The following is a 102,409-nucleotide window of genomic DNA, read 5'->3' on the forward strand; positions in this document are numbered from 1 at the left end:
TAACAGCAAATTGCTGGTGCTTGGATTATTTTCAGATTTTGTTACTGCCAGGCTTTACTGGGCAAATGGCAGCTTGACTCAGAATAAAGAGCTTTTCTGAGTCAGAGTGGTGGTGCCACAGAGGAGTTAATGTTCATTCACAGCTGAGACAGAAGCTAAGATTTGAGTTTTAAATATGTAAAAATTTACCTTCGGACTTGGTAAGTTGTCCAGAATTGGGCCTGTGGGTTCTTCTCCAACAAGAAGTAAATTGTTGTTAAAATATCTTCAAAGTCTGTGTAGTTTGGGGAGATAAAGCAGTCTGGGTTAGTCTCTGGATTATCCAGATGTGGATAAATCTGCCTGGTTCTATGAAATGGCAATTACAAATCAGTGCTAGCACAGTATCTATGAGAGACCCAAGCACGGCATGAAGGGACTCAGTTATTTACTTTTATCTTCTATTGCCTCAGCTGCATTTATGACAGCTCTAAACTAGAATTACCCCAGAGTAACAAGGTCAGTAGCACAGTGTCACCTGACCTGTTGACACTGTTCCCAGCACTACTTGGACACGAACTCCTGGCAGTCACAAACCAAAGACACCTAAGAGTGTTAACATACCTTTGGGGTCAAAAAAGACATCTGAGCCTAAAATAACATCTATGGGAGCAAGAGAGAGCAGCTCTGGCGACACGCGGCCCCAGGTGAGGCCGAGGACGGGCACGTGGGGCAGGCGGTTCATGAGGCAGCTGCTGCGGCACCTCTGCAGGCACTGGGGCAGCTCCTCGCTGTCCGACAGGATCACCCGGGCACCGCACCTGGCGGCCACCACGCCGGGGAGACTCACACCGGCGCCGATCTGAAACCACAGCGTGTTCGTGGGGACCGCGGGCGGAACCTGACCCGCGGGTCACGGGAGGGGTACGGGGCGGGGAGCGGGCGGTACCTCCAGCATTCGCTTGCCGGGCAGGCTCCGCCTGTGCGCCCACAGGTATTGGGCCAGGACCACGGCGCAGGGCCACACGTACGTGCCGTACTGCGAGTCCAGCACCTGTAAGACACGGGGCGAGGCGCTGTGCCGGGGTCCCGGGAGCTCCCGCCGTTCCCCGTGTCCCGGCTGCCCCCGGTACCTCCGGCACACGCACGGCCAGCGCCGCCGGACCCTCCTCGAACCGGTACCGCCGCACGCGCTGCCGCCGCGGCTCCGCCATGGGCCAATCGCGGGCGGAGACGTATTGGCGCAGGGCCGCGCCGGCCAATCGGCGCCTCCTCCCAGCGCGACGTCACGCGGAGCGCCGCCGCGGGCGCTGATGGCGATGAGCCGCTCGCCCAGACACGGCCACCCCCGGGGGCCGCGGGAAAACCGGGCCGCTCCCACCCGCGCCGCCGCCCCGGCGGGGCGGGGCAACCGCCTCCGCGGGCCGCTTCCCGGAGAAGGGAGGAAACCGGGTGACACGCGGTCGGCCCGCCACTGTCAGGGGAGCGGCAAGCGCGGAGCGCCGGCCCGCCGCGGGAAGGGCAGCGGCGGCGGTGGGTTTCCGGGACGGCCGCGGGACTGCGCGGCCAAGGCCGCCCGGCGCCCGCGCCGCCTCCGTGCCGCCCGCGCTGCCCTTCCTCATCATGGCGGCGCGGGGGCGCCGCTTCCCCAGCCTCGGCCAATCAGCGCCCAGGCGTGGCGGAAGCCGGGGCTCAGCCGGCCAATGGGAGTGCGGCGGGGGCTGGGCCGCGGCGACAGCGGCGGCACGGGGTGAAATTTCTGGAAGGTGCGGCCGGAGCGGGGCCGCGATCGGGATCAGGATCGGGATCAGGATCAGGGCCGTGGGGCGGTGACGGCCCCCAGCGCCGCCGCCATGAATCACAAGAGCAAGAAGCGGATCCGTGAGGCGAAGCGCAGCGCCCGGCCCGAGCTGAAGGACTCGCTGGACTGGACCCGTCACAACTACTGCGAGACCTTCCCCCTCAGTCCCAGCGCCTGCAAGGTGCGTCGGGCGGAGGGGAAAGAGGGGCATGAGGAATGAAAGGGGGGGAATGGGGAATGGAGGAGGGAAATTTGGAATGCAGGGGGCGCGACTGAGCGAGTCCTGCGGGGAACGGGGAAGAGACCTGAGGGGAGCGGGGGAGGGGGCTGAGGGAAGTGGGGTGGGGACACGACTGAGGGGTTGGGGAGCCCTGAGGGGATGGAGGGGACGATGAGGGGATTGGGAGTGCCTGAGGTGAAGGGGGAGCTGCGGGACGCCTGGGGCCTTTCCTGAGGCTGGGGTTGCCTCGGAGCTTGCGGGAGGGAGAGGTTTACTGAGGGAGAGGACTTTCTTCCCTCCACGTGGCGAGGCGTGTGGGAAGGTCAGGGCCCGCCTGGATGGGACGGGCACACGCATAATTTCCAGGAGCGCTTCCCGGTGTCCCGAGGGAGTGAAATGCCGCAGGGGATGTGTCAGCCGAAAGGGCAGGGTGGCCTCTCCGCCCGGGGAGCTACCTCGGTGCGGAGCAGTGCCAAAGGCTTCAGGCGGCGGGTGTCACTGATGTGTGCAGGAAGCGGGACAGGAGAAACGGGGCTGCAGCCTCGGGGAGCTTAAAATAACACAGAGGCAGGTTCCATATTCCAGTGGTGTGTGGAGCAAAGGATATGTGTGAAGCTCCCCCACTGGCAAGCACAGTCCTAGGACGTCAGTCTGTGCTGATATCTGTCCTGCTTTCCTCCCTTGGTTTCACAGGATAACGTGGAGAGGGCAGATGCACTCCAGTTAACAGTGGAGGAGTTTGTTGAGCGTTATGAAAAGCCTTACAAACCCGTGGTGTTGCTGAACGCTCAGGTGGGCTGGTCTGCCCAGGAGAAATGGACGCTGGAGCGGCTGAAACGCAAGTACAGGAACCAGAAGTTCAAATGTGGGGAGGACAATGACGGTTACTCTGTGAAGATGAAGATGAAATATTACATAGAGTACATGGAAACCACGCGTGATGACAGCCCCCTCTACATCTTTGACAGCAGCTATGGAGAACATCCCAAGCGAAGGAAACTCCTGGAGGACTACAAGGTCCCCAAATTCTTCACTGATGATCTCTTTCAGTATGCAGGGGAGAAACGACGGCCACCTTACAGGTAGAGTGACAACGAGACAAAACTGGGTATTTTCCAGCTCATTGGTTGTTCCTAAATACCTGAGAGGAGAGAAGGGTAGATTTAGCTCATGATTTCTCCTTCTGCCACCAGTGTTGCTACATGATTATGGTGTAGATTTTTTTTTTTTTTTAATTGAGTCAGTTTCCATCACTTACTAGATTATTCAAAAATTACGTAGTTGCTGAGAGCTGTAGATCAGTTTCTTGCTGCGTGTGCCTTCTGGTGTTCGGATTTTAAATACCTCAGGAACAGTTCCTAGGTTTTGCACCAGTGGCTTATGTACAGTGTGGAATTTTGTTTAATTATGAGTCACTCCTTTTAAGGTCAAGATCTTAAGCTAGATTAGGATCTAATGTGGGCACTAGTTCTTAGCTCCCTTTCAGATGGTTTTGAGAGAGAACAATATTTCACATCTACCTAGTCTTTTCAACTCTTTCTTTATTTTTGCTTCAGCTTGGAAGAGGGTGAAATGACATTTCATTCATAAATTCAAATGCAGCAACCTTTTATTTGGGCTTCTAGATTAAAAAAAAAAAACCCAGCATTTTTATCTATGTTGCTATGACACTTCAGGGCAGTAGGAGCTTAAGTTGAACCCTCCCAAGTAATTAAAGTCTTTACAGCTACATTATAATTGTCAGACAATGCCTGTTGCCCTTTGAGTGACATGAGGCTGTGATGTGGTTTATTTAAATAGAATTGAGCAAGAGCTCATCAGTAATGACACTTTCCTATGCACTCTCTCATGTGTCTGTAATGCAGTTGTGCTTTTGCAGGAGTGAAGCAAGAACCTGATTCCATTTGAGATCACTGAAGGAGGTGTTTTTTACAGTGCTTTTCATAATTCTCTTCTAAGAACATACAAGGCTGTGGTCAAACACAAAACCATACCGGGTGTAGTAGAAACTGAATACATTTAATGAACTAGAGATCATTTACCCAAGTTAGAGGTAAATGGGAGAATCTGGTTGTGACTCATTTATTTTGCTGTCTGTGTCCCCCACACTCTCCCCATCTACAGGCACGTGCTGAGCTCCGTCACGATCTTGGTATCCAACTTCTTATATGTTGTTCCAGAAAATGTGGGTATTTTTCAGGCTGTAGAGGTTTTTTTGAGAGCTGAGTGATGCACGAGAGCACAGTAATGTCTCCTGGAGTCAGAGGGTTCATCTAGGTACAGAAATGAGTGTGCTGTACTTGTAGAGCATAATTGAAAATCTGACAGGCGGTGGTGCTGATCATATGGGGAGGATAAGACCTAATACAGGTTGATCTCTGGATTGAGAGGTGTGTGATAGTGTGTAGACCTTAAAAGAAGAATTGGATCTGTTTAGGACATTTTTATTGGCATTGTTCCTCTTTAAAGTAAAGACAATAATTTTTGGAAGCCATTTACTGAAGCAGCTATTTTAATCTGGGGAGAGGGGCTGGGGTTTGCTTTCAGATTGAATTTAGGAGTTATGAAGTTTTTAAAGGTAAATTTGATGTCTTGGTATAAACTGTTTTGTTAATTGGAAGTTAAATATTTGAAAGAAAGTGCTGGTAAATGACAGTGTTGCTAAATAAGGATTTTAAAACCTTCTGTGTGGGTGTAGATTCAGGTTATTGTCAGAAAAAGGTATTGAACAGTGCATCTGTCTGTGCCAGACAGACCTTTGTGTGTATAATTTCTGATTTCTTAATGAAAGCCTTGATTGTTCTACTTCTAGTTGAATCAGCTTTCTAAGGCTAATATGATTCCAAAGATTGAATTTGCACTAGAAATGACAAACACCTGCTTATTTACAGCTCCTTTGTGAAGCAGGAAAAAAACAGCTTGATAATCAAACTTTACTGTCCTACAACTGATGCTGGCAAATGATCCTTCACAACCAGCTTGATTTACATCTGCACTGGAAAGGGGAGATGGAGAACTTGCTGTGTTTTCTGAACCTTTGCATTCCTCTTGCTGGGCATCTCATGCCTGTCACTACACCATGGAGGGATTGTGTTGGTGCTTTAGTTTCTGCACTCTCTGCTGCCAGTTAAACAATTATTGTCATTTTTTCCTCTTGGTGCCTGGTATGAAGTCACCTCACACTCTTTTTCTGGTGTGTTTGGTTTCACTGCTCTGTTCCAGGGGAAATGAGCAGTTGAAGGTGCTGCTGCAGTTAAACACGTACAGTAGATAAAGTTCTCCTCTGGGAGAAATAAACCTTGTAAATGGGCAGTGGGAATATAAACCTCAAATCCTGAATGGTCACTGGAGAATAAGCTCCATGTAGTTAAGTGTTGGAATGAAAAGCCTCTTGTGCATGAACAGAAGGAGCAGAGAGAGGCCAGGGTTGCATAACTTGCTCTGTTCCTTGTTGTTGCCTTTTGTTCCTCATTGTTCTGCAGTTCTGAGCTGTTTGAGCAGCAAATTTCAGAAAACCATAGGAGAATCCCCCTGCCTAGGAAGAATCCCAGCGCAGGCTGTTGGGGCTTAATCATGCTCATAAACTTTGAAATCACCTTTTTATTGAAGAACTGTTTAAAACAAAATACAGCAATGGCATGTAAAAAGTCATCTTTACTTACTTATCCCAGAGTCATTCCTGTCCCAATTCATATTGGTTTTTAGGTTAAATTTGTTATATCCTTTTGCTGTAGTGTGAGCTTAACGAAATCAAGAATTTAAATGAAGGAACTGTAGTTTAATTTCTAACCGAATGTGCGATGAACTGCTGTAATTCTCTGTCTAACATGAAGAAAGGGAGCTACCTGCCTGCTCTATGACTAAAGCACTTTTCTTCCCCCACCATGCAGATGGTTTGTGATGGGCCCACCTCGTTCTGGAACAGGAATTCACATCGATCCCTTGGGAACTAGTGCCTGGAATGCCTTAGTCCAGGGACATAAGCGTTGGTGCCTGTTCCCAACCAGCACTCCCAGAGAGCTGATCAAAGTGACACGGGAAGAGGGAGGGAACCAGCAGGACGAGGCCATCACCTGGTTCAATGTCATCTATCCTCGGACACAGCTTCCCACCTGGCCCCCCGAGTTCAAACCCCTGGAAGTCCTACAGAAACCAGGAGAGACAGTCTTTGTTCCAGGTATGTGCAAATCTCTCCAGGAAGGAAATCTGGGAGAAAAGAAGCATATTTGTAACATGCCTGTGTAATAGAGATGAAGGGAACATTTCAGCTTTCTTACATGGCCCATTTCTTAAAAAGCAAACTGAGCTCATTTTGAAACTATTCAGTTAATTCCTGAATTTTGCAAAATGTATATTACCTGTGGCAAAGGATTGCATGTGATACAGATGGCAAAAAAAGTGGGATTTAAATTGCAGAATCACAGGAATGTGATCTGAACTAAACTGCAGTAATTGAAAGCTGTCAGGGCATAAAATAATAGAGGTGTTTGAGCCCCAGTAACTCTTAAACAAAAATGTTTGAGTTTATACACGCTGGAGCAAATTCATGGCTCAATTTTGCATATGAATTTTTCTTAGCTGTGGGAAACGAACTACTTAAAGGCACTGACACCTTCCACCCACTGCTCTGTGGTTATGTTTCATCTTGCATTTGAAATCAAAAGCTAAATAAAGCTATGCTAAAGATGCCATTCCCTTGGAGTGGCTGCACACTGTGTTCCCGTTTTAAGTGGGGGTGAGGTGAGTTCAGTACCAGATTCTAACTTCTGAATCTTGCATCATTTATGTGCAGCACAGCCCATCATTTCTGTCCACACTGCTTGTGTCTAACATCCAGCTGACTTGGTGTGTGAAGGGTGCCTTGTGATTGTCTTGGCACTTATTGGTGACTCCTGAGTGTACCTTCTGTTAAGATTTTGTAGCTGTTGGGTTCCATTAAACTGTTCCCTCAGTCTTTTCTGGGGCTCTGAGCGGGTTGTAAGAACACCGCTACTTTTATCCTGCGTGGAGAAACAATTTTGCATCTATTTTTAAATGAAAGGTTAGTCTGTAGCCATAAGAACCTTGCAAAATCAGCGTGGAAAGTCCTCTCCAGCTGAACAGAAAGGGCTCTGTGCCGTCTGGGTTACAGTGGCTGTTGCTGTTGAATAAGCTGTCAGCAGCCAGCGTGATGCTGTCAGGTCACATCTTCAGTCCCCTGTGAGAGCTGGGTAATTTGGTCAGAGCGTGGAGCTGCCTTCTGTAACAAGAACCTGTCAGGCACTGGGGTGAAAGCTGAAATAGGAGAGGGAAGATGATGTGTTGGAAAACTCACCTGGGCTTGGGAGATCAGGTCCAGCTCCGCCTGCGTGGTGGGAAAGGTGTTCTTGGCTGTTCTTGAAGTTGCTCTCTGCCATGCAGCCGCCAATGGTCACTGGTGTTGTGTTTTAGGTGGCTGGTGGCACGTAGTGCTCAATCTTGACACGACTATTGCCATCACACAAAACTTTGCCAGCTGTACCAACTTCCCAGTGGTGTGGCACAAGACAGTAAGAGGGAGACCGAAACTGTCACGGAAATGGTACAGGTAAGAGATTCAGTAGCTTTCTTTGTGTATTTTCCATTGAGAACAAAACCTAAAAATATTCATTAACGTGCAGTGTTATAATTCAAAAGCTAACCCTGAAATTTTGACTGTATTTAGGATCCTAAAGCAGGAACATCCTGAATTGGCAGCCTTGGCTGATTCAGTTGACCTGCAGGAATCTACTGGTATTGCTTCTGACAGTTCTAGTGATTCTTCCAGTTCATCAAGTTCCAGCTCCTCAGACTCTGATTCAGAGGTAATGCTTTTCACTGCAATTGGTGATCCACATTCTGCAGTTACATTGTTTCTCCATACCTGATCATGTGCCTTCATCCTTATATTCATGCCCTATGGAATAAATTAATGGAAAGCAGGTAAACGAATCTGCTTGGTGGAGGAGTTTGTGATCTTAGTAGATTCTGTTTGCTGAAGCCTCTCTTCACATTGCTAAATGGATTCATTCTGTTTGATCCATGTCTGTATTATATATGAATCTGTCACTCATTTAGCTTGTGGAAAATGGCTGCAAAATGAATTTTCTAAAAATTGGGGAGAGGGGAAAAAAAAATCCAAAACAAGTCACTTACAACATGGGACTCTTCTTGACACCTAAATCCTTCAGAAGCCAGAGGCTTCTCTTGGAAGACGAAGAGTTTCTAGGGATCGAAAGAAACACGTTTATTGTCTTGCCTCACGTCAGCTTTAGTGATGAAATCCAAGACTGTTTCTGTTCCTGATTTTTAAATGCTTAATTTAAAATTTCCTTGATGTGTCTAGTCTAAAGCAGCACGTTCTTTGAGCTCAGGGTTGCTGAGTCGCTCTTGTGGTGAGTTGCACAGCACAGGCAGTTCCTGAGGTTCCTCTGAATTGTGGTTTCATCTTTCCATCCTTCAGTGTGACTCCGGCTCGGAGACAGAGGGCATGATGCACCGCAGGAAAAAGCGGAGGACGTGCGGAATGATGGGGAACGGGGACACAACTTCCCAGGACGACTGCGTGAGCAAAGAGCGCAGCTCCTCCAGGTGACCCCAGGGCAGCTGTTGGTTTTAAACAAGCACAGGACAATACAAGGGAAAGCTGGCACACTTCAGATAGGGGATTCCTCAGGAGAGAGAGATGGAGAGCAAGGGATTCCTTACAGGATGTAAAGCAGTTGACCAGTGGTATCTTCCCTCCATTAATTATTTTAATTGTTCCAAACAGAAAACTAAGATTATCGATGTTTTTTAAAAAATCAGGGGTTTTATTTAATAAACAGTCTTATTACTTTTCCTAGTTGTGTCTTTTAATAGATGAAAGGATTTGATTTTATCTTTGTTTAATGGGCGAGGTGGGATGTTTTAACTGCTCTTCAGAGAGCACAGATGAATAGTGAACAGTTAAAAATGAGGAATGATGAGGCAGCACTCAGGTTTCAATGTCTTGTTCAAACAGAAAACCCTCAAGTAGTTGTGTGGTTTCTCTTACTGCTGCCTGGACTATTTCAATTTGTTCCACTGCCTTATCTGTTAAAGGCAAAATTCATCCTAAATTCCAAATGTCTGTGTTTACATTTAAAATAAATAAATAAATGCCTAAATATCAAAGAAATTTCAGCCAGTGTGGAAGGAGGCGACATTATATTGCAAAATCAAGGATAGATATGCTTAGGGTAAAGTTGCTGAGGAAAGCAGGTCTCTGGACAGGCCAGGTTAAAAACAGTGGAACGCTAGGAATCTGGGAGTATACTGCAGGGAAGAACTTAAACATTCTTTGCTAAATGAAGCATTTTTCTCATATAGCAGAGGCTTGCCAAAATTCTTAAGCAAATTCCTTGCAGCTTGGTTAACCAGTGCTGCTGGATTGGCTGCCTGCCTGTATTCAAGTGCTGGCCAGCTCTTGAGCTCTTGGATGCTCCAGGTTTGGCATGGATGCAAGTGCTGTGGTGGCTTAGTGTGTGGCTTGCTAAAGGTGTGCAGCAGTAATTTACCTGAGGAAGTCCGTATTCCAGCATGATTCCAGCCTGACTTCCCAGTGTGGGGACTGCCTGAAGACCTGTGTGCTCCTGTAGATTGCTTTCTTGTTTCCAGCGGTCGCTCATAACTGAATACAACTGAATTACAAGTACAGAGCATCACTGAAAGTTGGAGAAAACTGTAGTGACTGCTTACTTTGCCCTGGAAATTTCCACAATTTGCTTGTTATGACATTGTCAAATCCCATTTTGGCGGCCAGTGTAACGTCAGGCAGGGGATGAGCAGCAGGAAAGAACAAACATTAACGCAAACCCTGGTTTAAAAAGAAAGCTGTAAAAATGCACGTCACGCTGCAGATCTGTTCTTCTGAAAAACTCGTGCATTTTTAATTTATCTGCCATTCAAATCTTGAAACGAATACCCTAAACATTAAAAATCTGCACCTTGCCTAGAACATGCTTTCTGGGTTTCATTGTTCTTCCTCCTGTGTATTGATTGTTTCACTCTATGGGGGTGGGTGGTTGTTCTGTTCCAGCTGTGTGATGGCTTAGTTGCTAGAAACGCTTCCAAAGATGCAATCCTAACCCTGCTTGTACAATGCTGGAGGAAGGATAAGCCTGAGATTTAATCTGCATGCTGGGATCTTGTGCCCTGATACAAGGGGAATGCTCAAAGGCAGTTGTACCTTTTTTTGACAGGATTAGGGAATCTTGTGGAGGCCGCAGCTATCCCTGAGGGATAACACCACCTGCCCAGAGGCAGCTGCCGATCAAAGCTCCGTTAGCAGCCAGCCAGCTCTGTTCTACCCCCTTCTGCTTCTATTTCTCTCACTCCTTAAGTTTTTGTCACTCTTCCTCGATCCAGACGTCTTTGTTGCGTGCTGTCCAAGATTGGCTCCTGAATAACCTGTAGGGGAATGCCCTGACTGTGTCCTTTGTGCAATGCTTTGTCCCCTCTGCGCCCCGGGTGAGTGCACTATAACCCAGCCGTGGGTAAGGACATGCCAAGTGTTCAATGGGTCATGGAACTGGCAAGGGAGACAACGGTCAGTTTTTAAAGAACACTTTTTAAAACCAGCAGGTTAAATGTAAAAACCTGCCTTGCTTTGACACTGTCATATGTTTACATGTTGTCCTGTACACTTGAGGAAAGGAACACCAGCCCTTTTGGCCTATCAGAACGTCTGGTGGATCTCACACCAGGATTTAAGGAAAGACAAGGAAGAAATGAGCTTCTGCAAGCACTGAGCTGTGGAAAATGAGTCCTTGGATCTTACCCTGCCGTCGGGACTGGCGCTTCCAAGCGTGTGTCTCATAAAATCCTGGTATGCGGGCACTTGGAAAGACCCCACCAGGATCACAGAGTTCAACTCCTGGCCCTGCACAAAAACCAAGAGCCCCACCCTGTGCCCAAGAGCATTGTCTAGACACTTCATGAACTTGGACTCAGTGCGGTGACCATTGCCTTGGGGGAGCCTGTTCCAGTGCCCAGCCACCCACTGGGTGAAAAACATTTTCGTGATATCCAACCTAAACCTGCCCTCACTCAGCTCCAGCGATTTCCTTGAGTCCTGTCACTGGTCACAAGAGTGAAGAGATCGGTACCTGCCTCTCTGCTGTCCCTTATGAGGCTGCTGAAGAGCCAAATGAGGTGTGACCTCGGTCTCCTCCAGGCTGAACAGACCAAGTGACCTCAGCCACTCCCTCCTACGGCTTCCTCTCCAGACCCTTCACCATCCTCATGGCCTCCTTTGGATGCTCTCCAATGGCTTAATGTCTGTTAGATGTGGTTCCCAGAACTGCCCCCGGCACTGAAGGTGAGGCTGCCTCAGTGCAGAGCAGATCAGGATAATCCCCTCCCTTGCCTGGCTGTCGATGCTGGGTCTGATGCCCCCAGGACATGGTTTGCCCTCTGGCCTCCAGGCACTGCTGACTCAGATCCAACTTGCCACCAACCAGGGTCCCCAGGTCCCTTTCCACAGCTCTACTCTCCATCCTCTCGTTCCCCGGTCCACACAATGAGGCGCACCCGGACCCCAGTGCAGAATCCAGCCCTTGCCCTTTAGTTGAACTCCACACGGTGTGTGATTGCCCATCTCTCTTAATTTGTTGAGGTCTCTACCCTCAAGGGAGTTGACAGCTCCTCCCAAATGAATGTTGTTAGCAAACTTAATATTCCTTCCAGTCGTGTGTGCAAGTTATTAATGAGGATGTTGAATAGCACAGGGATGTGGATGGAGCCCTGCAGAACCCCACTAGTGACCAGTGCCAGCCTGGTGTCACACCAGTCACTGTCACCTTTGTGTCCAACCTGTGAGTTAGTTGCTCATCCATCATGTAACACGGTTAACCAGCTGTGGGCAGGACAGGTCACTGGGAGAGACAATATCCAAAGCTTTGCTGCAGTCCAGAAGGTGACATCTACTGGCTTTCCTAGATCAACCAGCTGGGTCACCGTGTCACAGAAGGAGATCATATTCAACAGCAGGACTTTCCCTTCATGAAGCTGTGCTGGCTGTGACTGATGCCTGCATTGTTCTCCAAGTGTTTTTCAGTACTTCCCAGAATCATCTCTTCCATGATTTGGCCAGGCACTGAAGTGAGACTGACAGGCCTGTGGTTTCCAGGATCCTCCTCCTTGTTCTTCAAATTGGGACATTTGCCAGCTTCAGTCAGCTGGAACTCCTCCGGATTCCCAAGACTGCTCAGAAATCATTGACAGGTTTTGCGGTGACATCAGCAGCATCTTGAGGATTCTCAGATGAACCCCACGAGGCCCTATGGATTTGTAGGCATCCATCTGGAGCAGCAGATCCTGCAGCTTGGGGGTCACCTGGGAGTTGAATGTTCTCACAGTCACAGTCCTCCAGCTCAGGGCACTGAGATCCCCTTGGTCCGTCATCTGTGCTGAAGACAGGCAAAGAAACATTAAACACCTCTGCCTTGTCCGTGTCCATGTTTTTGAGGTGACCATCCTCGTCCTGGAATGAACCAGTGTTATTTCTGATTTGCCTTTTGCCATTAATATATTTGAAAAAACTGTTTTAATTTCCCCACAGTTCTGGCCAGTTTCATCTCCAGTTGAGCTTTGGCCACATGGAATTTCTCTCTACGGTGGCGGCAGCATTTCTGTATTCTCCCCATGTCACCGGACCTTGCTTCTGCTGGGCAAACACCTTCCTTTTTCATCTTATTTCTGAGAGAAGATCCCTGTTCAGCCAAGGAAGGGAAGGTGGTGTGAATGCCCCAAGCACTGAGGCAACTTCAGCAGAGGTGACCACCATCCTGAAGCATCTTCTGTGTTCTGAATCTGCGTGCTCCATGCACGCACACCTGAGGTGCAACACCTGAACCAGCAGCAGTCCATCTACTTCACTCTGTGTCTGTCACGGTGACAGGTAACAAAGCTGCACTAGCCCCTTGTGATGGGAAGCTCAGTGGAGCAGAAGAACCCTGGAGTTTCCTGCACAGCAAAAACTGTGGCAGGAAAAAGTCAGCATTTGCCAGTAATGCCAGTCCTTCAGGTGCAGGTGTGATGTTTAGCACAAGGCAGCTGCTGACAAAGTCTGATTGTGGCACAGTCACATTTGCTGGGCTTGAAACACCAAACCGTTCCGGGGCCATGGTGCAGTTCACATCCCTGAATGGTTTTTCTTTGAGGTTATGCATTCAGACCTTTCTGAAAGTTGCAGTGCCAATTTTAAAGGACTGAGGAGGGGGACGTGTTGTTGTTTTATGCTTTTTAAAAACGCAATGTGTTGCTTAAGTCTGTGTAGATGCATTTGTATTATGCCAGGTAAAGCTCTCATCCCCAAGGGATCTTTCGGAGCTGCTGGTTTGTTACATTAGCAGGGGCTTGTGCTGGTGGTGTGTCTGTGTGGCTGAAGGTGCTGCCAGGAAATCTGAACTTCCCATGGGCTGCTTCAATAGGTGCTCCTGTGAGCCCTAGGAGGTGGGTACAGAACTCACTTCAGCCATTTTTTGGGAGAGGAAACTTGACAGCAGAAGTGCTATACATGTAGTAAACACACAGCAATGCCCAGGCACTGATGAAAGAGCAAATTAAAGAGAGATTAAAGCCTCAGCTGTGACTTTTTAAACGTGTTGGGTTTGGTGGAACCTGGAGTGTTGCTTTTCTGGGTTCTCTGATCCATTTTTAACCTTGTCTCTTCCTTATTTAAACACTCCTGGGCCATGTCCTTTTGTACAAAGGAATCCTAAATGTTTGTCAGGATCTCTGTTTTAGACTTTTTTGTGCCAGTCGGTTTGTGTAAGAGCAGTGTGGTGGTGGGGAAATGGAGAGAGGGAAGGTTTATTGATAACATTTTTCAGCTCTCCAGACTCCCAAATTTCCTGTGATAGATAGCCAGGCATAAGCAAGCACACTTGCTCTGTAGCCACTGCAGATTCTTCCACAAGATCACTTTAAAAATCCTCCAACTTCTTCAACTCCTGGCATTTCTGGCCAAGGCTGAACAGCCTGGGAGCCTGCACAGTCTGTGTGTGTCCACTCAGAGCTGGCTGCAGCTGCTGCCTTTTGGTAAAATGTGGGGCTTGGAGAGGTGAAGGCTCACAAGATTCAGCTCTGTCACGGTGAGGGGAGTCCTTGGAGAGCTGTCCCTGCCCTCTCTGGTGGCTGGCCAGCACCTCAGTGAGATGCAGCTGCATTTGGCACATGTGGTTCAGTTTGCACAGTCTTAAAATCTGTTGTGAAAGCCTGATTGCTGTGCTGGGAAAGCCACACCTCTGCCTCTAGAAGCACAGTGGGAAGATCCAGTGTGCAGAGCATTCTTCCACGCCTGTGAGCCCTTCCATGGTGTGAAATAAAGCAATTCCAGGTGAAGTCTGTGTTGGTGTGACACCCCTCACAGAAAAGCAGCGTGTTTACAACAGACTGCAGACATCACGATACCAGCAACCCTCTCCTGACTGCTCCACAGGGCACTTCTGCTGTGAAGCAGTGTCTGTGCAGGCTACCTGGCAATCAGGATCCAGGATCTCCAGTTCTTCCACTTCTGGCTTTTGCCTCAGCCACCTGGGTGAGTCTTTGAGCAGTGAGGAAATTCCCTACCTGGAAGGGCTGTTGTGAAGCTGAACTGTAGCTGCTGTGTGAGATGCCTTGAAGCCATCCACCCACAAAAAGTGTTTCATTAATCCTGAGCAACCCGAGACTTCCGAGCTTGGAGGGAGGATTTTGTAGCAGAAAACATTGGGGATGTTGTTCAACACTCTTGGCCACGTGGTGTTCTGTGGTGGCCCTGCCAGAATTGCTGTGCGGTAGGTAAGTTGTAGCAGCACAAGACTTTCTGTTTTCACCAGGGTTGAACTGTTGCTGTTCCATGGCCTGCTCTAAACAGGAGGTCCTGCTAGAGCAGGATCGGTTTTTAAATAGGACTAGATGCAATTCTCTCACCATAGTCAGCTTCACTGGCCTTACAGGAATAGAGGGAGCTGGTGCTTCCCAGGCCCTCATTTCAGGCTGGGTGAGTGAGGAACAGTTAAAAACTGTGCTCCCTTTGTGCCTCGCTCCGTGCTTGAGGGACGCTGGCTGGGGAGAGTGGGCCCTGTGCTCTCACTTCTCCAGGCTCGTGCTTCTTGGGACATCCTTGTCTCTTGTTCCAACCCTGCTGCTTTCGTACTCTAGAGGCCCTGGATGCAGCTGGTCCAGCACTCTGTGGGCCCCTCATTTCCTTGAGCCCCAGAGCAGCAGCACAGCTTTGCCTCACCTCTCTGGGGCTTTGGGAACTGCCCTGTTCCCCAGGGATGGGCAGAGAGCCTCAGGCTGGGTGTTATTGTCACAATCCTGCCTGCTCTGGAAAAGGTGATGAGATTTGGGAGCTCTGGCTGTGCTTTAGAGCCTGGTGACAGACACAGGCTGTGAGAGTTCAGGGGGAAACCACCCGACACCATCAGAACCACAAATGTGGACAAGAGGCACCAGTCCCAGCACCTGTTCCTGCACAAGTGCTGTGGGAGCAGGTGACACCGAGGAGCCTCTGGCACACCTCCCTCCCCTTCCCAGCTCGTGTGTGCTGGCTCCGGTTTGTCTCCTCAGTTACATCAAACCTCTCTAAATGCTTCAAGGAAAGACAGCACCCTCTTTCATAGTTAACTTCTACTCTCCTCCCTGAGTCCCCAGCCGTTGTGGGCTGGGAATCGAGACTGTTGGCTGAATCCAGTCTGAAATACCTGTGTGGGCACATTGTAACAGGAGATTTTTGGTGTCCCCCTTGTAAAGGGGGGAAGGAAAGTGTTAACCCTTTCATGTGACAGTCCCACTGTCAGCTCCAAGCCCTGCCGCTGCCCTTAGCTGCTTTTATCACCGATCCAGCAGAGCTGGGATACTTGTCTTGTTCGGATGATTGTGGTTTTGCTTTTTATTTTAAATAAAATTAATTATTTTGCATTATCCTGTCACTTTTTTTTTTCATACCGCGATCTGAAAATACCTTACAGGTGTGTACCTGTTTCCCAAAGTGCTAAATGTGTTGGGAGCAACTCTGGGGGTGCATGAGGGTTTGCCCATCCGTGCTGGGGTGTGGTTTGGAAGCTGCTGGTGTTGCAGTGGCTTTGGGAAGTGAGTTTTGTTGGTAGGTTTGTTACCCACCTGCTCTTTGGCCCTGCCCAGTTTGTCACAAGAGGTTTCTGTGTTGTGTTTCTGTTGCCACCTCGCACAGAGGAGAGGGGGTTTCATCTTCCAGCTGTCCTGTGCTGCTTTGGGAGGGCCACCATGGTAATCAGAGGGATGGAGCACTTCTCCCTTGAGGAAAGGAATGGGATTGTGCAGCCTGGAGAAGAGAAGCCTCCAGGGTGTCTAATTGTAGCCGTCTCCCCCCTGGAGGGAACCTACAAGAAAAATGGAGAGAGACATTTTATAAGGGCCTGGAGTGACAGGACATGGGGGGAATGGCTTCAAACTGACAGGGAGTAGGCTTAGCTTGGATATTAGGATGAAATTCTTCCCTGGGAGAGTGGGCAGGCCCTGGCACAGGTTGCCCAGAGAAGCTGTGGCTGCCCCTGGATCCCTGGAACTGTTCAAAGCCAGGCTGGAAGGGGCTTGGAGCAACCTGGGACAGTGGAAGGTGTCCCTGCCCATGGTAGGGGTGGAACAAGATGAGCTTTAAGGTCCCTTCCAACCCAACTCATTTGTGATTCCATGATTCTAGATAAGCCCCACAGTGCAGAGGGGCTCTGTGAAAGGGCTGCACTCCAAACACAGGGGTTTGGGGCAGAGCTGCCTCAAGGAGCCTCGCTGTGAGGTGGAACAAGGACTGGGAAGGTGGAAAAACTTGAATATTTTGTCAGTGAGCATTGCTGAAACCAGTAACTGTAGGTAAATAAGTTGGAACAGAGTGTGGGCCAGCAGACGTGAGGCTTTTGAAATATTTATAGCAATATATTGTAAAATGAAACACCTCAAGTAGTAAATGGCTTTGTGGCAGCAGACAGGCAATTCCCTCATTTCCACATAAACCTCTGTCCTCCCCTTCCCAGACGCTGCTGGAAACATTCTTCTTCTTTAGTGTCACCTCTAAAGCCATTTCTTTTTCTCCTTTCCAGCTGCTCTCCAGCAGCTCTCCCCATGCCCAGCTCACCTCCCCTGCTGGATGCACAATTACCAGATGGGCCCTCCCTCTCCTTGTGGATGATCCGGGTGTGTCCATGCCTGGCATTTAACAGGCCCCAATTCCAGAAAATGCTGGGAGTTAATGGTGGCTAAAAACTGTTTACAGCCACTGCAGAAATGCTTTTATAACTGATCTCTCTTGCTTTTCAGTCTGGAGAGGCAATTTAGGTGCTTCAAGACAACCTCACCATTCTTCCTCATTTGCAGGTATTGCTGGTACCTCCTGCAGTCCCTCTGCGGCCCTTGCAGTTGGGACTTGATTTATTTTTATTCTTCTTGATTTATCTACACATCTTCCTTTTTGTGACAGTTGCAATTTCATTTCCACAAGGAGGATGACACATTGATATTTACTTACTGCTGGGGAGCCTGTGCTGCACCTTTGCCAATGTTCGTGCTCCTTTCCTCCAGTCTGATGCCGAAGCAAATAACTCCTGCTTTTCGTGGCACTTGGAAAGCAAGTCATGAGCAGGGCCGTGTCCCTCCTGCAGTGCCAGGCACGGCACCGAGCAGCTGCGTGTTTTAAGACTGGTTTGGGGTGGAATGAACAGGCTTGCAGCGCAATTTTTTCCTTCAAGGCACATAAAGGCTCCTCTGTGGGGCTTCACCTCCTCTGGTTCTGGAGGAGAGTGGATCGAGGCAGGTAGAGCTGGTGGGGAATGTGTTCAGAGGGAAATAATCCGTCTGTGTCCCTAGTGGTGTGAGACCTGGGGGCTCCCACCTGTGTGTGCTGCCTGTGACCGTGTGTGTCCTGTCCTTCAGCAGAGGGGCCTGGAACTGGGGCTGCCACTGGAACAGATCCACACAGCGTGCCCCGAGCAGGAGCAGGGGCAGGGCAGCCGTGTCCTGCCTGTCCCTGCTGTGCTGACAGGGAGAGGTGGGCTGCAGGGAATTCTGGAACTGCTGTTCTGCTGCAGCACTGCCTTGTTCAGAGCCAAGGCTGTGTCAGTTCTCAGCTGTTCCACTGCAGCTGGGGCTGGAATGGCTGCCAGTATCCAGGAGCTTCTGGAATATCAGCTTGTATCAGTGTGCTGTCAAGGGCAAGGCCCGTTGTACTGGTTTAAGTCTTTGAAGGCCCTCACAGCAATTCAGAGCCTGCCCTGGGTCAGGGATTAGATTGCAAAATTAATTAAGTTGTTGGAAGAGCTGTATGGGTGAGAGCAGACACCTCACAAGCAGAGGGGGCAATGACCGGAGCTTAGGGGGAAGGTCTAGAAACAAACACTTCCAGGAGAGCTCTTGGGATCATTTCTTTTGATGGAAGCAAGGTACAGCCATCCCCACCCCTGGGCTGAGCTCTGCCATTTGTGGATTGAACCCGAATATCCCTGAGCCAGCACACACCCAGATGTCAAATGAGAAGCCAGCCAGGTAGGGGAATGACCTCCAAGCCATTGGAGCAGTGAGTACAGGGGCATTTCTTCGGATAGTTTCTCATTTCTGGCATCTAGATGAGGAGGGCTGTGTTCTTGGCAAGGAAAAAGTGGTGTCCATGACTGGGAGAGTGACTGGGGCTTGCAGAAATAATCCGAGTTTGGAGCAGTTATAAGACTGGTCTGTGCTCAAACTGTATGTGAGAGGAAATTGGGAACAGAAAATCCTGTCTTTTCCCCCTGGAAACCAGCATGCATCTGCACACCTCACTGCAGAGGGGCTTGTGGAGCCACACTTGGGTCTTGGCTGGGATGCAGTGTTGGAGCTCAGCGGCCTCCTTGCTTTGGGTGGGAGGGAAGCAGAGCACCACCTGCCTGTACAGCTCACAGGCTGCCCACACTGAGGATGTGTGGAGTGTTAGATCAGATCTTTTTTGTGCCTGCAGAAGGCTCTCCCGATGGTCCCACACCCCATTCCTGCATCCTGGGAGCGCTGCCACCCGCAGCGGCGCGGGCAGCCGGAGCCAGCCCGGCTGTGTCCCTCCCGCAGGCAGATTTGCAGCACAGCAGCATTTTCCGTGCCGGGGCTGTTTCCCGGAGCAGTTGTCACCGCGGCTGTTCCTGAACCCTCCTTTGTTGGCAAAGCTCTTCAGCTGCTGCCGCCCTTGGCTCCCCCGCTGCGGCCCGGAGCTGGTGTGAAAGCGGCTTCTGTGCGGGGCCGGGGCTCTGGGACCGTACCCGGCCATCCCTTATCCTTCCCGGGATCCTGGGACCTAAACCCTGCCGTGCCGGGGCTCTCGGGGGCTGTCCCCAGCCATCCCCCGCTCTCCGGGAGCTGCAGGGCGGATCTCCTCCCGGGAGAGGGCAGCGCATTGCTGCTGCTGTTGCTGCTGCTGCTGCCCCGCTCCGGGCTCGGCCCGAGCCTGGGCTGGGGCTGGGGAGGGGGTGCCGTGCCCAGGCGGACCCCTCCCGGAGCTCCCCCTGCCAGCAGACTCCCAGCTCGGCTCTCCTGGGGCTGGCGGGCAGATCCCTGGCTGGGAGCCTGCCTGGCTGAGCCGGTGTGTGATTCCATCCCCGCCCGTCCCGCAGCGTGCATGATGGAGCCGGAGGCATCAGTCGTGCCTTGTAAATTGCTAGGGGAACCCCAGAGACACCTCTGTGCCTCCCAGCGGGAGCTCTGGCCAGGGACCAGGACGAGTTTACTCCATCAGTTCCCTCCGGAGAGCCACGGAGGAGGGATCACCAAGTCGGCATCACACGGGACCTGCTGGGCCCAAACTCCGCTTGGGGGATCATCCCCATGAGATCACATTCTGCAGGAGCTCTCACCCCACGTCTGGACATGGGGAGCTGAGCTCTGCTGCTGGTCCTGTCACCTCCTCGCTGCAGGAGTTGGGCTCAGTTAGAGCAGCTCCTCCGGCAGATGTGTCCTTGCTGCTCCTGGCTGTTGCTCTAAGTCCAGGAGTGTTGTTTTTCACAGACATCCAAACCCTGCAGCTCTCACAACTCCTGTGAGTTCCACAGGTTCCAGCAACCTGAGAGGGAATTGCTGCCGGTCCAGAGCCAGGAGCTGCTGCTCCTGAGCACTTCTGAAGCTCCCGTTGATTCCTTTGTCAGGGATTCCAGCCTCAGGAGAAGCTGTCAGGACCAGCTTCTCTTATTTTAAGGCAGTGATAAATCCTGCTTGGGAGGGTGCTGGCTGAAGTGCTCTGTCTCCATGCTGGGTTAATGCAAGCCACATGCTGCTGCATTCCTGAGCGGGCAAACACCCTCCAACACACTCCCAACCAAGAGCCGTGGAAAATTTATACTGCCAGGGAGAAAGAGCAGGAGGTGTCTGGGGTGTTGGCAGTAATGAAGGGCACTGTGACAGCTGGAAATGTGTAACACCAAAACACCCCATGTCACCCTATCAGCAGCTCCCAGTGGCCAATTTCTCTCAGTCTCACCCAAAATGTGCCCAAAACTGACAGTCCGTGTGAGCACAGGAGCAAGGACCCAGATCCTGGAACTTCCCCACCCCGGTGCTGTCTCTGGCCATGAACAATTTCCAGGGCTCAGAGGAAGCCTCCGAAAGCGAGTGAAGCACTGCACTCGGGATGATGCCTTCGTGGCTACTGGGATTAGGGCAAATAGGGGGAAGGAGGGACAAAACACACATCGAAAAAGCTGCTGAACCAAAGAGCGCTGTGACGCTGCCAATCTCCGGGTGATTTGGCTGAGCTCTAGAGCAGCTCTGACGATTGGGACCCAGGGCAAAGCTCTGCGGGAGAAGGGGAGGTAAGTACCGTGGTTGATTGTTGCTAAGAATACAATTATCCATAGGCTAACGATTGCCTGCCTGATAGGATTACCAATAATGACAAACGCAGTGAGGATCATGGCTTCACTTCCTTCCTCCCGGGGTTTAATCCCATCTTTGTGTTTTGTCTTCGGTCGGTCAATAATAAAAAAGGCTCCGCTCCTGGTGGTATCTCCGGAGGCTTTTCCCTGGAAGAAACTTTCCGGGGTGAATTCCCATGTCTGCTCCCCTCGCGTGCATCCTGCTCCGTGCTGGTTTCACCCTGGCAGTTTAGGCCTTCTAATTTCAGCCTGCTTTGGCTAATCCTCCCAGCAGTCTCGAGAGGCAGGAAATCCTCAGCGGCAGGGTCTGGAGGGACCTGACAACTCCTTGGCCACTCTGCTTGCCAGTTTGTGATGGCTTTTGGACACATCCAGTTTTTTGAGTCTCCTGTTTTTCAGACCTCCCAGCACCAAAATGCTCGGGAGGAGGGTTTGGCAGGGCAGTTTGTGCACTGATACCCCCTGCAGCTCCTGGGGAAGGTGCAGCGATGCTCTGGAGCTTGGCATGGATGTGCTGCCAGATGCCGCTCGCCCAGGGGAGTCAGGACAACCTTCCCGGCCCTGCCAGCCCCTCCGCTACCCAGCCAAGGGCTAAGAGGGTGCAAACGCCCGTTAAACACTGCCCGGAGGCCAGCCGACACCCCAGCGTGTCGGAGCTCTCCAAGCCCCGGTGCCTGCGCAGGAGATTGACACCTTCCCATTGTTCGAATGGGATCCGTTAACGAGAGTCAGGACACGAGGAAACGTCCTCGAGTTGCGCCAGGGGAGGTTTAGATTGGGTATTAGGGACAATTTCTTCACCGAAAGGGGTTATGATCTTAGAAGTCTTTTCCAAAGTAAATGATTCCAAGATTTGACGATGCAAGCCAGCGCCGAGCAGTTTGGGAATGACTTTGCGGATATTAAGGCAGTGCCTAATGAAAGATCCCCTTGCCCCACGCTGGACTCTCGCATCAAGCAGAGCCGGCTCTCTCGCAGCCCAAGCCTTCCTCTCTTCCTCTCCCGGTCGCCCCTTCCCAAATCCCACCCCTGGGCGCGGGTGGATGCGGACGCGCATCCCGGGCGGGCGGGGAGCGGGGCCTGGCTCTGGCCGCCGGCTCGGAGGGGGCGGTGGGTGCCGGGGCCGGGGGGGGCCGGGGCTGTGGGCAGGGCCGGCGGATGACGCCGGGTAAAGCCGGCCGAGAGCCGGCCCAGCCCCGCCGCCGGCCGAGCGCTGCCCGCGCACCCCCCGCGGCCGCGCAGTCGGGTCGGGCGGGCTCCGGCGGCAGGGCAGGATGGACCTGGCCGTGGACCCGTACCTGGCCGTCCCGCTGCTCTTCACCGTCCTGGCCCTCGTCCTCGCCTCCGTCTTCCTGAGGCTGCGGGGAGGCGGCGGCGAGCGGGCGGCGGAGCGGCCGCGGGAGCCCGCGGAGGAGCCGGCTCGGGAGGGCGGCCCCGGCGGCGAAGCGGCGGCACCGGCCGCGGGGCCGGAGGACGAGGGGAGCCGGCTGCCGGTGGAGGAGGTCGGGGTGGGCGACGAGGAGAAGGAGGCGGTCGCCGAGCAGCGGGACGCGGCGGCGGAGCCGGGCCCCGCGGCCGAGCCCAGCCCCGCGGCGGCTGAAAGCATCCCCAGGCAGCCGCCCCAGGAGCCTCGGCAGCCGCCCGTGGAGCCCCGGCAGCCGCCCCAGGAGCCCCGGCAGCCGCCCGTGGAGCCCCGGCAGCCGCCCGAGGAGCCCCGGCAGCCGCCCGAAGAGCCCCGGCAGCCGCCCGAAGAGCCCCGGCAGCCCGGGCACCGGGAGGATGCGGAGAGCAAGGTAAGGCCGGCTCCCCGAGGAGCCTCACCCCAGACCGCCGGGGTCCCCCCAGCCTCCCCACCGTGTCCCTTCTCCATCGCTCCGTCCCCGAGGGTTCCGGGGAGGGAGCAGCGCTCGGGGTTTTCCCCTGAAATAAGAGAGGTCCCGGCAAAGCCCGTGTTTTTTCTTCGGGTGGGAGCAAGCCCGTTGTCCCCGGGAGAGGCAGCGGTTTGGGGGGCTGTTTCTGGCTCCTTCCCTCCCCCGTCCCCCGAGGAATGCTCCTAAAAATAATCAAGAAAGCGAAGATTTAAGGGAAGAGAAGCGTGTGTCAGTGTGAGCCTCTCTTGTGCGCACATCCCACCCCCGGGAGTCGTGTCCTTTCCCCAAGAGCCTATCCAGGTGCTGCGGAATGTGCCTGTGTTTATTCTTCCCGTCCGCATCCCTTCTCTGTGGGTTACAGAAACTGTCCCCGTGCCAGCGCGGGTTCCTTGCGCTGTCCCTGCCTGCCCCAGGGCAAGGACCGCCCCACTCCGTCCAGCCCCAGCAGGATGCTGGCCCCAAGCTCTGACCCCTGGCCGAACTGGGGGGGCTGGGGGCCGCAGCGATGCCTACAGACGCCCGGTAAATCCTCCTCCTCCTCCGCATCTTGTTTAAAAATAAAACGGCCACTCAGTGTCCACGGGAAGATGTTGTTCTGCTCTCGCCCAGCCTGGATGGGACCCGGTGACCACCTGAGGCTCCTGAGCTCCCTGCCTTGGTGGCTTTCTCCCGTGTGGCCCCTTGTCCAAAGGCCGGGAAGGGAGTACCGGGGTGTCACCGTGCGCCGGCAGCGCGTTCGGGCCGGGGCGCGCAGGGCCGGGGCCCAGTCGCCTCCTGCCTATTATTAGCAGCATTTGTAATCCTCAGCAACTGTCTCCAGGCTGCCGGGCAGTGCGTTGACAGCCCTGGCCTTGGAAAGCATCTCCACTGACTCACCGGATAGCCTTGGGCAGGTCCCGGGGCTTGCACACCCTGCTCTGTGCTGTGATGCTCTGCAGCACCCAGGGGTGACCTGCTCTCGTGCTCTGCCTCCCTGTGCTCCTCAGCACCTCCCTTGCTGGGTTTTGAGCCTCGGAGCTCTCCCTCTCCCCTTCCTGGTGCCCCTTGCTCATGGATACAGCTCTCGTCTCTTGTCCCAGCGTCCTGGAAACCACATCTGTTTCTTTGTGGTGTGATTTATCTGTGCCCGTGAGTACCAGGATCTCTGCAGAGCTCCTGGGCCACCGTTAGCCAGCTGGGTCCTGGCTGGGCCAGCTCAGCACCAAAGTTGGCCACTGGGCTTGAGCTGCTCTCTGGTCAGTGCAGCACCCCTCGGGACAGATGGCCAGATCCAGAGCTGCCAGAGCCCACAGGTTCCTCTGCTAGCTCACGTCTTGGGAATGTTTTCTTCCTCTCTGGCTGCTCTTCAGCCCTGATTTCTTTGAACAGGCACTGCTGCAATGCTTGTTGCCTTCAGAGAAGGGCTCAGCTCCTTTATCCCCACTGAGCACAGGTGCAGTAACAGGGTTTTGTGTGCCTGGAATGAGTTCTTACTCAAGAAAGGGGGAGTTCTGTGTCCTCCAGAAGTCTGTGTGGGCCCTGTGGGACTGGGGCTCCTCACTGCCCCCAGCCCCTCTTACAGCTCAGGGAGCACTGGAGCTGCAGAGGGTCCTGGCCAGCTTTTCCTCCAGGGAAATTGTTCCCTCACCGTGGGAGCAAGGCAGAACAAGTTACCCTGGGCCTGAGCAGCATCCCTTTGGGAAGGACAGGGACCAGGCACGTGTGAGCTGGGTGGGGAGCACTGGGAGGGGGAGTGGTGCTTCTCGCTGCTGCTGAGTGTTTGGGAGCTGTGTCCCGCGCATGATCCCGCAGCTGCCAGCGCTGCCTGGCCGGCCCCGGGGCAGGCTGGCACGGCCGAGGGACCACAAGGGACCACGAGGGACTACGTGCGCTTCCAGCAGGCGCCACGCACGTGTGGCAGTGCCCAGTCTGCTGATCCGAGGGCTGGTCCTGTGGGCAGAGTGAGAGAGACCATCCACAGCTCTGCAGGATCTTCCTGGATCCCCTGGTTTTGCTCCCTACGAACATCCTCAGTGTTGCTTCATCCTTGCTTCCTCCAGCACCGCTCAGCCCCAAGCCCAGCAGAAGTCCCAGGCAGGGATGGGACGGGCCCTGGGCAGAGCAGTGAGTGCTTTGCTGATGGAATTGTTCCCTTTCCAGCCCGTCTTGGCTCGGCCCAGGGCTGCGCTCCCCTGATGTGACTCAGCAGAGGAGGCTCCCGGACCCTGTCCGGCTGCTGGCTCTGCAGGCTCAGTGCTTCTCAGTACCTCGGCAGGCAGAGGGCCGTGCTTGGCACTCGGAGAGCTCTCTTTCCTTATTTATTTTCTTCCCTTATTTATTTTCTTTCCCTGTTTTCTTTCCCTGCTGTTTGCTTAGCACGCACAGTGCCAGGCTGGCTCGGATTGCCCGCAGCCATTAACCAACCACTCGACCAAAATGCTGATGGATGAACCCGCCCAGGGAGAGCAGCCTCGGTGTGTTAATGATGGGCTGGAGCCGTGCATCCCGCTGCCTTCTCCTCCCCTGCTCCCTGCCTGTGCAAACTGGGATCTGCTGGGGCAGCTGCGTGTCCCAGCCTCCCTCTTGTTTCCATCTCCTGCAAAGCTGGTAAAATCCTTAAAATCGAATCCTCCCTGCCCTTCTCTGCGGTGACCAGCTCATTGCAGCATCGCGCTCAGGGCTACAAAATGAACCAGTGGCAGAGCAGGGAAAGGAGCCCAGGAGTCCTTGTTTCCCTTAACTGCTGTAGTGGTTCCCCTTGTCTCTGCTGGCTCCCATCACTGGAAAAAAAAAAACTTAATTAGTGTGTCGTTGTCTGTTCTCATCCCCATCCCCAGCTCGTTAATGGATGAGGCAGTGCTGTCAAAGCAATCCCCTAATGAAAAGCTGCTGGGTGGGAACGGCAGCGGCGCTGGGGACGCTGGGGCTGTGGAGCGTGGTTCTTGTGAGAAACAGTCAGAAACTTCAGCTCTCTAATGAGCCATTCTGTCCTGGAAGTGGCAGGTGGCAGGGACCGGGCAGGGTTTTCAGCGCTGGACCGGAGCCACCGCCGAGATGCCATGTTGGCCAAAGTGTTCTGGAGATGGGGAGGGCGAGTGGGCAGTGCCAGGGCACAGCAGCCTGGCTGCTTTGCCAAGGGTTAATTGCAGCTAAGGGCTTCAAACAGAGCAGGGGCGGAGGGTGACAGTGGGGAGGGGGGACAGGCAAACCCTGCCTGAGCAGGGCAGCCCGTGGAGCTGTCACCTGGACAGCAGAGGCACAAAGGCTTCATCTGTCTCTTCTGCCAAGCTCCTGGTGCTGTTTCCTTGTGCCCCCCACCCCAATCTGTGCACCCGCCGTGGGCTCCCTGTGCCTCTGGACACACCATGCAGCAAAAAGCACCCAGAACCCACCGGGAGCCCTCTTTGTATTTAAAAAGTCATCATTTCCCCCTCCTGCTTGCCCTCCCTGTGCTGGAGGGAAGAGGGTGTCTAATTAAGTCTGGCTGTAATTGGCAGCTGTTCAGGCTGTGTCTGCACTGCCAGCGGGCTGGGACAGGAGCTCCAGTGTCCCTCAGTGCACTGGGGAGGGGTGTGGTGATGTGCTGCCCCCGTCACAGCCTCAGCAGCAGCACTGCCAGGGAATGCAGGGCTCCCCACCCAGATCCTGACCGCTCAGATGTGCCCAGCTCTCACCCAGAGCACCCTGTGCCAGGGACAAATGCATCATCTCTTGCGGTGGCTGGAAACTGGGAAGTGACACCAGACGTGTGTCACCCCCAGGGAGGCTGTGCACGTGTCGTGCCCACCCTGAATCCCAGCCACAGGATGTGGTGTGGGGCAGGGTGGCATTGGGGTCTGCGTTGTGTTCCCTACACGGGCTCAGGAGGCTGGGCTCTGCCCAGGTCCCTGTGGGCTGGGCAAAGCCTTGGGAGCTGTGCCAGAGCCAGAAAACTGCTGGAGCCGAGGCCACAAGGGCTCTTTGCCTCCTGAAGTGCCCACCTGTGTGAAGGGCTGCCAGGTGAGGGCCAGCTTTGGCTGCCACTGCTCCCAAGGGTGCCATCCAGCTCACCTGGGCAGCAAGGGATGTTCCTGGTGTGGTGTTGGCGTTCCAGAGGCTGTAGAAAAAAGGACTGAGCAAAAAGGCTGGATGTGATCCTGGGGGAGCCACGCTGGGATGTGATGGTGCCTGCAGGGATGGGTGCTGCTGAGCTGGGCTCTCACCCTGCTGTGGGACACACCAGCGTTTTCCTCACCAGCCCTGGCACTGCCTGATCCTCACTAAGGGCTGGATGGTCCCGGAGCTTCAGAAATGCTCTGCCCACTCTGTGGCTTGTCCTTGCCCACAGCAGTGACAGGGAAGGTGGCAGGAGCAGATGCTCCCACATTTTGGGGGGCTCAGACCTGCAAAACGCCATCTCCACCTGAGGGACGTCCTCTCCAGGCAGCCCAGAGCTGGCAGGGCCATCACCAGGGCTGGAAAACTGCTCTTGTTGTGCAGCTGCTTCTCGGGCCAGCAGGAGGATGGAGAACCCCAGTGCTGGGTGAAGGGGAGCTGCTGACAGAGCAGCTGCTTTGCTCTGCTAAACTCTGCCCAACATTATTATTATTTAGTCTTTCCTAAAGGTTTCTCGCTTCCCCTTTTCTCCTGGCTTTTCTGTTTCTGGCTGGCTCTCTCTGTCTGCTTTCTTTCCCTCTTGCAATGTCTTGCATCAGGCTTGGAGCAGAAAGTGCAGCCATAAATGGCAACACGCAGGGCCCAGGAGTTTAATCCAAGATCATTTTCTCCTCTTGCTTTGCAGCCTGGGATTTTCCCTTTTCCTGAAGCCGGAGCAGGGCACTTATTTGTCTCCAGCCTGCCCATAAGTGCCAGGGCTGACCCTGAAGAAAGTGTGAGGGACACACCACCCCCAAAATCTCCTCTTTTCCTTTCTGAGAAAAAAAGCCTATTGCTCACAGGGGTTTGCACCGGGGATGGAGGAAGTGGGGAGGAAATGGCCAGAAATGAGCTGAAAACCAGATGACGCTGCAGTGGGAAGCCTGGCTCCCCTCTGCCACAGGCTGGGAGAGGGTTCAGTGCTGGCAGAGCTTTGAGAGGGCATTTTGGGGTCACGATGCCAAGCTCCTCTATCCGAGCCATCCTCCCCTGGAGACTCAGGGTTGTCCACGGTCAGGGCTGGCCGTGTCCAAAACGTCCCTGAAGCCTCGTCCTCGCTCTGCTTTGGTCCAAACCCCACTGCCAGAGTCAGCTCCACGCTCGTGGCCACGGAGCTAAAGGGCAACAGCACGTTTGTGATGATCCAACAAATCTTCATCTCCGCAGCCGAGGCAGACGGATCCCTCCCTGCCTTGTTATTCCCTTGCTATTCCAGGTGGATGACTTGCTGGATTTTAACCCCGGGCCTTCCGGAGCCGCGGGCAAGCCGTGCCCGGTACGATCCGGACGTCCCGGGGCACGGGATGCGCGGCGGCTGCGCTGGGTCCCGCAGGCGGCAGCGGGCACGGAGCGCTCGCAGCCCCGCGCGGCCCCGGCGCCGGGCAGCTGCCGCCCAGCGCGTCCCCTCGGCCCCGCAATGGGAGCTTTGTTCGCGCAGCAGCTGCTCCGAGCGGCCCGTGTCAAGTCTCCTCCAGATGCTCCCGGATAATGACACGCACGGCTCCCTGCAGTGCTGCTTCTCGATTTTTATTTTTTTTTTTTCTCCCACTCCTGCGGGGAGGTTTTTCGTGGCCGGCGTGCGCCGGAGCGAGGCTGATTTGTGGGCTGTTGGACAGAGCGCTCAGTCCTTTACCCTCCTGTTTTTCCTTCCTCACTTCCAGCTGCTCAAAACTCTCCCTTCGTTCTCCCTGGGCTGTGCTTCCTACAGGAGAGCGGTGCCTGGGGTGCCACGGTGTCATCACTGCTGTCCGAGCCCCCAGCGTTGTCCCAACGCCTTCCCCCTCCTCGCTTTGGCTGCAGGATGCCACGGCAGGGCTGAGGGCTCTGAAATTCGGGGCTGCTCCGGGCACAGAGGGCTCTCCCCTCCTCTCTGGCTCACAGCTGGGCTCAAGGTGGGGCTTTGTCCCTGCTGGCATTTCCAGCCAGCCCAGAGGCTGCTCCCAGCCCGACGCTGGTATTTCACTGCAAGGCCAAGGGACACGGTGTCCCTGCCCACGCACATCCTCCTCCACAACCCTCCGGGCAGAGCGGGGAAACCTTCATCTGTGAAGGTTTTGGACAGGGAAAGCCGGCTCTGCACGGGGCTGAGAGGGGTGGGGAGGTTTCCAGGGGGTATTTGCCCGTGATGGAGAAGGCAGCTGGCAGAGCATTAACAAACCGAGCATGTCCTCTCCTTCCTGCTCCTCCTGAGCTGCTGCATCAGCATCCCGGGAAGCTGCCGGAGCCCTGCCAGGACACACGGGCAGCCCAGCCTGGGGCTGGCAGAGCCAGACCCCTGGGGCTGATGGCTCCTTGCTCTGGTGCCATCCCAGGGGCTGGGGCTGCCACAGGGAGCAGCTCCTGAGCTCCAAACCCTGCCTGCAGGGCTGGGCACTGGAGGTCTCTGGTGTTCCTCACTCCAGCAGCCGTGTCACGGCTTGGCACAGAGGCAGCACACGGGGCATGGGGCAAGGTGGGCTACTGGCCACATTCAGGGTTTGTCCCTGCGTGCTGAAGCTGCCAGGGCTGGTTGGTTGAGCACGGGGAGGGCTCGGGGGTGTTTGTGCTCAAAGCTTTTGCCCTTTTCCAGATACCACCGTTGTGTGCCTCGCCTGGATCCAGCCTCGGGCACACGGGACAAGCGGAGGACACGAGTGGCCACGCAGCACTTTCCAGCCATGCAGAGGTGCGTGGGAGGGAGAGCCAGCCCGGGGAGGGTGGCACGGCACACAGTGTGCCAGTGTCCCTGAATGGCTGGGACACTGTCCCGGGGTGGTGGTGGCCATGGGGAGGGGGGCAAAGCTCGCCTGTTCTCCCCTGGTGGGGTTGGGTGGCCCCTAAATGACTCAGCCCATTTCAAACAAAGAAATGGTGCTCCAGGTGCGTTGGAGGTGGAGGGAGCGATGCCCCGGGGATGGGGCGAGTGAGGCAGCTCCCCCTGACAATGGCTGCGGGAGGGGGCAGAGGGGCAGAGGGACGGGGATGTGGAGTGTGGGGCCACAGCAAGGGGGAAGGGAGGTGCTGGCATCTGTCTCTGAGCCATCCAAGCAGAAAAGCGTTGTGCTGCAGGGAAATCCTGGCTGCCAGGAGCAGGGGCTCCCAGATGGCCCCGGCTCGCTGCTGCTGCCTGCCAGCCTGGCATCCCTGCCTGTTCCCTCTCTGCTCCTATCAAGTGTCCCTTCCTCTGTGTTGGAGCAGATCTATTTTCCTTCCTTGGAGGTTTGCCACCCAAATTCCCTGCTTGTTCTCATTGTTAAATGCTCAGTTCCTTATGCCCAGGCAAGGGAGAGGCTAAAATCTCCCTCCTTGTGCCTGCTCCAGGGGCATTGGGTCTCCCAGAGGATGTCCCAGCTCACAGGGAGAGATGGATGTGATGGGGAACTGCTGCCCTGGGCTTGTGGCCGAGTCACCAGAGCTGAGTGTCCCCTCTCTGAGGCCACTCCTTTGGGTGCCTCCCCAGCCATCCTCAGGGGAAGTCCGGGTGTCCAGCGGGAAGTGCCCATGTTTGGAATTGTGGCCCAAAATAGCCATGGCTGCAGCGGGTGGGGGTCCGGGTGGCATCTCCTTCTGGGGAACAGAGTGGCCAGAGGAAGCCAAGGGGCTGTGAATAATGCACATTCCTCCCTGATGACAAACAAACCGGGTTCTGGGCTCCAAAGCTCTGCGCTGCCAAGCCGGCACTCCACTGTGCACGGCTCAGCCTCATTCCCTTGGGTCTCCTTCACCCCGGCTTTCCCCACGTGTCCCTTGATAACGAGGGGCTTGGCAGCCTCCCTCCACGCTCCTCCCCTCTCTGCCAGCCCGTGGGATGCACGGGGCAGGGAGGCTGCAGGAGGACACCCCAGGGTGCTGGTGACCCCTGGGCTCGGCTCACAGGGGTTTGCAGCTGGAGCACAGGGCTGTGCAGGAGGAAATCGCTCATGCAGGGGCTCTGCCATGTGTCCTTGTCTTATCTCCAGAGCTGGAGTGCTCCCCTCTCTCCCTGCTCGGAGTTTCTGCACAGGACAAGGAATCCGGGCTTTAGGAAGTCTGTTATACCTTGTAGAAAGGAACCCCAAAACTTCCAAAATTGCTTTGCCTTTAAAAAAACCCCAAAAAGTGCTGTTACTGCTCCTGCCTGTGCTCCAGACACCAGCTGTGGATGGGTCCTGGAGGGGTCCCAGCACAACCCCCCAGTGCTGCCTTCGAGCCCTGGGCCCATCTGGTGAATGCTCCTGTGCTTCAGGGCCCAGCCTGGCCCGTGGCTGCGAGGTGGCTGTGGCTGGGCGTCCCCCTTTTCCTACTGCCAGGACAGGCTGTCCAAGCCTGGCCTGGGGGCACACAGAAACCCCCGAGGCTCCTGGCTCAGTCCCCTGCCCGTCCCTGGGCAGGAGGAGTGGCAGCTGGGAGCAAGGTGCTCAGACACAAGGCTCTTATGAAAAACCTAAATATCTCTTCAATTATGGGGAGGCACTTGCATTTCACAGCCTTTGGGTGGGCCAGATCGCTGGGACTGACTCGTGAGAGGAAAGCAGGCTAATAAACCTCACTCATTAGCGAGCATCCCTGTGTCCTGTTCCTCGGAGGAAGCAGGGAAGGGGTGCCCAGCCCTCTCACTGGGGCTCCAGGCTCTGCATCCCAGCCCTGCCCCAACCAGTCCTGGGTTATTCAGCACAGCACCTTCTCCTCATGGCTGTTCTGTTTTTAACTCCTCCAGGAGGAAGAGGTGGACTCAGAAAATGAGAAGCTGGTGGTGAGAGAGCCAGAAAATGAGAAGCTGGTGGTGAGAGAGCCGGAGGATGAGGATGGTGAGTGCCAAGCGAGCCAGAACTCTGCAGGGAGATTATGGACAGGTCTGGAGAGCTGAGTGCTTGGGGATGGTCTCCTTCCTCCAGGAAATTCCTACCCCTTCCCCAGATGCCCTTGGGCTGTTTGCCATGGGCTAGCTTTGTGATGCAGCTGCTTCAAAAGCTCCTTGCTGCATCCAGGACAATCTCCAGGAGCTTTAGTCAGAGCCACGTTTAACTGATTAGCCAATTAGTTGATTGGAAAATGATTAATTGACTAATTGGGCTGACAACTGCTGCACTCCTAAGAAAATGAAACAGATGGTGCCGAGCTGACCGTGTGTCTGAAGGGGGCTCTGCCCCCCTGAGCAGCCCGGGAGATGCTGGGATGTCCCCAGGAGGCCTCGGGGTGTTCTCCCTTCCCTGCCCCACTTTCTGCCTGGCTGTTTGGAGGTGCTGTGTGGCAATCCCCCGGCTCAGGAGGATTATGCCTAATGCCACAGAGAATCAAATTTTAATCCTGGTGCCATTCCTGCAAGGTGGGGGAAGCGCCTTTGGAGACGGGGTTCCCAAAATACACTCGTTCCACCCCCTGAGGCTTCCTCGCAGCGCTGGTGGCTGGGGGTGTCGCCACGGGGGGCTGTGGGAGGTCTGGTTTGAGGATTGATGGGTGGATCCTGCCAAGTAGAGGCCCGACAACGCTCAGTGTCTGCTTCTGCGGGCTCAGCTCTGTGTTCAGGGCTCCCTGGCACTGCAGGGCATCGTCCCAAAGCGGCCGCAACTCGGGATCTGGAGAAGTTGGTGGCCCCCGGCTGTGAGTCCTGGCTAGCACTGTGTCCTCCCCAAGCACCTCCTGCGGGCAGCCCCTGGCTCCTCTCCTGAATTATTCCCACCGTCTCTGAAGTACTTTGTAATGGGGCTGGGCAAAGCCATGCCCAGGCTGCTGAGGAGATGGCGGGACGCAGCTGGGAACCCCAGCAGTGCCCTGGGATCAGCCCTGCTCCCCCTTCACTGTCCCCTGCATGTCCTGGCCCCACTCAACCCACGAGCAGAGATTCCCCTAGGGCGTCTGCCACCAGCCTGGGATGCTGCCTGTGACCAAAACCACCAGAGCAGCTCTCCCCTCACTTCGGGCAGGGAGCTAGCAGGGAGAGCGTGGATGGTGCCAGAGCCAGCAGGTTCAGGGGAGAGGTGCTCTCTTGGGGCTGCTCTCACTCTGCCAGCTCAGGGTCACAGCGCTGGCAACGTGAGGGCAGAGGGATGAAAGACAAATGTTTTCTTTAATATGAACTCATGGAGGCTCTCAGTAAGTAGGTCACCTCCTATTCCTGTAGTGTTTTCCCTGTCTACATGAAAACCCAGCCTCCCCGTTTCTGTGTGTTTCCTGAAGTTTGTTTTTGATCTGCAAAGAAAGTTCCTGAGCTCGAAAAACAGCCTGAGGTTTCCAAAGCCACACACTGTCCCTTTTTTTTTTTAATCCCACCATGCAGGCAGGGAGAGGGGGACCTTCCTCTCCTCCTTCCTCCCTGATTATTTTCTGGTGAGGCGGCAACTAAACTGCTCTTTTTGGGCCAGTTTAAATCCCAAATCTCACCTGATTTGGCAGAAAACCACTTGAGGGAAACGATTGTCCTTGAAATCAGTCGAGCTTTACAAAGGTAATGAACAGCTCCTGCTCTGCACCAGCGTAAGGAACAGGATGTTACACCCTCTTTTTCTGTTTTTTTCTCTTTCTCCTAATATCCCCCAAAGCAGCAGCCAGCTGAATTTTCTTTCCATGCACTTTTATGGTCACCCAAAGTGCTGATAAGCTGCAACATTGCTGCTTGTTTCCAGCTGGCCAGGTTTGTCTGTTTATTTGCCCATGGGGAGGGTTTCCCACCCAGGGAAGTGGAATATGGCCAAGCTGAATGTTTGGGGCTGCAGTCCAGAGCTTTGGGCTGCTTGTGTTCAGACGTTTGTGATGAAGCTGGATAAAGGGTTTGCATCCCCTGGGAGCCCCGATGGCATTTTGGGATTAGAGAAACACTCCAGATCAGTAACTGAGCAGTAACCCACCAGGAATTCCCAGGGAAGCTCCCCAAGATCAGGAACCTGGAGATGTAAAGGAGTGAGGAAATGTGGGCATTAGCAGCAAGGAGGTCTCTGGGAAATTCCCATCCCATTCCCGTTGCTCCAGGCACGGTCATGCCAGTGAAACCTTGCACTGCTTGTTTCTGAGATCTCTGATTTCCCCACCTACAAAATCAGGCTCTGACTTGACTTTTACAAGGGGGTCCCCGAGGTCTGGCAGCAGCTGAATGTGGGTTGGAGAAATCCCAAAATCCAGGTATTGGACACAAGGAGAAAAATCCTTAAGGGCAGTATTGATTGGAAAACAGAGGGAAGCTGATGCTGAACCCTGCGTGTGAGGAAGGGAGGGGAGGAGCTGTGAGGGGTTTTCATTTGGGCAGGTGGAGGAGGAGAGACAATCATGAACATGGCCACAAGAGCAGTGGAGAGCATGGGAAGGGGCTTCCTGCCTTCCTGGGGACGGAGGATGTGTTGTGTACAGGTCGGGGCTTTCTCTCCTGCCAGCAGAGTTCCACCCCTTTTGGGATCCTGCTGGTGCTGGTTGGTGTCATCTTGGGTCCTGGTTTGTGGATAATGCGCAGCTTTTCAGGACCATGCAGATAATGAAGTGACATCTTCCTTTCCTGCACCCCTTGGAAGCATCCCTGGGGCTCTGAGGCTCGGGGGGAGCAGCAGAAGTTTCTGGGAATGTGGAAACCGCAGTGCTGGATGGTTGGACGTGAAGCAGCCAAGTCTTGCAGTCCTTGGGAGATAAAGGCTCTCAGATAAGCAGCCCATGGATAACCCACAGCAGCACCTCCTCCTGGGCCGCCTTTTGGATTGACCTCCCCTCCTGTTGTTTTCTCCCATCTGTAGGAAGATAAAGCACGGGAGAGGTTTTTAAAAGCAAACAGCGCTCGGACAAAATCCGATTGGAAAAGGATCGGCTTTGGCTCAGAGTCTGAGCTTTGGTGCTCTAATTAGCACGGGGCTGAGGCTGGTGAGCTGGGTGGGAGAGCGCCCAGGAGAAGGGGACCTGGATTTCCTCTTCAGGGCTGGTGACAGAGGGACTTGGACCCGGCTGTGTTGGTGCTCCTGGGGCTGCCTTGGCTCAGTGCCGTTTGCAGCCCGGGGATTTGCCACGGGGAATCTTTTCACAAGCTTTGTCAAGGGCTGCAGCAGAGCTGCAGGTCTGCGTGGCCTGGGACAGCTCTGCTCGTGGCACCATCCACGAGCCCCAAGCTTGGGAAAGGGCCCCTGGACGAGGGGAGGGAGGGAGGGAGAAGGAATGCGAGTCTGGAGAGGGGAAGCGGAAAATGCTGTGAGTTAATCAGGGCAGGATTAGCATGTCTTGATAAGCCAAGATGGGCCTGCAAGGCTTTGAATCCAGGGAGAACAATGGCATATGGTTCCTGTGCTGTGGGATTTACTTGGATCTGCTTCCAGCAGGCTGCTCTCTCCAGCAGCCCTGGCTGTTTCCAGCGCTGGCTGCGGCCGGGCTCCTGCCATCCTCTGGCCAGCGGCACCTGGGCTCTCCTCTGGGATGCACACTGCCCCTCTGACAGTGCTCAGGCTTTCTGCAGATTGCAGCTGCCTCAGGAAATGTGCTGGGGTGGCCAGAGCGTTTGGGGTGCAGGAGCAGAAGTCAGAGAGCAGCCCAAGGGAACAACCCCACTGCCGTGGGTTGTGTCTCTCGGGAGGACTCAGGTTCACAGAGCTCTTGCTCTTTTTTTGTCTCCCCTCTCCAGCTGCAGATGAGATGTTTTCTTTTAAATACAGTCCTGGAAAGCTAAGGGGAAACCAGTACAAGTCAATGATGTCCAAAGAAGAACTAGAGGAAGAACAAAGGTAAGCTGAGCTCCCTTCTTCTTCTTGCCCAAGCCCACCTGGCTGAGAAGCCCTTGGAACAAGCTGGGTGTGCTCAGACCTCTCTCCCCACACTGCCCTCAGTGTCTCATTGCTCTGGAGTTCCAGACCTCTCCCACCCAGGAAGATACCAGAACTAATTCACACTGATTTAGGAGGTGGAGACACTGTGGGCCTAAATACCTTTGGAGCTCCTCTGGATGCTTAGACCAAATTTTCCAGCTGGTGCAGCTGGTGTATTTGCCCGATCCCATTAGTTCTGTGCTGATATGTATCTGCTGAGGACCTGATCTTTAGGTCAGACCAACCAAGGACAGGGGCATAGCTCAGAAACACCGGGGCAAAGTGAGGGAGTGTGAGGTTCTAGAGCTGGCTGAGATGGGGCTGACACTGGCAGTGTCCCCAGGGCTGTCTCCTCAGCTGGACAGCGTGGGGATTTACCAAGTAGCGGGCCTGGTGGAGATGGAGAATTGTCCATCTTGCACTTTTTACTGAGGCATACCCCTGAGCCCTGAATGAAGAAAGGTCAGACCTGTCCTGTCACTTAAAACAAGCTTTCTGGCTCGAGATTCCCCAGCCTACTCGAGGAATAACTCCCCAGCTGAGGTGTCTGCAGCTCACACCCCTTCCCTGAGGGTGAGCTCCAAGGAACTGATTTCCCAGGAGTGACTCAACAAGCGTGGGAGATTGATGTTCTCCCCATTGCTGTCTCAAGGGCTGTGGGACCCAATTCTCCACCCAGAGGTTTGCAGGGTGATTTAGGGGCACTTGTCACCCCTTGCCTGTCAAATCATGGTCTCAGTACCACCACAGCTGGCCTGGTGTAAAGAACCAAGCAGAAACTCCAGCGCAGCAAGGAAGGCAGGGATGGGGGGATCACACCTCGCCCCTGGCTCAGGCATCTCCTGCTGGCAAACCTTGCCTTGAGGCTCTTGGGCAGCATCTTTGTGATGCTGCCAGCTGGGCTGGCTGAGGTTTATCTGTGGGAGGTGAGCAGGGCACTGTGGTAGGCAGAGTAAATCCAGAGACCTGCCCCGCTCTGGGGTCAGCAACAGAAATGAGCTCTGGTTTCCTCTGGCACGGGGTTGATTCTGCATTGGTGGCATCAGGGAAAAAAATGTTTGCTTTCTTCTTTTCCACGTGTCCTTGTCGTGCCTGAAGCCCCCACCCTGTAAACTGCTGAGCAGGGCTGTGAGTGTCACTGTGTTTTTCACTCGGGGAGGGTGGTGGGGGATGAACCGAGCGAATGTCAGGGGTTAGATGGGATTTGCTTTTCAGGATCCTGCTAAACACCAATGCAAAAATCTATGTGCAGCTGCCAAATTCAAACCCTTTGCACCAGCAGCTCCATCCAAACCAACTGAGCAATCACTGCTCGGGTTTTCAGGCCAGGAGTCCTGCAGGGCCTTGGGCTGGCTCCTGTGTGGCAAAAAAATGCCCTTCTTGTCCCCTGGGGACACTGAGGGGACGTTTCCTAAGGACAGAGTGGGATGGGGGTTTTGTACTCAGGACTGTAGAACAAGCTCCAGGGGTGATGGACCTGTCCTGGGCGCACGGCACCGCTCAGGCACCCTGCTCTTGTCTGGAGCAGTCCCAGGGCAGGACAGTGCACCCAGAACTGATGCACTGTGCCTGGCCTTTGTGTCCTTTGGAGGCTCTCAGCAGCCTTCCCCACTGAGGGCCACAGCCAGACGTGTTTTTCCTACTGCTCCTTTATTTTCTTCTCTTCCGTATTTGTGTTGTTCGTTTCTTTAAGGCAGCTTTGTGAATTTTTTTTTTTTTTTTCTTTTGGTCTTGCTTTGTTGCTGGCTTACTTTCCCCCCCCTCAAATCTTCACTGCGGCATCAGCAGCTTTTCATTGCAGGCCTCGCAGGTGGTGCAAGGGGGCAGGGCTGCTGCCAGGTAAGCTGGGCGAGCTGAGCACAGCGGCTCAGCCTTGTCCTGCATCCTTCTCCTTGCCCTTCCACCCCTCTCCCCCTTTCCATGCGCCCCGACCGTGCTGCTGACCTGCTGTGACCCGGGTTTGCCACCTTTATGTTGCAGGATTGAGCTGACCTCTGATCTCACATCTCTGTAGCAAGTACCTTAGGTCCTCGGCCACAAACATTCTTGCAAATCTTTTTGGTAAGGACACGCTGTTGCTTAGAGGTAGCGGCACCACTGATAACACCTGCTCGTGTCTTGGGTTATTTTGCTTTTGGGTTATTTTCCAGGGGAGGGGTTGTTTTGAGCTGCAGTTGGTTGCCTGTCCCACCCCGCTCCTCACCTGCCTCCCCATCCCTCCTCATAACAGATTAATGAGTCCACTCCCCTCTGCCTCCATCTCACTTTCCATGAGCGCTCCAGGGCGAACGGGGGCTCTCACGTTTGGATGCTCACCTCTTCCATCTTGGATGCCTGAAGCTGGACATCCCACAGCCACTTCTCTGCCCTGATTTGGGAATTCTGGGCTGCTGCAGAGTGGGTGGTTAGTCCTAAGGTGTATTACCAGTTAGTCCTAAGGTGTGTTATCAAAACTGAGACAGGCTTAGCGTTCGCTTTTAGCCCCATCACTCCTCCAGCTCTCCTCTGGACCAACAGATTCCCGTGGGAAGCAGCTGATAAGCAACATCCCAAAAATGCAAGTTGGTCCTCAGAGGCTACTTGTTGTGCTGTTCACAAGTTTGAATTTTGGGACTGCTTGATTTTGGAGATGACATTGAAAATATTCCTTGCCTGTTCCAGGAGGAGCTGCAGGACTTCAGACAGGAGAGTACAGGCATGCAAGAGATTTGGTTATTTAGGCAAAAAAGCCCCCGCTTCTGCTCTAACCTGCACCCCTGCAGAAGCTGTGGTTGTCCTGCCTGCATTCACTTGAGTCTTGTGGCTTCCAACTGGTGCTAAATCTGGACTAAAAGGGGAAGGAATGTGACCCTCACTGAGTGATGTAAGTTCCTGCTTCTGGTGACTTCAGCCTTAAAAATTAAGAGCTCTCAGTGAGGGAGGAGGACAGTAAATCCTGTTGACAAACACATCTGCTGGGGGGATGGCTGTGCTTGATCACACCTGGTGGGTCACCAGTCCTTCTGGAACAGAAGCACGTAGCCTTTGCCCCCCTGGGGGAGAAAAACAGTCTGGGCAGGAAGGGGAAGAGTGCAGGGGAAGGATGCAGCCCTTGGTGCAGCCAGCACAACTTATTCCCAAATCCTTGTCCTCTGCACCTGAGGCTTTTGGCCATCTGCTGCCAGCTGTGGCTGCCACGGTGCAAAGCTGTAGCTCAGGAAATGTGCGTGGTGGTGGTGCAGCTGCTCCTGCTCAGACAGGGCTGAGGTGTGTGGCTGTGAGACACAGCCAGGCTGCCTGAGAGGTGTTGCTGTCCTGGCTGGGCAGCTTCCATGGAGAAGGGAGGAGGAGCTCCCAGTGTGCCTGCACTCGTGGATGGCTTGGAGTGGTCTCTGCCAGATGCTCTTCAAACCTCCCTTAAGGTTGAAAGAAGTTAGTGGGGAATTTTTTCTGTTGGAAATTACTGTGCTTGGGACTCTGCTGAGTGTTGACAGCTGCAGCAAGGCCCCGCTCCTAATGAAAGAGAACACCACAGCAGAAATGGCCCTCTTGAGGCTCTGCTTTCGGTTCTCTCTTTCCATGAAGCAAAACAGGTCCCAGCCAAGCCTTGGTTGGCCTCAGTGCTGTCAAGGGGTTGAGCTGCCTGTGCTCTCTCCTCGTCACTCTTGGCTGGGTGTGCTGGTGGGAGAAAGGAGAGCAGATCCCATCTGCCAGGCTCTAGAAAGGTCTCTGGTCTCTGTCCTCTGTCTGGGATTGAGGAGGAAGTCGGGGTGAAGAGGTGGACACTGCCCCATGGCAGACCCATAGAACAGGGCCTGATGAATGGCACCAAACTGCTCCTGGATGGAGCAGGAGATCCCCCCGACCACTGTCAGCCTCTGGAAGAGCTCAGGAAAAATAGGGACAGTGGTCGAGTTTCCCTGGGTGATGGGCTCAGTTCCCACAGCCAGGCAACCCTTTCAAGGAGCAAACTCTCCTCCTGCCTCTCAATCCTCTCCTCTCACCTCCTGGTCAGCCACAGCTGGGCTGAGGTTACGCTGTTCAGACTGGGTTTAAGCAGACTGGGTTTAAGCCTAGGGCTCAACTGCAAGTTGCCCTCATACAAGGGGAATTGGATGGCTGTAAATATCAAGCTCAGCCATTTCTTAGTGGTAATTTAGCACTGGAAACCTGCCTCCCCCCCAGCTGGGTTCAGAGTGCCTCTTGGTTATGGGGCACTGAAAAACAACTGGGTTTGGACCCTGGAATTTCAGCAAGGCAGGGGAGACCTTGGTTCTAGGGAATGTCAGAGAGCAGAGACCTTTCCCTGCTCTACAAGGCATCTGGAATGAAAGTGGGATGCAGCTGTGGCTTGAGGGACAACCGTGCTGGGGACTGAATTTTGAAAGAGACAATGCTGGTGATGACAGCTCTGGAGCACACAGGGGCAGGAAGCAGCTGCAGAGGTTAAATGACTGTGTTGACAGACCTTGACCCGTTTCAAACATCCCCACTAGCAGCCATCCAAAAATAGGTGGGTGGACAGGGCTAGGGGAGGTTGCATTTTGGGAGAGCTGTCTATTGGCATCTGTCCCTGTCCACCCCCTGCATTGCCATCACCTAACCCTGGCCTGCCTGCTCGCTCCCCTCTCTGTACAGCATGGGATCTGGGCCTCTTTCTCCTCCCTCCCTTTTGCTAACCTTCCCTTCACCCAGTGGCTTTGCTGTCCTGTCCTGTCCTGTCCTGTCCTGTCCAGCATGGTGCTTCTTTTGGATGAGGGAAGCTGGTAAGTTTGGGCTTTTGCTGGGGGTGGGGGGTTATTATTTGTTTGCTTCTCATCCTCTGCAGCACGATAGTCGTCCCGGGCTGAGGGAGGAGGAGCAGCAAGGGGTGCAGAGCCCAGGGCCATGGCACTCTGCTGGGCAGGGTGGCCACTGCTTTACTGCAGCCACCAGCCACAGCGATGGCACCAGCCGTGGGCAAGGTTGCTTTCAGCTGCCAAACACCCAGGGCATGAGGCGTGTTTGCTTGCCTCTTGTAGTAAAGGGCACTGTAAGTTTGGGGATCCCTGCTGAGCTCCCCCTTCATGCTCGCTCTGTAGGTGCCCAACTCCACCTGGATGAGGAGGAAGCTTGCTGGTGGCCTGGTGCTGTTCCCTGCCTCCATATCCCCGGGGAAAACGTCCTCTGACTTAGGAGATGTCAATGGACTGGAGCCCTGGCCCTATTTATAGTCATGACTGAGTCATGAATCCCCAAAAGCTTTATAAACAGACCAACTCAGGATGCCTCCCACAGAAAGTCAGGGAAGGCGAGGCCAGGAAGCCCCTTCCCATCTCCTCCTCTCCTGTCCCAGAGAGGAAACTTGCAAACTCCCCCGTAGCCTTTGCAGGGTGTGAGTCTCTGACCCTGCCTTGCCATGAGGTTTTAGTTCAGACAGCAACTCTGCTTGAGCTCCTGGGTTTTTGTTTTTTTTTTTTTTTTGGCTCAGGTCCTGAATTGTCCTGGCTTGTGGCTGCTTCTCTGTGTCTCCCTCACCCAGCGCTCATGATTTGTCTTCATCTGCTTCTGCTTAACCTTGTGCAGCATGGGCAGCTGGCTGTTCTCTGCCTGCTAACCCCCTGGGAGCCCTGCTCTGCCTGTTCTGAGCTCCCCTGCAGCTGGGAGAGACCCAGGGATGCAGGGAATTGGGGCATCTCACCAGGCTGAGAGCAAACTGGTGTTCAGGGAGCTGGAGAACAAACATTGAGCGACGGAGGAAAGCGCAGCCCGGCCTGTCCGTGGCTTTTCCCACTGCTGTGGTGGTGGCTGGGGTGGTCAGGAGCGTGGCAAGGGAAGGGGCACACGGCTGATGGATGAGCTGGTCAGGAGCCCAAGCCACCTTCCTGGCTGTGCCTTGGCCTTTTCAGCTGTTGCTGCTCTGACTGGGAAATGTGGGAAGTTTCTGCCTCAAAACAGTCGTGGGCAAGGTGTGCTGGGGGTGATAGAGCCCCTGATCCCACTGACTCCTCAGCAGCCCCTGTCCTGAAGCCAATGAGACTTGTGCTCCCTGGTCACACTGGTTCTGGCAGCCTCGAGGCACAGCAGGTATTTCCCAAAGCCCAGTGCACCTTTCAACTTCTCTGTCCCGGTGCAGGAACTTCAGATTTGTGTTGATGCAGCTCCTTTTGGTACCTTTCACTCAATGCCTTTTCTCTTTCCTAAGCACCGTCTCTCTGTTCTGCATTTAAGTCCCCTCTGTGTTTTGCTGATCGGCTGAAGCAACCAGCTCACACTTTTGGGATCACCACAAAAGCTTGGATTTAGTGTGTCATTCCTCATATTCTCCCTGCAGTACCTCAAGACTGGGTTATAGTCACCACCAGAAAGGAGATGGTAGCTGCCCCCATGGTAAAGAAATGGGGACAGTGGTGCTGGGACCATCCCCAGCAGTGAGATGGGAGGAAACTTCTTGGGGAGGTCTCAACCACACATTGCCAGGTCTGCCCAGCACTAAGGGCTTTTATTCCCTGCTCTTCACCCTCAAGGGTCAACCCTAGTTTGGAGTGAGAAGAGTCTGGAGCCAGGTTGCTGTCCACCTTCCTTGCCAGGATTTCAGAGCAGAGGACTGATGGTCCTGACAAGGTCCTGAGCCAGGGAAAGGAGCTGGAAATGCTCTGTGCTTCTGAATATTGCCTTGTTGAGTGAAAATATTCCTGAAAAGGGCACAAGTAGTAACCAGACATGGCTACAGTAGGATGTTCTGGGCTCTCCTTAGAGTGAGTCAGGACTCCTTTGGAAAGCCGAAGTCTGTGAATGGGCTACAGATTTCCTGACCTGCTGTGGATTTTTGCACACGTGAGAGATGGTTGCACTTGGGAATGCCCTGGTTTTCAGAGCTGAGGTGCTGTCTTCTCTCAAAAGCAGGAAGTCTTGTATGTGCTGTGGGTGAGCTGGAGTGAAGGGAATGCTCCTGAGGCCACCAGAAGGATGTGTAGTTTCCATGCTTCTTTGCGACCTTCAGTCCCTGAGCTGCCCTCATATTCCGGGACCTGCTTTTGTCTGGGCTCTTTGTTCTCCAGCTTTTCCTTGCACAGAACCATGTCCAGCTGACAAATCACATGATTCTGTTACTTGGCCATTGCCTTGGGCAAGAAGAGGGATACCTGGATAATCTTTATCTGAAGAAAGGATACAGCTTCTGGCAAAAGATGATCCTAACCTGGTTTGATTGATGAGCTGCTGGGGGCAAGCATGCAGATCCAAGGAGAGTGGAACGGAGGGAAGAGCCAAGGATGAGCAGCGGCTCACATCTCCAGGCCTCCATCCCAAGCTAATTAAGACTTTCAGGTTCCATGGCTGAATGCCAGAGCTTCTCATCCTGGGGTGTTATATGGCCCCAATGTCCCAGAGAGGGACTGCTTCATGCTCTTTAGTCCAATTCCCCTCACAGCTTGCTCCAGGACCAGAAAAGGATATCCCTGTTGTGCAGATGGGAATTTCTGGTTCTGATGTACATCCTCCCTTAGGTTCATGCTGCTTTTGAGTGAGATCTTCTCACCCCAGCTGTCAGCCTGGCCCTGTGGAGATGAGTATCCCTGTGAGGGACTCATCCACCCTCTCTGACGTCCCCCATCCCTCCCCACTCCAACTGTGGCAAGCAGGAGGGGTCCTCCCCTCCTGGGCCCCCGTGGCAATGAGCTTATGCCCTCACACGTGAAATCTGATTATGCTTGTGTGACTTGAGTGGGATGATCTGCTCCTCAGCACCACGAATCCCGCAGAGCGATTATCCACTCCGGAAAATTCCCTTTTTTTGTCCGAATGGGACGGCCACCGAGCCTCGGCAACGTTGCTCCAGTAACCCTGGTCCCACGGGATGCTTCCCCCAGCATCTCCCATCCGGGATCCGGGTCACCAGCTGCTGCTGGAGAAGGCAAGGTTTTGCAGAAGAGAGAGGAAGAAATGAGGCTGTTTCTCACCCTCCCCCATGGCTGGTGGGAGTAGGGGATGTCCAAAAGTGGCTCAGATGTTATGGACCATGAAGCCTAGTGAATCCAGGAGGAATGAGGTGTGTCTGTACGTGTTTGTAGGGTAGGTGATGTGTGTTGTAGCTTCCCTCCGCCCCAGTGCAGGTCTCTGTGTCCATGGGCAGCTGTCCAGCCTCTGTCGGGTGTTTCCTGACGTGGATGGTTCACCCATGAGAGATGCTGGGGCAGTAAGGGCAGAATGTCTGGAAGATTTCAGCTGAGAACAAGGGACCGTATTTCTTAGACCCTGGCTCTGCTAACAAGATCTGGAGGGAGTGCCTGGATGTCCCCACACATTAAACACATCTCACCCTCCTTCCCTGGGACACTGGGAGAGCTTCCCATCAAAAGGAAGTGACCTGCAGGGAATTTGGGGATTTTACCTCCTTCCCTTGAACGGAATCTGTAGAAAGACAGAGAAAGGTCGAGCAGTTCAGGCACACAGCCCTGTGAAATCAGCACTTGCTCCTGGCTCATCTGGCTACAGGTGGGAAGAGGAATCTGGGCTGGTCAAGGGTGCCAGCAGCCCCAGGAGGCTCTGCACAGGACAGTGAGGCAGTAACCCTCACCGTGTTAATTACTTTGGCTTCTCCAGTTCTTATTAGTAGCTCAGTAGGGCTGTAACTTAGCTTGGTGCCAGACAAGAGGATTTGCACTCCCGATTGGGTTTCGACCATCCTGCTGCAGTTGATGAAGCAAAGTCCTTCTTAGAGGCATGAGGTTTGCAAACAGCAGCTTGTCCTGCCCTGAGGGGGAAGCTGCCTTGCCTTCCCCCCAACACACACACCCACCAAGGGCTCTCCCTGCTTGTTTATGTGAATAATAATGAACCAGCCTGAGGGGTGAAATGACTGAAATGATTTCTCTCCCTGTTTCTCTTTGCAGACCTGAAGACTATATGAAGTTGTCCCTAGCCTCCTCCTAAAGGCATCCCTTGGCATCATTAAAGGCTTGAGAGAAATACCAAAACCAACCAAACACACCCTTAAGAGAAACCCATAAACCCTCAAAACTTGGGATCCCCCCTTGGTCTGAAGTTGAGTTCTTCAAAAACTCCTGTCAAGTTTGAGGATACCCTGTTGTGTGGCTCCACGGATCGGGGCTGGGCCCAAGCAGTGACTTGAGTTGTGTTTGGGGGACTGGGAAGACCCTTCCTCCCTGTCCCCCAAACAAAACCCAAAGTGAACACTAAATATGCAACGAGTTTATTAGTTGTGTTTGCTACATATATTAGACCATGAAATCCGTGTTGTTCCTTTCCTCGGTTGGGCAAACCATAGCTCTGCTCTCAGACCAGCTGAGACCTTGTACCAGAATCTCAAGTTGTTTTGTCCTGGGGCCAAACTCCTCTTTATTGCTGGGGGCTGGAAACTGCCTGTGATTTCCAATGCTGTGCAAAGCTGCTTTACTCCGAGGGGTGGAGGGGTTCGTGTGAGGGATGGCAGACGGTGGCTGGGCTGACTCAAATCTTGCTTCTGTAGTTATTTTAGCAGAGAGCTGATTCTGCAGGTAGACAGGAGACTCAAGAAGTGACAAAGTTTGATAGCTTAGCTGTTCCACTTGCGGTGGAGAGACCACGGCTCTGGCTGCTGGTATTATCTGCATCCTCACTTTTCCCTACTCCAGCTCCCAAGAGGAGAGAGCGAAGGAGGCAGCTAAGGGATCGGGGGTTCCCTCTGGCTCAGGATGAGATAGTGGAGGTCCTGGGAGAGGCACACAACCCATTGCTCTGCCTGCTTGCTGTGCCAGTGCCCTCTTCTCTTGCTGGTCCATGGCAGCCAGAGCTCAGTGTTGCCCCTCAGCTCTGTCACGCAGAGCAGATGATTTTTGCCGGTCACATACTCGGTTTTAAATCAAACCCAGCTGGTTTTTGAGAGAGAGAAGAGGGTTCAAGTCCTTTAGTGATGTTACAGAAACACCAGGCTGGGTGGGGATGTGTCCTCCAAAGCTTCTCTGTCACTGCCTCTTGGCTAACACTGCAAACATATCAGGAACCCAACAGGCTTTTTTTTTTTCCCCTTTTAATTCCTATGCAGACAATACTTGAAACCCTGTACACGGTTGTCCTTTGCAGCGCCTGGGGTTGGCAAATTCTTCATAAACTGGCTCGTTTAAAGAACAGCAAGAGGCTTCAGCTTTAGAAGAGGCTGGGCTGCCCCTTCCCAGCCGACAACTGCAAGCGTGTTCAGTGGTTTGCGTATGAATTTAGGCACATCTGGACCCTCTGCTTCAACATCCCGCTGGCACAGCCGCTGTCTCCCCTCGGTGCTGGCTGGCTGACTGTGTCCCAAGCACCCAACTATGCAAAGAATGCCTTATATCCGTTGTGTTTGAGTTACATGGCAATATGTACATCCAGCAAAGTCGGTAGTTAAGTCCAGATTTTCGCTAGTGGCAGCAAGTCAAGCTCTTTCTTCAAGTCAAATGGCTGTCTGGGTGTTTTTTACTTTTGTCTGTTTTTGTTTGTTTTGTATCTGATGGTGGCTCTTATACAAAGGACTGTAATTCTAGTGGCTTGAATCTGTAAAAATTGCCTTCGTTTGGTCCAATAAACCTTTGAATAGTTTATTTGCTTCGTGCTTGTCCTCCCTACCTCCAGCAGCTCAGAACTTCCTCCTCAAGAGATTTGTGTTGAAAATCTGGATTTTACGTTAGAGGTACATTCTGCCCTCCTATGACTTTTATTCCATAAATGATTACATTCCCATAAATGATCAGAGGGAAAATCAGGGATATTCCCCTGTTCCTGCTGAAGCAACACAGTGCTGCAGCAGGATCCTGGTCTTGTTTGGCTGGAGAGCAATTAACAACATTCCCAATGCAGAGCTCTGCCCAGGATTTCAGCTGCTGTGGACACTTTTGGTTCTGGACACTATGGCTTACTGCCCCAAACCTCCAGCTAACTGTCAGAGTCATGGACTGAAATGTCTAAAAAGAACCTAAGGGAGCTAAATATACAAATGTAATTGCCTATGAAGAAGAATTAGGCTGCTTCAAAAATCCTTAATTAATCTATTTTGTTAGCAATAAGTAAAATCCTGTTTGACCTCCTGAGTCCAAGTAGATTTGAGGACAGCATTTATGAGAAGACAGAATGATTTTAATTGTGAATGGGGTATGTTTGATCTGAGCTCATCCAAAAAAATACCCAAACCCAAACCAAGCTGAAGCACTACAAGGTTGTTTAGCACAATCACCTCTGATAGGAGAAGCTTCTCTTCAAAGACAGTTTCATGTTTATGGTGCCTTACTCTTCCTTCCCAGGCTCTTTTCTCTCTTTATCTTTGTTTTACTGTCCCTTTGGAGTAGATTATGTAGTGCAAAGAAGTAACAGCAGTAACAGCTCATTTTTCTGTTTTCCAAATGCACAGTCACGATATTTAAAGTTGAGGGGAGAGCCAAAATTCATTGATGCTGTGTTTCAAAAAAAGAGAGTGAATATTGTCTGTGATCCTGATTTTGGAGACAAGGAAATGGGCCTTTGGAGAGGTTCCAGCAGCACTGATGTCTGTGAAATAAGGAGGGAGGGATGCAGATGTGTGTGAGCACTCCCAGCTGGGATGCACTGCAGACACAGGAGGCCAAGCTGTGTATTGAATTTCTCCACACCAGACTGGCAACGTGCCCTCTGGTGCCCAGCAGTGATCTAAAATAAAATATTGATCGCTCATGACCCTGCTTCCCTTCCTCTTGTCTGGAAAGAGCAGCTGGATGCTCTTCCTGTGAGCACAAAACATTACAGAAGAGAGAGACAAATCCAGGCTTCCATAAGCAAAAGATCCCACATCATTATCAGGGCATGTTTGGCTGTAGGACCACTGCATTTTAATTGCAATAGAAAAGAACTGGCAAATGAGCTTGCTTTAGCCAGGATCTGCTTTTTTTTCCTGCTCTGTTTGCTTCAGCAGTGCTGAGAAGACAGGCTGCTGTTCCTGCTTCTGCTGGGGCTTAGCCCAGGAGATGGGAAAATGCAGAGCAGAAGCTCAGGAGCAGGGGAAGAAGGTTCCTCTGTTCATTCCTGACTTCCTCTGATCTCGTTTGTGGTGTGGTGGCTGCTGGTGCATTGATGCTGTCCTTTCAAGCAAAGATTGTGCCCTGGTTTTGCCTGTCAATAGTTATTACTGCCCCTCCTGTTACTGGAACAGCTGATAGCTCGTCCCCACAGGCCTTGCAGGAAGACTACCCCAGGTTGTCCAGTGGCATGCATTTAAATGGATTAATTAAATGGTTTAAAGTCCTGTGTGGGAAACTGGTTGTGGCAGGAAAGGGGACTCTTTGACAGCGTGACCATGTGGGAGTAAAAACCAGATTCTGTGGTTTTAGCCCATGGGAAGTCTAAGGGTGCTGAACAAGCAGGAGGAGCTGGGATTGTGGCAGGTCTGTGCTCTGAGCTGTCACTGAGCTCTGGCCTCACACTCATGCAGGGACAAAATGAGCCGTGAAGTAACAGGAACTACATCTGCCTTGTTAGAGCCATAAAGCACCACATCCCCATCAGTTTTCTCATCTCCCACGGGAGAGTCAGGAATGAGATGTGCTAGGCAATAGAGCAGCCTGATCCCAATCAGGTAGGAGTCTGGCAGAGGGAACATTCCATTCCTCACCCAGCCCTGCCTGGAGCCATGTGCACATTCATCTTGCCCCAAAAAGGAATTTTGTAGAGTTACATCAGTTCATGAGCTACCTGCAAACAAATGGCACTCCAGTGCTGCCCACCCTCCTGTATCCCTCAGTGATGAGCAATTTAAGACCTCCTATAAATAAAGCCCTCTCACAGATACCAATCTTCAGGGGATGTACAATGGTTAACTGACTTGGGGTAGGGAAAAAACAAGATATCTTCTGTTAAGGGGAGAAGGGCGTTAATCATCTACTACGGGACTGCCTGGGGATTAAAAATCTGAGTTAGGTGATCCACTGGTCAGCCTCTGCCTACACAGGAACCACCTCACTGCTGGACTGGCTCCCGGGGTCCATCTCACCATTGGACATTGGCAGACAAACTCAAATCAAAGCAAATTCCTCTCCATTATCTTATCTTCCAGTGGCTGATTAAAGTCATGTCCACACTGGGACGTAGTCTGCTCTCCAGTTTTAAGTTAGGATATGCATTTAAAATTTAACAGCTATTCCTAAATTACTCTGTATCTACATCCTCTCATCACAGAAGGAAAGCACACTGGGCTGTTGAATCTTAATCCAGGTTCATTACGGAGCCTGCTAAATTGGGACGTTATAAAGTTCCACATGCCGAGTTATCTTGAACGTTTGAGCATAGATAAGGAACTCCAAAGCCAGTGCTAAAGCAGGCAGGTTTATCTCCACGTTTAGGGAGCTGCAGAGAGACGTGCAGGATGATGGGATAGATGGGAAGGGAGAGGAAGGAGAACCAGAGGCTATCTCTGCCTTATCTCACAAGGACAGATTTCCTGCAGCCAGTAAGCTCTGTACAGTGGCCTGCCTTTGGCTCGGTGTTTCGTCTGACAGTGGTGTTCTTGCTCCTGGACTGGCTATTCCTATTTCTCCTTTTCTTCTCGACAGGGTTCAGAGAGAGCAGCTGGCTGCCATCTTCAGACTGATGAAGGAAAAAAGTGACACGTTTGGAGAGATGTCTGAAGGGGACATGAAGGAGCAGCTCAGACTGTATGATATATAACCTGCAGCCAGGGCAGGCTGTGCCCCAAAGCCATCTTGGCCCGTGTTCTGCAGGACACTGGAGGCCGTAGTGCTTTAAAAGTATCTCAGTAGTTATTTTGCAGTTCCAGTTTGTTTTGTAAACACATATAGGCCGGTGATAATATATTTCAAAAGACTTGTAACTCCTCAGCCTTTTAATAGTTTCTCTTTGCAGAGCTATCATCTCGTACAGCAATTTTTTACCTTTTTCTGTCTTAGTCATATGTCTCAGTCCCACAAAGCAGTTAAACTCACAACTTTTTTTCAGGCCATGCTTTATGCAAATGAACTTTCAAGCCTAGTCTTTCTCAGTTTGACATCCGAAGAAAGCCAAAGATGACAGGTGTAAAATGGATGAAAATAATAGAATAACTCAAGCTGAAGGGTCCTGTAGTCCAACCTCCTGCTAAAATCAGTGTCAGTTGTGAGATTACTCAGGGCTTTATCCTGTTGGGTCTTGAAAAGCTCCAAAGATGGAGACTGCACAACCTCTCTTGGCAGGGAGGCTTCCAGCCCTACAGTGAGACAACAAACAGCCAACAGCAAGGCACCAGTGCTCTGAACGTTGCCCCTCATGTCCCTGGAAGGAACGCTTCATCCTCCTTCATGCTGATTTTTGAAACCAATCCAAGCTGGTTCCGGCTGACCTCACTGAGATTATCCTCATGCCTGAGGAAGCAGCAGCAAACTCCAACCTGGAAACACAAACATCTCCTGACACTGGTGAAAGGACCACAGAAAGGCTGCTGAGTTTATCACAAGGATGGTTGTGTCCACCTCAGCTCCTGCTCTTCTCGTGCAAAATTATGTGGGAAACTATGTACTTAGGAAATCTCTGTGAATTTTATCAAGTATTTTGAACAGTCTTGATCAGCCCTTGGTGGTTTGAATAGAGTAAATCAATGAGCATTCCTAATTATAACCAAATGTCTTCTGGTGTGCTTATCTCCTGTGAAATCCTGTTAAATACTTTCTTATCAGGAAGGATTTTCTTGGTTTTAATAACTGCTCACAAAGGGAGGCAACATTTTCTGACCCAGTTTTAGGGAATGATCACTTAAAAAATCATTTTGCTTTATTTTGTGTAATCCTCTTCAGTGCGAGAAACCTAATATCTCGTTATCTGGTTGCTGTCTCCCAGTACAATGTGTTCTATAACATCAGACACTTTAGACTTTTAACAATCATTTTATCTTTTAATTGTTTTCACTTAGGTCAAGGCATACTGACAATGAGATCAAGCTGATTTTCCTACCAATCATTACTTAATTTAAATTTAATGTCTGAAAATCACCTCTTCATATTCAACATGAATGAATGAAGTTGAAAAAGTAGTCCCATGATGTGAAATATCACACCAGCTTGCTGTGTCCCTAGGAGAGTTTACTTTGTCAAGCTGTGCAAAGGGGAAAATGTAGAAAACTTATATATAGGGCTTGTCCCTAGCTCAAAACTGAAATCAGGATATTTTCCATAACTCTGCATGAAAGCAAGCAAAGGAGAGATAAAGTGTAGTTGTGTAGTTGATTTTTAGTTTTTGTCTTGCAGACTTCACAGTTTAGTTCCAAAATTTGTTATGGTTGGGTCTTCTCTGAATAGGACCATTTGTGGGGCAGGAAAAAAAAAAATCCTCAAACCCTCCAAATTCAGATTTTGCCAGCAATGATATTACTGTACAAGGGACAGCAGCTGGAATTAAACCTGTCCTGTCCAGACCAGCTCCAAGCATCGTCACCAAAATGTTCAGATGCTGCTGACAACAGGACAGTGGTGAAAAACCTGTTATTTACTAGGCTCAAATTTAAGAAAGAAATGAAGATAAATCAAAAAGCCTCTGCCCAAGACATGAAATGAAGGGGTGTCAGGATGTAAAACCCAGGGGTTATGAGTGCATTCCCCCACGTGCATTGGCAAGGCTGTAATGAAGAGCATCCCACAGGACACATCCGTGTGGGCCCGTGGAGGTGGTGGGGAGGGACCTGCAGCCATGGGGAATGTCCTGATTTGGCTGGGCAGCTCCTGAGGCACTTCTCCTGCTGGACTTATCAATATTTATACAGGAAATTTCACCAGCTGCTGCAGCAGCAGCATCTCCACTTCTGGGTATTGTCCACTAAACAATTGCAGAATCACAGAATCCATCACAGACTCATTTGTGTTGGAGTGACCTTAGGGGTCATCTAGTTCCACCCCAAAAGGGGATGGTGGCACTGGGGGATCCTTGTCAAGGCACTGGGGGTCCCCAGGAGAGGATGGCAGCACGGGGCACAGTTCTCCTGAGGGGATGGCGGTGCTGGGGGGTCCCTGTGAGAGGATAATGGCAATGAGGGGTCCTCAGGAGGGGACAGCCACACTGCAGGTCCCCATGATGCCATGGCTGCACTCAGGGTCCCCATGAGGGGATAGCAGTACTGCTACCGAAACTGCAGGAAAACAAAAACCCTCTAACATTTTTAAAGTTAGGGAGTCAAGGCATTGCATTGTTATCTGGCCAGGATGTTGTTCTGGCCAGGATGTACCACAGAAATCTTCTCATTCACACAGAGCCCAGGTGTGCAGAGAGAATCAGTCCATGACACGTGGCTTTTACTAGATTTTTCAGATCTTTTATACAGTCAAAACTGATAGAAACTTATTGGGTCAGTTTTCATTGCTCCCATGTTGCATAGTTCTTAGTATTTGGTCTCCTAATGGATCTGGATTTCTTCGCTTCTGATGTGAATTAAATCTTCATTCTTTGATTTTCGTATCAGTCTTCTCTGGAGGAAAAAAGTCTCCACTCTCCAGAGGCAGAGTCTGGGGTAGATCTTCGTGGATGGCCGCTGACGTTCCATTCATGGCCGCTGTTGGCCCTTTATTTTTCGGGCTACTCCCTGTCTGTTGGTGTGTTGAGTTCATCAGGCCCCACCTGGTGCAACAATGCCCTGGAAAGAAACTTAAAATTCTTTTACCCGGGGCAACGGCGAACAAAACCCCTTGACTAAAGTTATACAAAAATTTTTAAACGGGTATGTTTTCCAGCAGTACCAGGGGGTGCCCTTGACAGGACAATGACACTGAGGGGTCCCCGGGAGGGGACAGCGGTACCGGAGGCTCCCCACGGCCGCGGGCCCGCGCTGCCATGGCAACAAGTGACGATCGCCATTGGATGGACATGTCCACAATGGGCTCCCGTACGGCAACGCGGAACGGGCTTGGATTGTCCCTGTGCGCCCTCCGTACCCCCCGCCGCGGGGGCGGGGCTGCCTGGCGCCGCGCCAGGACGGCCGTTACCGCAGCGCGCGTGCGCGACGCTGCACGTCACGTGCTACGTGTGACGTCACACAGCCGTTGCCTGAGCCGCGGGCAGCCCCGCCCTCACGGCGATGGCGGCAATGAGCGTGATGTGGGGGCTCTGTGGGCTTCCTGAGGGCTCCGATCTTCGGAGCTCTCTAGTCACGGACACAAAGTCTGGCTGAGGATAAACATTGTTTATTCTGCGCAGAGCGCACGGGTGAGGTTTCCACAAATCAAACCGCCCAACGGCTGAGAAGTCAGCTCTTTTGTATAGTAAAATTCACATGAATTCGCCTGTGTTGACCCTGGAACGCGAAAGTTCTTTTGTTCATTAAGCAACTTCCGCTGTAGAAGTTGTTTAATTACATCAGTTAGATTTATGAAAAGTGAGGAAATTCAGCCCAGGCGCGGATAATCCTATTTGAATATATCAAGGAGACCCAAGTTTATTGTGCGCAGGCTGTGAGGTGGAGGTCTCCACACATGGAGCACACCAAAGGGCAAAAAGTTACCTCTTCTATGCAATAAAATTCATGTGAACACCCCTATATAATTCACATTCACTGCCTACCTAATGCATGTTTATTTGGGTGATGTAATTTTACTCAATGCTTGCTTCCTTTGGGTGAATTTTAGAGGACAAGAAGCAAAAGTTTGCCTTTTCTTCATTTAGCATCTTCTGTTGTAGAAGTTATCAGGAGTTACCTGATGACATCAGTTATGTCTATAAAAGGTGAGAAAATTCAGCCTGGGGACAGATAATTCGACTTGAAGACATCATCCCCATCCATTGGAGAGCCAGGGTTTTTTTAAAAAAAATCTGGAATGATTTGATAAAGGAACTTCAATATGTGGGGCAGGCAAAGGCAAGGGAAGATAAAAATGAGCAGAATTCCCTTCTGGCTGTGCAGGTAGCTTGGATAGGGATCTCAGATTTCTTTACAGGTTGTTGAGCTTTTTGCATGGTTTCCCTCTGGAACTGGTGAACCTTGTGCCCTGTGATGTGACTGCAGTTGTTTGCACCTCTCGAGCTGGTGTCAGTTCAGGGAGCTGGGCTTGTCCCAGCACGTCCCTGCTATTAAAGTCTCTGCAAGAGAAGAGGTGGATTGGCACTGTCTTTTTCTTGGAAAAAAATGAGAATAATTGTAGATGGGAAGGAGTGTGCCCCCCACACACCATGAACCCTCTGCTTTTTGCATCTACAAGGTTATTTACCACCTTGTGTTGCCTCCTGTGCTGTTCTGGGATTTTCTGGGCATTCTGGCATTTTCTGCAAGCTATGTCAAATATTTGACATAAATTCCTCAAGGGTATTTATCAGAATGAAGTAAAGGCAAAATTCTTCACTAATACCTGCCAGAGGAGAGCAAGCAGGAGTTTCCAGACCAGGTTTGGAGTGAGAACACTAAAAAAACACCCCACTACTTCCTTCCTGCCTCGCCCTTCCAGTCCCTCATGTCTCTTAATCACTGTTGCCAGGCAGGGAATTAATTTAAAATAATCAGGATTTATCCCCATAAGAACAAAGGAACAAAGTTCAAAAATCATATGGGTAACAATCTATTTTAGATGATAAAATTTCCCCTGGAAGGTGAAAGAACTCGTTCTGAAAGTTTTTGTACCTGGTGCCTATAGGGAATTTGGGCAGTAATCAGGCTGTGAGTGTGGGGCACAAGCAGCTCCTATTTTAAGAAAGCAGCTTCACCTTTCCTGCCTTTACTTTTGTTGGTGAATCACATTTTGATATAAGGACTGTATAAAAAGTAACCCCTTCAGCACTGGAGCCTTTTCTGCCTGCATTTCTCTGGAAGTTTTCTGACCAACATAAATGAACAGTGGTGTCTTCTACCTTATGGTTGTGGCAGCTGAGTGCTATTTGGGTTTTTTAATTCTTTCTCCATAATATGACTGAAGTTTTTCTCACAAAAGTGAGTGTTCATAGGGATTTTGACATGTCCTACGAATCATCTTTCTTGTGAGTCCTGTCTAAATATCAAATTAAATGAAGCAGCAGCAGATAAGAATTCCTAAAGATGGGGAGAGAGTGCTGGTGGAGATGGGGATGGAGTGCCAGTGCAGTGGATTTGAAATATGACTTTGTGCTAGGACAGGGATAGAGCAAAACATGGAAAACCATGTGGTTTGTTTTGTTGTTTCTCTTTTTTTAAACTTGGAATAGATCTTATTCAGCTCATCCAGTCATTGGATCCCAGCCAACACTTCTGGAATAGCTGTAACCTTTTTTTTTTTCTTTTTTTTTTTTTTAACCTAAAGGGGAAATTCTCCTGTCTGAAATATTTTCTTAATTCCCAAAGTAGGTCAGGAATGCAGCCATTGAGGGTTTTGCTGTCGTGAGTCACCGTGTGCTCAGCTGTTGGGAACGCTCCCGTTTGTCAACTGCTAAATTGCACTGGGAACAATAAACACGAAGTGGAAGTATTTCATAGTTTGTTTCATCTTAATTTGTCTCAAAGGAAGGGGATAATTGATTTGTTTTCCATGAGGAGCTGCTGCCAAACCTGCTGCGGGGGCTGTGACTTTCCAAGCATTGAAGCGAGTCGTTAGGGATGCTGCTGCCGGGGGAGATGAGCCTGGGGAAGCGCAAACGGCCTCAGCACATCTCCAAATGGAGTTCTTTCTGGAGATCTTTATTACTGCAATGGCCCACGTTTGCTTACCTGTGAAAAGTGCATATTATATGGCTCTACGCAAGATATTTACTGTATGTGTTATGTTGTGCTAATTGTTAATGTGGTATTAATATTTTGATAGTATGGTAAATGTTTTGTAGTTAAAATGTAGTTTTTATCACACCAACCACAGGAAGACGTAAATCTTTCAGAGAAAAAGAATTTCCTACTTCCTTATCAGAAGAAACCAACTCCTCCTGCCTCTCTCAGCCTTGAGAATGCCACAGAGATTAAAAGAAAAAGTGATACTAACCAGAGACAGTTCTTTGTTTAAATCAAGTTTATGCATCATGTATAAAATATATGAATATTCAACAGGCTATTGCTTTTAAGAGATAGTCCTTTGTTAGCAGGGGTCCTTCTTCAGAGCTTGTGGCTCGGGAGAGGCACCCAGACGTCTGTAACTTTGTTTTTATTGTCTTGTATTGTCCTAACTCTAAAACTGTTCAATTTTTTTTACTCTAATTCTATTTTTATAACCATCTTATTTACTATTAAACTTTTCAAATTTTAAAACAAGTGATTGGCGTTTATCACATTACCCAAGGGTAACTTGAACGCAGCCCTGCAGTGCTCCCGGCTGGAATAAAGCTCCTATCCTGCGAATGTGGGGAAAGGGCGCGTGGTGGGAGAGGCAGAGCCAGCAGCGTTTATCCTCTGGATGGTGCTGTTGTGCTGTACAAACAGCAGAGAGAGCCCGCAGCGCTCCGAGCGAGCGTTTCAGGCGCTGTTTGCTCCGGGAAGGGTTAAGGATGTGCTCAGTCCTTTTATTTTCGCAAATCTCTCACAAATCCCATATGTTGTGATCCACCTGTTCTCCAGCATTCCTGAGACTGCCTAAACTTAGCTAATGCCTATTGATGAGAAAACTCGTATTTTCTGAGCTTTTTCAGCATTTTATTTAAAACTTCCCTCGATTCCCCAGCTACCAAGAGTTAAGCGCTGTTTCACCCGTGGGATGAGTATTTTTGGCTCGAGGAAGTACACCGAGCTGGCCTAGAGTCACAAAAAAAGCTTGTTTTCAGTGTTGATTAAACTTCACTGTGGGGGATGAGAAGGCACATGCCTCTGAGGAAGCTGGCATTCCAGAGGCCAGGAATTCGGGGTTTGAATGTTGTTTGTGTTCATAGCTCCAGATAAGATCTGAAACAGGTATTTCCTACTGTAATGTGGGTGACCTTTCTCTAATGGTCTTGAAACTTTATTGTCTTGTTTTATAACTCTGTCATAAAGATATAACTGCAATCCTTACAGGAGGAGAGGACGTTGTGGATCGTTGCCTCTGTCATTTGTCTTTCTTGTCAACACTGTTATAGCCCTTTTATCAGAGAGAAAACCAGTAGCCTGTGTAGTGTAAGATACTGTTTTGCAATTGCCTGTGACTCAGTTCTACTCCTGATAATTGATGGAGGTAGAAATTAACTCAAAATGCTTTTTTTCTATGGAAATGGGAGAGCAGTAAAGGAGTGGTGGAAGTGTTTAGTTAGCAGTAAGCGAGGAAGGTCTCACTGGCTCAGTAACTCTCCTGAAAGGTGGTGCTTTGACTTCATAGTGCCTTCCAGCATCAGAGAGCTGGCTGTCAGCTCCTTTCTTTGCCGTTTCCCCAGACTGTGCTAGCACTGCGGAGGAAGCTGCAGTCTGCTGGCAGTAGCTGTTTCTGATGAGCACTGCATGGGGTACAGGTAGAAGCCCCCGTGTGTGACAGCTCCGAGCTGTGTGTGGTGTCCCTGGCTGCGCTTGCCTCAGTGCCGGGTCCCTGCAGCAGCCGTGGTGAGCTAAGCAAGAGCTGGTGTCCAGGATGTGAGCAGGGTGTGCCTAACCAGAGACTGGCTGCTCCCAGCCTGGGGGAAAGCAGAGGTCAGCAGAGGGACTGTCTGACTCGGAGGTGCCAGTGGTTCATACGTGAAGCAAGTCCTGACTTCAGATGAGTAACAGCATCAGATTCATGCTTTAAATTCTCATCTTACTGTAACCTGTTTGAACACAGTAGTGGTTCCCCACTGAAGCACAGGATCTTTTTAATGGCTCCTGTCACCCTGAATTCTCTTTAGCTGCCACTCTGTTTATGTGGAGGGTGTCCTTTCATGTCAGCAAGGACCACTGAAGAATCCAGCTGTTTAACTCTGGAGGAGAAACAGCCCAGCAGCTAATGGAGATGGCTGTGACCTTTGGTGGGAAGAGACAGTGAAGATGGAACTGCAGGGATAAACCAGCCTGCAGATTTGCAAGGAGATGGCATGACTGAGTGCTCAGGCTTGTCCCAGCATAATGGAAGTTTCTGGATCCTTGTATCCTTGTATCCTTGGATACTTCCAAGATGTGGTCAGAATGGCTGGGAGGGAGACTCACACCTGCTGATTTCTGAACTTTCTGTTTGTTTTAGCTTCTTGTCGGAAGCTCTCCTCTCTGTGTGCTTGTGTGCTTCAGTTTTGAAGGGTCTGATCAGATATTGTCTGTTCCTTGTCCATGCTCTTTGTTCTGTTTGTTTTTCTACTGTGATGTGAAGCCTGTGGATCGGTTACAAAGGGTGCTGCCTGCATGGCAGCAGCAGAAACACCAGCAAAAACCAAATGGAGAAAATAGAAACCCCAGCTTTCCGCTGTACAAGCTACACTGAAATTTTCACACCCACACACTTAAATCAACTTTATAGTGGTGAAGTTTGACTTTTGGCATGGGCGAGAAAACTTCTATTTCAGGCAGCATGACATGAAAATTTTCAGTTGGGTTTGCCAATTCTTCTCTGTGGGCTGTGTTTTTGTCCTGCAGTAAAGGATTCCTGTGCCTCATCTGCTGTCCTTGTGGCAGGAAAGAGCTCTATGACCTTAGTGAAGAAGGGGAATGCCACTGTGTCTGAACCCGTGACCTTGGAATAGGAGCAGAGGCATTCTGAAAACTTGTTTTTAGGGGGAAGGTTATCTTCTACCTATTTTCAAGCTGCCCATGGACAGCCAAGAGTCTTGGGCCTCATTTTGTGTGTAGACCATGACAGTTTCCATAGCCCTACAGTGGCACTGTTAAATTGGCAGTGCTGTGAGGGGGTTGATGGGATGGTTCCCTAAATTTCCTGAGGAAATGGCACTCTGTCCTACACACTTGCTTTGCTTTTTAAACTCAGCTGGCAGCACAGCTGAGGTGGGAAATGGCTCCTCAGGGAAGTGGTCACAGCCCCACGGCTGACAGAGCTCAGGCAGTGTTTGGATTTCAGGCACAGGGTGGGATTTCTGGAGCTGTCCTGTGCAGGGCCAGGAGTCGCACTTGATGATCCTTGTGGGTTGTACTGAGTTTACATGGCCAGGTTTTGGTAGCAGGGTGGCTACAGGGGTGGAAGCTGCCAGAAGTTTCCTCCATGTCCAGCAGAGCTAACGCCATCTGGCTCCAGGGTGGACCTGCCACTGTCCAGTGCCAACCAATCAGCGATGGCAGTAACACCTCTGTGATAACATATTTAAAAAGGAATAAAAAGCTCTAGCACAGAGGTAATTGCACTCAGAGAAGAGAGGGATGAGAATATGTGAGAGAAACAAGCCTGCAGACCCCAAGGTCAGTGGAGAAGGAGGGGGAGGATGCGCTCCAGGCACCGGAGTGAGGTTCCCCTGCAACCTGCCTTGCAGAGCATGGTGAAGCCGCTGTGCCCCTGCAGCCCATGGAGGTTCATGTGGGTGCAGAGATCCACCTGCAGCTCCTGCAGGAGCCCACGCTGGAGCAGGGGGATGCCTGAAAGAAGGATGTCAACTCCTGGGAAGCCTGAGCTGGAGCAGGGTCCTGGCAGGGACCTGTGGTGAGAGGAGCCCAGGCTGGAGCGTGTGACCTTGTGGGGGATCCACACTAGGGCAGCTTGTTCATAACCTGTTTGAGTGCCCAGGCAAAGAGGATGTTGGACCTGCATCCAGTACCTGTATTCTTTATGTACGTGCCTAGACACAGCCCTGTCTCGGATGGCCCCTCCGTTCCCAGGCTGCTTCATAACGAAAGTCTGTCTTTGTCAGCCAGGCAGCTCCTCCTATGGCCTTTTGTGGCAAATGGTTCCTTCCTAAAGGGTGGATTATCCTTGTTTGTACATGGATATACTGCACCCAGGAGTGATCTCCATTGTGCATGGCGGTTTGGTGATATTTGTACTGACAAGCCCGTGATGGTGGGGCTGATGTCCCCACTCACCTTTCTGCAACAAGAAAGGAGGCAGAGAGCCTCAAAGTGGTGTGAGCTTTATCCTGCTCTCCGCACTCAGAGCAGCTGACTCAGCTGAGGAAAAGCGATTGTAGCAATGTCTTTGGGGGCACAGACGTGCAGAATTTTGGGGCTGGGATCTGGGAGCCCAGGACTCAGCCACCATGATCTTGTGAGGCAGGAGAGCATGTGGTGATGGTAATGGCAGGCTTCTGTCCCAACAACCTTGGGGTCATCAGCAGATGACTCCAAGACCCCTTGTACAAACCTTCTTTCTTTTAACAAACCTACCAGAGGATAGGAGATCCTTCTTTTCTTTGAGCGCAAAATAGGACAAAAATGTCCATACTTTTGGAGAAAAAGTTGGCTGGAGTGCTGAGTGTCCACAGTCACTTACCATGGTTATTTACAGTCATGTTTAGGTACATGTAGGAAGGGATGGTATAAGGGTGATCTGCTCATCTCCTCTCCAGGTATGAATTCCACTTGCCATTTGCAGTGTTGAAAAACAATTTGAGCACCTTGGCTCTGCTCCTAGTCAAACCAGGTTAATAAAACTGGTGACCAAGTGACTGCAGGCATGAATATGTCTCAGTTTGGCCTGCAGGAAGCCCTGGGAGGGTTGGTGACCACCAAGTCCTTTTTAATGAAGCATGCACTGATAAATGGAACTGTAGGCTTCTGCTTTACTTGAAGTTGTAAGGCCAGACCTTACAAATTCTGGCATTAATAGAAGTACAAGGCTGGCTTGAATACAGTATTGTACAGGGAACAGTAAACAACTCAAGGAAGTGGCCTTCTAAGAAAACTGACCTTCAATTCAGCTGCAAGCCCTAGACAAGGAATTGTTTCACAGGATAACACGAAACCCAAAGACTAACGACATCATGAGACAGGAAGTTTTTATTCCTGGATAGATGAGATAGCAAACCACGTGAAATGCCACAAGTAAGATGCCACCTATTTATCTTCAAAGAGGAAGAGACAAATGTGCATTTTGTAGATGTGTAGTAAAGCTAATTCTCACATCAAATTGTATACAAACTTCCACCAATCCAACAGGGGAGGTTTTTTTAATGTGTTTGGGGGGTACTTGACATGTCAACCTGTTGTTATTAGATTGGTCTCTTGAACAATGTTGAAATATTTTGGCAGTGGCAAAATAAATAACCCACCTTTGACTTGTGGGCTGCTGGAGCCTGGTGGCTTCAGCCATCAGGAGTCCGAGGATGTTGTGGAGCCACGAAAGATAAAAGCCAACAGATAAAGCTGAAAGCAAAAACGTGTCTGTGTTGTTCTAGGCAAAAGCAGAACTGTTGCTACCATCCTGGCTAAATTCTGATGTGATTAACTGCCTTTACTGCTCCGTCTCCTTTCTGTTTATTTCAGAGATCTTCGGTCTGGAGAAGTGTCTGGTGCTGTCGGATGGCTCCTCATCCTTCTGGCAGACAGGACTGCCTTTCAACATCGAATGAAGGACCCACAGTAAGGTAATCTGCAAGTGCTTTAGGGTAAATTACACAAAGTTTGTCAACCCAAGGGCTTGTTACTTCTCAGGGATTCTCAGCACTTTACCATATGGTTTCACAGCACAGTTAAACACACAGTTAAACAACCAGCAGAATAACTTTTCATAGTTCTCATTTTAATACAGAGCAATGTGTTCTTCTTGCTTGTGATTGTTTTATGCATTTAAGATGTCATTTTAGTTAACTGAGCTTATGTTTGCTTATGGTTACAATACGAGGGGGTAAATATCAACTTAGAACTGCCATGTGGGGTGGAGCAAAGGGGATCAGCGGAGTGTGATGCAGTGTTGGAGATTGCTTAGGGAGAGAGAGAGAAAGCTCAGGCACTGAAAGACAGACAGGACCCAGCTGACATCAGCTTGGAATCATGGGGTTGGGAATGGCAGGTTAACAGAGATTTACACAAGGGCTGGACAGCACCCACATTTGGCATGGTTGTAGCAACACTGTGTTGTAGGTCTGATCATTCTCAGCTGATAACTGCAAACAGGGACCCAAGGCTTCAGGTGCAAGCTACAGAGCTGGGAAAAACCACACTCAGTGTGTGTCCTGCCTGACTTCTCCGTGGCACATGTTTTGGAAGTACAGCTCATGGAGGAGATGATGAATGTCATTTTACATCATTAGTAGAAACAGGCTGGTTCATCCTCTGGGCTCTGGCTGAGACTACGACAGAGGTGTCCTTCATGGAATCTTTGAGACAAACCCGGATTGAACAGACACTGAAGAGCTCCCAGGGAATCAGGAGAGAATGTGTGGCCCCTCCTGAGCACCAGGATCTCACATTTCCACTACAGTAGCACGGTGCTGCTCTCCTGCACAGCAATTACTTTGCCTGGGGATTTCCAAGCCTGAGGTTGATAGGTGGTGTGTATCTGCTATGGTGAAGGTTTCCCTTTTCTCCACGGCTGACAAAAGGCTCTGTCAAGTTAGCAGGAGAAGGATGGAGATAAGGTAGCACCAGATACGTATCTAAATAAAGCAGGAGAAGACCTGTTACAGAGAAGTCAATACACAAAAAGGAGAGAAGGGAAGGGAAGCATCTGATTTTCAGCAGCTCTTCACAGGACCCTGTAGCTGTCCTACTCTTGCAGCTAAAAATGTGACTGCACTTCTCTGGTGCTCCTGTCAGTCAGAAACAGAGAGGAAAGCACTAGGAGGCCACATTTTCCCAAGTGTAAGATAGGAACAGGATGATTTATACCACTCAAGAAGCAGGCTTACGTCTTGCATTCCCTGCAGCACTTTTCACCCCAAAAGATGCCAAATGGCGCGTTTGTCCTGCCAGAGATGTCAAGAGTGATGGTTTCTGATGGTAAGGCAGTGGGAAGATTATCGGAAAGACCTTTACCCAGAAATATTTTGCTTCTGGCTCTAAAATTAGTGGATCCCCATGGAGGATTCTGTAATTCATATCTGTGCAGAGCCCGAGTTTTGCTGCCAGATGTGATGTGCTGAGATAATATGCCTTTTTTTTTTGGTTTGGGTTTTTTTTTGCCAGGGGTATGGAGAGGAATTCGGGCTTTGTGATTCCTGTATTTCTTTCTCTGGGGCAGTGCAGAGTCCTCAAATGCTCCTATTCCTGGCAGCTGTCAGGGACAGGAGCTGGAGAAGCTGCTTTTCTGAAGGGAGGCCAACTAGCCATGAGTTTAATAAATTACCTCTTCACCTGTCTGTAGTGCTGCCCTGCTCCTTGGAGAAACAGCTCTCTGAGAGATTCCCAGTCAGGGAACAGAATTGTTTCTTCCTTTCCATCGAAGAGATTTTAAAAGCAGGGAAAAAACTCCACAACCCATCTTAGCCATGAAGTGGTGTCAGTTTGTCTCTGTCTGTCAGCTCTGGGGTGATGTGCTAGGCTTCCTGCTGAGATGGCACAGACAAAAGGCTGCTGAGGGAGGCATTTGGATAAAGGATTCCTGGTTCTTTCCAGCCTGTGTAACTCCAGATGAAGTTTCCAGCCATTGTTGCTGGGAGTGTGTTTTTCTGTGGTTTTTTTTAAATTCTCACAAATGAAGAAGCTCATCAGTCTTCTCGGCATTGTGTGTCTGAGGAAGGAATGCTGGGAGCAGAGCAGTTCAGTGGGATGGGGTGAAGGAGGAGCAGAAAGGCTGTGTGATGGCAGACTTGGTCTGCTCCACTCTGTTCAGGGAGGCTCATTATCACCCAGAGCTGTGGCCACAGGGAATAGCTCAAAAGCTGAGTCCTCACTGTGCTTACAGAAAGAACTAAAACAAGTTCCAGCAACCAGAGCCTGGAATAGGACCAGATTCAGAGCACTTACCCCCCATCTCCCAGTGATTACTCCAGGCAAGGACATTCCATGGTGTGTGGGCACTGGCTGGAGGAACCTGCCCATGGTCCCATTACCAAGTGGGAGAGGGACTGGGTTGGACCCATGTCACCTGCTGTCCCTACACAGATCCAAGGCAGTTTCTGTGTGGGGGCATGAGCTGGCTGGGGCTGGACACCAAGCACACAAATCAGCACTAATGAAAACCTGACAGGGTTTGCGATCTATGCAGTTCTGCTCCGTGGACACTGAGCGGCCACTTGCTCATTCTATCGTCAAAACCACCGTGTCTTTCCCTCCTGGAGCATTTTATGCCATGGAGAACACAGACCAGCTGGCTCATTAAGCTGTTCCCTCACTGCTGGCACAGTTCACTGGGGCTTTGCTCTGTGACAGAACTGGCTATTCTTAAAAGTGACAGTGTTTGAGAAGTGGGGGCTTTGCTTCAACAAATGCTGTTGTCTCTGGGTGCTTGTTTAGTTTTTCAGAGAAGGTTTGATGCAGAAAGGAAGGAACTAGCTGGAAGATGGCCAGTGAGTGTGGAATTATGGCAAGCTTGGGAGTTTCTGGGCCATCCATTTCATTTGGTTAAAGCAAGACAAATGGATGTGCAGAATTTGCTCTTGTAGTTTCTTCCCCTCCAGATTCCCAGCCTGAAAGCATTTGCTTCTGAAGATGACTGCTGAACAGAGAGGGAAAAACAAGAACCTAAGGTTGCCAAGCCAAGCCTTTGCTAGCCCCAAGGCATGACCACTGAGCAGTTGCATGCTGCAGACAATGTCATTCTTTTGCTCCCCCACTTAAAGCTCAGTTCTTATATCATCAAATAATACTGTGAACATGTCCAAACATCCCCCCCCAGCTTCTTTAGCAGCTTTATTCGACTTGCTTCCAGCCAAACACTGGTTTTGGTAGGTTGTAGACGGATCGATCTGTAGAACAGTTCTGTTCTTAGAGCACATCTTGTGATGTTCTGTTCTGTAGACCAGAGACATGGGAGAGTGGAAAGCACACAGGGCACAGGCAAGTAAACAAGATTTGATACACCGCTCTGTGAAGAATGTGCTCACAGATAAGTTTGTGGCACAGTTCAAACACCAGCTGACACCCTCAACACACACAGTGTAAGGTCTAGTGACAATCAAGTTTGTTTATGAATTTAAAAAAAAAAAAAAGGACAAAAAACCCCCAAACAAAACTCGGCTAATCTGTCCTTTATATGTCCAGGATGTAATTAAGGATGTAGTGAAGTGTATTTGGAATTAAATGGACCATTGGAGATCAAAAAGGGCTGACAGAAAACCATCTTCAGTCGATGATCACGGGGGCAATTTGCTTAAATAAAAAAGTTCTTTTGTATTTTCAGTACTGAAGACTAGAAGAACAACTGCTGTGGACATTGATGCTGAGACTAGACACACCAGCAGTGCTTGGAGTCTCTACACCATAAAAGAAGCAGCATCTCCTGGGATTGCAGATGGGATTTGCAGGTAGGACTGCAGAGAAACGTGCATTTGGAAAAGGATGCTGTGGCCCCTGAGAGGCCAGGCCCTGTGCATTGTGCAGTCTTGGCTTTCTTTCTTCCTGCCTGTGGGCTGGGAGCCCTGTGTATCCCAAGAATCTTACTTCTTATAGAGCTGTTTAGAGACCAGCTCTGTTCTTGCTCTCAGTTTTCACCAGGTCACGCCTGGAGTGTTCCAATGCATCCCCATTTCCCAATCTGACCTCATGCTGGAGCAGATCAGCCTGGTGCCTCAGTTCTGACAGACTGATCTCATCAGTGGGGGTGGATTGTGAGGAAATGATGCTCCGAGCAAGTGGAAGTCCCTACTCTGACGGGTGGGGTTAGGTTTGCTTTTCTTACACCAGGAAGGTGAAAAGCTCAGTTGTGCATATAGCAAACCTGCTTTTGGCTGATGTGCTTGCCAGAGATTTGGATATTCCCCCAAGCACAATCCTTCCTAAACTGAGAGTGCTACAGGCAAGTTCTCCGCAATCATCAGCACAGATCCTTAAAAGCAAAGAAATCCAGATTTTTCTGCTTGTAGGAGTTTTCCTATCCCTTGTGGCTCTTGGTTTCGCAGTAATATTACACGGAGGAGATTAAAGGAAAACATTTCCTGCCTCCAGAATTTCCCTTTGGGACCCCTATTAACAAAAAAGTCCTGTAGTTGTGAAACCTGTTGACTGGCTTTGCTGTGACATAAAACAGGCACTTTCAGTTCTCTGGGTATTCAGTAACAGTGTGAGTGTTTCTGAGATTTCAGATACTGTCAGCAAAAGCTTTTTTTATATCTGGGCTTCATTGTTTTATAAGAGCTATGCAAAAGCAGCCTATGCGTAAGAAGCAGTACGGCCATCTCCCCTTGAACTTTCAGGGTTAATGTTTAACCTCTTAAAAAGTTAAAATAGCCCTTTGCTGTAAAACTGCATCCCTGGTAGAAATAAACATTTCTCTGGCTGTGGTGTGGGTCTTTGCAAATCTTTCCCTCTGCTGGTGGGGTGATGTACTCTGGACTGCCAAAGATTGATTTCACACTGGCCGGGGATTTCCATAACACAAACTCCTCTTTCTGTGGTGGATTTGCACCAAGCCTTACTCTGATTTATTTCAAACCAACCACAAGGTAAAATGGATGTGTGTGTAGCTATCATCATGGGGGGGGCAGAGATTGCTTCTGGATCGGAGCTGCAAGCAATTAGTTCATGTAGAATATATGTTTATTGTTGTGTCTAAAACCTTGGGCAGGTGGTTGTATGAAAGCTTCATGCATTGTAACTATGGCCACTTCTGCAGTTCACGTGCGTCCCCAGTGATGCTTCTTCCAGGTTAGAGATAAAGGGTTTCCATTTTAGGGCAGACAAACACCATTAAGAAAAACACAGGAAACTTCCATTGTTTGCAGTAAAAATCATTCCTTTCCCCGCTCTTTGTTCAATAGGCTTCTGGTGATAGACGGGAACAGTACAAAACTGATATCTTGCCTGAGAAATTGGATCTGTGTGCAGAGCGTCTGGGAATGCTGGGAGACAGGGTGTGCACGTTGTTCTGGGGAAATCCAGAGGGAAGACCAGCCCAGTCCTTCCACACACCTTGGTGAGGCAGCGCCTGGCCAGCACCTCTGGGCAGCAGCGCCTCTGACGCTGACCGGGATCTCACCATGTGCTGCTCCAGGATAAGGCTCCCGAAAACTGCCAAAGCCCTGATTTGCCTCATTGTTGTAATGCAATTCTGCCTCTTCTTTGTCAATTCCAGCTCCTTGTTTGACTTGGCAAAGACAAAGATTTTCAGGTAAGAGTCCTGTTCCTTTGTGGCATGCACTGTCGGTGTGGGCGCTCATGCTCTCTTTCTCTCTCTGTCTTTTTTACCCTGCAACTTGCACTTCTGATCTGAGTTAGGGGACCACTTTACTTTAGCAGAGCACCTGGTGTTGGAAGATCCACAGGCAAAAACCTGCTTCTCTTGGCTCACTCTTTTCCAGGGCCTCCTTTTGTAGCTGTCTGGAGCAGCTTTTGCTTCACTAATCCTACCTGATTTCATACTTTGGCACTACAAAGTATTTGCTTTTCATATTGGCTCCCAGAAGGACCTCGTTCAGCCCTAATCCAGATTACATTGCTGGACAGTGAATTTGGTGGGATGGCTTTGAATTTATGGCAAGTTCAGCAGCTGATTCCTAACACAAATGATGCTGCATACTGGGACACCAGTGTCATGTAGACATGATATCTTGATATCTATTTTATATAAATGGTCAAGTAAATCCTACAGGAATGGGTGTGGAGGGAAGTGCAGTGAGATGTCCCCAGCATCACTGGGCAGGGGCGCTGCTCCTTGCACGAGCCTTTGCAGATACCTTGAGCCTTTCCCAGAACAGGAATGGCTCATGGATGTGTTGGTGCTGTGTATAGGAAGCACCACTCCCCAGCCTCCCAACTACCCTCACCTGGTCCCAGCTCCCCCAGTGAGCTCATCTGGCTTGGCTTGGTTCTCAGCTGAATGTCTGGGCTGGTGCTGTGGGGGCAGGCAGGAGGAGTGAGGCTGGGAACATCTGCAGCTCTTCTGGAGGTGACTTGACTTCAACTCGGCTCTAGCAGCTTGAGACCATGCTTTGAGGACAGCTGTCAATTTGGAGAGGTTGGAATCTGCACAAGGGAGGTGGGAGGGAAAGTAGAGGAGGAGGAGGAGGTGTAGAGAAGTGAAGTGAGTTGTCCTTGACCCCAGAGCCCATCAGTGGCAGAGCTGGAACAAGAAGTGGCTCTCCATATTCAGCTTCTTGAAGGCATTTCCATCTACTGTACTTTCAGAGAATAAAAATGCCTGTATTTATACAACTTAAGTAAAACACAACAAGATCTGAGCTGTGTGTGGCTGTCTGCGTGGCAGTTCTATTTCTGTACCTTCTATGTCACGTAGAATACACAAAGCAGCATTTTCATGGCTTTATCCTCTATTTGTCCTTGTTCTTTGTAAAAGGGGAGGAAAATGACAGTAAATGTCATTGAGCTTCTGCGGTTGTTTGCCAGCTGGACTCTAGAGCCTGAAATTCACGGAGCAGCTTTGACCATTTGTCTGGGTTTAAAATGCTGGTCAGGAGAGCAGGGTCCTGTGTAAGCACGAGTGCCTGGCCATGTGGGCCTGACTGCAGGGAGCAAGGTTTGGGATGTGAAGAGCCCTTGGTTTTACACTTTGGTCTCTGGTACAGCATTTGAAGTGAAAGTGTAATAGGCTGGGGTGGAATCTGCCCTGCAAGACAGCACATAGGGAAAGCCTGCAGTGGAGGGTGGTTTCTAATACTGAAACTCCTGTTTCATTTGTTCTCTGCACTTTAATTTCAAAGATTTAAATGTCATCTTAAAAATACAACAGAAATTCACCAAGGGATTTAAGATCTGCCTGAGCTGCCTTACCAAATTTCTCTTTATTTAGAGTGTCCATATAAAACCTTTCCTCCTATTGGGCAGTAAACAGTAAGTTTATACATGAGGCACTGTGATAGAGAGCACATGCTGCACACTTGGTTGAAACCAGCTAATGATTATGAGAGAGGCAGAGCTGGCAGGCCATTTGCTACAACCTCTCCTTTTTAGCCTTGCAAATGTTCACGTATTTATCTGATATGAAATGATTTTTAAAAGCCTCCTTAGTTGGTCATTTCCTGAACACTTTCAGAGCGGCATGACATCCATCAAATTTTAGCAGCAACCGAGCTGCTATCTGCAGCCTGTTATCTGCAGAAGTGCTTTTTCTCCCATTATCACTTCCGAAGCGTTCCGAAACGAGTGCGTCATGCAAAGGCTGAACACGAGCGTGGAATCGGACTGCCACAACCATGCTGCTTTATCCTGAAAAGCTTTGCTGTACATAAAAGCTCAGCTGCAGATATTGTTCACCTTCCTTTTTCCTGTTCTACCCTCCAGCCATGTGCAGAGAAGAGGGAATGTTTAGGACAAAACCCCACCGCTTCTGCCTTGATTTTTTTTCTGGGTTTCAGCACGGTCGTGTTGCAGGTGGCTCTTCTGCTTTCGGCAGATGTGTCCTCCTGTGATAACCTTGTACCTGCCTGTGCCTCTGAATCAGGCTGCAGTATTAGAGGCAAGTGCTAAAAATGTAGAGATTCTGCATTTTAATAGCTTCACAGTGTCTGCCTTCAGACACAGGTGCCTGGTGAGTGCTGTGTGATGCCCTTGCATTACCTGACCAAGGTGGAGGAGGAGAGAGAGAAGTGCCCTGTGGCCCCAAAAGCTCAAGAGGTGATGTAGGGTAAAGAAGTGAGTTCCACTTCTTAGACTTCCCTTCCTGAATTCTGGAAGATCTTCATGCTCTGTTGCTGAAGCACTGGGCTCTGCTGGCAGAGGAGAGAGGCAGATGGCTGCCTCCATGGTGTGTGCCACGTCCTGAGCCCAGGATCTCCAAACCCACCCCGCAGTGCTCCGGGGACTTTGCCAGGGGGCCTGCCCAGCGCGTGGCAGAGCTGGGCTCTGCTGGTTGGCTGTTACTGCCGCTGTGAATGTTTCACCTGCCAAGTGCTGAGGAGAGAATGTGTGCTTCTGGGATTTGCCTAGTGGGGAGATAAGCAATATTCAAGCTAGAACGGTGTAGGAAGTTGAATAACATTTTGGCAAAGTTTAAAATGAAATTGCTCTAAAGCACAGGCTCAGAGTCAAGGGCACTAGAAATGGGCTGAAGGGTGTTCGGTGTTAAGTGTGTGTAATGTATCTGCTTTTCATTTGATTGCATTCAGGAAATTGAACATTTTCCAACATGCCCCAGAGACACAACAAGTGGAAACCCAAGAGCAACAGGGTTTAAACTATTCTGATCATGGGGACTCCAGGAGCATTTTAAAGGTGACTTTGGGAGGACACATCACAAGACTCAAAGGTGTGGTGGAGAAGACACCAAGATGGAAGGGAAAGGAGGAGCAGAAGGAAACAATGAAACCAGTTATGAGAGTCAAGGAAGCCAAGGAGAATGTGGCTGTGAAACCACCACCCCAGTCAGAGGGAATCAAGGAGATAGCAGTGAAAACAACCCCTATAGTGCAGGGAAACAAGGGGAAAACAACAGTGAGGCCAGCTCCATGGGTGGAAGAAGCCAGGGAAAAGACAACAGTGAAACCACTTCCCAGGGAGAAGGGAGGCAAAGAGAAGGTGACAGTGCCACCATCCTCTGGGGTGAAGGGAACACATGAGAGCATCACATCCATAGACCAAACAAAACCCAAAGCACCTCCTGCATCAATGAAAAGTGCAAGACCTGCTCCTCAGGCTGCTGCAGTGACGCAGGCGAGGAAACTGAGCGCTGCTAACTTCACATCTGAGCCACACTGGGATTTCGAGGACGAGTACCTGCTGGATAACTCATCCCCACCCTCGGTAGGTGGGATGGTGTGGATGGTCACCAAGAATGGTGCCTCCCCATTGACCTCCTTGTCTGCTGGCCCCTGGGCATGTGTGCCCTTTGCAGCTGGGGATGATTTCAGAGCTGGTAGGTCACTCATTGGTATATGCAGATGCTGGTGGGATCCAAACAGGAAGACCTCTATATACAACATCTGCATTCAAATGAAGGCTCAGGTTAATTAAATCTGAGCATCTCATAAATTAATAATGTCCAGGAACAGGCCTTTAGGAAAGGAGTAAACTGCAGGAAAGTTCTCAGCAAGCAGATGGGACAGGTTGTGGTGTCTCATACTGTCTCTGTCCCCCATCCTATGCTGGTAACTTTGTAAAGCTTACCCAGAGCAGTTTTCCCTGGCACCCCTGTTTGTGGAAGGCTTGGAACAGGTGGGTCCCCTTCTCACATATTGTGTCTCACTCCCAAACCTGATCTATAATTTTGCAGAGAGAGGGAGTCACTAGAAACACCCCCACCTCCTTTATTTCCTACACGATCAGAGTTTTCCCTTGTTCCTGTGGTAGTGATCCAGTCTAGCTCTGGAGGCACAAGAAGCACCAAGCCTTGGACAGTACCTGCTTGAGCAGGAAGGGAATGTCCCCATTTCTGGACATGAAATAAGCTGTGAGTGAAATGATGCCACCATGAGACCTTTGACAAGGCTGTCCTCAGTGCTCTCCTGTGGTGACAGGCAGAATGAGGGCTGTCTCCTCTGGCTGTGACAGGGCTGACATCCTCATCGACTCCAGAGAGCCCACCTCAGCCAGGGAGCACTCAGCAAGGCTTTGCCAATGCAGCCATTGCTGGGGATTTGAGCTGGGCGTGAAGGGTCCACTTGGTCTCTGTTTTGTCTTTCAGTAAGTGCTTGGGAAAAGTGTCGAAGAAAGTAGAGCCCAAATTGACTCAGCAGAAAATTCAGTGTAGTGGAGCTGTTTGCTTTCCATCTGCACACACAGCCTCACTCTTGCCAGCTGCAGTGAGATCCCCCTTGTAGGATAAGCTGGCTTGGATTCCCTTCTCGGCGGCACATTTCACTGATTTATTTATGACATCGAACAAGTTGTTGTACATTTTTTTCTTACCCTTAAAGGGAGTGGCAAGGTGATCTGATTTCATTTGCTCATCGGTGTTTCCTCGGGTGCACTCTTAGGGCCTTGTGAGGTGTGTTGCCAACTGGGACTGCTCATTATAGCATGTATATATTATTGTAGCATATTCTTACTGCTTGCAGCCTTATTTGATGCATTTAGGTTAGACCTATTACAAATGTTCATTTGCATCAGCTAATGAGGCCCAGAGCTAGGAAAACATTTAAGCATGACTGGCCTGTTGTTTTGAAGAGGAGAGTCTTAGAGACTTGGAGTCATCCTGGCTACTCTGCCTGACTTTCCACCAGCTGGTTATGGATGTAGTGCTAAAATTGTGCTTCATGTTCCTGGTGATGGGGATCATGAGGGGAATGATTGAGGTACCACTGGTACAGACAGGTGCAGAAGCATTGGCACTCAGTCACATTTATCACCTCTGCTCATCAGCCATTATTGTTTCTTTTTTGTTTTCCAAGACCTGCTCTGAATCAGTGAGGGCCAGAGCTGCCAAGTCTGACTGGCTTCGGGATCTTTTCCTGCCCAACATCACACTCTTCATAGACAAGAGATACTTCAGTGACACTGAATGGAACCGCCTGGAGCATTTTATACCCCCCTTTGGCTTCATGGGCCTGAATTATTCATGTGAGTCCCTCAGGGCTTGTCAGGATGGGACTTTCAGACTTCTAACAGGAACCTTTTGCTGAGTAGCTGGAGGTTTGCAGCATCTCCCCATCAAAGGCATCAGTCTAGGAGGATCTCACGGTGGAAACTCTGGTGGTTTCACTGTGTCCGTCCCAAAGGCTCTTGATAACTCACCACTGTGTTTGCTTCACAGTGGTAAAGGAGGTCATATCCCTGCTGCCCCCAAAGCCCCACCAGCAGCTGCTCCTGGCCAACCATGACAGCAGCGTGCCCACGTGCATCAGCTGCGCTGTTGTGGGGAATGGAGGAATACTGAATAACTCTGGGATGGGCCAGGAGATTGACTCCCATGACTACGTCTTCAGGTAAGGCAGCCTCCCTTCTCAGGAGATGCACAGCTAGCTTATTGTGGCTAGCCCCTAACTGTGGCTGAATCACTTCATCTCTTCTAGTATTCCATTCATTCCCAAGTGCCAAAATGATGGATGGCAGGAGATAAAAAGTCCAAAAGTAATTGGAAAGTTACTAAATATTCAAAGCCTGTGGTCACAAATGAGCCATAAAGAGCCATGTCCACAGCAGGGGCTCTCCTGCAGATCAGGGTGCCGATCAGAATGGGCCAGTCTTCCCTTCCTCCAGGCTAACACTGTCTTTTCCTATTAGGAATGTGCATGTGAGGGGTTTCAGTGGTCACCTAACTCTGCTCCTCTCTTTGATTTCCTTGGCCAGGGTGAGCGGGGCTGTAATCAAGGGTTATGAAAGAGATGTGGGAACAAAAACTTCCTTTTATGGATTCACAGCCTACTCCCTGGTTTCCTCTCTTCAGATCTTGAGACACAGAGGGTTCAGCCACATCCCACAGGATAAAGTAAGTGAGGGCCCTGCTGTGTGCATGCACAGCTTTGGCAGGATGCTGTTTGTCTGTGTGCTTCCGTTCTGCTCTCACCACGAGGAGCAGAGGCTGAGGCAGCCCTTTAGCATCACCCTCAGTGAGGGGACCTGCAGTGCCTTGGCTCAGAGTGAGTGTTTGCAGTGACAAGTTGTGTCAATGCCTTGTGGCATGTAGAAGGAGCTGCACATCAGATGTTATCTCCATTCTGCTGCTGTGGGCTGCTTGAGAGCTGCAGACTGAAGATGTGTGTCCAAGAAACTCAGTGAGCCAAGATGTCTGCTTGCGTTTTTTCCGAAGTGCTGTTCACTAATGCTCACTTGTCTGCTTAGCATGTCAGATACATTCACTTCCTGGAGGGAGCAAGAGACTATGAGTGGCTGGAGGCTCTCCTGTTCAACAAGGAGATCAGGAAAGGATTCTTGAACCTCAGCGGGTAAAACAAACTCTAGCCCCCTCTACCCCTCCAGTGACGAGCTCTCTGTTGTGCTCTTTTCCTCTCCCAGTGCTCAACCCTATGGAGGACCAGGCCAGGGTAAAGTCAGGGTAAAGCCTCCCTCTCCTGGCAGACTTTTGCAGGCAGAAGTCTCTCATTTCCTCCACAGATCTGAGCACTGCTGTAGTCAACACACCTCCTGATTTCAATAGTGTGTGGCCAGAGCTTAGGGCAAGCTTTGGTGGCTTTTGGGGATGAATACATGCTGCTGGCTGGTCTGGTGTGGCCTGCTCATGGATGAAGGCCTGGTTTTACCAACTTCTGCCTATACAAACACATGCTTTTGATATTCCTGTCTCATTTTGTCGCCTCTCCTTCCTGATTTCTTCCTCTGCAATGCACACAGGCTATGGAGGCTTTGTCATAATGTGGGAAATGTTACAGAATATCTTCACAGGCTTCTCTTACCGTCAAGTGCATCAGGGCTGGTCCTTTCCAGCTGTGATGAGGTCTAAGCACTTGTCTTGAGTCTCCCCATTCCTGTCCTTAGGCAGAAGCCCCGAGAGAAATTCAACAACGATTTCACAATGGACAAATATCTGGTGGCTCACCCTGATTTCCTCAGATACCTGAAAAACAGGTGAGCTGCAGGTTGTGTGCTCTCACAGCCTTGTTTTTCCTCGCCAGCACCATCTCTCTCTGTTTCTGGCCTCTCCTCCCAGCTCCCTCCCCTGTAACCACAGTTCAGCCACACCAGCAGCCTGGGGATAAGCATCAGCAGCGTGAGCTCAGCTGAAACTCTCTGTGGTGCTGCAGTGGGATGCTAGTGGTGGGCAAACATCCAGAATCTGTGAGCTGGAGAAGCAACAGCCATCAGACAGTTTGGTTTTTGACAACCAAAAGAGATCCAGGGCCAATTGCAACTTTAGGTGTAGGAAGAATGGTGCTGAAGTGCCAGAATAGTTGATCTCGAGCTCAGGACCAGCCTTTCTGTTTCCCATTGCTTAGCACCTTGGAGGGAGGCTCTGTAACAGATCTTCTCTCCAGAGATTCTTTCTAGACTCAGGAGATTGGTTGTGCCATGAAGCACAACAGGCTCTTCTTCAGCATCCCCTTTGCCTGGCCCGGCTGCTGCTCTTCTGTGCCTCTCCAGCCCTTTCCACAAGCCTGTTGGCCACCGTCACCGTGAGGCCTGCCCATCATGGGCCACACGTGACCGAGAGATGGAGGAACAGGAGCTCCTGTTGCGCCCTGCTTTGGCTGCCTTTACCCTGCAGCCTCCTGGAGAGCTGCTGCCTTCCCTGGAGCCAGGGCCGGCACTCCCTGCCCGCTCTGCCATCCCCCCTCTCACTTGGGTCCTTTCCAAGGCCAAGAGGAATCCATGCTATTTTTCTCCCCAGTGTTTACTCCTACTTTCCTAACAACTCCTGGCATAACACAGTGCAGCTCCTGGCACGTTTTGTGACACTCCTCTGCACCTTCCTAATGTCTCGTTTCACTCCCAGATGTAGATGGGGAGCGGGATATACCGGGGAGCTTCAAAGCCACCTCTGCACTGCCAAGCAAAGGACAGATTTAAGAGCAGTGGGCTTAAACCTACGAGATCCTTTAATCCATCCCCTCTTTACCCCCACTGCCTCAAGACCTACCACTTCCACAAAGCAGGGGCAGAGCTGGGCTTAGGTTGCACTCGTGGCTCCTCTGAAACGCCTCACGTGGCCCCAAGCTGCTGCAAGGAGGGAAGATGCCTCATGGGCCACAGGGGGACAGGGTGTGTGCCCTGCTTGAAACACCACAGCCAGCAGCTTCTCAGTGCTTTCCTCCCTCCTGCTGCAGGTTTTTAAAGTCTAAATCTTTGGAAAAGCACTACTGGAGGCTGTACAGACCCACAACGGGGGCCTTCCTGCTGCTGACTGCCCTCCACCTCTGTGACCAGGTAAGGGTACAGTGATTCTTGCACCCAGAACTGTCTGGAAGTGGGAACAGGGGACAGAGGAGAGCAGAGGTGGCTGCTGTCTGCCTCGAGAGCATATGGGCTCATGTCAGCTGTAGAGGAGCAGACTGAAGATGGGAGACAGCCCCAAAATAACTCCCATAGAGGTGGTGAAGCCTGCTGTGACCTAGAGCACGTGATCTCCCAGGGAGGCAGTGAGGGGACAGCAGGATCTCTGGAGCCAGTGCTCACAGTCTGGTCCTTCTGGACCCCCACAGAGGGTCACCAGAGAAGCCCCAGATGACATCTCTGTCCTGTGCTCACTCCCTGTTTGGGAGCTGTGTCCTGTATCTCACCTGCTCCCTCCATCCCTGGTGCCCCTGCCCATCTTTCCCAGGTCAGTGCCTATGGCTACATCACGGAGGGGCACGAGAAGTACTCGGATCACTACTATGACAAGGACCGGAAACACCTGATTTTCTACATTAACCATGACTTCAGGCTGGAGAAGCAGGTGTGGAAAAGGCTTCATGATGAAAATATCATGAAACTTTACCAGAGGACCTGACTGTGGCACAGGCCATTGCCTGGGAAATCTCAACAACACCTCACTGGGAACAGAAGAGGACCACCAGAGCCAAGGTTAAGTCTGGACTGCCAGGCACATTTCATCCCCACAAAGACATTTCCCTCCTTCAGCACCTCTGTTATTTCACGACACTTCAACAAATGTGTGAATGCTGCAGACCTAAAGACCAACAAGAAAATGCAGCGTGCCAGCAAAGTCCCATCTGGCTGCGCTGCAGGACTCTTGCTGCTTGTTGTAAGAATGGGTGTCATGAGAGCAGAATCCAGGATGGATGTGGTTCCATGTACTTTGTGTAATCCAGGTTTTCACTCTTTGCAAGGAGATGCTCATCAGGCTGGGGCCACTTCCCTTCTGTGTGGATCCTCTCTGTTAGCAATGCCCATTTTGGAGCTGGGCATTGTCTGAACAAACTCCCTGAGGAGCTGGAATGGATGGAGGTGGAAACACAGATCCTGTTTCAGGTCGACTTAATTTCTGCAGAGTGGGGGCTGCGCTCACTCTGCTCCCTGAGATAAAAAGCATGGACTGGACACTTCCAGGTGACTAATTTGAGTTTCACCTCTGCTCCCCAGTGGGGCCTTGCTATGACACTTCCAGAGGAGCACTGCCATCAACTCAAGAGCAGGTGGCTGTTCTCCATGATGCAACACACCTTCTGTACCTGGTCCCTCTTGCCCCGGGGCTCCCCTGGCTGCACAAAATGTGAATTTTGTGGCATGGACCTGATGTGCCCAGTCCTTGCATAGCTGGGCTTCGTCATGCTTGGCTCCCAGCTGTGCCCAGAGCTCTGTGTTTGTCCCATTCCCAGGAGAGGTAGGAGCTCTCCAGGTCCAGGGATGGATGCTATCTGTCCTTGCTGCTGGCTGAAGTGCCTGTCCCCCGTAGTGCTGAGAGGGGCCCAGCTGCAGCCAGCAAACCTGGAGGGTATTGGCCTCCTGGAAGGGGTTTTGTGAGCAAAATAAATGGCACCACTTTGGCCAAGCTGATTTTTCCTGCAGCCCTGGGAGTTGTGGTTATTTAGTTCGCCCAGAACTGATTCTTTAAAGGCTGAGATACAGCAGATGGCAAAGCCAGGAAAGGGCAGGACTGAGGAGTAATGAGATTACCTCCACCTGGAGAAGCTCTGCAGCTTGTGTGGACACAGCTGAGCATTCCCCACCTGTTCCCCTTGCAGGACAGGGATCAGCACGGGCCAATCCCCTCCCTGTGGAAGTGGGTGAACGCTGCCGAGTTTGTCCTTGTCCCAGCAACTGCTCTCCAAGTATGTCAGATGCATGAAGGGTTGGATGTTTCTCCCATGACACTACGCAGGCAAAAAGCCACCTCCAGTGTCCCAGCAGATCCAGGGCATCTCCCTGGGGTTAACCAACTGCACACTCACTGGACCTGCTTTGGTTGTGAGGGTTTTTGCATTTCTGCAGCATTTTTGTTGGGGGCAGCAGCGTCTCCAGGGACTCCCTGGGCTCCAAGGAAGGCATTTCAGCCGGGACTGTCAGCAGGGCTTGTCAGGATTGATTTCCTTTGTCCCTTTTCCCTCGTGCTGCAGAGAGGCCAGGCAGTTTCTCATGTCTCACTGAGCTTGTTTGTGAAGGACAGCCTCCCACACTGAGAATCTAAATGCAGAATTCCGCTTCTCTGGAGAGGGTGTAGCCTGGCTGCTCTGCCCGTACGAGCCCTCAGTGTGTGTGGGAGCAGGGAGTTGTCCGAAAATGCACGGTGCCTCTGTTGGGAGCCATGCAGCCCTGTGGGAACACCAGGCCCATAGGGAGCACGGGCTTTGGAGCAGACCAAAAATCCTTCCTGAGCAGCAAACGAGGAAGCCTGAGTGAGGTTGGTCGCTGGGAAGAAACTCTTGCACCCAGGAGCTCTGGACCTGCTGGATGCCTCAGCCCCTCATGGTGGCCATGCACCCTGTCCCCAGGTGGCTCTGGTGGTGTCCCCATCCCCAGCCCTGCAGGCTCTCCCTGATGGGCTGTGGGTGGGCTGTGAGGCAGTTTTGTTCCTTGCCTGTCCCTCAGGTCGTACCACATTGCTGTGGGTTGCTTAGTGACCAGCTCCACCGGGTATTCTTCCTGCCTGAATAGGGCTTTTCTCTTCCCAGAAGTTGGAAGGAGTTTCTCTGAGACCTCTCCCCTCCCCCTCCTCCCCTTTTGTTCCTCTGTCCCTTGGGAAGCAGGAAGGGGCTGAGCAGGATTCCCCGGTGGGTGAGGGGGCTTTGGGGATGGGCTGGCAGCCCCCAGCTCTTCCCCAGTGCCGAGGCTTCCCAGAGTCAAGGGAAGGAAACTTCCCAGGAGGCTTTCCCCAGAGCCTGTTCCCTCCAGGCTTTTCTCTCAACACAGCTAATTTTGATGTTATCAGGGATAATCTTGGCTGGAGAAGGACTTTTGCTGTGGCCTGGAGTTTCCCAGCGAGCTGAAAGTCACATCCTTCCTGATCCCAGGAAAGCGACTCTGACCTGATGGTCCCCCTCACCTCCTCACTTTGCTCCTGTCCCCCTGCATCCTGCCCCTCTGTGGGCTGGCCGAGGTGCGGCACACACTGGGACACATCCCCAGCTGGAGGATGTCCAGCTGTGCACAAATCCAGCTGTGCCTCACCAGAGCCACCTGATCTCGTGGCATCGGCTCCGGAGCGGGCACAGGAAGCCGAGCGGGGTCGGAGGTGGCATTTCCCGGCCAACTCCCGGCCTGGCACACACTAATGGAGCAACGCCTGTGGAGGGCAGCTACAGCTGGAGCACCCTTGGCAAGAGGCAGGGTTCAGGACTGGGCAAGCTCCCAGCAGGGTGAGTCCCAGGGTGAAAGCAGCACTGCCGGGCTGTGCTCTAGTAGCCCCAGCCTGCTCAGTGCCATGGTGCAGGGCCACCCCAAAATCCAGGTCTCCGTGGTTGGCACTAGATTGTCCCTGTGCCACCAGGTGGCAGCTGCTGTTCGGAGATCTGTCTTTGTCTGGCACATCCCGGTGTGCCGCCGTGTGCTGGTGCTGGGCACAGCCCCGCAGCTGCCTGCGATCCATGGCCCGGGGGCTCCCCGGGGGTGCCGAGACACCGGGAGCACAGGTTCGGTACCCTGCGGTCACAGGGTGAGGGCAAAGGTACCGAACCTCTGCTCCTGCAGCACAAGCAGAGGGACTGATGGTGGGATTGGGTCTGACATCCTGATACAGCAACTCCTCCTCCTGCATGGACACAGTACCCAGTGCCAGCCACCAGCGGATTCCCCACTGCCAGCCAGGAGCTCTGGAGGCTGCAGGATTTAAACAGAGGCGTTTGGTTTGGATAAATACACCACTGTGCCTCAGCATGTTTTGTCAGCCCTGCTTTTTCCAAAAGCTCTTGGAGAGTACCTTGAACTGTTATTATAGCTGTGCCAGACTCCTCCTAGAGTTCTTCAAGAGTTAACAGCCTTTAACTATCCCCCACCAGACTGCAGAATCCAAAACCTCTTGTCACCCAGAAGCTCTCATGGTGTCACCTTCCTGGCAGGGCTTCAAATTTTTTGCTTCATTTCCACCTTTTCCCTCTTTCAGTGTGACTGCTCACTTGTATAGCAGCAGCAGAGACCAGCCTGTCCTGCTGTGTGTTCACACAGCTCCCTGACTGCAGATGAAGCAGGAGGAAGACATGCCCTGCTTGGGGACAGGGATGCATCTTGGGGACAAGTGAGTGGTGCAGAGCCCATCTTGTTCCTGCTCCTGGGCAGTGCAGCCCTGCTCTCTGGATCCTGTCTGCATTTGGCCTCACCAGGAGCAGGGCCAAGGTGGGCTCTGCACCATGTCCTGGGGTTTGAGGTACCCTCTAAAGGTGGCAGCCAACCCCAAACCCAACCAGGTGCTGGAGGGAGCCACTGTGAGTGCCACGCACGGCTCCAAGGCAGCCTCGTGCCATGGTGGCACATCCATATTGTCACTCCTGTCCCTTTCCTTCCCAGGCAAGGAACTGAGGCACAGAGCAGCCAGAGCTGGATAACAGCACCCAGCTTCCCAGCACGGAGCTGCTCCCTCTGGATGTGTTACTCTCGAGCTTCCGTGGCTGACTGGATGCTGTGGGAAGTGTGGCAGAGCTATGTGCCTGCTCCAGGTCAGCACAAAGAGCTCTGTGTTGGGGACTTAGAGGTGCTGTTAATGTTGCTCAGCTGCTGAGAGGTTTGGGGCAGGCCTTGGGGGTAGAGGGTGGGAGGTTTCCCCTCCTCGCCTCCTCTGTGTGGACCTTCTCCCTTTCTTGGGGATGTGGTAGCAGGTAAATCCAGTTGGACCAGAAAAACTATTGATAATAGGGGAGGGAGAACAAGATAAAGGAGCAGCCCATGGCTTTGTTGTGGGAAAAACACCAGCTGAGCTGCCAGGAGCCCTCACCTCCAGGTGCTGGAGCAGGGCCCTGCAGGTAAACAGCTCCAGGGGGTGCAGCAGGGCTCCTCTGCCAGGCTGAGCAACAAGACCTTGGGTGCTGCAGGGCTTTCCCAGCCTGGCCTGGCCCGCCCTTGGGATGGTAAATTCTGGAAAGACACTTTCTGAGTCCTGGGGACATGCCAAGGCTCCCTCCGTCCCTCCCTTGGCAGCCATGCAGTGTCCAATGGGACCACACAGGTGGGTGAACGAGGGGCTGGGTCACCCACACTCAAACACGGTGTCCCCTCTCCCCAGCTTTGGGGACAGAGCCTGGCCTGACCCCAAGGACATGTGGCTTTGAGCAGACCTCAGGGGCTGGTTGCCCTGCCAAGATCAGGGCGGGATCAGCCCACATCTGCTCTGCTTGGTCCAGAGCTGGCAAGAAGGGGGAGGGCAGTTGTTTGCATCGTCACCCTAATTTCTCAGGGGTGTTTCCCAGCTCTGCACCCCTCCAGGCACAGCTCAGAGCCTCCCAGGTTGCCTCCTGCCAGTGGAGAGGGGATGGCCTTTGAACCGCGTGTTTGGCTTATCTGGGCCCTGGTCAGCGGTCCGGGGCTGGCCAAGGGCTCTGGCAAGCACAGGCACCTGTGATAAGAGCCAGGCTGGGCCAGCAGGGCCACGGCGAGCAAGCCAACAGGAGCCAGCCCAAGCCACATCCTGCCACTGCCTGTGAGGTCCCGACCTGCCGCCTCCACCTCTGGCTTTCCCCAGCAACCTTCCTGCTTTGGGGAAGAGCGGGGTGTGTTTCCCTGATGGGCCACATCCTGCCCCACTGGCACAAAGATCACAGAGTGACAGAATCCATTTGGTTGGAAAAGGCCTCTGGGATCATTGATGCCAACCTCTGACTGAACACCTTGTCAGCAGGACACTGTGGGCTCACTGAGTGCCACATCCAGCCTGTCCTTAAACACCTTCAGGGACAGTGACTCCACTGCCTCCCTGGGCAGCCCATTCCAATGCCTGACAACCCTTTCTGTGAAGAAATTCCTCCTAATGCCCAACCTAGACCTCCCCTGGCACAGGACCGTGTCCTCTTATCCTGTCTCGGGTTGCTGGGGTGAAGAGACCGATCCCCAGCTGGCTACACCCTCCTGCCAGGGAGCTGTAGAGAGTGATAAGGCCTTGTCTTCTACAGGCCGAGCAGCACCAGCTCCCTCAGCCTCTCCTCCTAGGATTTGTGTTCCATACCTTTCACAGCCTCTCCACCCTTCTCTGAGCAGTTTTGCTGCACCCCCGAGCCCCTTTCCCCCCCACAGCATGGGTGTGGGCAGAAGGGCAGAGCACAGCCCTGAGCACCTCTGGTCCTGCAGCCAAGCGCGGCCGCCGCTGCTGTCACCATCTCCGGGCGTCCTCCATGTGGTCACTTCTCCTGACTCTGGTTGTCGTAACCCCTCCAAACCCAGCACAAAGCCGGGCAGAGAGTGTCAGGGAGCACCTCAGTGGGCACTTTGCCTGACCCCGTTTCTCCGGGCAGCGAGCCTGGCGAGAGGAGCGGTGGCCGGGCTGCTCCCGCTGCCCTCCCCGCCCCACCAGGCAGGGGCCGTGCGTCAGCCTCCCGGGACATCTGCTGATGAATTTTTCATGCTGCCGTGGCCGTGCCTCCGCAGGCAGCCATATGGCCCCGTGCTCTCAGGGGGTGACGCAGCCACCCGCTCCAACAGCCGGGCTCTGCGTTTCGGGGACCTGCTCTGCGAGCGCGTTGTTGACGCTTTCTTAAGTGTACCTCTGACCCGTGCTGAATGAGTTTGGGTATATAAACCCTCCAGGAGATTTTTGGAGGTCTCCTTCTCCCACCTGCACAGTTCATCATGGCGAAGACCACGGTGGAGGAGAATTTCCTCCACCGACTTGTGGCTGGCAGCCAGCTGGTGCAAAATATGTTGATTCTCCTCTTGTGCTCTCTAGCCATGGGGAGGGATTGGGTTCTGTTTCCAAGAAGTAATCACTGGAATAAAAAGCCCGGGCTAAAAATGATACTTGCTGGTTCCCATTGTAATTTCTTTTATGTTCTTTTTCTAATCTTTTTTTGGCAACTACCATCCTAAAAGGTTTTTCACACTTATTTAACTTCTAAATTAAGCACTACTTAATTTTGGGGCATAGTCCAAAATGCATTGTAGCACAAAACAAGTAGAGCAGATGAAGAACTGTGCATCTCATTTTCACCCCGCTGAAAATAAAACCAACAGTAGAAAACCATATATCATGGAAACAGAGAGATGTGAAGAAACCAGCTCCTCCAGCCCCTGAGGCTGCCACTCCACCAGCATTTGCATGATTGGCCCATAAATGTTTCCAAATGGCAAATTCCTGACTTTCCCCAGGTCACTTCCTCTGGACCATTGGTCATCCATCTGGAGCCAAGCCTTGCTATGTCCCTTGTGACTTACTCGAGCGGTTGGTAATAATTAGCTGTGGTTAACGAAGGGCCAGAGTCAAGAGCACGTGAGCCAAGGCAGCAGACCACAGGGGGCGAATCCAGCAGGTCGGAGCGAACATGGCAGACTCTGAGTCACATGGAGTGGGGACAGCTCCAGGCTGGGGGACCTCTGAGCAGGACCCCAGACTCAACCACGCTGTGCTGGCTCTGAATCTTCCAGAAAATGCCCGTACCCCTGAGGGCTGGAGCAGCTTTTAGTGATAGAGGCAAAAAAGCATTAAATCCCTCCATCGATGCACCCCCATCTCTCTGAGCTGCCTTTTGCTACTGGGGCAGGTGTGACCCCCTCTTCCTGCCCATCCTTCTGCAGCTTTAGCTCCACCTGGGCTTTAAACTCTATTTCATCCCTCTGTGTCCCAGTGGCCATGGTCTGTCCTGTCCTTCCAGCTTCTTGCCTGTTCTCTCCTTCCCTGAGACGACCTGTGCCCAGCCAACCTTCCTGCCACAGCTCCAGTGCACTGCAGCAGGGTTCCCCTCAAGTCTGCTTTAAAGCCAGCCTGCCCCCATCCCTTTGTGGTGCCCAGGTGCAGTGTCCACTGTCCCAGTGGGACAAGGCCAGCAGTGACACCGCTGCCAGCCTCAGGCACAGAGCTGCCCCCGTGTGCACACCGCAGCCTGGGCACTCCGTGGATGCCAACGCGGTGCCATCCCCACACAGCTGAGATCCCCAGAGGACCACGGCTGGCAGTGGAGGGATCTGTAGTAGTGGAAGCAAGTGGAGATTGAGGCAAACTCCTGTTAAAATGTGTTTTGCTTTTATCTTCCTTTGAACCTGTCTGGGCAGGCTGGAAAGGAAGCAGGGGTTGGTTGGATCTGAGGGGATAAAGGAGTGTTGGGGGAAATGCAGCCACACTGGGACTCGGGAACAGCAATGGGGCTCGGGCCCAGGTTTTGGGGCTGAATAATGAAAGAGGGTATTTGTGGAGGAGCTGGAGGTGTGTGACAGTTTGGAACAACACATGAGCGCTCAGGGAGCCACGGGCACAGGGTTTGGATGGAGCTGGGCTCACCATCGTGCTGCTCCCTGAGTCTGGCGACTTCCTAACAATCCAACCCCCCCAAAATCCCTGCAGTTCATCTGAAAAGGCTTGTTTGCCTACCGAGTCCCTTCCCCCGCTGCAACAAACATTTTGGTATGCACATCCTTCAGTTCACAGGCTGGTTCTTTCAGAGTTGAACTAAAATAACGCCGAGATATTCTTTCAAAAAAGAAACTGGAGCACATCCCCTCTGAAAATACCAAAATAATTCATGCAAATATCCCCCCAAACCCATTTCTCCTTCCCTCCAACCCAAACTCCTTGTCGAGCTCGCCATAAAGTCCCCAAAGGTGCTGCTTGCTGCAAACGCGCCAGAAAGTGGCCGGGGACCCGGGGGCAGCACCCCAAAAGTGTCCCCCCTTTCCCCCCACATTTGTGCCCTCCTGGGGGTTCCCCGGGTGGCTGCGGGTGTGTGACAGGGTGCTATGCTCTCGGGCACCCCAAGGTCCGTCTTGGCTTGAGAGCCTGCAGTTTCTGAGCAGCGCAAACACAGCGGCGGGCGCCGGCGGACACGCTCGGGGGTGGCACCGGGGGGCCCCCGTGTCGCGTTTGAGTCGGACAAGAAAGTTACAAAAAGGGGAACCCTGTCTATGAGCCGTGGGTGGGTGGGGTGAAAAGGAAGTTAAAAACGGGAAAAAAAAAAAGAAAAAGAAAAAAAAAAGAGAAAATCTCCCTTCCCTCCTGGTCTGGGTGAATGTTTAACCCCCAACTCAGAGAAAAAGCAGCTCAAAAGTGCTTTTTTTTTTTTTTTTTTTTTTTTTCTCAGCAAGTCTGAACCAGTCAGCCTGGTGCCTCCTCCCTCCGGCTCACACCCTCCCTCCCACCGCTCCGGAGGAATATCCCAGCCTGCTCCAAAGTGCAGCCGGGCACCCGGGGCAGGACGGAGCCAGCCCAGAGCGGTGCCCGCGCCCACGGGGCTGGGAGAGCAGAGGGGCCGCGAAGTTCGTGTGCCCGGGGCCGGCTGCCACGCTCCCGCTCGCCTGCGCCGCTCCTGGGCTGAATTGCCCGGGATGGGGTCCCCGCACTGGAAAAGGCTCTGCCTTTTGCTCCTGGCAGGTTTAACATCCTCCCTGCTCCTCTACAGTCACTACCACGCCACGGTGGAGGCGCCCAGCAGCCAGAGGATCATAGCCAAGTAAGGGGGACGGGGGTGGGAGAGGGGTGGGAGGCAGGGATCTGTGAATCCAGCACGAGGTACCGTGCGCTGGATGGGGAGGGCGCCAGTGTGGGCACCAGCCGAGCCCAGAGCTGCCCAGAGCGGGACCCCGAGGCCGTGCGGGGGTCTCCGGGGGTCCTCGCGTGGGTTCAGCGCATCGCGGTGCAAAGAAACCATCGCTGAGCGCGGGGACGGCTGGGGGCGAGCATCAAACCCGCTTCGGCTGCCGGCCGGAGCCGCCGCGTGTTCCCGCCGGGCTGCTGCGGGATCGGAGCCCGCTGCTTGTCCTGGGGGAGCTTTGGCCCCCGTGGAGCCGCACTCATCACCCCTTGCAGAGGCAGGGCGCCGGTCTGGGATCCCCCGGGCTGCCCGCCCCGCTCGCCAACTCAGGGCTGCGGCGTTTTCCAAACTCCAGCAATTTGCAACTCCCCCTTCGTCCGCCTTCCCTGCATCCTCCGAAGCTCCCGAAGCCCCTTCCCGAGCCTCCCCCGTGCCCAGCGGGAGGGGATGCTGGGGTGCCCCGGGGAGCTCCGCCGAGGGCGGATGGGCGGGCGGGGGAAGGAGCGCCACCGGCTGCTCTGTGCCCTGCGAGCATCAGGTGCTGGGCTAGGAGAGCGCCGGGGGTGTCCCCCACCTCCTCCTGGGTGTTCTTGGGTGTCCTCGGTGTGACAGAGCCCAGCAGCCTGGGCGCTGCCCGGGAACGGGGGATGCTGCGGGCACTGGAGCCGGTCCTGCGGAGGGTGAGATTGGCAGCGGGATTTGCTGAGGATGGAGCCGGCTGAGCTGCCCTGGGGTTCAGACCTTCTCCCTTCCCCAGCTGGGAGCTGTTCTTGCCCTGTCTCATCGTGCCAAAGGCAGAGGTCCCCTCTTCTGCCGGGCTGGATCAGGAGTATCTGCAGCAGCCCGGGCTGGCTGTTGGCTCTTTCCAGCCTCGCCGTGCTGGGTGCCAGCGGTGCCAGCGGTGCCAGCGGTGCCAGCGGCAGCATTACCCGGAACTGCTCCGGGCAGTCACGGCTGGGGTGACATCAAACTCCCCACAAAGAGCTTGATGTCCACCAGAGGGGAAACTGGGGCCCGTGAGGACAGCAGAACGTGCCCATGGACCAGTCTGGAGCTGGGAATGGAAAGCAGCCGCACCCTGACACAGCGTCTGCGGCCCAGCGAGAGCAGGGTGTGGAGAAAACCCATGGGATGGAAGCAGGGAGCAAGTTCCTCCCACAGCATGTGGGAGGAATAACCCTAACACTGCCTGGACCTGCTGCAGCCCCAGGTCGCCTTCCTTGGAAAGCGAGCCCAGGCTCCAGCTCTTTGACTGATGGGACCAAGGGTCAGCCTGTCCAGCCCCGGAGAGGGGCCCAGGGTGAGGTAACACAGAGCTGTGTTACCTGTGCTCCAAAGCTCTCCTGGACTCTCCTCTTGGCTTTAATTCAACCCCTGAAGCTAAACCCAAACCAGAGTGCAGTCTGTTGGCTTCGATTCCCCGTGTTTACAAACATGGCACAGCACGAGTGCTGCTCGTCCCAACAGAGCTGTGTCCCTGGAGGAACAGGAGCTGCCCTGCCGCTGGATGTGCGGAGCTGGAACTGGGCTGGCCATTTCACATGGCTCATTTCCTGCTCTGCCAGCGGGGACAGGAGGGACAGGAGGGTCAGCATCCTCACCTGTGGGTGCAGGTGACTCGGTTTCAGCAGGTCAGCGTGAGCAGTGCCTCCATGCGGAGCTCCAGGGGGATGAAGGAGATCGGGAGGAAGCTGATCCCCTGATGGATGGTGGCTGCAGCCAGCACCAGGTCACCCCAGGAGCAGATCCCCACAGCAATGCCAAGTCACCTTCCAGTTCCACACAAAGCTGCTGACCCTATGGAAGTGGGCAAATGCCCTGTTCCCTGCAGAGCTGGGATGGAGGGAGCCAAATCCCCTGGGGTTCAGCTGGGCACAGCCCTGTCCCACTCCTTGCCGCTCCATCTCTCCCAAACCCCACTGGTGAGCGGAGCTGCTGGCTGCCCTCATGGCTTTATTATTAGGGCAGATGGGATGAGCACAGAGCTCTGCCCAGCCTCGCTGCAGCACTCCTGCTCTGCACCAGGGAAAGATCATCCTGGAGCTCAGCCCTTCATGGGGAGATGGAGCAAGAGCGGGTTCTTGTTGCTGTTTTGGCTCCCTCAAATGTCTCTGTGGGGCCCTGGGAGTATTTGCTGAAGATAAGGCTGGAGTGTGTGCTCACAACACTCACACACAGCGTTATCTTCCGGAAATGAGGGATGGCCTCGGACCAGAAACGTCATATTTGTGAATGTCACGATGGTGAGGGAGCGCACCCGGGCTTGGCTGGCTCTGCTGCCACCGCCGGTGCCCGGGCAGCCACGGCCACTCCTTGCCGCAGCCCCATTGTGCATCGGTCAGTCCCGGGCAGGATTGTCATCTTCTGAGTCAACCAAGCAGCACGAGGTGCTTCACCACATCCTGGCAGGTGACGTCAAAGCGCTTGGCTCCCCATCACGCCGCCGAGCTGCTGTCTGGTGGGGGGCCGGCTGCCCCACGCCCTTCCCGGCAGGGTTTGGGCAGGGGCAACGCTGGAGAGCTGGCTCTGGCACCCACAGCTGGCAAGCAAGTGCAGGGAGGTGCTGGCACTGATTTATCAGTTCAGCACAAAGCCTGGAAGAAGCGATGAGCAGGTGCCACCCACTGTGTCCGGCCATGGGTGGAGATGGGGCCCGGCTCCTGCCGACCTGCCAGGCTGCCTGTGCCCACCTCCCTCCATCCTGGGCACAGCCAGGCTGAGCCCCCTGGGGCTCCCACAGATCCCTGGCAGCTCAGAAAGCTCAGCACCCTCCCACTGCCCAGGGCTTTGCCTTGTGGGGCAGGCACTGGGATGAGCCGGGGAAGGGAAGGAACAAGAGCAGGAGAGCTTGGAGAGCTGGGGAGGGGCTGGGTGGGCAGAGATGTGCAGCTGGGCCTTGTGAACCTAGGGGGAAGGGCTGAGGAGGTGGTGGGGCTGGGAGAGGCTGCTTGGATGCAGCTCAAGCCTGGATATGGTGGGTGAGGGTAGCGGCCTTGGGGTTTGGTGGAGGCTGCACCTCCGTGGTCCAAAAATGGGTGGGTGCCAACCCAGGGGCTTTGCACGCAGGGACTTCAGTGCTTTGCAGGAGCCATCTCTGGGGCTGGAGCAGGGAGGTTTCCCCAGTCCATGGTCCATGGGTTGGGTGATGGAGGTGTTGATAAGCTCTGCTGTTGAGGCACACGGGCTGGGGGTCTGTGAGATGGAGGCAGCAAGTGGGGCTGGGCAGCTCCCTGGGGCGAGCTCCCTGCGCCCCAGGGCAGTTCACCAGGGCTGGGCACACTCGGGGTCCAGAGCTCCTGGCTGTGGGACACTGGTGTGGGAGAGCTTTGCCCTGGAGGTTGTGCTGCCGGTACCTGGGCTGAAGGAGCAGCTTCCAGCGTAACCAGCAGGTCTGGCACAGCCTCTGATGGCCCTGCCCTTGCTGTGGGCACACCCTGCAGTGCCCCCTGGAAGCCAAGGGAATAGACGAGTTTGCTCAGGCTGGGATTAGTCGGATGCTCGCAGGGGTAACACAGGGAAGTCCCTGCAGAAAGCTGCAGCTCTGCAGCTCCCTGGGGTGGCTCAGTCCCATCTGGGTGGATCTTCCTGGGATTTACCCTCCCTCCTCTCTCTGCCTGCTCAGGTGCTCTCAGGGCTGGGCTGGTTGGGGGCCACGCTGTGCTGGCCCCTGGGCTGTGGCATTGTGTTTGCAGTGGTGGGGGCTTTGCAGGGCTCTGCTCCTGCTGGGAACCTGAATTCCAGTGGGACAAGAAGGCAAGACACACAGGCCTGATTTAAAATCTGCCCTGCTCCACTGTCGGGGTTCAGTCTGCTGCACCCTCAGCATCCCCTGCCAAGAGCTGGCAGCGCTGGCACGGTGCAAGGAAGGTGCTGGGACTGAAGCTTGCTTGGTGCTGCCTTTCCATCCATCCCTGGGGAGATGCTCCAGCCCCAAGCAGGGCGGTGGGCCGTCTCCCCGTGTCATGCCATGTCCCCAGTGTGGCACAAAGCAGGGTTTGGGTGACAAACGGGTTTGGATCTGTTCCTGGGCAGGGCTGTGGGTGCTGCTGCTGTTGACAGGGGCCATGGCAGGGACAGAAACCCAACGCCTGCTGTGCCCCTGTGCCAGGCAGCGTCGCTCCAGTGGGGGCTGGGGGGCTTAAGCTCCGCTCCCCACCTGCCTCTACCTGTCCCCAGGCTCTCAGGCAGAGATCCCGTAACAAGGAGCCCTTGTCTCCTCCACAATACCCCCGTTCTGGGCGAGCACCTGCCGCCCGGGCTGGCGGCGGGGCCGGGGGCTCTGAAGGGCCTTTCTGTGTGGGGATGAATGGGAGCCTGTTCCCCTCCGGTGGGCTCCCACCTCCTGCTTGCCTGCCCAGCCCCAGTGCCCCTCCAGGGGCTAGGTCAGCTCAGCCTGGCCCCGTGGGGCTCAGGGCAGCCCAAGTTGCTCAGGGTGGGCAACCCCTGCTGCAAATGAAGGATCAGGGAATGCCCCAGCTGCCCCCATGGCAGAGGGGGTCCCATGCACCCCGAGAGCCTCCAGATCCCAGCCGCTGATTGCTTCTTCAGTGTAACAACTGAATGTGTCCTGCTGGCCCATCCAGTTTATTGCAGCCTGGTCCTCCTCGGACTCAGGAATGGTGGGGTGGTGGCAAGAGCCAGGGAGGTCTCAGCAGAATTCCCCCAGGGCTGCAGGCTGGGCTGGGTGTGGTTTCTGGTACCTAGGAGTCCTGGAGGTGGGTCTGCACAAACCCCGTATTTTGCAAATCCTCCATCTCTCCACTTGCAGATGGGAGTGGGTGGGCGCAGGCAGTGGTGGAGAGGAGATAAATGGAGGGGTCGTGGTCCTGCCCTGTGGCTCTCACAGGTGGGGGATGTCAGGGTGCTCAGTGCTGCCTCCTCAGCTGAGCTCTCACTTGCCTTCTCCCAGCTTGCTGCAGCCAGAGCCGCTGGTCCTGGCTCCCTCAGGGACACCGCACGGAGCCGGCAGCCGCGGATGGGCTCCTGGAGGCAGCTTGGAGAGGTAAGGAGGGAAAGGTGCTCGGCCATCCTGGCAGGAACCGGGAGGTCCCTTCCCACCGTGGGCTTCCCCAGTGCCCAAGCGATGGATTTTTAACTCTGCCATATGTTTCCCCCATCCCAGTGGGAATTCCTTCAAGCCCTCTGCCAGGCTGGGGGAGCCGGAGCCCAGCAGAAAGCAGGTAATCATTAGCACAGCACAGCAACGTCCATGGTGCCCCTCTGTGCTGGGTTTGGTTGGTTGAAGGGCTGTGTGGGGAAGCTGAGGAGGAGCAGAATCCTCTGGAAGGGGTTTACAGTGGAACAACCTCCTCCACCCACACAAGTGATTCTCCCCAGGCCTCCCTGCTGCCGTTCTCTGTGTGGAGGCTGGAGCCAGCATCACCACCCCCTCCAACCCTCTGACTCCTGGGGCAGAAGTCCAGGCTGGACACTCATGGGGATGGACCCAGGCCCGGGGGGGCTGTTACTGTTCTGTTCTCCTAGAGCAGAGCTCTAATGGGGCCCACAGCTTTAACAGAGTGCCCACACCTGAAGGTGCTGAATCTTTCACACCCTCAAGTGACTCTGTGAGCCCTGGTTCTCCCAGCCCCATTGAGCTGGGTGCTGAAGGCTGTTTTGCAGGACAAAACCAAGGCACGAGGCAGGGCTCTGCCTGGGTGACCCAGCAGAAATACTCCAGACAAGGAGCATTTCTGTCCCTGGGTTTGTTCCCACCTTGGCGCCTGCTGAGGGGTGGAGGTGTCACAGGGAAGGCAGACCCAGGCTGGAGATTGAGCAGGGCTCCTCTTTCCTCCCTCCCAGCCCAGCCCCTGCCTCCGCCCGGTGGTGGCCAGAGCAAAGGCAGACCCCAAGTTTGGGGAGATCTTCCGCTTCAACACCCCTGTGCTGATGTGGGACCAGCACTTCACCCAGGAGACCTGGAACAGGCTGAAGACACGACACGTGCCCTATGGCTGGCAAGGCTTGTCCCTGGCAGGTACAGACCCAGCTGGGATGTGGGGCAGCCTGAGAGGACTGGGGAGCCCAGCAGAAGGGACTGGAGATGTGGGACAGGCAAGGAGCCCTGCAGAGGAGCCAGGAATGTTGATCTCTTCCCACCCCACCTCCCAGGGCACAAGGCGGAGGGTGCGGCTTTGCAAATGCCGCTCGCTGCATCTTATGACATTTTCCCTGAATAAAAGCTGCAGTGTGTCTGTGATTATTAACTGGGGCCGGAGGAGCTCGGACAAGCAGCTCCATTGTTGTGCGTGGAGATTGTTTTCCTTCCCACCCCAAACCCACTCTCTGTTCTCCCTGGCAGCCGCCAGCTTCAATCCCTGGGCTTGGAAGTGCTGGGAACGGCGAGCAGGGGAGAACCAGGGGCAGAGACATTGTCAGGAGGGGACGTGGCTGGCACAGGCAGCAGCATCTGCAGGGCTGGGGCTGGAGATGTCTGGATGCATCCCCGTGCCTTGCACAGCCTTGGGTGGCTGTTTGTAGCAGGGTTAGGAACATGGGGACGTAAGAGGTACGAGGGGGTGACACCAAGCTGGGTGACACCAAGTCTGGTGCCCCCAAATCCCACCTGCACACCCCTCTCCAGCACAGGAGCGGTGTGAGTTTTTCAGCTGCTCCTGGCTGTGCCGTGCCAGCTCTGTTCGTGCCGTTGCGCGTGCTCGCGTGGGTCCGCACGCACCTTTTCCCTGCTGACTGCTCACATCCTGCTCCTTTCCAGTGGTGGGCAGCACCCTCCGGCTCCTCAACGCCTCGGCCAACCGGCACCTCTTCGACAGAGCCGCCTTCTCCGGGCGCTGCGTCCGCTGCGCCGTGGTGGGCAACGGCGGCATCCTCAACGGCTCGCGGCAGGGCAAGGCCATCGACGGCCACGACCTGGTCTTCAGGTGGGGATGAACCCCAGGCAGGATGGGTTCTCCAGGGTGCTGGGAGATGCCAGCCCTGGACACGAGTTCTGCGCTTTTCCTGCAGGCTCAACGGGGCCGTGATCAAAGGCTTCGAGGAGGATGTCGGCACCAAGGTCTCCTTCTACGGCTTCACGGTGAACACCATGAAGAACTCCCTCATCTCCTACGAGGAGTACGGTTTCACCCGCATCCCCCAGGGCAAGGTGAGACCCTGGGGGCGTGTTGGGGAGTGGAATCAAATTGTCTCTTCAGGCTGGGCTTGCTTCTGAGACCTTCTCCCCATCTCGGGAGCCCTCAGTCCTCGCCTGCAAGTGTGGGCAGTGTCCTTAACCCCGCCTCCAAGTGCCCTGCCTGTGTCCCTGCTGCAGGACCTGAAGTACATCTTCATCCCCTCGGATGTCCGTGACTACATCATGCTGAAATCGGCCATCCAGGGCAGCCCAGTGCCTGAGGGCTCGGACAAGGGGGATGAGTGAGTAGCTCCCCAAGATCCCCCCAGCACCCCAGTGATGCAGACATGACTCACCTGTCCTCACCCCACATCTGTCCCTACTGCGATAAACCTCCAGGACTCCCATGACAAAGTTCTGCCCTTCTCCTTGCCTTGCTGCAGGCCACAGAAATATTTTGGACCGGAGGCATCTGCAGAGAAGTTCAAGCTGCTGCATCCTGATTTCTTGCAGTACCTGACAGCAAGGTGAGAGTGATGAGCACTGTGGCTGCTGTCTGGCTCTGCTCTGGGCTGGGCTCGGACCACGTCCCTTCCCCCTTTTCTTGTTCCAGTACAGACCAGTAGCTGCCCAGCATCAAAGTGCAGTCCCAGTCTCCCCCAGACACTGGAACCACCCCTGCCCTGCTGTCTGCACACAAGGCAGAAGCATCTCTCCCCTGCCATTCCTGCTCACTGCAGCACAGCTCATATCCCCTCCTATGCCCTCCCTCACCTTGCTCCCATTCCCCAAAACAAATTACATTTTGTCCCAGTCCAACAGGAGCAAAGTTAGGGCCCGACAGGATTGTCTTTTCCTGCCTTTCATGAAAGCAGGTGCCTGGGTTGGGGTGGCTCCAAACAGCAGAGAGGTGCCTTTTACCAACCTCTGAGCAAATGAGAGCAGCCATCAGAGAACTCAGCCGAGCCCTGTGTTTGACTCAGTGCTCCTGCCTTACTGGGCACCAGCGCCGCTGGAGAGGGCTGTGGAGCTGTGGGTCTGGGGGCTGCAGGGCTGTGCCAGCCCTGAGCCCCCACAGCCACCGTGTCCCCGTCAGGTTCCTGTGGTCGGAGCTCCTGAACACCCAGTACGGCTCCCTCTACATGCCCAGCACCGGCGCGCTCATGCTCCTCACTGCACTCCACACCTGCGACCAGGTAAGGGACCGCTGCTCCCCTGGGGAGAAGGGAATCCCCCTTTGGCTGCTGTGGGGTTCCAGTGTATCCTGGTGGCTGTCCTGCATGTCCCCTGTCCCTGAAGGAGGTGGTGGTGGTGATGGACCACCCGAGGTGAAGCCTTGACCCTGCCCTCTGTCTGCCCCACCTCTTTCCCCACAGGTCAGTGCCTACGGGTTCATCACGGCCAACTACGAGCAGTTCTCAGACCACTACTACGAGGTGGAGAAGAAGCCTCTGGTGTTTTATGCCAACCACGACATGATGCTGGAGGCAGCGCTGTGGAGGAGCCTGCACCGCGCAGGGATCATCACCCTCTACCAGCGCTGAGGCCGGGAGGTCGCCCACAGGGGCAAGTCCAAGGACTCTTGTGGCTCTTCTCCTTTCTCCTGAGGGGTCACCTTCTCCCTCCTGAGGGCTCTTCCCAGCTGGCCAGCCAGCCCACGGAGCAGGCTTGCTGCGCCACAGCCAGCAGTGATGTGAGGATAATGGGGAAGCTGAAGCTGGTGGAGGAATGTTGCGTTTCCTCGGGGATCAGGGTGATTGAACACGGCCTTTGGGGCAGCCAGAAGCACCGCAGCACGTGGCTGCGCCCTGCCAGCCCCATGGACGTGGCTATGGGGCAGCAGTGGCCCCTGTGGAGCACAGGAGGGGCAGGGTGATGCTGGAAGAGGATGCTGGAGATGCTGGAAAAATGCCTTAAATGCTCATCACCATGGTGGGACAGCAGCAGGCAGGACAAATCTTTGCCCTGGAGACCAGGTGATAGGAGGTGACGTGTCTGGAGAAAACCTCCCTCCAGAACAACTGTAGAAAATGCCAGCTCCAGCCAGCTGTGTGTGGATGTGTGCCACGTTCCAGAAGGATCTGTCTGCCTGCACAGTCAGTGGCTCAGACAGCAGGACAGACACAGTGGGCCCTGTTACTGTCCCCTTCTTGAGGTCTGGTGTTTTCTGACAAGGAAGGGGCTCAAAAGCCATCAGCTACAAGGAGAGTCACTGCAGCTCAGCCAGGCCAGCAGGAACGGGTCCAGGCTCTGAGCAGCCCCGAGGTGACACTGGCCTCAGCCGTGAGCGTGTGGCACTGAGGTCTGTCAGCATTTGCTTGCGCAGGGACTGTGGTGCTCTCCGAGAGGCAGCCCCACACCAGGGGGGTTGAAGTGATGGTCACTCTTTCAATTTCCTTCCCAAACCCCAAAGGAGGGGAGGGTCCTGAAGCCTTCAGCTGTCCCTCATACACCAGCACTGCTCAGACCCATTTGGGGAGGCTTCTCCATCTGGTGGGGGCTGGAGACAGAGCAGTGTAATGCAAGACACTTTCCCACTTTGTGTAATTACATAAATGTTGAACGATTGTTTTCCTTAACGCCTGTTTCTGTTGTTTTGATGAACTGGGTGGGGTGAGACCCACCTTTACCTCCCACAGCAGAGGAGCAGTGACAGGGAGCAGAGACAACTTAGGAATGGCTCCAGAGGCAGATGGGGACAGAAACCAGTTTAAATCACAGAGACTCAGACCAGGAAACCTGTTAGCTCTGAGTACAGCCCTTTTCCACTTGAAATGCCAGTTGCTGTACGAGGCTGGTGTACAGAGATGGCAAAAGATACCCTGGCCCTGTGCCAGGGAACCTCCAAACCTCCTGAAGCTCCCAGCAGGCTGCTTCCAGCCGGTTCACAGACGCAGGTTAGGCTCCAAGCCTGTTCCAGATGTAATCTATAGCTTGGGGCCCATGTTGTGTTCCCACGTCTCAAATGAACCTTTGTTCCCATCACAGCCACCTTACACTGGCACCACGGCAGCCTGTCAGGCCTGTTTTGTGTTCCCAAACACTCAGCAAGACCTTTTGTGACATGAATGAGCCTGATCCTCACATCCCCTGAGGCCAAGACACTCTGAAACCTCCTCAAACCAGCTCTGGCCAAGCCTCAGGTGACATCAGCAGCACGGTGACACTCAGGATGGTGGTGTCCTGGTGCTGCAGTCCTGCCTGCAATCATCCAGCTCACAGGCACATCAGGAACTAAACACTGGGAACCACCACGTGCACCTTCCTTTCCCCTCTCCAAAAGTTTCCAGCCAAGGCTGGAGCCAGGTGCTGGAGTTAACTCCATTTTAAGGATTTATTCATGGCTGTTCTCCCAAGCACACCACAAGAACCATTTGGCACCAGACCTGAGCCGTAAGTTAGTTTTGTCACACTGTTCCCATGGATTACTTCTGGGACAGAATCTGCAGACACTGAAGTCTTTGTGTTATCAGGTTTGCTATGAAGGGTAAACTCACGTTTCAGGAAGAGTTTTTAATCCAAAATCCTCCCTACCCACATAAAACCATTTCTGTGCAAGAAAAATCACAATCATTACAGTTGGAAAACACCTTTAAGAGCAGGGACCCCAACCTTTACAGAAATAACCAAATAAAAAACAACTTCAACTCCACAAGATTTTCCACAACTTATTTTATTCTGGAACAGAAGAAAGCAAGGAACCACTTTTTCTTCCAGCCAACCGTGGATCAGGTCCTGGTGAAAAAAAAAACCAAAAAACGACAGTATCAGAGCAACTGAAATGTTCCAGATTTGCACTTTTTAATCCAGAGTACAGGTCCCAGGAGACAAAACACTGCTCCCACCCAGGCCAATGGCACTAGCACCCAAATCCTTTTTGGTTTTAGTGGTCCCTTACCCATGGTGTGGCTGCAGCATCCACTGAGCAGTGAGGAGGAGCCTGACACACACATCACCAGTCATTTGTGACACTCAGTCCAGAACAATCTTCCTCCTACACCTGTGAGAAATCACAAACCAAGGCTGTAACTGTTTTCCTAAAAAAGTCCGTTCTGAAACAATTCCCGCCCCGCTAGTCCCATAGTATTTTTACTTTTCCCATTTATCATCAGGCTGCCTCTCCACTTTCTCTTCCCTGTTACACCTTGGAAACCAAAAGCTCCAGGTGCTTGTCCCAGCACCTGATCCTGCCTGGGAGACAGCTGTGCTGTCAGAGTACCCAGTGTCCCTGCTTTGTGGTGCCGTTCCCTCCCCTTTCACAAACCAACCTTGACTCCTGACGACACTCCCTGTCACCAGCTCCGCTGGGCAGCCTGTCAGAAGCTGTTATTGACCTTCTGCAAACAAAGCCAAATTCTGCTCAATAAAGCGTAAAATCATTTAGCAGAAAGCAGCTGTCAGCTGCCCAAGACAAAGTGCTGTTCCAGCCTGTGTGTTCAGTGACTGTACATCAGGCAAGATAAAAAAAATGCATTTCTTATCTGCCCTTCAACCTGTCACTGTTTGCACAAGAAACTTGAAAGCTCTTTGCAGCTCTAAACTGTGCTATGACAACGGCAGCTCAGCTCAGCTCTGCAGCTGTGTCCGTGCCTGCACTTGGCTGCTGTCACACGGCAGGGTGGCAGCACAGGGGACACATTCTGTCACACCGGTGCCACTCACACCTGTGCAATCTTTGCAAGGGGCAGAGGACCCACTAAGGGAGGTACCTGAGCCTCAGCAGACATTTTCCTCCTCAAGCTGAGTGTCAGACAGGGATAACAGCACATCACAGGCTCAGTGTCTGTCCCACCCCTGGCTACACAAACCCCTCACGTTCCCCAAAAATCACAAACAGCTGTTATCCCTGGGATTTCTTCTTTCTGAAGGTAAACCTTCAGAGATTAGGCTCACCAGGTGACTCAATGTGCCTACAGGCCTGGCATATAATTAATGAATTAAAAACAAACAACACACAATACTGAAGAATTCAATTCACTTACCAGCCTGAAGCTCAACATAGCAGCTGTCCTCTGATCACAGATGGTTTTGGGCAACAGCAGCACCAGGATTCTGCAGGACCATTTCCTCCTAAATGCAAGTTGCAATGAACACTGTTAGCAAAAGTATTTTAAATAAAGTTCGTCCTCTTTTCCTCACCTCTCCTGAAAAAAAAACCCAGCACTGAATCACAGAGCAAAAATTACAGAAATTCTCCATTCAAAGACAAGCAACTTTTGTCTCACAAACTTAGCAGAGCAGAAACCTGTCCCTCAAGACACAGAGGAGCATGTTTGCCAGGGGTCTGTCTCATTCACAGACAAGAAACTTTGGGAGGTGGATGCTATTTAAATCCTTGCTTAGGGAAAAACCCCACCAGCTCTGAGACATTGGTGGTTTGGACCCTTTTAAGCTGCTTCAACCTGACATTCTCTTCCTCCTCTTCCAGAAACCTCCCAATCCAACTCATTCCCTGCACACAATCCATCTATCCATGGTGCAATTTCTCTATGGGTTTATCTTAAGAAACACATTCATCAGACCTAGGACAGCCATATCCCCTCAGGAGAAGGGTTCCTCAGGGTGTGTCCTTCACAGGATGACCCTTGGGGGCAGGTGAGCTGCACCTCCCCACCCCCAGCAACCTGATGCAAGTTTGAAGCTGTCCCAGAGCACCTTGAGGTAGGCAAACAGAGCAATTACTCTGTCACTAGGTCTGTTTCTGTGACAGATACAGTTATGAGATGAGCTGTGTCAAGTGTCTCCATAATGGGCTGTCATCCAATCCCTCCTACCTCTAATCCTACTCTGGCTCATCTCTGACCACGCTGACAAGCAGGTGTTCTGCTGGGCATCAACACCAGTGAAATTCCCATTCAATCCACGCTGCTTTTCAGCTTGTGCTCCATGGCAGCAAAGGGCAGCACACTCGGATGGCAGCTGTGACAAAGCTACAGCCTTGATTGGCTTAATTACATTCATCAAGCAGTTGGGGTTTTATATCCCCTCCCAGGAGCCCCAGGAATGCAGGAGGGTATAATTTGAGACAGCAGAGCAAGTCTTTCTTTCATAACCCCCCGAGAGGACAAAGAAACACAGACTATGCCAAGAGAGATGCTGCTGTTTCTCACCATTGTGCAGGTGCACTGTGGGTAAATCAGCTCCCCAGCCAGGCCAGCGTCTTCACCCCTTCTTGACAGGATGTCATGCTCTGAAAACGAGAAAGAGAGTTAGTTCAGGTAACAAACCCTCCCTTTAGCTTTGTGTTTCTAACGCTGAGCCTCAGAGTTACGCTTCCACAGAGGAAAGATCGAATTCAGACAGGGATAACCTTTATCATCACTAGCTCAGCGTTCAGAGCAGCTAAAGAGTAGAGGACCAGCTCAAATCGCCAATCTGTTCTTGCCCTTGTGGCTGTCACGCTCCTCACCCGGGTAGCACCGACGCCTGCAGGTACTCGTGGCTCCCCGGCCCCACCCGTGCGCGGGGTATCGGCCCACTGAACCCCCGCCTCGGGGTGCTGGGAGACAGCCCCGACAGCAGCGCCCCGCCGCCCATAACACGCTGAGCACGGCTCGGGCCAGCCCGCGGCTCCTGGCGCAGCCCCGTCACGGCAGGGCCGAAGCCCGCGGGACCCAGAGCCGCCGGCCTTGCTCTCTCCATCCACCATGGCGGGAGGAGCGGCCACTATCACGCCCCCCCGTGCAGCCTCCGAGCCCTCGCCGCAGCCCAGTGGGCGGTTCCGGCAGCCTACGGGAGCTCCCCGCACACCGTCCCGCCATCCCCGCGCCCCTCGAGGCCGCCGTGCCCGCGGATGGCGGCCGATGGCGCCGGGCCCACTCACCACACGCAGCTCCGCAGCCATGCTGTCCCAGAAACCGCGCGGAGAGAGGGCCCCGCCGGGGCTCATGGGAACTGTAGTCCTGTCCCGTGAGGGCGCATGGGAACGGTAGTCCAGCCCCCTGAGAGCGCGGGGGCTGACGGGAAGTGTAGTCCCGGCCCGCAGGAGTAAAGGGCATTCCTACCCCCCTCATCCCACTCCTTAATGGTACTTACTAATTATTTATTAATTCTTCATGTCCCCTGTTCATTAGGAAGACATGCATAATTGTTCTTAGTAGGCCAAATGCTTCAAAAGGCTGAACATACATTAGCTCATGGAGGAATGAGCTAATTAGCTGAAAATCAGGGGTTAGTCAGAGATTAGTTAGTAAATGTATGAGCCGTGCTTTGAATATGTGATGCTTGCAGGATGTGCTGTGATTGTCCTTTGCTGTTAAAACCTGACATGAAATCCACAGGATCCTATTTAGCTTATGCATGAAATTATAAAAGAAATTATATATTAAACTATGGATGATTCTATTTAGCTTGTATATGAAGTCCGTGTGAACGTTAACAAAGTGCAAATAGAACCAAGGAGAAGAAACATAAGAACTGCTAACGTCTACTTTCTCGCCCCAAAGGCTTATCTATCCTTGTGGTAAAAAGCTCCAGTGAAGGGGAACGGAAAATCAATAAACCAGAATCTGAAAGCAACCAAGCCTGAATACAGATGCCAACCCCAGTGTCACCCCTGGAACGTCTGGGAAGTTCAGGATTCGTGGTCCCTTGGGATCAGAGGTGTGCTCATGGAAAGTTGCCAAGTTCCCACATTCCCCTTGCTCTCCAGAATGCCCCATGCTGGTTTCTTGAAGTTTCTTTAAAAAAGTCAACAGGCTGCAGGAGGCGTTAATAAAAACAAAAGTGTGAGAAGTCTGTAGAGAGATGCCAACGTGCTGTTGTAAATCAGCTGCTTCCAACACAAGCAGCTGGCTGCGGTGTTCCCTAAGCCTTCTGTGCCCCTTGCAAGACACAGAAACCCCAATTGCTGTCCTGGCGGGGAGGAGCAGCTTGCAGAGAGTCCTGGGCTCTGACGTGAGGACACGAGAGTCTCCCTGCCCCACAGGAGCCTGTGGAATGAGTGTTTGGCCTGGTAGGAAAGCAGATGATGGTTCAGAACAGCAGTAATTAACACAGCCTCTGTTGAAGCAGCCTTTGCTCCGAGAAGATTTGGCTGGCGGTCTGCCTGGCTGCTTTTAGCTTCCTAAATAAGCAAATGTAACCCATCTAATTCAACTAGAATTAGCCCTTTAAGGCCCCAAGGGAGGCGAGTTTTAAAAAATAAAACAACTAAAATCCTCCTTAGGCGGAGCTCAGATCCATCAGATCCATCAGAAGGAGAGAAGATGTCACTTGGATGTACTGAGGGATTTGCCACAGTCTTGATTTTTGGGTGGAAGCCGCTCAGCCCACAGAGCTCGTGTGTGCCTATAAAAGGATAAGCTCTGCCAGGTACCAAATAATGAATGGACTCAACAATTAAAACTTGGGAGAACAGCATGAGCTAAGCGTGCAGTCGATTGGATGTAGTAATTTATGTTTGCAGTGCACGGATAATGTTTCCAAGGATATCTTGGAGTCAGAACAAAGACTCCGGGTGAAGAGGGACAGCCATCGCCTCGCCCGTGCCCACGCTTTCCTAATTCTCCGCAACTTTGCCTGTGTGGGAATTAATCGAGTTTTCTCAGCTCTTCCCTTTAGAGGGCGACCATATCCCACAGATCTCCGGCATGGAACCTTCCCCGGGAGCTGCAGGACAGGGCAGAGCCTCCCCGGGATCAGCAGGATGTGGTGGCTTTTCTGAGGGTCTGTGAACCTTCCGAGGTGTGAAGGAAGTTACAGCCTGGTCTAAGGGTTGTGTTTGAATGTACTCTTCTTCCTCAGGCAGCTGCAGTGCTGCTCCCAAGGGCAGTTTGGACATAATTTGGATAGATCAATCTCCATCAGTTACGGTATTTTCTTGCTCCAGTCTCTGAAAGGTTGAAGAAGTAAGAAAAGCTATAAAAAGGGCACATAGATCTTCTACACGTGAACTTTTGGGGGCTGCTCTAATTTCCCTGCAGAGGATTTGGAGGGGATTTCTTCCTCCCACAAATCATATGAGAGATCAGTATCTAACAGAGGAGGGAAGGATGGAAAAGCAAATTGAAATCAATGACAGAGCCACTCCATCTTCAGCTGGGCATTGATCCCATGCTCAGATTGAAGGACAAGGTCATCTCTCAGTTTTCCACCCATTTCTTCTCTTAGCTGCCTGTAAATCCCTCGAGGGAGAAACTCTCCATGCTTATTGAGAGTAATTTGATTTCCTCCTGATTTCCCCTCTGCCTGCCCCGGTCCCACTCCGCAGACAGAGCTTTGCAAAGCCTGGAAAAACAAAACATCTGAGGGTTCAGAGATGCTTTGCTGGGGTTGTCTTCGACGTGTGGCCAGGGGGAAGCAGCCAGGCTGTTTGAACCCATTAAAGGCCCAGCTCTCCCCTGGCAGACCCCAGCCCCTTGCCGGGCTTCCATGTACAGAGCACGAGGAGATGCTGAGGTGCAGGGATTGATGCTTGTTCCTGTCAGAAATGCTGGGTGCCCAACAAAAACCAGTCCCTTTGGGTAAGGCTGGAGATTGCTTGCTGGTATTTCAGACTTCCGAGAGAAAAGATCTGTACTATTAAAAAAAAATTAAAAAATGACTGCCACGAGGTCCTAGATCCTGGTGTCAGCTGCTTCAAATCAGTCCCCTGAAATGGCAGAAAGGCTCTTTGGATCTCAGCAGCAGACAAGCAATGTCTTCCCACACAGGACAAGGCACACTGCAAACAAAACATCCTTCCCTGCTCCTGGCAGCAAAGCTCTTAAGCCTTCATTTAATATTAAATACACGCTTAAACCTAAGCCCATTCCTCAGCATGTCTCGTGTGCTTATGTAGAACTTCAGCAGGCTCAGGAATGCTCTGCTGTAACTGGAGGCCTGTGCACTGAATAACAAGAGCTTTATGCTTACAGAATGTCTGTGCAAAGAAGGGATGGCTTCTGGGATGGATTCTGCAGGTTGAGAAGAGAAAATGCTCCCTTTTCTCCTGATGGTGCAGAAAAAATTGCACCTCCGGCCACTCAGCTGTTCCTCCAGCTTATTTCCCTTTTTATCAACTGAGTTTTGGGCACAGTGCAATAAAACCAGTCTCAAGGTATTGTTTTTTGAGTGCAACACAGAATGGATCTTGAGGAGATCGTGTCAGTGGGATGATCAATATTTTTGATCCTTCAGGTCCCAGGCAGACAAAGTGAGCATCTCATCAGAGCGAGCCAGATTCCTTTCCCAGCTCCTTGGAGGAGTGACCAGAACAGAGAGCACACACAAAATGTTCCAATGGCAGTGCATGCACAGATAAATCCTGGGGCCAGACTGATGCATTTGTTGAACAGTAGCAGCAGGAATTCAGCTTCTTCATGGATGAGCATGTTTAATTGAAATACACACCCTCTGAGCATACCCGGAGATGGGAGATGTGTACAGCTACACAAATGAACCCAAAGGTAGCAGGAAAACTTCAACATTGTAAAGCTACTGAGACCAGGAGAGAGATTTCCTTCTAGGCCAAGTTAGATGAGCGAGAAATGAGAGTTGTCTTTGCTTTGGACAAAGAGATGGATCCTCTCTCTGTTTTCTGTGTCAGCCTGAGTGATTACAGCACAGTAAGCAGAAGGGGAGTGAGCTGGTATAAAAAAATACCTAGGTAACATTAATG

The 102,409-nt window shown here is 52.5% G+C and overlaps 5 protein-coding genes, 1 long non-coding RNA gene and 1 other non-coding gene across 7 annotated transcripts in view; 4 read left to right on the forward strand and 3 right to left on the reverse strand.

Moving 5' to 3' along the window:
• Positions 1–1,213, reverse strand: part of METTL23 (methyltransferase 23, arginine) — a 1,660-nt gene extending 447 nt beyond the window's left edge. The window contains exons 1-4 of the mRNA XM_040081622.1: positions 1,113–1,213; positions 929–1,033; positions 604–841; positions 190–274 (exon numbers count right to left, since the gene is read on the reverse strand). Of these exons, the coding sequence (XP_039937556.1) occupies positions 190–274; positions 604–841; positions 929–1,033; positions 1,113–1,193 (509 nt within the window). The 5' untranslated portion in view covers positions 1,194–1,213. The remainder of the gene's footprint in view (positions 1–189; positions 275–603; positions 842–928; positions 1,034–1,112) is intronic.
• A 482-nt stretch (positions 1,214–1,695) lies between these two features.
• JMJD6 (jumonji domain containing 6, arginine demethylase and lysine hydroxylase) lies at positions 1,696–15,929 on the forward strand. Its single transcript, XM_040081609.2, has 7 exons — positions 1,696–1,961; positions 2,694–3,082; positions 5,891–6,177; positions 7,431–7,566; positions 7,684–7,822; positions 8,461–8,588; positions 10,220–15,929. The coding sequence occupies exons 1-7, from the start codon at positions 1,833–1,835 to the stop codon at positions 10,254–10,256; spliced, it is 1,245 nt and encodes a 414-aa protein (XP_039937543.1). The 5' UTR covers positions 1,696–1,832; the 3' UTR covers positions 10,257–15,929.
• A 6,193-nt stretch (positions 15,930–22,122) lies between these two features.
• Positions 22,123–50,550, forward strand: MXRA7 (matrix remodeling associated 7). The gene is made up of 5 exons (XM_040081671.2): positions 22,123–22,656; positions 29,417–29,512; positions 31,523–31,613; positions 35,393–35,492; positions 49,082–50,550. Exons 1-5 carry the CDS (start codon positions 22,138–22,140, stop codon positions 49,194–49,196), a joined length of 921 nt encoding a protein of 306 aa, XP_039937605.1. The 5' UTR covers positions 22,123–22,137; the 3' UTR covers positions 49,197–50,550.
• A 5,657-nt stretch (positions 50,551–56,207) lies between these two features.
• On the forward strand, positions 56,208–76,638 carry ST6GALNAC1 (ST6 N-acetylgalactosaminide alpha-2,6-sialyltransferase 1). The gene is made up of 12 exons (XM_040082040.1): positions 56,208–56,334; positions 60,742–60,842; positions 64,538–64,661; positions 66,114–66,463; positions 69,417–70,050; positions 71,637–71,805; positions 71,999–72,170; positions 72,535–72,673; positions 73,027–73,130; positions 73,681–73,770; positions 74,967–75,066; positions 75,461–76,638. The coding sequence occupies exons 4-12, from the start codon at positions 66,333–66,335 to the stop codon at positions 75,629–75,631; spliced, it is 1,710 nt and encodes a 569-aa protein (XP_039937974.1). The 5' UTR covers positions 56,208–56,334; positions 60,742–60,842; positions 64,538–64,661; positions 66,114–66,332; the 3' UTR covers positions 75,632–76,638.
• Positions 76,639–84,400: 7,762 nt separating this feature from the next.
• ST6GALNAC2 (ST6 N-acetylgalactosaminide alpha-2,6-sialyltransferase 2) lies at positions 84,401–95,355 on the forward strand. Its single transcript, XM_040081740.2, has 10 exons — positions 84,401–84,656; positions 89,647–89,739; positions 89,860–89,917; positions 90,540–90,714; positions 91,453–91,618; positions 91,704–91,842; positions 92,008–92,111; positions 92,253–92,336; positions 92,906–93,005; positions 93,186–95,355. The coding sequence occupies exons 1-10, from the start codon at positions 84,532–84,534 to the stop codon at positions 93,351–93,353; spliced, it is 1,212 nt and encodes a 403-aa protein (XP_039937674.1). The 5' UTR covers positions 84,401–84,531; the 3' UTR covers positions 93,354–95,355.
• Positions 95,356–95,469: 114 nt separating this feature from the next.
• Positions 95,470–98,762, reverse strand: LOC120761021 (uncharacterized). Its single transcript, XR_005703534.2, has 6 exons — positions 98,633–98,762; positions 97,920–97,999; positions 96,792–96,879; positions 96,078–96,146; positions 95,708–95,809; positions 95,470–95,544 (listed from the first exon to the last, which is right to left on the reverse strand). It is a non-coding gene; the product is annotated as an uncharacterized LOC120761021 (long non-coding RNA).
• LOC120761152 (small nucleolar RNA R38) lies at positions 98,064–98,139 on the reverse strand. Its single transcript, XR_005703564.1, has one exon. It is a non-coding gene; the product is annotated as a small nucleolar RNA R38 (small nucleolar RNA).
• Positions 98,763–102,409: the final 3,647 nt, after the last annotated feature.

The sequence above is a fragment of the Hirundo rustica genome, chromosome 18 (genome assembly GCF_015227805.2).
Source record: "Hirundo rustica isolate bHirRus1 chromosome 18, bHirRus1.pri.v3, whole genome shotgun sequence".
NCBI lineage: Eukaryota > Metazoa > Chordata > Aves > Passeriformes > Hirundinidae > Hirundo > Hirundo rustica.

Excerpts from the sequence above, each read along its gene's own strand:
- JMJD6 (XM_040081609.2), top strand. The coding sequence starts at position 1,833 with ATGAATCACAAGAGCAAGAAGCGGATCCGTGAGGCGAAGCGCAGCGCC. Across the intron at positions 7,823-8,460 it reads CCTCAGACTCTGATTCAGAG|TGTGACTCCGGCTCGGAGAC; the intron begins GTAATGCTTTTC and ends TCCATCCTTCAG. Across the intron at positions 8,589-10,219 it reads AAAGAGCGCAGCTCCTCCAG|GATTAGGGAATCTTGTGGAG; the intron begins GTGACCCCAGGG and ends TTTTTTTGACAG.
- ST6GALNAC1 (XM_040082040.1), top strand. The coding sequence starts at position 66,333 with ATGTGCTGCTCCAGGATAAGGCTCCCGAAAACTGCCAAAGCCCTGATT. Across the intron at positions 70,051-71,636 it reads ATAACTCATCCCCACCCTCG|ACCTGCTCTGAATCAGTGAG; the intron begins GTAGGTGGGATG and ends TTGTTTTCCAAG. Across the intron at positions 72,171-72,534 it reads TCCCATGACTACGTCTTCAG|GGTGAGCGGGGCTGTAATCA; the intron begins GTAAGGCAGCCT and ends TTCCTTGGCCAG.
- MXRA7 (XM_040081671.2), top strand. The coding sequence starts at position 22,138 with ATGGACCTGGCCGTGGACCCGTACCTGGCCGTCCCGCTGCTCTTCACC. Across the intron at positions 29,513-31,522 it reads CACTTTCCAGCCATGCAGAG|GAGGAAGAGGTGGACTCAGA; the intron begins GTGCGTGGGAGG and ends TAACTCCTCCAG. Across the intron at positions 35,493-49,081 it reads GAACTAGAGGAAGAACAAAG|GGTTCAGAGAGAGCAGCTGG; the intron begins GTAAGCTGAGCT and ends TCTTCTCGACAG.
- ST6GALNAC2 (XM_040081740.2), top strand. The coding sequence starts at position 84,532 with ATGGGGTCCCCGCACTGGAAAAGGCTCTGCCTTTTGCTCCTGGCAGGT. Across the intron at positions 84,657-89,646 it reads AGCCAGAGGATCATAGCCAA|CTTGCTGCAGCCAGAGCCGC; the intron begins GTAAGGGGGACG and ends GCCTTCTCCCAG. Across the intron at positions 93,006-93,185 it reads CACTCCACACCTGCGACCAG|GTCAGTGCCTACGGGTTCAT; the intron begins GTAAGGGACCGC and ends CTTTCCCCACAG.